This window comes from Prunus dulcis, chromosome 6, assembly GCF_902201215.1.
Source record: "Prunus dulcis chromosome 6, ALMONDv2, whole genome shotgun sequence".
Taxonomy (NCBI): domain Eukaryota; kingdom Viridiplantae; phylum Streptophyta; class Magnoliopsida; order Rosales; family Rosaceae; genus Prunus; species Prunus dulcis.
In genome coordinates this window covers 19,630,787-19,741,882 of record NC_047655.1, presented here as the reverse complement: position 1 = coordinate 19,741,882, position 111,096 = coordinate 19,630,787, and the positions used below count along the sequence as shown (strand labels likewise).

The window sequence follows — 111,096 nt, the reverse complement described above, 5'->3', positions numbered from 1 at the left end:
CCGGTGAAGAGTTGATGGAGGTTGTGTGCATCCAAGGGGGCTTCCAAGCAGCTGTCCAAGGGGGCTGCCATGGACTCCCTTGCCAATTTTCCAGCCTTCCAAGGGGTCGTCCGACCCCTCTTGTCCCAAGGTGGATCCGCCCCTGCCTCAGAATAGTGTGGAGAATTGATATTTGTCGGCCAAAAAGGACCATGCTCCAGCTAATTAAAAAAAATAACACTCGCGCAAAGAAAAACGAGTTCAATTATGAGCCACAGAGTTAGGTTTCATGGCGGACAAAATTGATAGCTACCGATGACATAAATTCAAGTTCAACACCATGCACAACTTTGATTCTATTAATGAATTCTCTTTCTATAAAAAAAAATAAAAAATAAAAAAATTACTTAATTGTGTGATTTATCGCTTTTTTTGTTTTGTTTGAATTTTTCCACATGTTTGAGTTATTTATAGCAAAACATTTAATCAAGCGGTAATCAAACATATTAATAGGTGTAAATGTAAAATATAAATGAAATATTATAAAAAAATTTATTTTAATTATATAATATATTAAACATAAATTCATTAACTAACTAGCCATGAAGGGAGGTGTGGAGACGTTCAATGTCTCTTGGAGTGGAGATGAAGGAGATTTAGTGACCTTTTTGAGCAATGAGCTTGGCGAGCTCTATGTATGGGATCATGTGGCCAAAGGCTAGCCATGGAAACATTGTTATGTGAAGCTTTAGATCATTGGAATCCATGGTGATCAATAATGTTATCTAGGGCTTTTGTTCTTTGTTGTAAGTAAAGTCAGATCCCTAGGCCCGACTTATAAATATACATCCACACAAAGATAGGTCGTTGGGAAACAAATTATCAATCTGTATAGTCTTTTGTCGTTTGAATTAGGGCTCAAATAACTGCTCCTCTAAAGCTAATAAGATTATATTATCCATAATAATTTTTTTGGACAATCTATGAATAATAATTTGAATAATTTAGCAAGCTTTTTCCTTTAAAATAAAGTTATCAAAGGTGTGAACTTTATTCAAAATCAAATCACCTCAGAATAGTGTGGGGAAGTATTTTGTCGGCCAAAAAGGACACCATCCTCCAGCTAATAAAAAAATAACACTCGCGCCAAGAAAAACGAGTTAAAGTACGAGCCACACAGTTATGTGTCATGGCTGACAAAATTGATAGCTATGGGTTGATTTGTTTTCGTTGTGAAGAAAGCCAGTTTCTGTAAGCTTGATTGAGTTAAATATAAAGCAATAATATGGGTTTTCTGTGGTGGGGGACGATATGACTATGTAGTTTCTATAATAATGGAAAGATTAAGGGACCACCACACAAAGAAGACATAATTTATCGCTTTTTTTGTTTTGCTTGAATTCTTCAAATTTATAAATCAACAAGTTATTTTCATTAAACAGTCGAAATAATCATTATATGGTAAGGATATGACTAAGAGCATCCACAATCATGCTCTCTCTTTTTTAGCTAAATTTTAGCTAAAAATATATATATGTTATTTTAGGAGCTCTTTATATAATTTAAACTACAATCAAGTTCTCTAGTTTAGAGAGTCATAAATGTTATAACTCTTTTTTAATTAGTCCATCTCTATTAAAAAATAATAAACATTAATTAAAGGTTTGAAATACTCATTAAATAAAGCAGCATTAAATTATAGGGAGCCACTAGGAATCCTTTCTCTCTCCTCAGATTTAGGAGCTCCTAGAGGTCTTTCTATTTTAGGAGGTGGATAGGGAGCATGGTTGGAGTTGTATTTTTTCAAATCCTCCTTAAAATTTGTCTGAAGATGTGGTTTAGGGAGCCCATTGTGGATGCTCATCTATAATGCTTAAAATCAATGCAATTTTATTGCATGAAATTGAACTAAAACAGTAAAATTTCACTTGTAATGGTGTGAGATTTAGTTCATTTCAATAGATGCAATTGCAATAGAGGGTGCTATGTAATTAACCCAATCATGGGACCCACATGCCAATAAAAAATGAAAAAAAAAGTATTGCAATTAATGCATTATGTTGTTAAGAGCATCCGCAATGGTTGTTCATTAGTTTGATGCAATATAAAAATACATCAATTAATTTTGTTTTCAAATATATTAAAAATTACTCTCTTTTTAAAGATCTCTTTGAGAATAGTGCAATAGTACAATTTTTAGTTTTATTAAATTTATCTCTTTTATTTAATTCGAGTATGTAAAAAAATGTGTAAGTAGATATAACTGTTATTTGAAGTTATTGAACTATACCATTGCAAGTAAAACTACAGTTCAATTCAATGGATTCCAAAAAAGTTCAATTTATTTAACTATTGCATTGAACTATTGAACAACTATTGTGGATAGTCTAAATGTTTTTTTTCTTAAAAATCAACTGAGTTCAATTTTAAGGATTTTGTTAGACGAATCCTTAAATTTTAATTGAGCAGACCCTACAATCTAAGTACACCCTATCTAAGTTTTCCCAATTTAACATACATAGACAAATATGTAGAGTATTTGGATGTGGTGGATGAGGAAGGGAAGGCTTACAGAGATGGAGCCAAAGAACATGGTGAGGTATTCAAAGATAAGGGCCTCCATAATAGATACATGGACAAATGTGTGGAGTATTTGGAAAACCATGTGCACATGCATGAGGTTTGAATGCTAGTTTAGAAGCTTTCCCCAATTCAGAAAGTTATCATAAAGTAAATGTTGTTGTCGATCTTTGACCTACTGGAAATGCATTCATGAATCGCACAGTATCAACCAACTTGTAGAAAGAGAATTTTCTTGAGAATTTATCAAAAATAGCCAAAATTTGATCTCCAATTTAAAAATTGTCAGTTTTTGTAAAATATTTTAAATATAGCAAAAAAAACTCACTTAAATAGACACAAATACCCAATCTTTGTACATACGTTTGCAGACGTATTGATGCCCTAGTCAAATAGTGAGTGCAGTTCTTCCTTGATTCTTCATTCAGTTTCTTCTTCGTCTATTCTTCATACTATATTATATTACATATAGGGTAGACATCTAACAACTTTTTTTTCTTTTTTTTGATGAATTAAATAGAAAATTGTATACAGTGAATCTGAATTGTGAAGCATAAGAAACATAAGCCAGACTTTTTCCATTCACATCAAGATAAAAGTGCCCTCTGTCTGCAGATGACTGCACTTTAAACTTCCTTGCCTGACTTCTATGATTTTTACTTCCCTTTTATATTTAACTTGCATTTTAGGTATTAATATGGAGTTTTAATTATAATTATGGCAGTTAATGAAATGCTTCGAATACATTATAAATAAAATATGAAGTCTAATGGCAACGATGTAAAAACATAGGAATATTATGACCTCTTATATCTTACTGGTCATTTAAGTTTAAAATTGAGTTTTACACATAGATTTATAGAATGATGGATATATGTCTAGGAAATAAAAATGGTAGGGATCTATATTGGACAAACCCTAAATTTTATTAAGAAACCACAAAAGGGAACAACAATACAACAAAAAGTAAAATCCAACCAAGCTCAGCAACAAGGATATAATTTTTTTAGTGAAAAATGTTGGGAACACTGACTTATATCATGATTTGATTTTTCTTTGGCCTACAAATCAATTCTTTTCTGTGGAAAATTCTTTTCACTTCGTCACTCAAATTGTACAAATATGGTTGTGTGGCTTTTAAAAGGCAACGTGACGTGTGGGATGGGCTGCCAATTTTGAAACTTATTAACTTCTTTGAGGAGCCGGTGCAGCATTTATGCGTGTGGGGAATACTCGGCTGATTGATCCATCAGAGAAGACAAAATATTGGTGTCATTCAAACAGACTTGGGCAATTGATTCGGCAACAAGTCTTTCAGTCATTTGCCAAGTTGGTCCCTTCAGCCTCGTTTGTTACGGAAGATTGTCTTGGCATGAACTATTCTCAGAAATTGTCACTTAACTAATGTTTGGTGATGCTTGAATTGGGACTAAATTTAAATTGATTAAATATCAATAAATAGGATGATATATTTCAACTTCTGTTCTTCGGTACAAACGTGGGTTAAAAATATTCCAAAGTTTTATTTAATAAGGTTTATTTTTTAGGTTTATATGGATTTAAAATTTGATGGCATTTGTGTCTATTTAATTGAATTTTTTCCTATATTTAAAATATTTTACAAAAATTAATATTTTTTAAATTAAAAATCAAGTTTTAACTTTTTTATAAATTCTCAATTTTCTTTATAACTATTATTATGTATGCTTTTTTTTTTTTTTTTTTTGGTCAACTACTATTATTATGTATGCTATTACTTAAGAAAAGCTTCCCCTCCATTCAAAACTACGTGTCTCATGCATCAGCCCACGATCATGCTTGGGAATTTTTAACTGTACACTTTGCTAACAACTAGTCAGAAGAAGAATAGTCCCACCAACTCTTCGTAATGTTTTAACACATCATCACTCACACGACTGAAAAACTAATCCAATTCTGCTTTTTTTTTTCTTCTTTTTTTTTTTTAAAAAAAAAAATTAGATTGATTAGGAAGGACTAGTTTATTTTATATCCATTCATTCTATCATAATTTTGACTCTCTCAATTCATGATTTAAAATACACATGCCAAAAAGTACATCCACTAAATACAATACGAGATACGTATTTTCATACAAATTTATCCATCGACTAATTATATTTGTATCATCTCAACGAGATATTATCACATGCATATAATGTACCTTGTTGGAAGCATTGGGTAGTCTAGAGTCTAGACCTTCTTGGAAGCATTTCGTGCATGAGCTTTAAGATATTCTAGAAAATTATGCACGTACATGTCTTGCTTCTTTCTATCTCCAAACAACGGCTTCAACTCCTTAGCCTTGTCTCTGTAAATCTTCCCCTCCTCCATCTCTATCACCAACTTGAGCGACTCAGCCACCGAGTCGCTGGTAAACGACCCGTCTTCCTCGTCCCTCGGAATGCAATACCCAATCTTCCTCTCCTCCAAAAACCTTGCATTCAACCCTTGGTCATTGGACATGGTCAACAACACAAGAGCTCTACCAAAAGTCAACGCCTCCACCACTGAGCTCCAACCGGAGTGACTCAGGAACACCCCAACCGAGTCATGACCCAAAATCTTCAACTGCGGGGCCCAGCTCCTGCAAACCAGTCCACGCCCTCCTATCCTCTTCTCAAAACCCTCAGGCAACTTAACCACGTTGGTTCTCAACACCCAAATAAACGGCAGCTCAGACAGCTCTAACCCCAGGGCTATTGTAGTAATTTCTTCTTGGCTCGGCATGGCCTCACTTCCAAAAGCCACATACACAACCGATGCTTTCGGTTGCCGGTCCAACCACTCTCTCATTGACCCCCATCTATCATTCTCCTCATAGTTTGTAGTGGGGAGTTGACCAACCGGTAAAATGGGTTTTCGGTGAATATCTTGTAATAAACGCAGCCATTTAAGGTCAAATTCCATGCAACCTCTTATTGCAATTACATCACAGCCCTTCATCCCCTCCATGAACCGATAAACATCTGAAACATTGCTTTCGTCGCCGGTAATGCTGTCGAGATAAACTCGATGAACTTCGAACAAATGAAACGCGACATTGGACGGGAAGGGGACCCACTTGGGCTGCACGGTGTAATCCTCCGGGTTCTTACGATCATCCGGGGATATTTCCGGGGAAGTGGGCCCGATGAAAGCTAAGCATGCTCCGATGAATATGCTAAAGAAGGCACATGGTATGCCAAGGTTACGGGCAGTAGTTGGGGCCCAGTAAGCTGCAAAATCGAAGAGTAACCAATCTGGGTTGGAAGATTCTAGGAAATGAGTAAGTGGTTGTTGGAGAGCATCGTATACCTTCTTAAGCTTCATAACTTTGTTCTGCGATACGTCTGTGGTGGCCTCCGCGTCTTCTGGGAAGTCGTCATCTACGCGGGGCAACGGGAGCTTGACGAAGGTGATTAACGACGACGAGAGATTTGGAGGGAGCTGTGGGAGACGTTCGATGTTTCTTGGAGTGGAGATAAAGGAGATTTGGTGGCCTTTTTGGGCAATGAGCTTGGCGAGCTCTAGGTATGGGATCATATGGCCAAAGGCTAGCCATGGAAACATTGCTATGTGAAGCTTTTGATCACTGGAATCCATGGTGATCAATAATGTTATCTAGGGCTTTTATTCTTGTTGTGAGTAGAGTCAGATCCCTAGCCCTACTTGTATATATACATCCAGCAAGGTACAATTATTAGGGCTCAAATAATTGCTCCTCTAAAGTTTTTGTTTTTTTTTGCAGAGTAAACATATTTTTAGCAAGCTTTTTTCTTGAAAATTAAATTTATCACCTCTGAATAGTGTGGAGAATTAATATTTGTCGGCCATCCTCCAGCTAATAAATAAATAACACTCGTGCCAAGAAAAACGAGTTAAAGTACGAGCCACACAGTTATGTTTCATCGCGGACAAAATTGATAGCTCTAGTCCCAAAGCAAAATGGGGGATTTGTGTTGAAAATTCGCATGACTCAGCTGGTTTCATTTCACAATCAAATGATTCTCATGGCGCACAAGGAGTTAACCCCATGGAACAAAAACCACTTTCAAAGTTTTTTTTTTAAATAATGGTATTTGGACTTGATTTGTTTTCGTTGGACTTAAAAATCAACTGACCTGAGTTCAATTTTTAATAATATACTGATAAATAAGGGGTGTTGTTAAACAAATTTTAAAATTAATTGAGTACATCCTAATATTTAAATCAAACTGTAAAATTAATTAAGTACATTCTAATATTTAAATCAAACTGTAAAATTAATTAAGTATACCCTAATACACTCTAGAAAACACATCTCATAAAACCTAGTTGTTAAAAGATATACACTCGTTAACCAGACAGTTTACACTTAAGCAAAAACCCAATATTAAACGCAAAAGTAATACTCATATTTAGCCCAAAGTAACTTCACCTAGTGCCTTGGAACCGAACGTAAATTGGTTGAGTTTTATTGAATCATAAACCCAATTCCAAACTATTGGCATATAAAAGATCCACCCCTCCTTGTCAGGTAATTCATCCCTGTTAATAATGCTTTTGGTAGGAACACATAAGAATTTTTACTATAAACCTAGGTGCTTCCGGGGTATTCATCTAGCAGGTCTTATCCAACTATTTTGTCGTCGCTGAAGGTAGAAAAAGCCATGTCGATGTGTGTTTGGTTGCTAGGATTGGTTGTTGCTCGAATATGAGGATGAAGAAGATAAAGTTGTGTTAAATATATCTTTTTTGGTCATTTTATATTAGGATAAATTAGTAATTCAATAAATAGTTTGGTAGTATGGTGTACTCAATTAATTTTATGGTTCGTTTAACAGATTCTAAATAAAGGTGAATATTCCATAGCAACAAAAGAAAAGATGTTCTTCCTTCTCAAATTTGCAGAGGAGACAACCCAAGCCATAAATCATAAGATTACTAAATAAACCATCAATTATTACAAAAAAAGAACTCATTTTTCAAATAAAAAGTTCAAGACAAAAAGAATTGGTTCCCATAAATAAATTACAGAGTCCCACGCTCAAAAAGGAAGAAAAGAAACGAGACACTCAATAACGTAAACTATTCTATCAGGCTTCGTACACCGTACATCACTATTGTGTTTTCACTTTCCAGGCAAAACAACCACTCAATAAGATAAGACTGAATAATGCAAGCATTCAGTGAGGGGTAGCACACGTTCATCTTTCCATTTGTAGTCATGTGTCATACAGTGCGCATCTTTGTTGTCCATTCATGTAACAAATAACAACAAAAGTGTCAAAACAAATACAATACACAAAAGAGCCGACAGGGGTCTAACTCAATGAAAACTGACTTGATTCGCAAATTAGTAGTTTCATGTTCGAATCCATATGGCACATTGGTAGTGTATGTTTGAAAAACTCATCTCCTCTTGAAATTTTTAGACTTTCGCTTTCATTCAAAAAAATAAATAAATAAATAATAATAATAATAATAATAATAATAATAATGATAATAAACAAGACAGAGAGAAGGGGAAAAGGAGGGGAAAGAGTTTTATTATATGAGTAGTTTGCTTTGTTTGGTGTCCCCACCCCCTCCTCCTCCACTAAAATAAATAAATTCACAAAAGAAATAAAAAAGGATCCAAACTTAGACCTACTCCAATTGTAACCACACTTGATTCAAACAAATTTACTTAATGAGAAATGGAAGTACGTGTGTGGCCTCTTTTCTTTTTTTCCTTTTATAATCATTACTTAAGAGAACATTGTACATTCGAATCAATGAGCCTCCAACACAAGATACCAGTATGGTATTTTGCAAGAAGGGTAATTCATGGATATAAAAATAGTTAAACAGATTTATGGTGTTAAAAAATATATATATTACACACTATTGAAGACCTGATAAAATTGTTAAAGCTAAAAGAAACTATTTAGTGTCATCAAACTATATATGCATCAAGCATGGGTTAGCATACAAAATTAGCAAGTTTTTACAACAAATGTGAGACAGTGCGGCGAGGGTCAGAACGGGTAACAAGCGTACAAGTTGTGTATGCTGATTGTTATTTACTTAAGGGAGAGGTCAGCCTATTCTCGTCTGAATCATGTTTTGATGAAGCATCTCCACCCATCAATTCCTGGAATCCTTCCACCTTCACTGGTGGAGCCCTAAGAACACCAGCGTTCCTGCACACATGAGAAAGTTCCAGAAATTCAGTGAAGCATTACTGAAACGGATGATCTGTAATTTTATTATTCTTCCTTCAGATTTTTCCTTACTGTGCTTGCATTTGAGGAATTTGTAAAGAAGCCATCTGTCTAAATTGATTGCCTGACTGAGGATGGACATTTGGCATTGTAAGATTCGACATTGCAGGGATCTGCTGCCTGAACTGCATCTGGAGATTTCTGTTGTTCAAACCATAGAAGGCATTACCATCCATGGGTAACTCTGATGGAGCTTCAATCTTGACCTGTACCATTGGCCTGTCCTTATCCATATCCATACCAGCACGAGGAGTCGATGGTTGTCGTCTTCGCATTCTTTCTAATGGCTGCTGTTGCTGAAAAGGCACATTTTTAGAAAGCGCAACTTGTTGCATCTGCGGAAGCATTTGTCTAGACATCTGTAGGTTCACCAAACAATGTAAGAAAAAAACCATTATTAATAATGTCATACTATGCAAACATCCCTTTTGGAAAGTACAAAACCCCTACAACTTCATCAACTTCAGAAGCTATTTCACAAACTGGAGAAAAGATATGTGACTCCCACAAGTTACCCATTAACTATCCATAAATCAATTATTACAAGAATCCAGATCAAAATGTAACCAATTATAAATGAAACAATTGAAGTTAACCATACTTGCTGGGGTAGTCGAATGGGATTCTGGTGCTGTGGCTGCAATTGTGACTGGATTCCATGAATTTGCTGCTGAGTTTGTTGGAAATTCCTGGAGCCATCTTTGACTTGCTCCATTAGAGGGCCAAAATTACTTGTGAGGAAAAAAAGCCGCATAAGTAATTGATACACTAGAAACTTGCATTATTAAATCTTATTAATTTAAAAAGAATACACTTGCACAAACACAATACAATGTTCATAATGGAAGTGGAGTTTAAAATTGGAAGTCAAAACCTAACGTCCTTTATTTCCCTTGGTCAGCATTACTGACAAGCCCATTCAAGTTGTGCATAACGTGGCCTTTCACTCAAGTGCTCAAAAGATATAAGGACCTTTAAGCTTTACAGGAAGTCTTCAATCACGACACTATTTAGGTTTGTCAGTTCAGTATCCTGGAGATTAGTTCGACTCAAATCATATTTATTGACTGCTAAGGTGAGTGTCAGCATCAAAATCTCAAAGAGAATACTCTTAAAGTGGAAATGAATACACCCTCTCTGGGAAACTATGCTCTGTTAGGAAGAGCACTGAAAGAGTAAAGCTTGGCCCCAAAATCCTGATGAGAACAATTCGACATACAATACAGCTATTACATATCAGCTAGCAACAGTTCATTTAATGATTAATTCAGAGGTTACAATGTAAAACTATATTCATGAAAATTGCAATCACAACTTGTAGGTCTCTACCCAATATCATGAGTGCGTGATGTATGGTAAGAACATAATCGGTGCAAATAATGTTGATCAATAATTTTCCTCTTCTTTTTCTTCTGACTTGGAAAAATTCATACCAGGTTAATTAATAGCTTATAGTTAAATTACGAGGTGCAAGTCCAACAATGCAACAATAATTTATAAGGAAACTAAAATCAGATAAGATCACTTTCAAAAACAAAAATGAAAAAACAACCTTAGATCCAAAAACTCACCTATAGCCTATCGTTTGAAGGAACATCTTCAGTAGTTCAATGGCCGAACACTGCTTTCTGTAACTATCAGTAAGAACTTTCAAGCTGCCACCCAATTTACTGATATGACAGCTTAGCATCTGAGAGAAAACATCAATTGGAACTTCTGTAGCACTTTCAAACCCAATACTTGTCAACATCCTGGCTATTACTGTTTGAGATAACTGTGCCGCTTGTTCCTTACTAAGACATTTTCTGTTCCCTCCAGACCCATTTTTTCCACGATGTAAGATTCCTCCTTGTTCCATGCTAAGGTATTCAGGCCTGATACCAAGCCTCTCAAGCATAACAGGACTCCTAGTCATAATCTGAGGCAACATATCAAGAACTCCATAACATTCCACTTTCTGGTTGTCTTCCTCTCTATTCAAGGGTGGAAGTGCACTATCAGGAACACAGTTGAAGGTAAACATTGTTTCTGGGAAAAAAGATATTTCGCTATCAACTGAGTTACTACCATCTAAAACAGAATTTGGATTCATGTGTGATACATTTTCTAATATGGGGTTTCCATATCCCATATACTGATCTTCCTTGAAAGCTAGACGTCTTTTCTTATGCCTCTCAAGAAGCTTAAGATAAGCAGACATCTCCTCTGGTGTACGTTTCTCTGATTCTCGATCAGCTGATGACAACCTATACGGTTTGCTAATTCTGTATCTCTCCATAAACTGATTATACCATGTTTCAGGCAGCTCGTCATTTTTAAATCTTGATGGTTTATTATCAATTTCAGATTCTCCATATCTTGACCCAACACCAAAAGCTGCTTTTGATTGAATCTGCAGACACAGACATAAACTAATAATCATATAACAACCCTCCACAGTTTCTAGGCTTAAATTTTTTTGCTCAAGTTTCCGGCCACACTTTTCCATGAAAGGTTTATGAATTCAGTAGTTCAGTTCAATTTATAAATGAAATTCACTAGGTTGGAATAGAATATTAGATTCAAGAATTCAACATATGTGAGGTCACCACTTGAAAGGTTTAGCCAACGGAAATGGGGCAATTTTCCAAATGTAGAAAAGCTCACCAGTTATGCACCCAAGAGAATTCCAGGAGATGAAATCTCAGGACTCGTTTGTTTATAACCCAATTTTATTGAATTCTCAGTAACCAACTATAATAAACCAAAAAAACAAAACAAAAATTCATAACTCAAAAAACTCATTCATATCACAACTCAAATGCATAATGAAATCCATGAAAACTGGAAAATCATACCTTGGACGACACCGAAGGGTCACGCTGTTGAACTTGAACCCCGTCTTGAGACGAATTCTCTAGAGTGAAGTAGACGTCGTCCGGGTGCAACTGCAAATCTGAAACGACGAAAAAATTGCAGCCATCAGAAACCATAAAACTAAGCAGAAAGGAAAGCAATTAAGAGACTGAGACACTCACAGTAGGGATTAAGCTTGGAAACAGCGAGCGAAGAGGAAGAGGAAGAGGAAGAGGAAGAAGAAGAGGAATTGGAATGGGGGCGGAGGAAGAGGGAGACGCAGGCCTTGTCGAAGAGAAGAGCTCGAGCGCGGAGTTGGAGATGGAGGTGAGCCCTAGATTTAGAGTCCATGAAAGCTTCCCAGGTTGAAGGTGAGTTGAGGAAGGGAGCGAAGTTGGCGTAGGTGGAGTCGCCGAGCCACGAGCGCCAGACGTTGCAAGACTCGAGTTTACAGGCGAGCTCGTAGCCACGACCGTCGTCCCCAAGCAGAGCCATTTTGGGAAAGGAGGAAGGAGGGAGGACTTGGATTTTTTATTTTTGTCTGGGAATTCAATTTCTGGGTTTTCGGATTTTGGGGGTCAAGTTTTTGGGAAGAATTTTTAAATAAAATTTTTAATTGTTCAACCATAAAAAAGGTGAATTACATTACGCAACCATTTTTTTTTTTTTTTATCGAAAGCGATAGTATTTATTGATGACCGTAATAAGTACAAAAAAAGAAAACGGGCTAAGCCATTGGAGATTAGGCGAGTGTTTCTACACCAATGGGCTCGGACGTCGAGCTAACAAGTAGCCGTACCCACTCGACCTCAAGCAGGAGCAGGGGCCTTGCCTCAGGTAGAGTGCCCCCGCATCCCCCTCCGACCATGCCCTGAAAAAACTCCTAGTTACAATCCTCAAATAACATATCAATAATAAAATCTGGTGGTTCCTCAAACCAAGTGAGATCTGCACCAATATTCCTACCAAGCCGGGCCAATCGATCAGCCACCATGTTCGCAGTACGACGGATATGAGTAGTAACTTCTCCAGTGAGCAGAACCAGCAAGCTTTTGGTGTCTTTCACTATAAGGCCGATCTCAGAACGATCAGTAGTGGTAGTCCTTAAAGCAGTGACGATATGGAGAGAATCGCTCTTAATGACATAATTAGAGAAACCCCTTTCCACCGCCATTACTGCACATTCCCGAGCAGCCATCGCTTCGACCTGGACCACCGAAAAATATCAGTTATGTGTAATGCCTTCCCTGCCATTTCAACCCAAAAAAAAATATCTAAAAGGAAAGAAAATATCTAAAAAATAAGGAAAATATCTTCTTGCAAAAAGACAATTTTGCCCTCGCATTATTTAATGGGGGAAAATTTGACTTTTTGATTGAGAAAGAATTTGGGAATGCCGCTTGCGCCATTGCGTAGAGCGCGGCGAAACGAGTTCGTAGACATGGAGTAGACCCGAATCGGAGCTATAACGAAGAAGAAATGGTCTAAAAACCGCGAAGGGCAAAATGATAATTTGGCCAAAAAGTCAGATTTTATACCCCCTCTCTCTCCTCTCCCCGTCACTTTCTCTCTCCTCCCTCTCTCTCTCCCTCGCGTCGCCCAGCAGCGTGACCCTTCGCCTTCCAAGCGACGGCCCGGCCACCACAGGCCGAGCCGATCTCCGCCGTGGGTACCTACGGGTCCGCCTCCGTGTCGTCGTCAAGACCTGACCGATCTCCACCCCGGGGCCGCCTGAGCTGGCCGAAAAACTATTTTTTCCGGCGGAGGTTCCCTCGAAGCCACCCGAACTTCCAGCTCAAAATTCTCCCTCGTTTCTCCACCAAATCGATCGAGTAAGGTATGATTTTTGAGCTATTTTTCGTGCTCTAGCTGATGGGTATATGGGCTTCGATCGATTTTAGCGCTAAGGGGTTCGATTTTTGACTTGAAGTTTGGCCGAAACTTCGGCCCTTCGAAACTACTATTTCTGGTCACTTTTTGGGGGTGGTCCAAGAACAAAAGTGACTCCAAATGGGGTGTTTTACCTAGGGTAGGAGTTTGAAGTCTTGGTTTGGACACCCAAAGCTGCCCGCGCGTGCTGGAGCGCGTGGGCGAGGGTACTGATGTAATTCTGTGCAGATTTGTGACCCTCGTGTCGTCACGAGCGTGTGGGATTTCGCGGATCTCGATTCGGAGTCCGTTTGAGCCCCGAACGGATTTTCCATATCGCGCGATCCGTGGGTGCAGTGTCGTTAAATCGTCGGATCGCGCTGAATTTTGGATATGTCGGTCTACGTGATTTCAGGATCGTGTAGGATTCGACGGATCGCGAATCGGAGTCCCGGATACTCCGGAATCGCGAACCCTGGGGCTAGGGTTAGGGTTTTAAGCGATAACGCGATTTTGGCCAATCCGACCGGCCGATTCGGACCAAATTCGCAGAACAGGGTTTCCGCTGTATGAGAAACCTTCAGGGATGATCGGATTGGCCATCGGACACCGTGGACCCCACGGGTCCCGGGTCGGCCGATCTGACGGCTTATCGCTTAAGCTGAACGTCGAACCTCCCAAAACTGTTCCAAGCGTTGAAAAAGGCTAGTGTGGGCATAGGAGTAATTTGAATTGAAAAGCACGTATGTTTAGGAGCCGGGGGCAGGGTGTTTAGTTTAAATTCTTTTTATCCAGCAGTTTATTAATTTATTATTCCTGGATAAGCAGGCACCAGGAGTCCGGCTAATCCACAGGAGGGACTCTCGAGAGGTCCAGCTAGCTCGGACCAACAGTGAGTGGACATTCTTTCATAAATCAGATTTCATGAATGATTTGATGTGATTTTATATAAATAAGTTTTATAAATGAGTTTATATTAATTTTATATAGATAAGTTTTTAGAAATGAATTTATTTGAATAAGTTTCTTTATTTGATCTTGAGTAAGTTTTATTTCGGTTCTGAACATGATCAGTACAGTAACAGTTTTATAAATATGTGCTGCTTATTTATAAGTTATAGAAACAGAGTTTGAGGTTGAAACCAGATGAGACAGCAGCACAATTTGAGATTTCAGTTTTAATCAGAATTTCTAAAGGAATCTATTTTAAACCCACCTCGTACCCATTTTCTTTATGGTGATTACCCAGAGTCGGACCGATGTCTATGGACATCCAGTCTGATTATAGTTCAGTCAGTGCACTTGACTTTGCCTCACGAATTTCGGGGACGCTCGGACCGTGAGTGCCAGGATTTGCGGCTCGGCAGACTTGGTGTCCCGAGACCTGCCAAGATTGCGGCTCGGCTGACTCTGTGTCCCCGAGACCTACCAGGATTGCGGATCAGGCTGACTACGGTCCCCTGCATCCTGCCAGAGCGACTCGAGCCGACTTGGTGTCATCGAGGAATCTGCCGGCGGGACAGGCTGATCATAGTCCCCTGATTTCGCCAGTTTGCGGCTCGGGTAGCCTGTGTGACACCCGAGACCTGCCAGGGAATTGACGGTTATGACAGGGGTACAAATATGTGGTATTTTCAAAGGATTTTGGTTTTACCTTATTTAATTATGACTTTCAGTTATTTTATATCAGCTTCTCCGATTTTTCAGACAGTGATACCTTTATATATTGTTCAGTTATGCAAAGTTTGAGCACAGAGCTTTTATACAAATTTGATTTCAGTGTTTTATGCAAGCTTTGGTTTCAGTGCTTTTGTACGAGACTTTTCTAGCTTGAATATGATTTATATAGTATGTCTTGAGTTTAGCTTGCTTCAAATGGAGAGTACGTATTTAGTTTTATTTAACTATTTTTTTAAATGGGGGTTGCTATGTTATTAAAAATTGTTTTCAAGAACATTATCCTTGTCCACTCACATTTTTAACCTTGTTTTTTGCCCCTAGGCCTTAGAAGTATACGGGATCCACCACCGGGCCAGTTACAGCTTCCGCACCGTTAAGTAAGGTAGAATTTGGTAGAAAACTCTTGAATCTTTGAAAACTTTAGAATGTGCTATGATATCTAATTTCGTAGAAAACTTGAACTGGTGATTGGTTGATTGACTATTCTGGCAGTTGGTGAAGAATTATTAGCTTGTTTAACAGGTGGAAAACTTTGGATTTGATCAAATTGTAGGGGAGACTCTGCCGAATTTTCGGCAGAAGTCCAAAGAAAATTGTAATAGTAACTATGGCAGGAAGGATAAAATGGTCAATTGTGTCCGACAGTTGCCAGATGTCGGACACGTACAGGGCTTGGTTCGAATTCCAAAGTGGAATTAGGATCGGGTCCTGTCATGAAAGCCCCATCGGAATCCCTTGCCATAACTCCTATACCGCCTGCAGATGTGTTAGCGATCCATGAGCCATCGACGTTAATCTTCACACAGTCGGGCTGTGGTTTGGTCCACTTCGGCACTATCGTAGTTGGTTTAGGACCACCACCTTTTCGGACATGGACGCTCGAAAAGGCCGACAATCGAGCAACAGCACCAAAGCTCACAACGTCCGGGGAGGACTTCTGGCTGTTCCACACATTCTCATTCCTTGCATGCCAAATGGCCCAGCCAGTGTAAAGGAAAAGGTTGAAATCAGCCACAGGGAGGGTGTTCAACACAGTGCAAAAACCAATCATTCAAATCACACGTCCGAGGTTGCACGTCAATTCTGCCCAACGAGGAACTCAATCACACTCCACGAGCAAATGGATAGTCCCGTAGGATGTGAATAGTGGTTTCCAACTCAGCCCCGCAAAAGACACAGGAGGTCTCTAGCGGGATCTTACGCTTGGAGAGGGCAGCCTTGGTAGGGAGTATGCCTCTACAGACTTTCCACCAAAATAATTTGATTTTTCCTTGCACCCTAGCCTTCCAGAGTGTAGTCCACCCAGCTCTGAAGCCATTCCCAGAGGAGGTAAAGGCAGCGGTACGTATATTCTATTCAGCAAACGCCGGCTTATATGCACTTTTAAAAGTGCCATATTAGAGCATCAGTTGTTCTATGAATACTCAGCGGAATAGAGCGGATCACCTCCACATCTGGGGGGGAGAAAAACCGTAGCAAGGAAAGGGAGATCCCACGTTCGTGTGTTCTGTCGAATAAGCTCCTGGACTTGAGATAACGTACATTCGGTGGGTTTTGGCGTGATAACACTAAATGTGATAGCCCGCGGCACCCACCGGTCCTTCCAAATATCAATGCCCTCGCCACTTCCAACCTGCCACCTAGAGCCCTGCAAAAGAATTGGTCTAGCAGCACAAATACTTTTCCAAGCGAAAGAGCCAGTGGTTTTAACTGGCGCATCAAGAAAAGAATAACTTGGGAAATACTTAGCTTTCAAAATCTTCGAAGTGAGAGAGTCCGAATATTGAAGTAACCTTCAGCCTTGTTTGGCTAGCATTGCAAGGTTAAAAGCATAGAGGTCTCGGAACCCTAGACACCCTTCATCCTTAGGAGCACAGTGTCTATCCGACACTAGCCAATGTATTTTCCGTTCCCCTCCATCTCTGCCCTACCGAAAATCAGCATGAGCCTGTGAAGATCAGCACAGAGAGATTTAGGCAGTAAGTAACAACTCATGGTATAGATAGGGAGGGCCTGGGCCAGAGTCTTGATAAGAATCTCCTTGTCAGCTCTGCATTTTTATCCAGCTGAATCTCCTTGCCAGCCCCGCATTTTTGTCCAACTCTCAAATTTTTGCCCACTCCATAACATTCCACAACAATGCCACAGTCTTGATAAGAATCTCCTTGCCCGATTCGCATTTTTGTCCTTGAATTCAGAAAATATATGCTCTAGCACCTCAGCTCCTTTTTTTTTTCTTTTTTTTTTCTTTTTTTTGAAGTAGTAAATGTTTATTAAAATTGTGGAAGGTTACAGACTCGAGCGAATAAACGTGGTCTCATTAAAACCTTGCCCAGGAAAACCCATTGGGACAAAACTTGGGATGAAGGAAAAAGAGTGTCACACGCTCCATAATGGCTACAAATAAAAGATCATGACAACTTTAGATTATTAGCGTCAGCTTGAAGAAACACATTGATCCATGGAGGACCCTCTTCAAGCCAAACGTCTGTAGACACACTACCTAAAGCAAACTTAGCAAGTCTATCAACCACAATATTACACAATCTAGGAGCAAATACAAAAGAAAGTGAATCAAATTTTCTAGATAATGTGGATGTCGTTGAGAATTCCTCCTGCAACCCCAAAAGCCTCAGTACTAGAGACGATGTCATTAATGGCATTCTTGGTATCAGTCTCAACTACTAACGAATCATAGCCGGCCTCCCATGCAAACTGAAGGCCATCCTGAATTGCTAAGAGTTCAGTAATCTTGGCAGAGAAACATCCAGTGATAGGGATTGAAATTGCACCCATAAGGTCTCTATGCACATTTCTGACAACTGCCCCCGATTCATGCTTCCAAAAGGAAGTACTACAAGCGTCATCCACATTCAGGTTCAACTTACCAGGAGGGGGAGGACACCAGTGAGTAGAGGAAGGAGAATGAGTATGCACATGTGTAGTGTTGGCGAAGATAAATTCAATTGAAAGGCAATGGGTTGTTGCATACAAGTCATCAGGGTGACGTCCCTTTTGGCCATGCATTCGTGTATCTCGGTCAAGCTAAATAAGCCAAGAAAGGTAAGCATAAACCTCCAGGTCAAAGTTCAAGCCCATTGAAACTGCATGGCACCAAAGATCTGCAAAGTAGGTTCATGCCAACAGTTAATCACTTCACTAAGAAAAGAAAGTTTCCAAATCCTTTTCACCTCATGACAGCCCCATAAAGCATGAATAATGGTTTCCTGAGAATCATGGCATCGAGGGCAGCAATTATCATCTCCAATATGTCTATAGTTAAGAGCCCAATGACAAGGTAAGGCGTTTTGTAATGCCCTCCATAGAAAAAGCTTAACTTTATTACGAACTCTTGGCCTCCAAACTTGTTTCCACATTGAACTCGAACTTCCTGCTCCACTACCTTGACCAACATTAGAGCCACTAATATTCACACCAACATCTCTTGAATGGTGTAACCCAATACAATAGCCACTACGAACTGAATACTGGCCATTAGAAGTATAGTGCCATAGAACTTTGTCGCAATGGGATGAGAGAGAAATAGTGATGGATAAAATAGCTTCAGAATCTTTGTCCAAAAAATGTGCCCTTATACGTTGAATATCCCAAAAACCACCACTTATTAATTCAGAGACACGTGTGTTCAGAGGAAAGGATGGTGGGGAAATAGTCCGAAAAGTGGTGGGAGTAGGCAACCATTTATCAAAATAAACAAAAATATCACGACCGTCTCCTACTCTCCATCTGATGCCTTGTTGAAGCAAGTCACTGCCCCATAAGATACTTTGCCAAATATAAGAAGGTGATGATCCGAAATCAGAATGTAAGAAACTTCTATTAGGGAAGTATTTGGCCTCAAGAACTTGACCAACCAGAGCATGCGGCTGTGTTAAAATTCTCCATGCCATTCAAGCAAGAAGAGCTTGATTGAAAATAGTGAAATCACGAAATCCAAGTCCCCCCTCCTCCTTTGATCGACAAAGGACATCCCATTTGAGCCAATGAACACCACGGTTATCTCCTATTCTTCCCCACCATAACTTGCTAATCATACTTTGAAGCTTCTTGGTTATAGATATGGGCAGTTTAAAAATACTCATTGTATAAGTTGGGAGAGCTTGTGCGACTGCTTTGATTAAGACTTCTTTTCCTGCAATTGAGAGAATATTTCCTTTCCATCCCTGAAGAAGTTTTCCAACTCTGTTGCGTAGGTTGATAAAGAGAGCCTTCTTAGCTCGTCCAACAACTGTTGGTAATCCAAGGTATTTCTCATGGAATTGGACTATTGGAATGTCAAGGATCTTATGCATATCACTTTCCAGTTGAATATCAAAATTAGGACCAAACGTCATAGTAGATTTTTCAAAATTGATTCGTTGCCCAACTGCCTTTTCATAGGTTATTGTAAGCAAATCTTTCAATGACTGACAACTAGCAAGAGATGCATGTAGACATAATAGGCTATCATCTACAAAGAAAAGATGGGAGATTGGGGGAGCGTTTGTTACTGCTCTGACTCCTTTAATAAGACCCAAATTTTCTGCCTGTTTTAAAAGAGAAGAAAACCCTTCAGTACAAATTAAAAACAAATAAGGAGAGAGCGGGTCACCTTGTCAGATGCCTCTCGAGGGAATGATATGGCCAGCAGGTTGCCCATTAACAATAATGGAATAAGTAACTGTTGTCACACACTCCATAATCAAATCCACCCAACGAGTTGCAAAGCCAAGCTTTTCCAAGATTTTGCGAAGAAAATTCCACTCAACTCGATCAAATGCCTTATTGACATCAAGCTTCACAGCAACTTTTGGCTCCTTAATTCGTCTTTGTTTTTTGACTGTATGCATAAGCTCAAAAGCAAGAGTGACATTATAATGATATATCTGCCAGGAACAAAAGCACTTTGAGCACTTGAAATCACCTCAGGCAAAATGATCTTCAGACGGTTAGCTAGAGTTTTTGCAACAATTTTGTAAATGATGTTACATAGACTTATAGGTCAGAACTCCTTCACATTCTTTACGTTCTTTATCTTCGGAATCAATGCCACCAACGTATGGTTACACTCTTTAATGCTCTTGCCATTATTCAAGATCTGCAAGCAAATAAGAGCAATATCTTCTATAATAATATCCCAATATTTTTGGAAAAATAAGGCAGGCAATCCATCCAAACCAGGGGCTTTCAAAGGTCCCATTTGGGAAAGGGAATGACTAATTTTTGACAAATCAAAAGGGCGAGAAAGCTGGGCATTCATCTCAGGCGTTACTTTGGTTTCAACAGCATCCATAATATTAGCTAAATCCACGGCACCATCAGATGTGAACAATTTCTGAAAATAATCAATAAAAGCCCTTTGGATGCCTAGCTCCTCATCAAACCAGCAGTTGTTGTCATCAAAGACCCCAGAAATTTTGTTTTCCCTTCCTCTCTGGCGAGCTTTTCCATGAAAATAACGTGTATTCCGGTCACCCTCCGGAAGCCACTGAACTCGGGACCTTTGTTTCCAAACAATCTCCTCTTTCTCAAGTAGATCATCAAGTTTAACTGATAATTCATGCTTCCTGGTTGTGTCAAAATTGGGTGCATCCCAGTCAAGATTTTGGAGCTCCAAATAACATTGCTAAATCTGTTTTGGGAGAGAACCAAACTGTTGTTGGCCCCAAGAATTAAGACGTTATGCACAAAGTAAAAACTTGTTTGTGAGAGGTAGAGACTGATGAGAGGCCTGACCCCAAGCCTCAAGAATAGTATTAGGACAGCCCTCTTCATTCGCCTACATTGCTTCAAAATGAAAACGCCTTGTACGAAAAGTTGTAGCAGGAGCATGAATTTCAGCGTGTAAAAGCAAGGGGGCATGGTCTTAAGCATCTGTGACAAAGTGGTGGACAAGTAAGTGTTCAAAGTGTTGAAAGACATAATGACTTGCCAAACCTCTATCTAGATGCTCTTTAACCAGGCTTCTACCAGACCCTCTGCTCCAAGTAAAAGGAGAGCCCAAGAAAGGTATTTCTTTGAGGCAGCAATCATAAATGGCTTCCTTAAAGTCATCCATTTGCCATTGTGGTCGTGGGTTGCCCCCCACCTTCTCAACATTAGAGATAATTTCGTTAAAATTTCCCATACAAATCCAAGGGAGAGAAGAAACACTAGCAAGACGATGAAGGAGATCCCAAGAATGTTTACGCTGCGACGAATCTGGGTTACCATAAAAGCCAGTAAAACGGAATTTGTATCCTTCATGGTCAGTGACCATAACATCAATATGACCAATAGAGTAAGTGAAAATTTATATTGTCCTATCATCACACCAAAACATCATAAGTCCTCACCAAGGCCCCTCCTACTAACACAAAATCCATTGCGAAAACCAAGTTTCAGTTTCAATCCTTCCATTTGACTCGAGAGCAATTTGGTCTCCATCAAGAACACCAAACCGGGATCTTGAGCTCCAAGAAAAAGTCTTAGAGCACGAAATGTGTAGGGGTTCCCAAGCCCCTGCACATTCCAAGCCATGAGTCTCATTGAGATTGACGGGGTAGCCCCGCTAACCCCGTCTCTGGTTCAAAGTCCAATTCAGAAATGCCCTGTCTTGCTTGCCGTGGGCTCACATTTTCCTCTTGGGCCTGAGCTACCGGTTGGGTTGCTCGAGCCTTAGCCTTCCAAGATAGGCCTCGTTGCCCACTTTGTTTTGGATTAACACTTTTAGTTGGCCCACTGAATTGCTTCACCTGCAGACCCGTTTTCGGAAGAGAGGATAGGCTGAGGTCTATAATGTTGGAGTTATGACAGCTTTTAATTTCAATAACTGAGGGAGAGAAAAAACTACCATTGTCAATAGTAGTATTCTTTCCTTTCTCAACAGGCGCTCATGGGTTAAATGCCAAAGGATCAGCCCCTAAAATCCGCTCTTGATTTAAATCTCCTTGAATTGCCTCATTACGCAGTTTACGCCTCTTATGATGGTCAGCCTTGATTGCGCCATTAATATCATTAATGGTGCCCTGCCGTAACTGATCTCCTTCATCTTCATCCTCTTCCCGTCGCCGGACTTAGCCGGCGAGGCCCAACTCGTCTGTGCTTGGAGCTTTCATCACCCATCTTGGCCGAAGTGATCTACGTGGTTCCATCTCAGGTCCATCTAACCATTCTTTGACCTCTGCTCTGAGCCAAGGACCAAAGGGTTTGAAATCCCCCTGGTTAATAGCAGACTCCCCAAGCGAACACTGATTAAGGACATGATCACAAATAGGGGTAGGCACGATTTGGTTTGGATCGGTTTTTTTCTCAAATTAGAACCGATTCGGTACTATTTATCTGGTACGGTTCAGTTTGGTTTTAATTAAAAAAAATTTAAAACTGTTCGGTTCGGTTTGCACCGGTTTCGGATCCAGTTTGGTTTGAATTGGTTCCAAATTCGGTTCGATTTGAAACCGAATTATAAAAATTATTTTTAAAAATTATTTTTTAATACAATTCTCAAATGAAATATTATTATTTTACTTTAAAATTAACAAATTATTCAATTTTAATTTTATATAAAAATAAATATTAAAGTTAAAAAAGAGAGATATTTTGAAATTGAACTTGGATAAATATTAGTTTTTTTTTAGTGAAATTAAAAATATAGCATTAAATATAATTATATATTAAAAAAAAAATTTTTTTTAATTCGACCGATTCGGTTCGGCCCAGTTCGATTTTTTAAGACATGGAACCAGATTCGAAACCGGTCCAAACCGGTTTGGTTCGATTTTTGACCGGTTGTTTACTTTTTGATCAACTCGATTTTTTTCGGTTTGGTTCGGTGCGATTCGGCTCAAATTTCCAGTTCGCCGGTTTGAGTGCCCACCCCTAATCACAAATGCCACACATATAACAATAATTGGGAAGCTTTTCATATTTGATCAAAACAAGCCGACTCCCAACCTCTGGAAAAGTGAAACGCAGACATCGTTTCAGGGCTTGAGTAACGTCAAAAACAACCTTAATTCTCAAAAAGCTTCCCAAACAAGTACCTTCTCTCCCAAATCAGTCTCAAGAAACCTCCCCAAGATATCACCAATGAGTTTCCCATTACAACTCTCCATATATGCCAGAGGGACACCCTTCATATATGCAAGAAGCCTCTTAACTCCATTTATGTTAGTACTGCTGGTCTTACGTTTGATTTTCTGTCAAATTTGGGGCCAAAATAGTTATTTCATGTCCAACACCATCATTCCCACTAACTCCACCACTTTATACCCAAACGAGTCTGCAATAATGACAACCCCTACGACCTCCGTCATTCTTCCTTCTCTTACCTCACTCAGCAGCAACTCCACCACTACCCATCCTCCCAAACGACCTCCAACAACAACCACAATCCTTAAAATTCCCACATGACCCACTCACTCAAGACCATTCAATTTATCCATGACTTCTCACCCATATACCCTTCTAACCACCATAAAAATTGAAAAACATAATAAAACCCAACCTCCGAGCACAAGTTCAAGGATCATTCCTACAATTAGGCCTATTTTATGTTTAATTTAGCAAAAAATAAGAAACTAATATATATTTTGGGATTTTGCCACTAGTGGTGGTGTTTTTTTTTTTAATTTAGTTTAAACTCTAGAATTGAGATTTTTTTTGTTTTAAAATGGTTGTTCGTTTTAAAAACTACACCTTTTTTTAAGTGAAAAAAAACTAAACCTAGGCTCAAACGAAATTCAAATATTGTTTTTTATACAAGCGGTATTGGAAATGGGTGAATTGAATCTATAACTTTGAGTGCAAAGATAAATGCTCTTAATTAACTGAGCTATAAATCTCTTACCGAAATCCAAATATTATATAGACATGAAGCAAAGTAAGTTATGGATGTGTTATGAATGTATTATGCAGCCACAATTGGGCTTGTATTTTTTATTTTTTATTTTCTAAAGATCAATATCCTAGTCAACCATTATGATTATGCGGTCACAATTATGCTTGCAAAAAAATATTTAACCCCAAACTATACAACGGATTGTTTAAAGGGAGATTCATTATTATGCCCAATATAGGAGCTCAAATTATAAAATAAAATAAAATTCTCTATATGAAATAGACTTAGAAATACACCCAAAGCTCATTTACAACATAACAAAAAGGGTTTTAACTTCTTTTAAATTACAAAACTGCTATTGATTTCTTAAAACAAACTCAACCCCAAAACCTCATTAAAAAAAAGCTCAAAACACTCAATAGGGCATCAAAGTAATTTAATAATCAGAATTAAATTCAATAGGGCCAGATGTCATACTTTGGAATTATTTTTTTTTTTAAGGTTTGTTTATAGAAATTAAATTGTGTAGAATTTAGAGATATTTAGTGATATACCCATTTTTAGCACTAATATTATAAATAAACCCTACACAATTGAATTCCTATAAACAAACCCAAAAAAAACCCAAAAAATGATAGCTAGCCTTATTGAATTTAATATTGATTATTAAATTACTTTGATGCCCTACTGAGTGCTTTGGGTATTTTTATGAGATTTTGGGGTTGGGCTTTTTTTAAGAAATTGATGGCAGTTTTGTAATTTATAAGAAGTTAAAAGCTTTTTTGTTATGTTGTAAATGGGCTTTAGGTGTGTTTCTAAAGTCCATTTTATATAGGGTATTTTTATAAGAGATATTTAGTGATATACCCATTTCTAGCACTAATATTATAAATAAACCCTACACAATTGAATTCCTATAAACAAACCCAAAAAAAAACTAAAAAATGATAGCTAGCCTTATTGAATTTAATATTGATTATTAAATTACTTTGATGCCCTATTGAGTACTTTGGGTATTTTTATGAGATTTTGGGGTTGGGCTTGTTTTAAGAAATTGATGGCAGTTTTGTAATTTATAAGAAGTTAAAAGCTTTTTTGTTATGTTGTAAACGGGCTTTGGGTGTGTTTCTAAAGTCCATTTTATATAGGGTATTTTTATAATTTGGGCCCCCATATTGGGTATAATAGTGAATCTCCCTTTTTATAATTTGGGCCCCCATATTGGGTATAATAGTGAATCTCCCATGTTATCTATATTTTTAATGCTAAGAATGAGTATATAACTAAATATCTCTTTTTTAAATTACCCTGATGCAAGAGATGAAGTTTCTGTACTTATATGCTAAATGGGCTCTGGGGCCGGGTCCGTTTTGGGGCTTCTGCCAATTTATAAAGTTAAGCCAAGCCCTAACCCTTTGTGCCGAAACCTTTACTTTTCAGTTTTATGGGCTATGTTGAAAGTAATTTCTAATGAAGCTTTACTAGAAACTGAATATAAAATATAAATCCTTGTGCTTGCACTTTGATCCTTTGCATTGATCTCAAGGAAAGAAATGGCATTTTCCATTCTGGTTAATTTCCTTTTACTTGCCCATTGAAATGAAATCTGACACTTCATGGAAGACTAGCTTCCAGAACACTTGTTGCATGCATCATTTGATGTTCAAATGTACATTGATTTCAAACGATATATATTTGTGATGAGTTCTATATCTAATTACGACTAGCTCATTATAATATTGAAGCACTCCCATTGGTATCATCCCCAAACATCCCATTGATCTCTATCCCCTTCAAGAGTAGTGAAATTAAGAGACCCTCTCTCCATCTCTCTCTCTCTCTCTCTCTCTCTCTCTCTTTTATTTTATTTTTTTTCTGAGTTGGTGTCCCACTTCGAGTTTGGAACACCAAAACCGGTGAGAAACTAGAAACTGAGAGTTCAGGTTTTGTTTCACTTACTCTTAAAATACGAAGGGGGAAGAACAGAAGGGCCCCATTTATAACGAAACAATCAAGTAGTTGAAGACGTCAAAAGAAATCAGTTAAACGCACTTGTCAAACCGAAGTGACATTGGTGATGTTGGTGAGTCTTGGGTTTATAGCCATATTAATATATTTTTTTTATTTTTTATAAATTATATATCCTCGGTCATGTTTAACGGGTTTAGTTCACCCACTGAACTAATGGAGTACTTGTGAAGTTGTGATGGTGACGCTGACAACATCATTTGAGTGGATTAACTATAATAACATCGCAATTTAGTTAATTAATTCTGTACAGATGGTTAAATACGGGAATTACGTATGCATACATTTGTTAAGTAAACGATCAATTTCTTGTCGGGTGAGTTAATAACGATAAGATAATAAATTCAAAAATATTTTGTATACATATTAAATTTACGAAAATATGTCCATTTCTTTGACAAGATAAAAAGTAAAGAAAATAAGAATATTTCTATGAATTTGTACAGTTGAAGAACGGCTTCCGCATACAAAGATGTCTATTTCCAAAGGACAACAATAATAGTGCACCGTGATGTTTGAGGGGTTTAGGTTTTAGTTAGTGAGGTTTTTTTATCACGCATGATCATGATTTTTCAAACGTTAATAAATTAATAAGTTAATACAACATTAATTATTAGTTTACGATCACTTCATCTCATCTCATAATTTAAAATTATTTATTTTTTAAGTTATCGTTCAAAGATATCAAAAACAAAATGATTCAAATCATGAAATAAATAGAGGAGCTCAATACTTTTGTATAAAAAAATGAATGGTTCATATTATGAGATGATATTGTAGAGTGGGTCCAAAATAGTAGATAATGTTGAATTCATTTACTAATCGGTTAGCGTTTGAACACTTATATACACATGATATCTACACATATTATTGTCTGCATTTGTATTTTTCATCGAAATTTTCTATTGAATAAACTTACCAAAACACATATGTTATACAAATATTTCATCTCATATATATTACTAACCATGTTCGAGTGACAATAAATTCAGAGGTTCAGTCTCTAATTAATTGGAGTTTAGAGTTGAATTTCGTTTATACCATATATGACCAGATTCTCTCAACTAGACATGTGGAACGAGTATCCTGCAAAGTAAAAACCCACATGGTCCAGTCCAATTGCTGGAACTCACAACTATTATCAGCAGGGGACAGCCTTTGGCAACCTCACCTGTCGATTCAGCCCAACAAGGCACCTGTCGTGCCACTTTCATGTTAGGACACGTGGTAGCCCGTTGGGCGATGTTCATATTTCCACATCAAAACTACAACCCAAGGTGCTCCACCTTTTTATTGTCTACAAAATAGGTATCTCATCCCAATGCACCAGGTAATAATAGCTTGGCATCATAACCCTTACTTTGTTCAACTACTTATCTTCTCATTGAACTAATTTAAGTATCGAAGAGTCTTCAGTCGATACCACACCGATACCCAAGGGCCTCACCATTGCTCTGATTCTCCTTACAGATCTTTTCTATACCTGTTTTCAGGCCATGCGACCGAAGACATATCATTTCTAATTTCAAACGTTGTGCATTTATAATTTGTTTATGAAAAATGAGATTGCCTTTCGAAATCATCACATGTTAGGGCGCAATCATGAATGAAATGAAGATAAATTAGGCCCTCGAAGAATTTTATTTTACAATTTACTGGATGTGGTCGTCGAACCCATAATCTATCAAATTTCTAATCTTTTTTCTTCACCCTCTCATCGCCTCAACTTGCATCAAGAGCTGTGGACCAATAATTTAGCTTGCTTATACAAATCAAGCGTCATCATGGTTCATGAAAGCTATGCACACCTACTATAATACAAATCTATCTCTTCTAATTATGTTGTTAGGCTGCACCACTTTCAGATGGGTCATGGAAAACCTACTTTTGGTTTCCCAAACCACTACATCATTTCTTACATGTCACATGTAAATATTAACTGGACGCTTGAGCTTGAGAACTTCTCTGAAAAGCTCTTTTGTCAAAAGCTTTTTCTTGTCGGAACTCAACACTATCAATGGTGATGGAATAAAATGCCCTCTTTGTCCAATACATGATTGAACCACCTAATCCTATTACTTTTCTCTTCCATGCGTTCATAATTCAACTTTGGCACGGGTCACGTTGCTGCTGACAATTTAGAGATCAAAAGGTATAAAGAAGTTCCATGGGCTTGAAATTTGGATGATTGTTTATATTTTGGGGAAAAATAGAATTAAAAGAGAAGTTGTTATTGATACTCTAAAATATTCCTCATGCACTTCTTAATTATTTTTCCATTTGCTAATCACATTTTCATAAAAGAGCTAATGATCTAATGCGTCATAACTTGGTGGTTATTTTTAAATTTTTAACAGGTATTGACCAAAGAATCACATATTTCATAATCAAAATTTAAAAACAGTATAGTCCATCTTCATAATCAATATGTGTAATAAGCAAGTGATGACCCTTTCAACTTTATGTTAATTCTTTTATTTTTATTGTCCGAAAACCATTCAACTTATGTATGAACCTTATGCGAAATAATTAGGCAATTAATGATTCTTTGGATGAGTTTAAGGATTTGAATTGCAGATAACCTCAATAGGGCATAGCTTTTGTCTCATTTTTTAACATCTTGTATTCTTTTTCACCGCTATCCGTACGGACATGCCTTGCTTCCAATCAGTTAAGTTAACAGCTCCTTTTTTATTATATAAATTATGCATATATAAAAATGTTTATAGGAAATCATTTTCCTTTATTAGATAATTATATTTTACAATTGAAAAACTTCATAAATCATAGAATTTATGACTCTGCATCCAAAGCACCTTTGACATATTTGGGATTTGCATGCAGCATGCATGACATATGTTCGCTTGATTATTCTTTATTGCTAATCTGATTAAAACATCAATATTGCTAGTATGTAATTGAGCAATTTGTAGGATTAATCATTGATGGATTAACAAATCAATAAATATAACCAAGTGTTTGTGTGCATTGAATGGTGATAGTATTATATGCTTCTGGGTACTAATTAATTGATTAGTAATGTATGTAAGGAAATTATCGCTCGTTAAGAGTATTTATCTCTAGATCCGAGGTATGTAATCTTGTTTGGTTATTTTTATATGGTATCAAAGCATAACATGGTTAAAAAAAGAAACACAAATATGCAAATTTATGTTCTTGTTGTGATCGTTGTAAATTGAACGGTTTAGATAGCGCCTTGATGGGAATTCATTAAGAATTATAATGAAGATGTATCATAAAAATTATGATTTTTTACTCTTTTTACTCTTGCTACTAAGTTGTTTGTTCAGTTCAAACAAGCGAAAGATGCATTCAGATTCAGCCAATTCTCTCTCAAATTACTGATGACAAAATTTCTCAAGGATATTTTGTTTTAGAAACTTCGAATTAAAATGATCTTCAGTTTTACCGAAATAACAAGAGTTTAGATTCTCGACGCATGGAGAGAGACATAAAAACTGATACTTACACGCTGTTACATGTAAATTTTCGTAAGTTTTACGTATTTGAGACCGTATTTCTTCTCCTAGGGCCCACAGAAAGTCAAATATGGATAACAAAAAAAAAAAAAAAAAGAAGAAGATGGATTGCAATTTGCATTCGTTGGCAGTTGGCTTTGGTTCGTTGAAGGAAGCCCATGCCAGGCCCCTCTCCCTCCATCCATCACGGCAAAAATCACGAGCGCCAAAAACAACGGCTGCGATTCCATCACGAGCAGAAGGAGAAAAAAGAAAACAATAGAATTATGAAAATGTTTTGGGTAGAACCAGAACATATCCAAAACAGAGGAAGAGCAGGTGTATAAATATAGCATATATTCCAATCATCTGTAAGCTGGTAATTGTGGGCATTTGGCTTTCCTTTGGTCCGCCAAGAATAACCAACTCCTAAAGATATCCCATTTTTAAACCCGCCTTCCCCTTCCTCTCTCATTTTCCCCTCTGCGTTTTTGTTTCCCTTTCTTCTTATTCTTCTTCTTCTTCTTCTTCTTCTTCCCTCCCCGCACAACCAAATGTAGTGGAGTCTTTCCTCCTTTTGTCTTCAGAGGCCTTTCTTCTTCTGGTTTAGAGGGTCCCATACTGGATTTCATACTTGTAATTTGGGATACCCAGGAAGCCTAAACCATGTCGGTGGAAGGTAAGCTTATATTTCCCCTTTTTGAATTATGGTGCAAGGTGTTTGATATTTTTGCAGTCTTTCATTGTTATGTTGGTTGCTGAGAAAAATCAAGGAGATGAAGAGGAACATCAAAATGGGTTATTTGAATGGGAATTTTTGTTATATTCAACCTGAAAAAATTAAGAAATAGGCACAAATTTTGTCTTTGTTTTTTCTTTTCCTCTGTTTTCTCATTTATGAGCACAAAACCCAGAAATTTTCTGTTCTTTTCTTATCTTACTGGTTTGGTGGTTTGGCAGAGACCATAGGAGAAACGGAAGGAAACCCAGAAATGGAATCACCAAGGGGTCTGAGGAAGATGGAGCCGTGCGAGGACGAGCCATCACCGAGGGGTGTATTGGAAGTCCCTGTTACCGACTCTGACTACAGTAGCAGTAGCTGTGCCTCGTCTTCTTCCGGTGAAAAAACGGCGGGCCAGAGGACGCTGGTGCGAGATATCAGCAATGGGTTGCAATGGAAAGGCAAGGGAATGTTTGATGCCTTGAAGAAGAAGTCAGCTAGGCGATTCTCAACGATTCCCTTGTTGGGTACCAGCTATGAATTGTCGAGGAGAAACTTAAGGAGGAGACTGGCTCGAATTTGGACCGCCGAGGATGAGGAGGAAGGAGCAGATGTTGATGGGATGATAGTTACGAAACCGTCGTGGAGGAACTTTGATTTTGCTGAGCTTGCTGCTGCCACTAGCAATTTCAAACCAGGTATGAATTTTAAACCTTTTCTTTTTCTTTTTCTTCTTTTGTTGTTGCATTTGGGAATTAAATTTGAGCTTTTGGGTCCAGCCACCATTGAATTGATGTCGTTTTTAGCCGACCCTTTTGACAAAAGTTTGTTTGGACGGACGGAGCAGGAAAGCAATTGTGGGACCTGGGTTGCTGCTTGAGTCTTCTTGACCACTAGTGTAGTCCCTTAGATTCAGTTAACTAGGCTTAGGGTTATTGCTGCTAATTGACTTTGTCTTTGGATAGATTCTGATTTTGCTGCTAAAAACGATTTTGTTGGACCCAATTTTTAACTTTTCTAATTTCTGCTTTTATGACCACTGTTTTGACATCAACAAGTTTTTTTTTTATATCTATTTTATTTCTGGGGGTTTTAGCTGTGGAAGTTTGATCTGATGACTGTAGCTTTAAAGTCGGTTGGTGACTTCTTGGTGAAACTTTTAGTTCCAATCTTGGGTCTTTGTTTGCCACAGGGTATATAGGCTCCATCACATGTATGAATATGATCAGCTATAGTCAAAATCCCAGTCCCAACTTCTTTATAGGATGCAAAATGCAGCCACTGACAGATTAATGTTTGCATCCAATTGTTTGATCATCAATTAGTATTTTCTTGGATTACTTTTTAAGTTATGATTGCATAATACTTGGCAGAGAACTTAGTTGGGAAAGGTGGCCAAGCAGAAGTTTACAAGGGGCTCTTATCCAATGGTCAAATTATAGCTGTAAAGAGGCTAATGAAGAAAGATAAGGAGAAAGAAAATGAGGATAGGGTTGGTGATTTCTTAGGAGAGCTTGGGATTATTGCACACATAAGCCACCCGAATGCTGCTCGGTTGCTTGGGTTTGGCATCGATGGTGGTTTGCACCTTGTACTCCAATTTTCCCCACATGGCAGCTTAGCTTCTCTACTTTTTGGTATGATATTTGTCTTCTGCTTCTCTTAAACTGCGTATTTCTTCCAATGTCATTGTTTGGCTTACAGAGCAAGCACATATTTATTTGGCTGATGAAAGATATTCTGCATATCAGGTTCAGAAGAATCTATGGACTGGAAGGTCAGGTTTAAGGTAGCAGTTGGGATAGCAGAAGGCTTGCGATATCTCCATCACGAATGCCACAGGCGCATTATTCACAGAGACATCAAAGCCTCTAATATCTTACTAACCGAAGATTATGAAGCTCAGGTATTTTTGTTGTTCTTCAAGTCTGTTTTTTCATAAAATTTGTTCTTAATGGATGTTCTAAACATAGGAGGAGTTCTATTTTACCGTTGCTGCAGATATCTGATTTTGGACTAGCGAAGTGGCTCCCAGAAAAATGGACTCACCATGTTGTATTCCCTATTGAAGGCACATTCGGGTTAGCGTGCAGTTTCAATTATTCATTTGTTATGATTGCTCACTTTCATCTGTCATAGATGTTTGGCTTTATGGATCTTCAAACTGTTTCAGGTACTTGTCTCCAGAGTATTTTATGCACGGGATTGTTGACGAGAAGACGGATGTATTTGCATATGGTGTTTTATTACTGGAGCTCATAACAGGTCGCCGTGCAGTTGATTCAACTCAGCAAAGCCTTGTGATATGGGTATGCATATGTTATGCTATAGCCTAGCATGTTTATGCCCCTTAGCCAAGTCCAGATGGTGGGTTGGATAAAGGATTGGCATTAGGATACGTCACAACTCCAATTCCATCTCCATATACCCAAAAAAACGTAGAAAGTTTATCATTGAACAATCAAAGGATGCACAAATTTTTCAAGGGTTAAGACTGCTTGACTATCTGTAGGCTGCAGGGTTTTGTATTGAACAATTCCGTTGTTATGAGTTTGGATAAGATGAACATGTTCCATGAAAGATGATATGAGTGATCATTTTTGTGTTATCCACAGGCAAAACCACTTCTGGATGCTAGTAATGTCAAGGAACTAGCAGATCCTCGGTTAGAAGATGCATTTGATCCAGTGGAGATGAAAAGAGCCATGGTGACAGCTTCATTGTGCATCAGTCATCAATCCACAAAGCGTCCATACATGAATCGGGTATGAAATCTGTTTCCTGTTTCACATTAATTTCGTTTTCCAAACCAAAAGCTGCAAGAGTGACTGATGAAACAAAATTGGTGAGAGTGCAGGTAGTGCAGATACTAAAGGGTGAGGGTGGAATTGTAGATCAGTTGAAACAAAAATCTTCAGTAGTGAGATCACTCGTTTTAGAGGCTTGTGACTTGGAAGATTATACTTGTTCTAACTACTTGAGTGACCTAAATCGCCACCGGCAACTCGTAATGGATCAGTAGTGCTTTGCTTTGCTTTGTCTCCCTCTGCATTGCTCTTTCTCCTGCAGCCTCTTCTTGTTACTTTGGCAGTGAAAGTTTTGGAATTGGTTAGTACCCTTTGGTGTATGGGTTAAGTAGTTCTCACCGGCTTGTGCCTTTCCTATATATTTGTAGAGAATACTAGGAAAAGTGGCATTTTGTCATTGTTACGAGTCAGTTTGTTTGGTCTGGCATGTTATGTTGTCAAACAATCAATCGGGAAATTGTACATTCCAACACCACGAACTTAAATTGGTAACGACAACATAACATGCCCATGTATCTAGCAAAAGAAAGTTACTTTTGTTAGACAAAGTGTACTCCCATGATGGTTGTATCTATAAATTCACATCATGTAGAACAATTCTGAATCAAGTTCATAGTTTTCTTGATCAATTTGTGACTTCATCTACCAACAACAATACAATAGATTACACAGAAAATTATTTGCATTGGTTAATTAAGGTTTTTTTTAAAAAAAGGAAAAACTTGGGACCAAAAAGAACCCCTTTTAATTGCAAAAGCACCCTATACATCAAATCAAATAATCCACAAACACCAATCTCAGAGTTCTCTCCATCTCTGTATCAAACGTTCTTGTCCTCAGCCAAAATCAACGACCCAGATTCAATCGGATAACGATCAACCTATCATTGATTCAATCGCTACCGTCGATTCCACGAAACCCAAAAAGACTGAAGAAAATGGCGCCTGAGGTGGTGCTACAGCTCGGCCTTCTCATCCTAACCCTAGCAATGTTCTTCGCCATACACAAAATCTCCAGAAAAGCCCTAACCAAGCTCCGAACCAACAACCGAGCCAACCTCCAATCGACCCGCCACTTCGTCCAGGGGTCTCACCTCCTGACCCGAGCCCGATCCAATCCTCACAAAGCCCAATCGCAGGCCCATGCCAAAAACGCCTTAACGGAGGCGGAGAAGGCACTGGCTCTCTCCCCAAGAGACCCGGGCCCGCACATTCTCAAAGCCCTAGCTCTCGATCTCTTGGGGCACAAGACCTCCGCGCTGAAATCGTTCGACGTGGCTCTGTCGCCGCCGTGCGTGAAGTCACTCTCGGAGAGGGAGCGTGGGGAGGCACTGGTGAAGAGGGCGGAACTGAAGATCGGGCTGAACCGGAGGCGCCGGGTTGACTCGGCGGTCGAGGACCTGGTGCAAGCGGTCAGGCTGAGTCGAGGCGAGGGAGATGATGTGACGTCGTTCTGTTTGTTGGGTCAGTGCTACGAGTGGAAAGGGATGAAGGAGGAAGCTAGGGAGGCTTTTGAGCGGGCCTTGAGGGCTGAGCCCGGGTCAGTTTTGGCCCGTCAAGGCTTGGATCGGTTAGGATCCTAGCTCTGGTAGTTTGTATATGACTTTGGGCTTAGATTTGTGATAAGCATTATGGTCATTTTAATTTTGATCTATTGTAGTCTTTTCTTTTTCTTGCGTAATTGATTAATTATGGGATTAATATATTTATTTCAGAAAATTCCCACATTTTGTACTCACCTTTATAGAATGCTCATGAAAATCATTCATCACATGGTTCACATCAGTAAAAAAAACTACTTTTAACCATCTTTATCCTCTGAAGAGTTTTAGGCATAATAAGCGCTTTATAAACAAAAGTGCTTCCTACAGTAGCATTCTTAAACGAGCTCTTAGCGCTATACACATTTGGAAATGCTCAATCGAGCTTTCGAAATTAGTACTAGTGGTGAGGAAGGATGAGGCAATTAGCCCTAATGGTGAGGGAGGGTGAGTCAATGAGCTAAAAATTAAGACAGGTTCAAATTCGATCCTCCTAAATGTAACCGAATAAAAGACCAAGCATTCAGTTCGCCAGATCATTCGACGTTTCAGTGCAAAAACCAAAATGTCAGCATGGGAGCAGATAAAAAACAAGTAACTGAAGACAATGCAGGTTTGGAAAGATATCCAAAAAGAAAGAGACGGAAATTCTTAAAAAGCAGATGGATACACCATTCAACGTTTCCCACCTTAAATACAAAACCCAGCTTCCTACTGCATCCAGAATTTTAGCCTCCAAACAAAAAACCTCTTATGCCTTTCCTAATCCTAAATCCTAAGGTTGAGAGGTGGATTGGAGTGAGGGTCAGATGTTGGTCAGCCGGATAATGTTAGCGGCTAACATATGAAACAACAACTGTTGTTTAGTCCTATCAATTGGATTGGTGGTGAGGCCAAATATAAAACTCAGCTGGCTGCTGCGGCATCATGGTCATCTGAGTTGCAATGTTAGGGGTTGATCCGGCTGAATCACAAGCGCCATAGTAGTTCGGTTGAAATTGCTGGAAGAGGTTGTGATGATAATATGCTGTTGCAGCTGCAGCATCATAAGGAATCCCACATGGTATCGATTGAACTGCTGGCTGCATCGAAGTAAAATTGATGTTGTTGCTGCCGCTGCTGCATTGAGGACGCTGCTGATCATGGTTTACAGATGGTTTCTGCTCTTCAGCTTCAAGTGAGAGCTTTAAGCGTTTCGCTGCCCCACCGACAGGAAGAGAACTCTTGCCAATAGCTTCAACGTCATATCGATTCATCTCAAAATTTGTAACTGCATTAATACCCCTGAACTTTATGGCCGCTATGTCATATGCCTCTGCTGCTTCCTCTTCAGTGGCTGTTAACAATGAAAGGTCATGTCATTATTAAAAACTGCATGATAATTTTCTTCCAAATAAGCATAAAATTTGAATACTTGGAGCCTATCAGATAAATCGAAGATTAAAAAACTAACACATCCTAATTACCTAAAAATCTTATGCTTGAATCACAAAATCAACTTGAAGACTTAAATTGGACTCCATTAATCAATATGTCACATATTGCAATGAAATGTGCTAGGTAAAGTTATTACCAAATGTCCCAAGGTATAGGTCTTTGTTCCCGGCAACACGGCCTATCCTTGCTTGCCATCGGCCTTGTTGATGATGCCTGCAATATCAAATTAAACAACGCATGAGATACACAACTTGTTCAGGGGAAGAAAAAAATTATGTGTACGCCCAAACTTGACAAGGAATGTTGGAGTAATCTTTTGAATCTAGATGTACTGACCTTGTAACCCCCCGGTAAATAGAAGCTCCCCTTGAAAAACCACTGCTTTTCCTGTAAGTAAAAAATTGGGGACAACTGTTTAATTAACTGCACAACAGACAAACACATAACAAACGAAAGGGGTTTGAGCAAACCTTCTGAGTGACGCAATGAATTCTTGCTTGGTTACATGTTTCATATCTTCCAGTTCTTTGCTGTAAGTTGAAACCTGAGAACGTGAAAATCAATCTGCTCAGTACCATGTTCATGTTCTATGTCATATTGCTTTACATGCAGAAACAAAGGGATAGTCAATAGAATTATAATTTGTTTATGTGTATTACTGGAAAGTTGGTAGTTGCAGTAGGACCCCAGTATTTCAGAGCAGCCAAATCATAAGCCCTTGCTGCCTTATCTTCCTTGTCATATCCACCTGAAAATTACAGAAGGTTAATAAATAAATAAAAATTACTTTAAATTTGTGTTTCAAGGAAAAGTAAACTAGTTAGAATCTTACCCAAGTAAACTGTAGAAACAGGATCAGATGTTGAAGGACAGGCAGATAACCAAATCCCAGATTTTATGCAAAAGGTAAATAAGAAATCATCAGCAGCAGACATAGAAATCAAAATTTCCTGCTACGTAGACTAGCATCTATTATAATTTATGAAACAAAAAAGATGCATGTGATTTGCATGTTGATAGCTTAGTCTAATATGGATTGTCGCAATCACCACTTCACTTTTTCTTTTTGGGCTTATTTTAGTTAGAAGCCAACATTTATTCAACTCTTTCTTTTTTATTCCCACACAACACAAGTCATGGGCACAAACCGCGTATGAGAGTATGAGGTTTCATGTGTGTGTATGGACTATGGACCAGAATCTAGCTCGCACTTTACCAGGCTACAGTCCAGGAGAGTCACTGTCAACATGTTTCGGCTAAAATAAAGGAAGCCATGTTTTATATAATAAAAATTCAAGTGGGTGGTGCTTTGGTCAAACCTAAACTTGTACAGTGGGATGAAAGCAAAAGCAAAAGTTAAAGCATTTGAGGTCAGAAGATATCAGAGAGTCATTGAGGTCTGCAAATTCAAGGTGTGAGGAGAGGAGGAGGGGTGTAGGTGTGGGTCGTGTCAATTCACAAATGAGTGGTACATTTTATACAGAGCCAGTTGAGATGGAAAGAAAAACCGAGGGCAAAGGGACAGACAACAAAGCAAGGCAAATTAAAATCCCACATGGACAAAATGGCGGCACATCTGATCAAATCAAAACTGATTGAAAGAAAGAAAGAAATAAATGAATAAATAAAAAACTGAGCAAGAAAGAAGAGAAAACCCATCTGAACAGAAAATATAAAAGTACCAATTGTACACAGATACCATCAATCAATCATGTGAGACTAATGAAAAAGGAGGTTCAAGTGTCCCCCACCACCACCAGAAATCCACAGCCCTTCCCCCACATTAATTGGGCTTTGCCTTTGTATTGCATGCAAGCTTCTTTTCAGTGCTACAGTACAATCTCTATGGATTATATGTGTATACATGTACGTAATTATACATGCTTTATACTGTGCATAATGCAGAAATTGAAGCAGAGATATATATACATATATATATAGAGAGAGAGAGAGTGAGTAAGGACCTTGCCGCCCTTTCCTGGCCTGACCCTCTCTTCTACAGCTGTTATCCCATAGATGCGCTTCATATCTACCCGTCCACCGGTGTCTGTAGCAAATACAAAGATACAGTCAGAGACCTGTACTGCAGATACGAATATGACCTTCTTCCAGACAAGAGTGATGATGCATCATACTTTTCAATTAAATTAATCAGTCAAATCCTCAAACACCACAATTTTAACACACTGGGTGGTCAAAATGCCCAATACCCAATACTCTTAATTAATCCAACTAGATGCATGCATTGATATTAAAATAAAAATTAATCAAATCCCATTTTGAGAAAAATTAATTAATCTCATACTAGTTTCACCAAAAACAGCCATAAAACCCAAATGGATCATGAACATTAAAATTTGAAAGGAACCCAAAAAAATAAATTGAAAAAAACAACAACAACAACAAAAAAAAGAGAAAATTAATTACCTAGTGACCCCTCTGTAAATTGAAGTCCTCTGGCCAAAAGTATCAGCGATCTTCTTAGAGCCGTCGCTGTCCGCGGGAACAATGGCTTTAGACTGAGAAGAGCTCTGGGTGTTGACCCCAAGCGACAGAGCATTTGTGCCACAGCTAGAGAACCCGCCTCCCAACTCGTTCCCGTTCGACTCAATAGAATGACCCGTGAAATCGCCGCCAGCGAGCTGAGTCGTCCGGGCCATGGTCGCCGAGTCCTCCACTTCCGAGCCCGAGTTCGTCGAAAAGGCCTGAAACCCAGTAATCGCCTTGAGATCTTGCTGCTGCTGATGGTCGCCAAAATAGGCCGAGCTCTGGTCGTACATGTGGGTCAGGGACGACGAGTCTTGGGTCTCTGTTTGGCTATCGGAATAGCGCACCATCGATGACGAATCGCCTAGAAAGTCCTCCAGCTTTGGAATAGGTTGGTGATGGCTCTGTGGGTCGATGAAGCTGGTGAGATTGGGTGAATCGGCGTGGCCTTGTTTGCTCGGGTTGTTGTGATCTTCACCGTCTGCAAAAAACCCTTGGGACTTGGGGTTCGTCCAGCCTTTGAGAAAAAGATGAAAAAAAAAATTAAAAAACAAAAACTTTGATTATTACGCACATGCAGTTGAGATAAAGCATTTATTTTCAGCTCAAACAAAAAAGAAATTTCTTGTATTTTTCTCCGATTCACCTCCTCTATCAACCAAACGGAAGAGAAGGTTTTGGGATTTTCACCTGACCCAGTAAGATTTGAGTCGGCGATTACCCAGAAAGAAGAGAAAGAAAGAATATAAATAATCAAACTAAGCTCAAGCTCTGTTTCTAGCTGACTGAATACATAAGCACAAGCATTTTCAGTGGAATTTTCTCAGCAACCAAACAGAGCATACAGAAAACTCGATTGAAAAAAAGAGAGAGAACCCGTTTACCGTTGGCATAGAAGTTATCAAGGAAGTAGTGAGGAGAGGCGGTGGAGGATGTGTCATAGGGAACAAAGGGAGATTCAGACTCAGAGGACCTGAGCATTTCCATGGGAGACATTAAAGAGAAGGATAACCAATTACTAGCTGGAGCCATATTTGTACTTGCTTAAAAAGACGTTTCAGCCTATAGAGGGAACTCTTGTTTTTGTCTGCTTGTGATAAATCTGAAGAAGCAAACATGCACGGATCAGTATCACATTTGGGGAAAGAAAAAAAAAAAAAAGAGAAATAATTAAATTTTCTCAGGAAACAAACAATGGAAGAAGAAAAAAAAAAAAGAGCGATGTACAAACAAACAACCACTTGAAAGAAAAGAAACCAACTTTAATATTTTTTTTTCTCCTCACCCAAACAAAATGAAACTGCCTCAACCGTTACTTAAAGCTAGCTAGCGAGTGGTGCCTAATCTCATCTGGGTTACGATAATCACGAGGTTACGGAGGAATTACTTCAAACACGTTCTGAGCTATCTAGAAGCAAGCTGAGCTTTGAAGTTCGAACAGTATTATTAAGCCAATCAATCCCTTGGAAACACAATGCATGCAAAACCCATTTGGGTTTAGCGCAAAAGCTTCAACTTGAACTGGGTTAGAGAGAGAGGGAGAGAGAGAGAGAGAGAGAGAGAGAGGATGAAGAAGGAAGGAAGAAGATAAAGGAACAGGAAGGAAGAGGAAGATGTTGGGTTATTATAAAGAAGAGAGAAAAGTGAACAATAAAAAAAGAGATAGAAGAGAAGTTGTGAGGAGGACTAAAAAGACTTTTGGGTGAGGGGGCAGAAGAAAATTTGTCTGAAACAAGGTCGCGAAAGATCCGGGCTGGCTGAAATATGAGAATTTGTTAGGGTTTGTTTTCAGCTCTCTTCTCTTCACTGCCTAGTCTCTGTTAACTTTATGTGACTTTTTTTATTTTGTTTTTTACCAAACTGGCCTTCGCTATCTTATCACTCCTCCAAACACTTGTCTTACATGCAATGCAGCTTTACTTGTTTAACTCTCACCCAGATCTGGTCTGCCTGCAACTGCTTGTAGTCTTATAGACCCACCTCCAATTTCGAATTCTTTTTACACCGCCCTTTGGAATTCAATATTTACTTTTCTATTAAACTTGTTTTTTTTTTACAACATTAACTACAACCAAGTTCTAACCACCATTTTGGCACCCAAGATTCATTCATACATTCTACTACTACTATGTTGGCATTTTGAACTAGTGTAATAGATTTAGAAACTTTCAGAATTGGCGTAACTTGAACGATTCAAAAATACTTCAAGTGAAGCATTGATTACGGTTTTTTTCTTTTTCTTTTCATATTTCTAATTTACGAGTATAATTGGAAAACTAAACAAAATTTGTTTCAATTCATGCACAAACTAAATATGGAAAAAGAGGTAAAATGGTATTTCCTAGTTACTTTTTTAGAATTATCAAATATAGGAAATGAACCTTTACTTGAGACTAGACATGAATATTGATTTCTTATCAATTTATTTTCATGAACCAAAATGTAATAAGAGATTATGAGTTGTCGATTTAGGGCTTCTTCGGCCAACACAAACTCACGATTGTTCTAATGCCTCTATTTTGGGTCATTTTGAGATCATAATTAATCATGGCCCAATTTTTTTGTCTAATGGTGATTTTTATATTTAATACATTATTTTTTAAACTTGGAAAAATTTTATTTTCCCTCTCATACATACCCGATAAAAAAGTGGAACTAAAAAATTTACTCATTGTAAAGAAAAAAAAATTGGCATTTCATCTTTCATGCCATAATTTAAAAAACCAAGAGTGTTGTTCTCAATCTTTGAAGCATATCCAAAAGGGATGTTAAATTCCCACATGGACATGAAATAACAAAATTGAGAGTTTAAGGGTATTTCAATCGAGTACTCAAATCCTATATGGATTTGAAATTTAGGAGAGATATGTCAAAAATAACATCTCATAAAGTTTGACGTCAAATATTATTTTAATATTTTTCAATCATGGACCCCATTATTATTTATTTTCTTTTGAAGTTCTTATGTATCATATACGCTCCACTTACTTTTTAAAATATAATAAAGTAATATGATATTTGGCATTTCGAGTTGAGTTAAATTTTTTACCAAGTGTCAAATTACCACATAAACTATCACATTCAAATTTAACATTTTACATTTGACAACTCTCTTAAAGATGCTCTTTAAGAAATTTAGCTAACATGTACAAGTGTTTTCGACTTGCCCCATATTGAGGTAATTTGCTGATTTCCACTACCAACGGACATTTGACCAATGTATGGCCCCATATTGAAGACTGATGCTTACTTTTGTTTTGTACTTAACATTCACCTCTTGTGTTTATCTTTATTTTTTTTAATTTTTTAAAATTTTAATTTATTTTAGAATTAAAAATAATAATGGGTAGTTGTGTTCCGTACAAATAGAACATATTATTTAATTTTGTTTTAATATGAAAAAAAATATAAATTTACCATATTATCCTTATTTAATTAATAATTTCAATTCTTAATGTTTGAATTAACCAATGACATTTTCTAGTATTTTGAATGTTTCACCATTCTATACCTTTTACTTTATATATATATATATATTTATATATATATATATATATATTGGTTGGAAAGATTTTATTGTACTTTGGGTAAATTGCAAATTGGGCATTTAAAGACTAATGTCAAATCTAACACGCACTATTCACCTAAAAAAATTAAATATAATAAACCTCACCAAGTACAAGATTATTTATGACTGAATTGTAAAGAATTACATATACATAATTCCATTATAACTAATATGCTTATAAAATCAAATAAACATGAAACTAACTAAGTTAAAACGAATTTTCATGGCAAAATTCGTCAATTGATCCAATTATGTTAGATTTTAAATTTTAAGATAAAATTCAATTCATCAAAATCATTGAAACTGCTCAAATTTGGTTAAAATTGTATTAAGGGCCAGTTTGCGATTGTTGTCACTTTTTAAAAAAAATTACTTATGATGTGATTTGAAAATAATTAGCTTTAAAGTCAAGGAGCTCCATGTTTTGTAAACAATATTTTTAAAGTGCTTTTAATACAAAACCAGTGTCAAAATTGTTTAGTAAATTTTAATTTGAAACTGTTGTAACTGTGAATAATGACTAAAATATACATTATGTTGAAAGTGTTATGTGCTAATCATGTGGTGGTGGTGGTGGAGGGGAAAGAGATGTAAGTGAAGTTGGTGGTGAAAGAGGTGGTGGAGGAGGAGGAGGTCGTGGTGGTGGTGAAGGTGGCGGAGTTGGATGTGGAGGTAGAGGTGGTGTCATTTTAAAAAATTAATGATAGTATTTTGAGAATTAAAAAATTCATTTAAAACTCATCTCTGTTTCGTTTGAAAGCACTTTTGAAACTGCTCAAATTTAATTAAGATTATATTGAATGAGTCGATTGAGGGACCCAATAACAAACATTTCATTTTCTGTTGATTTTCATGATCATGAATAAAGATATATACCCTAAATGGGAGGTGATTTAATTTTTCCTTTCTAAGGATAAAAGAAGGCAAACAAAGGCAAATTAAGCCAAAGGGAAAAGCACTTTTACGAGTTTGAACCCCCTCTTTAATTGGTCAAAGAAGCAACAATGCAGTCTTCTGTACAAATATAGGTCGCGGTTAAGCACTTTTTCTGCTGTGAAAAGTACCAAACAAGGCCAGAAAAAGCTTTTGGGTTTCGGCTGGAAATAAAAACAAGTGCGAGACCAGCAACCGAGAATATCGGAAACAGTAAGCCCGATCATCAGGGTTTTTTCTTTGCCCTGCGAAATTAATTGAAGGGCTCTCTCTCTCCACCCCAGCTTTTCAGGCAAGTGATTTTGGCAAAATTTGTATAAAGCAGTGTCCGCAGATTAGATTATCATATGTTCCTCGTATGCTACCCGTATCTAGCTAGACCACCAAAACCTATCATATTTAGTCAGTAAATCTATCTCAAGAATCTATTATTTATTTGTTTACAAATGATTTTGTTTTTTGTTTTTAATTGCTTTTGATTTTTGTTTTAATCTCTTGGTAAAATAGGCAGAGGAAGAAGTGGGTTATGTTGTGTGCAGTGGCAACATGTTTAGGATTTTATGCGCATAGGGTTCATAGTAAGTTAGTAACTCAAGGTAAAATACTCAAATCACGCTAGATGGATTTTTTTATATTAAGTTCATCTTTAAAAAAAATTCAGGAAAATAATTTTCTTTTTGGTTACTAGCTAGATGTCTCTATAAATAAACAAGCATTGTGTATTAAATAAATATAGACATAATCACGATAATAATCAAGTGATTTCGTACATCACTATTAATTAGATATCAAACTCATCACAAATATATATCGTCATCGTCATCGTCATCTATGTGAGTCGAATCGACCCCTGTTCTAACTAAATAGAGATAAATATGATCTGAATGAAATGAGACCATATTACGAACACTAATGTCCTTAATTAGTACTTTTCTTAAAATAAGAGTATCCTTATAAGAGAATGAGAGTGTATACTCTCTTGTTTGACTGTTTTTAGGTCTTGCCTGACGAGGTTAATAAGCTTATTGTCTTTCTCTTAGTTTTGCGAAGCCAAGACTCAAGTATAGTAGCCCTATAAAATCTCTCTCTAGGGAGCTATAGCTATAGCTAGAGTTGCAAATGAAACCGATTCACGCATGCATGAAGACTTTGACCATAAAAATACAAAACGACACACGTAGAGTTGGGCTACTTTGTTGGGCACTTGGAGGCCACCAGCTAATCCTACCTACGCAAGCAAAATGGCAAAGTATAGGTTTTGACGTTTCTCTTTTATTTCGTTTGTAATTTAACTGGGCCCTGCTTGCTGCTGATTTTGCATGAGACGTTGTCTCTGACTCTCTGCGGAATTCGTTGAGAGAGAGAGAGAGTACCTGAAAGGGACACACCATGACCGTGCTTGCTTTGCTTCTGGACTGTTAAGAAATATAAATGATATATTCTTTTCGTTTTCAGGCATGCATGTACACTGTTTGGCTGCTTCCAATTGTAACAGACAATGCAACCGTGCAACTTGCTTCTATAATATTGAGGTGGGAGCAAAATTTATTTATGTTGAAAACTTGACCAAACAAGCCATATCCTCTATGGTCTCTAATTATATTGCACTTACTTCCATACCTGTCCTGTTCTGTTAATTAAATAATTAGCAACCAAAGATATTTCTTGGCCTGTAATTAACTACTAGCAATAAGAAGTACGATTCTATGATGTAGACATTAGAAAGACAATTTAGGTTCAAGTGGCCTTTGGCAATCTTCCAATACTAGGACCAACAAAGTTTTGGAAGGTTACATGTAACGGTTGGTCGACCCTATTAGGTTTCTTCTGAGATAGTTTGAGACTGCTTTTGTAGGAAGCACTTATGTTTTTAAACACTTTTATTAGAATAATATTGAAATTGTTATTATAAAAGTGCTTACTAAAAAAAATACTTTGAAGTAATTTTTGAATAAGCATCTAGCATATGCTTATTCAAAAAGCGCTTTTATGACCCATAAGTACTTATAAGTTTTTCTGCTAAACAACTATCAGTGCAAAACAAAAGTTTCGTATTTCTAACCCTTAAAACCTTGTATGTTGTTGGGAAAAAAAAAAAACAAAAAAGCAAAATTAGGTTTATATTTTAGGATAATACTAGACAACCCAAATTTTTCTCCCAACCCAAGTCACATTCTCACATTATAGTAGGATTGGGCACGACTCGATCTAGATGATTTTTCGGCCGAAATGAGTACCTATCCAAGCACGTCGAAAATGGAAATACAGAAACTGACACTAAACCATATCATAAGGCTCTACTGACTATGATCAGTTCAACAAAAAAAAAAAAGCTACACCTTGAAGGGTGTATGTATGTGCTTACAAATTAGTCTACCTTGTTAATCAAACAAGTATATGTATAAAGTTGTAAAATACTTAAAATTGGGGCCAAGTGTGAAATTTCCTTATACGGGTCAAGAAATGGGGGAGAACCCAAAAAATTCATGGGTTGAAATGGGGGAGAACCCAAAGGTCAACATTATCGCCTGTTTAGTTGACCATTGCTTCCATTGAACTATTTGAGGAGCTTAGAAGTCGCCACCGCCCACCGCCACGGCCATCTCTTCAACGGGTTGCTCACAAAATGCCACCTCTTCAAGAGGCAAGTATCTCTCTCAATAATATATTGACCTCAAAAAGCAATACATTCATAAAGTTATATAGATGATGATGGCAATTCTAAATTTTAAATAATTAGAAAATAAATAGAAAAATAAATTGGAAAAAAAAAAAGAAAAAAAAAGGATAAGATTTGGGGCCAGCTTGACAATATTAAATTAGTCAGAAAATATTTCAGATCGAATTTGTTCACAGGAAGCAGTCAGCAATTTGGGTCCAAAGCAAAGTTTAGCAGACCAAGTTGCAATATTTGTTAACATTTATATGCATGCTTTGTTCATCCTTTTGAAACGGCATGTTACATCACACGTGGTGCACCAGACAAAAGGAATGTGAAATCCCCAAATATATAAACAAAGTTTGCATTTGCATGCACTTAAAGTACACGTCTCTCCCCAATCCAATCTACACTTGCATTGTTTTTCTTTATGTACAAATCGAAAAGGGTCGTCTTAGAAGAATCAAACCATGCTATCCTACACCCCTCCATCTCAACCGTGAAAATTGAGCCACATAAACGACACGTGGCATTGTGACATGCATATATCACGACATACAATAATTCAAATCTCATCAAATTTATTCACCAAATAATGTGTGTGAAGGGAGTTTACGACCACATCATGAGCATAGCTATACTTTAGCATGAAGTGACTCTTAACATTTTTCAAACTCCACCATTTTATGTAAAATATATATATATTTTTAGTCAAAAGGCGATAGCATTTTCTTCAAGGAGAAGGACGAAACAAACAAGTACAAAAATTGGGTTATGTATGAAAGGATTAGGCGATTGTCTCTACACCCAATGAGTGTTTTGATCTTCGGCTACAAAGTAGCCTACCCTCTGTAAATATTGAGAAAATATTAAAGATTCTATAAATAAATCTGTATTTTTGGCGCCCTCTATAAATGAAAGTTAGTTCCGTCACAATACACATGTCATAATCTTACTTATTTAAAATAAATGAACTTCAGAGTAGGTTTAAAAGTTAAATAAACAACAAATTGTCACATCATTTAGCGATTAAAATTCTTTGAATAGTCTCTATTTTATCAAAGAAAATCTCATATTCAATTCATATAAATGCAATAACGATTAAAAGTAGGTATTCAATGTGAATATTCTATTTTTTTTTAATCAAAGGAATTTTGGTGAATGAATCTTGCTCCATAGCATATATAGCATATATGATATGATGTATATCATCACCATCATCTACTTTTAACTTGTACCATGTTGCAAATAATTGAATTGAATGGTGATGATGATGATGATCATCGTTCTTATCTGCGCCAGGCTCCCCTCCTTTCCTTTATTAAAGATTAAAGATCCTTGATAGACTCGTGTAATCACTACTTTTGACCTTTGACCCAAAAAGCACGTGCGCTGTGGCATCTTTTCCTTCAAAATATATCTCGGTGATTTCGGTGACGCACGTGCATTCCCCTGTCCCCAACCCCGACAAGCTTCTATTAACTTAACATAATCATGCCTTAAACGTTAAAACTCTCTTTTTTCAATTTTCACTGACAAAATCACATTTACTTTTTTTATTTTTATTTTTTATTTCGAGTATTTTTGGATTTAATAAGAGCCCAATTGCTGTATTAAACTTCCACGTTGATTGGGTGGGTGTCTAAATAATTTTTTGTTTATTGGGTCTCTGTTGAATCTTTTCCAAGTTTCTTACAATGATCAGAATGAATGGCGCCTAAATTACACATGATGTATGTAAGACCAAGTTATGATGAGATTTCCATCTCTCTTTTTTTCTTTTTCCCTTCTGAGGATGTAATCATATTCCAACACTTTAGAATGACACCAAAAATCATATCATGCCAATTTACTAGCATCTTCAGTTAGAACAACTTTTGGACAGTGATACTTTGCCTTTTGATTTGGTTGAATTATTATGTTTTCTGTCATTCATACAATTTGTTGGAATTATTAGGTTTTCTATTAGTCATAGGAGAGTAGGAGAAAAACTTGCATATACGGGAGATACCACTATGGTTTTATCCTGAGCTAATCGCCTATTGTCATATATTTTAACTTTTCGACATGACAATGCGTGATATGTTTGAGATATAATACAGTGACATCTCCGTTATATGTAAGTTCTTCTTATAAAGGAGAGATTAGAACTTGAATCTTTTTTCAATATAAAATAAACAAATAGTATTATTAAATTATTTAAAAAAAAAATTTGGGTGAAACTGTAGCAATTCGATTGAAGAAACAGGGCACAAACCCATATTACAACAACAAGAACACAGCCCTGGAAGGAGGTTCTTGCAATACAGATTGTAACAACAACACTAACTAGGCTCAAGTATTACATGATAGTTAGAAAACAAATATACAACTTTAAACCCACCTAACAAGGAGTTACAAATGATGAGAATCCTATTTCTGCAGTAACCTGTGCTTAAGAGAGATCAAGATAGAGAACAAACTTTCAAACTTCATGGGACAGGAAATACCCCAAGAGTGGAGGGCATTACCGCTCAACTTCCACCAGGATATTCCAAAGAATATCACAGTATCTCCTAATCCCCCTTGATCCCCAAGCACAGTAAAATTAGATCCACCAAAATCGGCAGCTCCACCTCCAAAACAGAGAGATTGACACTAGATCTACCACACAAGTAGCAAATCTAGCAAGATCAGCCAAAAACCAGCCCCAAAAGACTGGGAAACAAACCCTCAAGAAAAGAGGGAAGAAACAAACCCTTTCAACAGAAAGGAGCAGACAAAACCCAACAAAAATTGGGAGGGAAAACCTCTCCACAACATAACGGGGGAGAGAGGCCCGAATTATTATCCAAAGGGGTGGTTCCAGGGGAAATGCAGATCTGTGTTGGCTTTGGGTTGGGAGAAGAAGAAGAGTCGAGAAGAAACGAGAGAGGTCTGTTTGTCTGTTTGATAGCTTTCTTTATGTGTTTAAATTAATTGATAAAGAATTTAAAATTGTCATACTTTGAATATGAGTGATTAATAATGTGGATACTTACTAAAACATATGTGTGTTCTAAATTGACATATTAACTTGTTAATTTAGACATGTCCATTTTCAATAAACAATTTTTTTTTTTTTTTGGTGGCACACAGATGTTAAAAGATAACATATAGAAATAAAGAGAAGACACTCGCCTAATCCCCAACGTCCTAGCCCAATTTTTATACTAGTTGCTCATCTTTCTTCAATAATGATATTAAAAGAAATTGTATTCATTAATTCTGTATACATAAAAGACGTTTAGAACTTAGAACCAAAAAGAGTTATGCTGATGGAGAAAGGAATTGGAAGAATTAATGAATACAGAATGATCTTAATTTTCTGATTCATATACGGTCTCAGCTAACTTTCTGCACTTGGAAGAGAATTAAACGTCCTTGACAAAAATTGATCGCATTCATTCCCATCCTCAGAATTTATAGTATGGCAGGCTTGGCAGGCAAATCCAGGCGTAGAAGTGCTTTTACAACACGTATACTGGGATTGGGTTTTAGACTGCTTTGAAATTTGATGGATAATCATAACCTGTTCTTGAATATTTCTTGCAACTTCCAAGCACACCATGAATGAACTCAGGCCCAGTTACCGGTATAAGAAAGGCAGAAATGTCACTGGCTCAAGGCAGGCCTTAGCTATCAGCCTGACTCTGATGAAAATTTACTTCATCAAAGCCCATTGGCCAAGTAGAAAAGTGGGCCATTGTTCATGTTTACATCATTAATATGAGCTGACAAGAACTTGTCTATGAACTGATATATCAGGACACGTGTTTGTGCTTCTTAAAATTAAATTAGGCTGACGGTGTGGTTGAAATTAAATTAGATTTGGAATGAGCTTGATTTATGAGGCTGGTGTGATGTGACTAATAGCAGTTAATTTATTTGTCTTTGCCAGTGGTTGAGAATAGTATTAATGTATTGAGGTTATGTGCTTGAATATTCTTTTTTAATTTCCGTTTGTACGTAAAATAAAAAATAAAATAAAAATCTTAAATTTAGTAATTTTTGTAAATTATTAATTGTTTTTACTGGGTTTAAAAAAGTTGAGAATTTGATTTAAATAGATGCTAAGACAATATATGTGATGAATTTTAATATCTAATTGTTACTAGTTTCATCGTGTTATTCTAGTGTAACAACATGATTGAAAATATTCTATAATTTCTGAAGAAAAAATACAGAATGAAAAAAGAAAACATTTGGTTGAGCAACACAGAAACACCGACGAATGACAAGATTTGAGCACATCATCAATAAAACTTGCCGTCGTCGGGCCATTCAAGCTGTATTTCATATGCAAGCACATCATGTATTCTCGTCTCTGACTATATTACAACAAAATATTATCTTTTGAAGAGGAGGTTTTTAGTATTATTTTTGATCGAAACGAAAGACGAGTCATTAACTCAGACTGAGACATGTTGTTAGAAATAAAATAATACTTAGCATCAGATAAGAAGTCTTTGTTAAAGTTCTTCTCAAAGACAGACAACGCGGTATCAACAGTCTATGGCAACACACAATTGTCCTTAATTGGTCTGCTACGCATAGTAATCGGATTAGGAAGAATAGTTTTGATGCAATATAACGATGTTATTGTAGGACTATCTTAAACTAACCATACAATACATTATTTTACGAGAAAATTATAACACATAACAATATGTAATTAATTTTAAAATACCTTCACAGTAACATCATGATGTGATAAGTTTCTACTCCAAATTATGCCCCAACCCTCATCTTAATCCGTCAGAGTCACAGAAATCTCAGAGTCAAGTCCTGAAAATATCAGACCTAAAAAAAGAAATAGCTTTCCAGTCACATGGGCTTTTGTCTCCTTCTATGACATCCATTTTAAATTCAGCTTAGGAGGGCCTACCTACGTAGATTTCAAGAAAGACACCAAGAGAAATTTAAACACTAAAAATCGTATCACTGAAAATGGAGGACCAAACCTTGCCACGCTTACCGTATAGAATATTCCAAGACTAGGCCGCCCAATTGACAGAGAAATTAGAAGCATACCAAGAATTTCAGTATCAAATATTATCTAACTTACCCTAGTCTCTCTTTGAAATCAAATCTCACAAAGTTTGAACAAGAATTCAAGTGGGATTCTAAGTTGTTGTTGTTTAGCTTTGCAGTAGGTGAATTAAGCTGTGTTTCAATAAGCCAATTGAAAATGGAAGCTCAAGAAGAGAAGATTTATGTTGCACTTGGGGATGAGCTGCAAGATGGATGTAAGACCTTGGAGTGGACATTGGGGAGGTGGAAATCTCAGCCCATTTCCATTGTCATTCTCCATGTAACCTACAAACTTTCAGGAAAGGATTATGTTTACACCCCATGTAAGTTACAAAGTTGAATTTCAATTTCCATGTCTTTTGTAACTCAAATTCAACTTGGGTCGTTTTACTTGTTTTTTGTTCTTGTTTTATTTATTTATTTATAATTAATTTTAATTTTTTTGCAGTTGGGAAGCTCCCTGCAAGTTCTGTAAGCGATGAGAAGTTGAAAATTCTAAGGAAGTATGAGCAAGAAAAGATTGACAAAATCCTTTCCAAGTATATATCTTTCTGTGGCAAGGTGTGTGGTATAATGAGGAGAAATGGGACCAACATGCATATGGATCTTTTCTGGTGTTTCTTCGTTTTATTTTTTATTTTTTATTTTTTATAATTTGATTAATTTTCATTTTGTTCATAGGTAAAAGCTGAGATATTTAATGTGGAGAAATATGATGAACCTATTCATAAGCTCATCCTGGATTTGATTTCGGGGCTTCATATAACGAAATTGGTCATCGGATTTGCTTTCATCAAATCATCATCATGGTATGCAACAGCTTAATTCTCAATCTTTTTAATTTAGTCATAATATGTGGTTTAAAATTGTTACTTAGAAGCATCTTTGTGATTTAATTTCAATATTAATTTTGCTTCTTTCCCAAGTATAGGAAAGCAAAGACAGCGATCGGTGTATCATTTTACATCCATGAGCACAAGGCTGAGTCCTGTGACTTATTCATAATATGTGGGGGGAAAGAGGTTTTTCTGAGAGGAGAAAATGATCAGAGAATCATGGAGGATGAAAAAGGAGTGATGGTTGCCAAGCTGAAAGACAAGGTCGGCTTCAAATTTTTTATAGAAAAGATGTTCCTGGAAAATCGTCGCAGCCCATTTGCTTCATCAACAAGAAAGGACTCATCCAGCATGCAAAACCACTGGGAAAATTGTGTTCAGGAAATTGAAATTTACTACCAAAAGTTGTGTTCAAATTTGGATGGAGAAGAAGATTATGAGCAGGAAACTGGTACTTCTCAGCAGCCTAGTCCAACAGAGGCCATAATGCTGGAAATTAATTCCAACCCTAATATGGTAAGACAAAGATGAGTTTCAAATTTCTATAGAGAAACAACAAAAAGATTTAAATGACTTTCTAACTGATGCATGACAAAATTTTGGTACACTTTCAGAGCCTTGCAGAAAGAATCGAGTCTCTTAGAAAAAAAATAAGTGAAACTCATGAGAGAATACGACTGAAGAAAAAAGAAACCAAGGCAAATGTCGAAAGGCATGCAAAAGCAGAACGAGCCATTTGTTTATGCGAGCGCCGGGTAATGTATACAACGAGGAATACTTTTTAAAGATGATTATTTGATTTGTTATGTTGTAAGATGTGTTTTACGACAGCACATTTGGACATCATTTTTCTTAATCAGCTGTCATGATTCAAAATCTGACAATATAACACACCAAACTGTAAAAAGCTCGGTTTTGTTAACTTATTCCTTGATTTCCATTTTAACACATTGGGGTTTTGTAGGCTCAAGAGTTAGAGGTTCAAATTAAAGAAGAGGCTGGAAATCGAACAGAGTTGAACAAAAAATTAAAAACACAAAAAGAACAACTCAGTGAAGTAATAAACGACATTGAAGAAAGCAAGAACAGGATAAAGTCAGTCGTAGAGCTTCAATCTGAGCTTTCACACAAGCTCCATCTTTCCAAAATGGCAAAATCACAAGCGGAGGCCCAGCTACAGAATGAAGCGGTTAAACGTGCAGAAATGGTGAGAGAGATTGAAGTACTGCGGCGTGGAAGAGATGTTTTTCGACGGAGGATTGAGTTTTGTAGAAAAAAAGATGGCATAGGAATGGCAGCAAGGTTGAGTGAATTGAGCTGCTGTCTTAGGGAGTACACAGACGAGGAGATCAAACTGGCCACTGATGATTTTTCAGAGCTTTTTAGATTGAAATTGGGAAGTGATTTGAGCAGTGTTTATAAAGGGCGTATCAACCATGTCACAGTTGCTGTCAAAGTTCTTAACCAGGCTAATGGACTGTCCCAAGAAGATTTTCAAGCTAAGGTAAACAATAAGAAATGCTAACTGTGTACTTATTTGTTTCCTCAATTATTTGGAAAATATTCTCTTGCTAAACTAATGTTATCTGATGGATGTTTTGTTGTTCGACTTTAGATCGCACGTTAAGAAATAACATGATTAATGTTGTAGACTTACAATCCAACAACACAATCCGACAAGATTTTAAAGCAATTTTAAAAGAAGCTATATAAATTTTTTGTCCATAACCAAGTTTGCCCTGTGCTTCATTAATTATTAAATAGGTTTAAGAAGAATGGAATAATTTTCAATCTAACAAAAAGTTCTACGTATGTGTAGGTGAAGCTCATCAGCCACATTAGACATCCTCATCTCCTTTCCATGATGGGCTACTGCTCCCAGCCAAGCTGCATTGTCTTTGAGTACATGCAAAACGGCAGCTTGCGGGACATCTTATTTTCCACCGAAGGAAAAGGCAATCGGGCCAGGGCCCTCTGGTGGCACGACCGCGTCCGCATTGCAGCCGAGGTTTGCTCTGCGATTTGCTACCTCCATATGGCTCGGCCCAAACCCATTGTTCACGGTCACCTCAGCCCATCCAACATCCTCCTCGACGGCAACCTTGTCGCCAAAGTCAGTGGGCTTGGGCTCAATCAATACAACCATGACGAGAGCCAAGTTGGATGGGACATACGGGCTTTTGGGGTTTTGACTCTCAATCTTCTAACTGGGAGGAATTGGATTGACAAGGATATGCTCATGGACAAGACGGGCCTGGTCCGGGTTTTAGATGACAAGGCTGGCCCATGGCCTTTGGATTTGGCAGAGGGACTTGTCGGCTTGGTGTTAAGGTGTTTGTCCATAAACAATGGACCCAATAAGGATTTAAAAATGGTGACAATAATGGAAGCGCTTGAAGAAATCAGAAAAAACGGTGATGTTCTAGTAGCAGCAGGAGGATATGGTTGTGTAGATGGAGACGTCTCCATCGATGTCCCGCCTGTTTTCCTCTGCCCCATATTTCAGGTAAGATAAATAAATAACCATTTAAGAAATCTTCGACTTTGCAACAAATTTGTAGCTCAAATAATAAAGAACATTTATTTTTACATCAAAATTCTAAGTTTGATTTTCCCCCTCTCAAATATTTGCTTGTATAAATTTTTGTTTTTGCACTTTTATTTATTTATTTATTGGGTTTTTTTCTTTGTTTGTGCAAAAAATTAACATAATCATGGTTTATTTTTATTTTTTTGGGGCAGGAAGTGATGAAGGATCCACATGTAGCAGCAGATGGATATTCATATGAGCGAGAAGCCATTGCAGAATGGTTGCGAATGGGGCGTGATACGTCTCCAATTACACATTTGAAACTTGACCACAAGATTCTAGTCCCTAATCACAACCTTCGTTCTCTTGCTCAAGACTGGCATGACAAGAGATCACTTTCATATCCATAATAGTGTAAATAATTGCAGCTCAATGTATACGATTTCTTTATTGCTTTGGTTGTGTAAACAAATTCTTTTGCATGGAAAGGTTTTTATGTCAAGTGGTTAAAAATATTTACTTTTACACAAGAGGTTATGAGTCTGATTCTTCAATCTCCTTCCTCCATAAAGGAAAGAAAAATGTAATTCTTTTTTGCATAACTTTGAATAAACCAAAAAACAAAAATTCTAGACCCTAAAGTATGTGCTAGTTTACAAAAGAACTACACTCACCAATAGACTCTGTTTGTTACAAAAATGCTTCTAACATCATTTTGTAGTAAACTGAAAATTACTTGCAGGTCATAAAACTGCTTTGTGAAGAAGTCGTTCGTTTAATAAACTTTTTAATGTGCTTATAATAAAATTGTTTTTGACAAAAGCACTTACGAGCAAAAGTGTTTTCTCCATAAACAATCCCAAACATGTTCTTATTCCCAGTTTCCCACTTGTATTGCTAAAGGATAATGAAATTAAAGTGCGGAGCCAGTATTTGTATAATGCTCCTTGGCAGCTGTTACTTACTGGGTGTGTATAGCCGATTTGTGTAATTTTATTTATCTATGTTTGTACCATAACTGACCGAGCAACTAGCTAGGCTAGATCACTCGAGTGCCATGCTTTGAGAGGTCATCACCTTAGCCAAAGAAGCAGCATCAACAAATCACAACTCTAAGCAAAGCAAGAGGAGTCCCACATCGGAAAACTACAAGAGATGGAGACTCCCCCTCACCTATAAAAGAAGACTACTCTTTCCTTAGAAGAGGACGGGCTCTTGAGTACTCTCTCTTCTGGATTCATCTCTAGGCTGAGCTTCTCACTTGTTATCTCTATATTTGGGTCTAATCCCCTTGTACAAATGTAAACAAACATTATCATAATGAGAACACCCTTCTCCGTGGACGTAGCCCATCATTCGGGTGAACCACGTATATCTTGTCTTCTATATGTTTATCGTTTGCCCAAATCCTCACACACTTGGTGAAGGTCCTCATCTTCATCCATCATCCATCACACCTCATCACTAAGTTGGACTCAACCTTGGCCTAACCATTTTGAGCATCAACAATCTAGAAAGAAATAAGAAACAAAGAATTTAGAAGCAAAATATTCTTCCGTAATAAAGCAGAAATGAAATCTTAAAAAAGAAGAAGAAAGATTGCCTCATTATTTTAAAGCTTGGAGAGTCGTCAAAAGAATTTTCAAGAAGCATATTCCTAAAGATTCAGAGAAGCAGTTGGTAGATTACGTAAATTTTTTGTAATTCCCCATCATCCCTAAATTATATTCATTTTCTGAAGAGACTGTCTGCTTAGCCGTAGCCGTAATTGGTTTCTATTATTGTCAGCAAATATAGATGTGATTCGCATGAGGCATGCCAATATTTTATAAAGGTCAACATTCTATATTCCAATTGCATTATCGTTTATCACACAACAAAACTGATTAACTATATTAAGAATTATCTAATCACCCATTTAGACCTACCCGGCAATTTAGTTTCATGATTCAAATCATCTAACTTTAGAAAATTTCATTCATTTGTCATGTTAAAAGATAAGGAGAGGCAAAGGTTGTTACTATTCACATGAATAGTCATGCCCTAAAATTTTTTTGTTGGTTTTTCACCCATTGCCATGGCAACTCAAGGGCAATCACTATTCACATGAGATATGAGGAGATGAATTTGTATAGAGTTTGGTGTAGGAAGTGAAGAATATGGCTAGGTATTTATATAATTTTTTTGTTGTTGAAATTTTTGGTATTTTTTTCAATTTTTTTGGTTATTTAAATTGATTGTTGACGTCAGCATTGGTCATCTTGCCCAGGCAAGTCTTGCCTTTGAACTTGTTTAGGTTGGTGGAGCCCAACTCTTACCCTGACAAACCTTGGGTGGTGGAAACCAGATTGGGGGCCTCTTGCCCAGGCTAGGGCCAAGGACGGTTCCATGAACATGTTAACATGGGCTATAGCCCAGGGTACTTGTGTTTTTTTTTTTTTGGGGTCTAAATTAATACTAGCCTAGTGTTTGGGCTTGGTTGAAATTTGACTGGGTTAGGCTCGAGATCCGACAATTAAACTAATAGTGAGCCCAAGCTATATTTATGTGGGCCTAATCAATAAGGTCAGATAGAAGCCCAAAATCATAAATGTAGCAGAATATCTACATGTGGTGGAATACACCAATCTGGCCGAACACATTAATATGGTCGAGAGCATAAAAGTGGTTGAAAGCCTATATGCGGCCAAAATTGTAAATACGGTTGAAGGACTAAAATCGGCCAAAAATGTAGATACGGTCGAAAGACAAAAGCGACCGAATATATAAAATCAGCTAATGCCTAAATAAGGAGAGAGATAATCTGTAGGAGGATTTTCTCATAGGTTACAATTCAAATATAGAAAGAATTATGCTAGCTTGATGGTCAACTGAAGTTATTGTGGGAGAGCTCAAGATGGAAGGAAAATCAAATCAAATATTATTATTCACATTAAATCACCCGCATGAGACAAGGGATTGAAGATATTCTAGAGTAATTATGATTGATTTGAAGGCCAATTGACGACCGACCAAATTGAAACGCACCAAAGCCCCTATAAATACCAAGCTTATGAAAGAGAGAAAGGACCCCCAATACAACACACAACTTGTCATTTTACATTCTCTTCAATTTCTATCTTAGGAGTAGCATAATGTAGCCATAGCCTAGTTCGTATTTTTTCTACTCTAGTTTCCGCAGATTTCAATTATGCCTTTACATTCTTGTTCTTGTTTCTCAATTCTATTTTAATTGCAATAACTTCAGTTCATGTTATCTTTAATATTTTCCATAATCTAGTTTACTTTCCGCCATTTACTTTATGCACTCGCATTTCAATTATTTAATTTGCGCACTCGTCTTTACATTCTTTATTTTACTTACTTTACTTTACGCACTCGTCTTTACATTCTTTATTTTACTCACTTTACTTTACGCACTCCCTAAATTATATTCATTTTCTGAAGACACTGTATGGTTAGCCGTAGCCGTAATTGATTTCTATTAGAGCATTTCCACCAGTTAGCCCCTTGCCATGGCAAGAGGAGAACTAGGGCAGCTACTATTCATGTGAATAGTGGCTGCCCTATCCCCCTCCAACAAAGTGTGTTTCCAGCAGTTTAGGCTTGCCATGGCAAATACTATTCATTTTTTTGTTTTTTTCACAACTTTGTTTACTTAAAAAATTAAATTGGATAATATTTTCGGATAAGATTTTTGGGTTCCTACGTGTCAATACTATTCATATCGGATAAGATTTTCGGTTTCAAATTTCAGATAAATTTCAGATAAATTTCAAATTTCAGATACATTTCAAAATTCAAATTTCAGATAAATTCAAAATGTCAAATTTCAGATACATTTTGAAATTCAAATTTCAGATAAATTTCAAATTTCAAATTTCAGATAAGATTTTCACCCTCTAAGATTGCGCCGCGTGTCATATCTATCTGTTTACATTTTTCTATAAAACCAGAGGTTCAGCTCATACCTCCCACACTAGTTCTTCTCTACATTTCCATTTCTCATATTTTAGATTTCATTCTCCATTCTCAATGGCAGACATGCAAGAGGTTTTGGAGAGGCAAGAGTGAGAAACTAGAGAAAGAATGCGTAGACGAGCTGCAAGCAAAAGGGCGCAGAGAGAACTAGATGAGCAACTTGGCATAGCAGTTGCTTTGCTGGAGGAAGAAAAGTAGGCTCGCCGTGGTTCACGAGAAGGCTGTCGGCCAAATGTGGACAGACATAGACATTCCCGGGGTAAGAATCTTATGGAAGATTATTTTATCCCACAATCTCTGTACTCTGATGTTCATTTTCGGGGGAGATATAGAATGCAACCCCATTTGTTCAATAAAGTCATGCATGATATTTGCTTGGCAAGGGGATTACGGAAATAGAAAAGAGCAGAAAAGTATCATCCTGGAAGCAGTTGCTGGTTTTGATACATGGGTTTGGCACGCCTTCTTCGGAGTTGCCGGATCTCAAAAAGATTTGAATGTCCTAGGTCAATCCCCGGTGTTCAATGATGTTTTGAGAGGTGAAGCCCCAAATATCACATATGAAATTAACAATACCATCTACTAGAACGGGTATTATCTAGCTGATGGCATCTACCCGAGGTGGACAACATTTGTGAAAACAATTCCACATCCCCGATCCCATAAGCAAAATTTTTTTGCTCACTATCAAGAGGGGTACAGAAAAGATGTTGAGAGGTGCTTTGGTATCCTTCAAGCCCGGTGGGCTATTATCAGGGACGCGGCACGTCTATTTGATGAGAAGGTGCTTAGGAGTATAATGATGACTTGTATCATCCTCCATAACATGATTGTGGAAGATGAATATGATTACGATGCTGATGAAGTGTATGAACCAAATCCCATGGACACGGCCCTAGCACGAATTTATGAAAAACCAGTGGGGCCAAATGGAGAACCAGTGCAGCATGAACCGTTGGTTAGAGACGGTAGTTTCATGGCCCGTATGATTGATCGCTACACGGAGATGCAATCGTCGTATATTCATGAACACCGTCAAGTTGACTTGATGGAGCATTTATGGGCGATGAAAGGCAATGAAGGTGAATGAAGTGAAGTGAAGAAGTTTTTTTTAATTTATTATGTTTATGTTGTATTTTTAGTTATGCTTTGTTTTTTTATGCTTTATTATTTTTAGTTGTGGGTTGTTTATTTTTTATGCTTTGGTTGTGGGTTGTTTATTTTTTATGCTTTGGTTGTGGTTTGTTTTATTGTATTATGCTTTGGTTGTGGGTTGTTTTTTTTTTTATGCTTTGGTTGTGGGTTTGTTTTTTTTTTTTATGCTTTGGTTGTGGTTTGTTTTTTATGTATGGAATGTTTTGAATAAAAAGGATTTTTGTTGAATATTTTCTTTATTCACTAAAAGAAAAGCAATACAACTAATAAAATAAAATACATGAATTAAACAAAACAAAAAAATACAATGAAATCAAAGGCAAGTAAACTAAGACATGAAAGGCAAGCAAACTATTTTAATGGTTTTCATCATTTAACCAATCCGTGTTGCTAGGTCCATCGTCACGAAAAAGTCTTAGTCTCATAACATCCCTTCGTTCTAGCTTCCAAAATTGTTTTGTTTCAGGGGACATATGGCTTGTATCCATGGCCATGGTTTCCCGATCTTTTTTTTCAATGTTTTGTTCGTGTACATACTCCCTTTCTTTGCATACATACTCCCTTTCTTTTGCATATTCTAGTTGAATAGCCATATCGTGCTCTTGTTGTTTCAAGTCCATTTCAATTCTCATGGCTTGGTGCTTTGAAAGTTCCTCCAAAAATTTAGATGCATTCTTGCTAGAATTACTCCCTCTCTTCGCCTTTGCCGCCTTCCTCCCAATAGGCCTTGGCTCCTTTTCAATGGGTGAGTCTTGACTCATCGGGGAATCCATAGGTGAATCCGATGCTGGCGTCTCATGAAGTGGAGTCTCGTTCAAGACTACCGTCGGACCGGTTGGAATAATTTGGAATCTCTTACAAGTCTTCACCACCTCCCAACAATGGGTATGGTTGAAACTTTTTTTTCCCTTGCCCAGTAGCACCAAACCACATTTGTGCTTGCATAATCTATAAAAAAAAATTAAATGAAAATGCAAGAAACTTTAAAAAATATTGGCAATGCAACATGTAAAAAAAAAACTAATGCAAATTCAATAAATTTTAAAAAAATGCAACATGTATAAAAAAAAAACTAGAGACATATTAACAAAATATATAAATTGCAAGAAACATTTAAATAAAAATTAATATGACATAGAAATTAATAGAAGGAAAATGACAAATAATTTACCTCACTGCTAAGGTTTTCTCCGCTTCGATGGTTGTCCATCGCTTTTGCTAAGGCATTTCTCCATTTAGCCAACTCTTTATTAAGAACTTTCCACCTACTGGATAATGTCATTTCTGTACGTGTAGAACCAATTGCCCTTTCACAAAATGCTTGATGAATTTTTTTTCCACATATGAGAAAATTTAATCTCATTGCCCGTTACGGGACAATGACTAACTTGGACCCAAGCCTCACACAAGCTAACATCTTCCATCATGCTCCATGCCCCTCCATTTTCAGTAGAAGAACCCATAATATGATAGACAAAAATACAACTTGAAAGTGAAAAAATATTGAGTAGAAAGTGAATAAATATTATGGAGAAAGTGAATAATAGTAGAAGGAGAAGAAAATGTAAGAGGATTTGGTGTTAAAAGTGAAGAGTATTGGTTGGTATTTATACAAAAAAAAGAAGAAGTAATTTTTGTATATTTTTTTAAAAAAATTTCAATTTTTTTCAATTTTTTATTGCAGAAAAATTGGCTGCCGTTGGATTGAAGAAAAAAAAAGAATCAGGATGCCAATAGGCTGCCACGTGGAATGTAGCCATTGGCGGCTACTGTAGAGCGTCGTTTGAATTTTTTTTTAACGCATTGCAAGCGTCAACGGTAAAAAAAAATTTCGAATGCTCTGGCGTCAGCCATGACGTCACCTCCCTCGGGCGCTTGCTCAGGCCGAACTCGCCCTCGGGCCAGCCCAGTCTCGTGGCCCTCACCTCTTGCCCGGGCTGCCTCACGCTGCTGGAAACCCTTTTTTTTCCCAAACCCCCCCCCCCAGCCCGAGTCCAGCTCTTGCTACTGGACTTGCTCTTATTGTCAGCAAATATAGATGTGATTCGCATGAGGCATGCCAATATTTTATAAAGGTCAACATTCTATATTCCAATTGCATTATCGTTTATCACACAACAAAACTGATTAACTATATTAAGAATTATCTAATCACCCATTTAGACCTACCCGGTAATAAAGTTTCATGATTCAGATAATTTAACTTTTAGAGTATTTTCACTTATTTGTCATGACAAAATGTAAGGAGAGGCAAAGGTTGTTACTATTCAAATGAATAGTGCATGCCCTAGCAATTTTTTGTTGATTTTTCACCCATTGTCATGGCAACCCAAAGGCAATCACTAGTCACATGAGATATGAGGAGAGGAATTTGTATAGAGTTTTGGTGTGGTAATTGAAGAATATGGCTAGATATTTATATAATATTTTTTTTTGGTTGAAATTTTTGGTATTTTTTTTTAAAAATTTGGTTATTTAAATTGGCTGCTGACGTCACAATGATGTTAGCATTGGTCACTTTGCCTAGGCAACAGCCCATGCAAGTCTTGCCTTTGAACTTGCCTAAGTTAGTGGAGCCCAACTCTTACCCTGACAAACCTTGGGTGGTGGAAACCGAATTGGGGGCCTCTTGCTTAGGTTAGGGCCAGGGATGGTTCCATGAACATGTTAACATGGGCTATAGCCCAAGATACTTGTTTTTTTTTTTTTTTTTTTTTTTTGGGACTAAATTAATACTCTAGCATAGCCAGCTGACAAGAAGAAAGAAAGAAAAAGGAGGAGAGGAAGAAGGAAAAAGGAAAAAGGAATAAAGAAAGAAAGAGAGGAGGAAAAAGAATTTAAAAAAAATAAAATAGAAGGAGAGATGATAAACAATCGGAAAGAAAGAGAGAGAGAAGAAATAGAATAAAAAAGGGGAAAGAAGAGGAAATAGAATAAAGAAACGGATGTGTGTGTTGGGATGAGATATATGTTTTTATTTTATTTTTACTTCAATTCCTTCTAAATATTTTCTAGTACATGTGTAGCTCTCCTCTGTTTTTTTCTTCTTTGTTTCCCTCCAATCCCTTCCAAATATTTCAACAATCTTATCAATAATTCCAAGATTTTTGTCTGTTTCAAATGTCAATATAATAAAAAAAAAGTTCTAAATATGAAGAAGAAAATATATTGAAAAAAGAGGGCTTATAATATTTTTTTTTTGGTAACAAACAAAGGCTTAAAATTTACCCACCAAACAAAAATTTAGTCCACGAATTTAGCCCATGTCATTTTCAAATTCTGGATCCATTCTTGGCTGGGGCCTCACGGTGGAATTGCTCTTAGATCCCAATCAAAGACTATTCATACAAAAGATCGATATTCAAATTAGAAACAAAGTTGTCATATAATTGTAATTGAATAAGTGTGGAACATGATAAATTCGATTAAAAAACTAAAGAAATTATAATATTAATAAAATTAGCTAGTCGATTTTCAATTTTGATGATTGTTGAAGGAGAATAGGAAAAATGAGCTGTTTGGATAGGAAACTAATATTGTAAGACCCCAATAAAGTGATTTGTGCCACAATAAAATTACAAGCGGGTATGTATTTGAAAGTTTCGCATGATATAGATATACGAGTAGCGTTGCTTTGCCATACTTGTATGTTAAATTACTTACATTGTCGTAGTGCGAATTTGAAACTCACATTCAGTATTGATCAATATAACCAAAAATAGTTGTAGAAAAAAAAAAAAAAAGATTTACTGTGGTCTCTCTTTAAGATTGTGATTGTGGGCATGTGGGTGTACTGTCGAATGTTGATTTGTCATGCCCTCAAGACACAAGAAAGTCCAAGGCTGACCCTCCTGCTGTCGTGAAAAGATAAAAGGCGAAAAATCATTTTCTAGTCCATTTGACAACCCAAACAAACCTTGAGAAAATAATGGATCCCTCCCACATTCCACATCAACTTTATCTTTCCCCTCAAGACTTACTGATTAGATATATTTTCTAATCCTTCTCTGCTGATTGGTGTGGTATGTATTAATTTATGCAGTTAAATGCATATATAATTCAGGGAGGGTCTTACTGTTTCCCAGAAACCAAACAGCTGATTTGAGGTAGTGGGCAATGGATACTCAAGCAGAGAAGGTGTATGTTGCCCTTGGAAATGATATACAAGATGGATTTAAGACCTTGCAGTGGACACTCAAGAAATGGAATTCAAAACCAATTTCCATTGTTATTCTCCATGTAACTTACAATATTTCCAAGGATTTTGTGTACACTCCATGTAAGTTGCAGAAATGGCTTTCAATTTCCTTGATTTTCAGTTTGATTGGAATTTAGCATCTTTTTACTATGTAGTTCCTTCTGTGTTTCTATTAGTTGGGAAGCTCCCTGCAAGTTCTCTGAGTGATGAGAAATTGGAAGTTCTTATGAAGTATGAGCAGGAAAAGATTGACAAGTTGCTGTCCAAGTACATATCATCCTGTGGGCAGGTTAGTTAATTGCTTAATTTGCTCCTTTGATTGCTGCTGGAATTGGTTCTTATACATTCCAGAACTTTGTTTCATGTTCATAGGTGAAGGCAGAATTGCTCAAAGTTGAAAGATGTGAGCAACCAATTCATAAAGTCATCACTGATTTGATTTTTACACACAAAATAACCAAACTGGTGATGGGATTCACGTTCTTGAAGACTTCATCTTGGTATGCCACAGCATCTACAAATAAACTTTCCAGAACAATTTAAACTATTCTAGTAATTTATTGTTCTTTTTTATTTTGTGGAAATTATCATGTGAATTACTTGTCCTTGATTGTAGGAGAATAAAGAGTGCAGTAAGTGGATCATTTTACGTTCATCATCACAAGCCCGATTTCTGCGAATTTTTCGTAATTTGTGGGGGAAGATTGGTTTTCCTTAGAGGAGAAAATAACAAAGGAATCATGGAGGATGATCAAGGGGTGATGGTTGCAAAAGTGAGAGAAAAAGGCAGTTTGAAAAGTTGGCTAGCAAAAATGTTCAATGAAAATTCAGCAGATTCCCTAGACAAAGTTTCTCACCCCTCTCTTAGATTTTCAACAAATCCCAACTCCCCAAATTCACAGAACCAATGGGAAAGTTGTGTCCAAGAAATCGAAAACTATTTCCAGCATCTGTTGTCTTTGAAATTAGATGAAGAAGAAGACTGTGGGCAGGGAAATGACAGAGTGCAGATCAGTCCAATGGAGTTGGCTAGGCCTGAACATGCGGATTTGAATATGGTAACTGTTAGCTAAATATCAAAATATCAAAGACATTTTCCTGCTACATGTGGCCTTAAGTTAATGTTAATTGAATTATTTATCTGTCCTGATCTCTAATTTTGCAGTAGGTAGAGAATGATGCATATAAATTCAACGGCTCCACTAGGCTCTCTTGCTTTTGTACCAAATACCAAATATTTTTCTTTCCTTTCTTATCTTTCTTTTTGACCTTGGAAGCATAAGACAGTGATGGTTATATTGGGATGATAATTTGGGTGTGTTTGGTGCTTAGACTTTGCTGCCTCCAACTTGAAACATGACAAACCCTTTTTATTTTTTAATGAAGGGACAGCCCAAATTAAGTATTATAAAGTTCCTTTGGATTTGAATTTGCAGATTGCTGCAGAAGACTTGGAATCTAGGAAGAAAATGTTAAGGGAAGCTCAAGAAACAATCAAGTTCAAACGAAAGGAAGCCAAGGCCAATGCCGAAAGGAGCACTAAAGCAGAATGGACCATTTCTTTATGCAATCGTAGGGTAATACATATATATACAAGTTAACCAGTTTTGTTTTTCTTATTTTTAATCTGAACTTTTATGTTGGATGGTTAAAGTGATTTATGATTTGTAGGCTGAAGAGCTTGAAGCAAAGATAAAAGAAGAGGTGACCAAGCGAGAAGATTTAAAGAAAGCATTAGATTCTGAGAAGGAACAGCTTCATGAAGTTATAATGGACACTGAGGAAAGCAAGAGTAGGCTAAACTCACTTATGGAGCTCCAGTATGAACTCTCAACAAAGCTCCACAATTCCTCATTGGCAAAATCAAACAGAGAGACCCAACTAGAAAAGGCAGTTAGCACCCGGGCAGAGATGGTGAGGGAGATTGAGGAACTGCGGCAGCAGAGAGAAGTTCTTCATCGTCGAATCGAGTTTTGTAAAGAGAAAGATGCCATTGGAATGGTTGCAAGGCTTAGTGACATGAGCTGTGGTTTTAAGGATTACACAGCAGAGGAGATCAGATTGGCAACAAATGATTTTTCGGAACGTTTGAGAATTAAACCAGGAGGTGATTGGACTAGTATGTATAGAGGCCGCATCAATCATGCCACAGTTGCAATCAAAATGCTCAACTCAGCTAATGGCATCTCTAAGCAGGATTTTCAAGCTAAGGTAAACAGTCTGTTGGGAATGTTTGCGTTCTGTTTTCTATTATGCTATATTGCTAAAAATGTGCAGTCCATATTCATAGTTCATTAACATACGTAACATATCAGACTGTCCAACATATAAACGATACTTCTGATTGTTTCAAATTGAATGAAAATGCTGATGCTTTATATATGTAGGTGACAGTTCTTAGCCACATTCGACACCCAAATTTGATCACCATGCTTGGATTCTGCACTGAGCTAAGGTGCATTGTGTTTGAGTACATGCACAATGGTAGCTTGAGAGACGTATTTTTAAGGGACATATTGTTCTCCTCTCAAATAAGCTCTAAGACAAGAAAGCGGACCCTAGGGTGGCACGACCGTGCCCGAATTGCTTCCGAAATTTGTTCAGGCTTGGGCTTTCTCCACACAGGGAAGCCGAGGCCCATTGTTCATGGCCGACTTTCCTTGTCTAACATCCTCTTGGACCGCAATCTCGTAACAAAGATCAGCGGGTTTGGGCTCTCCCTAAGTCATAATGAACAGAGTGTCCGATCAGATATTCGGGCTTTTGGGGTTTTGATGATGCATCTTTTAACTGGAAGGAATTGGGCTGGGCTGGGCCAGGCAATGAACATGGATCAGGCAGCTGTAGTCCGGGATCTAGATGAGATGGCGGGACAATGGCCGTTAGATTTGGCAGAGAAGCTTGCGGGCTTAGCCTTGAGGTGCTTAACAAGTAACCGTGGGCCTAGTAGAGATTTGAAGCTGGCAACAGTGATGGAAGAGCTCAATGAGTTGAAGAAAAGAGCTGATGATTTAGTTGCAAGTGAGCGGGCCATGGATAGAGATGTAAAAGCAAAGGACACCAATGATGTACCCAGTTTTTTCCTCTGCCCCATTTTTCAGGTTAGTTAAACCCTAAACTCTAAATCCTGAATCAGAAACGAATTTAGTAAGCATAATTTACTGTCGTAAAGTGTAAACATGGTTAATTTTGCAGGAAGTGATGAAGAATCCACATGCGGCAGCTGATGGGTTTTCATATGAACTAGACGCAATAGAGGAATGGCTAAGAATGGGGCATGACACATCGCCCATGACAAACTTAAGGCTCAAGCACACATTTCTTACCCCTAATCATACTCTTCGTTCCCTCATCCAGGAATGGCATAATAAGAGATTACTTCCACCTCCATAACACACATATATATATATATATATAGTAAATTCAGATTAGAGAATTATGAGGCCCAAAAAGAAGAGAGAGGGAGAGGAGAATTGAGCTTTTTTTTAAATATTTTGTTCATAAATGGACTGGTGTACCTCTTGACCTTTGATTAGGATGCTTTATTGGTTGGTTGTATTTGATATGAGGAACTGTATTTGAACTAAAAAAATCTGTTGTAGATTGTAAGAGCGATTAGCTTTATATGTTTTTTTTATTATCATTAATTGAACAATCTTATGTAGATTATAATGAATAAGAGAAATATATTTTTCTCAGCACTCCATATTTCAAAAAAATTTCACAAATTTTTTTTCTATTAATTGTCCATTCAAAATTGCTGATGTCATTAACAAAAGAGTAAAGTGCCGTTTTCTCCCTTCAACTATGACGCTAATCGAACTTAATCCTCTGAACTAAAAAAACAGCCAATTTATCACTTGAACTTATCAAAACAGCCAATTTAGCCCTTACCATTAAGTATTTCGAATTTCATCCAATTTTCCGTTAATAATAAAGGTAAATTTATAATTTCCAGTAAAATGAAAAAATCAAAAGATAAAATAATAAGGTAAAATAAAAACAATTAACAATAAGATAACTTTGTTATAAAATTTTAAAATATAAAAAAAGAAAAAGAAAAAAAAGCAGCCTTGCAGGCCCACCCTTCGTCCACCCACCGAGAAATGTGGATGCTGTACATCTTCTATCAATAACCATATCCACAATCTAACAAGAGTATTATAAAGCAGAAGTTGATTTGTAAGTGATGATAAGGGGGTCAGAGTCAGACTAGTCTTGAAAGAAATAGAAAAAACATATGAAAATTGCCAGCACCCTTACATAGAAAAAATCCTTACCATTTGTTGGCAAATTTGGAGTCAACGAAATAAGTTACCTTTTCAACAAACACAACAGGATACCTGTGCTTTTTGTTAAAATTTATCTCTATGATTTTTGGAATTTGCATGGAAAAATGAGGAAGAAAAAGAGGAGACATTTATTCAGTTATATAAAATGGCAACCTCCGGATGATGATGTGTGGAAATTAAACTTAGATGGTACTGTTAAAAATACTGGTTATGCAACAACTGGTTTTGTCATACGTGAGTGGCATGTTTCTGTCAAAGTAGCAGGTTTTTTTCCCGTAGGTTTTACTTTAGTTCTCCAAGATGAATCCATGGCTTTAAAATATGGTTTGACTTGGGCAAGACGTTTAGGACTTTCCTCGATCAGTCTGACATTGTTTGAATTGGAATTGGAATCCCATGATTCCAATTCGATTCATTCGAAAATTAGGCCTACTTATACACACATTCTATGGCAATGACATGTTGGCTTCTTTACGGTAATACTTAGGTCAGTTTTAGCGGTTTTGAGTGTTGCGATACAAAATGTCAGTCCTAAATATGGTATGATTAGAACATCTTTAAGGGAGTATGCAAAAGAATATCTTTCTATAATAGAGTAGGCATTCATATATATATATTTTTTGGGTCCAAAGGAATGAAATTTCATTGCCAAAACAAAGATACAACTTATAAGAGCACTTGCACCCATTGTGCCATGGCAAAGGGCAAGGGCAAGTAAGGGTAGACATTTTTCATGTGAATAATAACTGACCTAACAATTTTTTTTTATGCATTCCCACCTATTGCTGTGGCAACCCAAGGGCAACTACTATTTACATGCAGGGCAGTCCCTGAGATTTTGAGGGCCCTGTGCGAAACTTAAATTTGGGCCTCACATAATCTAATACGAAAATACTATAAATAAAAATTTGCCATAACTTAATGTCATAAATAATTTTTTTATAACTAAAAGTCACCATCAATAAACATGTAATGACAATCCGACATCAAATTCATAAAAATTTAAATGTTTCCATTTGATAAAGTTAAATATTAGTATGTTTGGTACAAAAAAAATAAGCTCCTTGTGCCCCTATAAAATCCCTTACTGCCTCCAATAATCAATTTGTGTTTAATAGGAAAAAAAAAATTGGCAATCACAAATTAAAGAGTAGTTGCACACAAATGTCATTAACAATGAAAAATTCCAAAACCCTATAACCTAGAAGAAAACCCTAGCAAGAAATAGATAAATAAACTATATTCCCATATAACCAATCATAAACATGATAATAATTTAATAAAATAAGTCATGTAATATATAGAATAGATTGAAATTTAGATACATACCTGAATTTGAATTGAGATTTGAAACTGACTATTTGATTTTGAGTGGTCTTTATGAATTTACGAATTAGGGTTTTCTTTTGTTGGTGTTGAAATTCCTAAAATTGAAAGAATAACAAACATTGTCAAAGGATTGAAAAAAGAACCAAAGAGAGATTGTTGAATGATGACGATTACTTACTAGAGAATCAGAAGAAACTACGAAGTTTTTTTTGTTTTGTTTTGAATGAAGAGAGTACTTTTCTTGGAGGAGAAAACTTTTTTTATTTTAAAGAAAAAAAAGGGAGGAGTAGAAAGTGTTTGGGGGATATATATATACTACTTCTATGGTTAGCTAAGCTTCGATGTTCCTTTTTTTTAAAAGGCTTTTTGTTTTTATTTATTTATAATTATGTAAAGTTTGTTGTTATAATGCAAAAATAGTATAAAAAAGGGCAAATAGATGGACTCGAAGTCAGGCGCTTTTGTTAAGTGAATATGTGTTCGAGCCAACTCCACCAAGCACACTCTTGTGCAAATGTCCAGCACGATATAATATATATACAATTCCTATAATATTAATATATGTATAATATAAATATTTTTTTTTTTGGGGCCCTCAAGAATCCAGGGCTCTGTGCCGTGGCGCCACTTGCACCACCCCAGGGCCGCCCTTGTTTACATGAGATATGAGGAGAGGAATTTGTATAAATTTTGGAATAAGAAGTGAAGAACATAGCTAAGTATTTATAGGAAAAAAAAATCTGAGTTTTTTCCCTTTTAAAATTTTTTTTTTTTTGGTATTGAAATTAGTTGTTGACATTAGCATGACGTCACTTTGCTCAGGCAGTAGCCTAGGCAAGTCTTGCCTTTGAGCTTGCCTAGTTTCATGGGCTCACTTTTTACCATGGCAAAAGGTGATGGGTGGAAGTTGTTTTTGGAGCCTAAGCCCTCTTTTGTCATGGTAAAAAGTGATGGGTGGAAAGTGCTCTAAGGTTGCCCAAATACCCAAAAATAAAAAAATAAAATAAAATAAAGGAAAAATAAAAATAAGGGCTCAAACATAGCAAAACAAAACCCGATCTAAAATACCAAAATAGGAGGCCCAAAACAACAAAAGCCCACAACATACAAAAACCCCAACATCTAACTCTAAACAAAACAAGCTGTCGTCGCCACCACCAGAAAAGTTGCTGTTGCCATAAAAAGAGCAAGGTCCATGTGAACCAAGAGAGAGGAGATGTGAAGAGTGTGGATTTTGGGGGGCAAGCCACTATGCATCGTACTCAAGCAATCTATCAAGTAGTGATAAAAAATGACCATAGATAAACAGAGCCCACAAGTGCAGATCCAAGTCTTAGATATGAGACAGGGTTGATGGAGTAAAACAACTGCACCAATCCAGTGGCAAACCAAGTAAATTTTAGGGATAGAGGGCATTTGGGTTTGAGATTTGGTGGGAGGAGAGACATAGGTAGATGGAGTCGTGGAAGGGTGAGAGGAAAGAGAGATGGGGGAGAAGTGATTTAGCAAAAAGAGAGGAATTTCAGGTGGGGAAGTAAAGGATTTATGGACCAACATGAGAAAATACAAGAGAGGAAGGGCTTTCAAAGGGAAAAACTGAGAGGAAAGGAAAGGAAAATAGCCACACAAAAAAGAAGCAGAGTAGCCACACCAAAGGAGGCGGGGGAGCCGCCCCGAAGGGTGAAAGGTGAGGCACCAGGAGAGGACTAGGGGTGGGCACGGTCCGGATTGGTTCGGTTTTACTCTCAAACCACAGCTGAACCAATAAGAAAATAACGGTCCGGTTTGGTTCGGATTAGCCTAAAATCATAATGGAAACCGAACCAATCCAAACCACTTGTAATCGGTTTGGTTCGGATTGGTTCGGCCGGTTTGTGCCTAACACAAAACCATGCATTTTTCAACATGCTCTTACATTATAATGCTAACATTTTGCCATTATATCATTCCATTCCATTCCATCAAAGGCTAATACAACATCATTCCATTTATTCAAAGGTTGTCCAATGTCTAGCATGCATCTAAGTTTACAATTTCCATCAAAACAAACATTCTAAAGTTCATAAGAAATGAATACAAGATGATAAAACTAAGAAAGAAAGGCTGCCCAAAATACAAGTTCATAATTTTCATTTAATCAAAAGCTGTCCAGTTTCCAGCATTCATATAAGTTCACAATTTCCATCAAAACAAACATTCTAAAGTTCATAAGAAATGAATACAAGATGATAAAACTAAGAAATGAAAGGCTATCCAAAATACAAGTTCATAATTTCCATTTAATTAAAGGCTGCCCAATTTCCAGCATGTCCCCATTCAATTAAAGGCTGCCCAATTCAGAATTAAAGGCTGCACATAAAAGCAGTTTAATCAACACAAATTTTAGGATACAAGATGATCAAAATAAGAATTGAATAAGAAAATTACCATAATTGCAAGGTTGTGCATCAATAGAGAATCAATCAGTGAAAATGTGCATAGGCGCACTAGCATTTGATCTCTGCATTTCTATATAAAAAATATACATAATCATATATTTAGCTTTAGCAGGAAAAAAACAACACTTTATAAGCAATTAATTGAGAAAAATATATATACCTAACTCAACGGTTTCATAAAACTCCATCTCCTCACTATACCATAATTTATTTACTTCAGCAATTCCAGCAACATATATTGGTTAGTTTGTTAAGTAAATATTAAATTACCATGCTTCAAGCATGACTGAAAAGTTATGTTGGTAAGAAATTTCTCAACACCATAGTGTCTGCTGATATAAACAAATAGGTATAAGATTATCCAAGGAATATTGAAACATTTCATATGCTTCACAAACAAAAAAGAGCCTGAATCAAACATAAAATTGTTACATACGACATCAAACACTATCTGGAAGGCCACAACAAAACAACTTGAAAATGAAATAAATGGCGGTTTTATTGTCACTCACCCGACTGATGATGAAGTGAAACTATGTGATGAGATTTATTTTGGTCTACCAGTGCAGAGGCAACTGTGCCATAACTCTCTCATCCTTGTCATATCCAGTAGGCAAAGCAGAACAATCACTCTAAAAGTAAAAGAAGGATGAAACAACGTCAGGCACATAAAGATATTTTCTATTCACAAATGGGGATGAATAGAGATGCTGAGAAATGCTTCAATTTCCCGGAAGAACCGTCAAGAAACAGAGACGTATCAAGATTAAACCGATAAGCTCTATTGGAGAAGATGACTATCGAAAAATTAGACCCCAAAGAATCGCAGCAATAGCTAACGCCAGTTAAGACATTTATCTAGCTCTTCAAAACAGTCAGGCTCATTTGCATCAACTATTACAATCATACAAAACATGGAAACAATACGAACTTATACTGTCCAGTAAAAGAAAGAAAGAGACTGAGTGAGTCAAGCACATACAAATGGGTTTGATGATGGAGGAGGTGCGACTCTGGCTGTGCGACGATGAAGATGGCTGTGCAACGATGATGATGGAGGTGCGACGCCAAAGAGATTTTTGCTATGTGAGAATGGGTTTGATTGAAGCAATGGAGGTTGTGGTGGTTCAAATCTATGGTGGCTTTTCTAGGGTTGAAATGGTTGAGAGTGAGGCTGCGTAAGGAAGAGAAGCTCAATCTGAAAATAGGTGCTTTGGAGTCCAATTCAGTGCTGCTGGGTGTACACTAACACTTTTAAGTAGCCACTCAACCATTGACACATGTAAATTAATATATATAAATATATATATATATATATATATATAATTAATTAATATTTAAACGGTTCGGTTCGGATTAACACAGTTTTTTAAAACTTCAAACCGCAGCTGAACCAAATTACTCCGGTTTGGTTCGGATTTAAAAACTGTTGACTTTTTTAAAGTCAAAACCAATCCAAACCGGAAAATACGGTTTGGTTCGGCCGGTTTGGTCGGATCGGCCGGATTGATGCCCACCCCTAGAGAGGACTTTGGAGGTGAGAGAAATTTTAGAGAAAAAGAGATTTAATAGAGTACGCATTCAAGTAGGTAAAATTGACCTATCCCATCCAATAAGGCAAAGTTTTTTTAAAATGTGGATAAGGCAATGTTGGCTACTTAAAAAACAATAGGTATATTGGATCTCTCGTTTACATTTTATAGTAAAATGGCATCTTCTCTCGCACCTATTTTTTATAAAAATATTTTAAAAAAAGTAAATGCAAAATATAAAAATAAATAATATAACAATGGTTTCTACGATTGCATGGTCTATTCTATTAAAATGACTCTTTTTTTTTTCTTTTTTTCTTTTTGCAGATAAATAGCACTACTACATTTTACACTTTGCGCGACGAAGAGAATTTCGTGGCACAAAATACATTGTAGTCGCACAAATTTCATCGCGACAGAAACTTTGTCGCGCAGAATCCATCGCGCAAAGATCGTGAAGAAAGACTTTGCGCGACGAAAAAATATTGGTCGCGCAAAGTTTTGCGGGACGAAAAACATTGGTCGCCCAAAGGTTTGAGCGACGAAAAATATTTGTCGCGCAAAGTTTTGCGCGACGAAACACATTGGTCGCGCAAAGTCTTAAAAAAATATATAAAAAATAAAAAATTCCCACGTCCCATATTTGGTACCCACTCAAATTTTTAGAATTTTGCGCGACAAATACTAACGTCGCGCAAATATTTGCGCGACGAAATATTTTTTGTGTTTAAAATTTTTTTAATTAAAATAAACTAATTTAATAGTTTGCGGTACGAAATATTTTCTCGCGCAAGGTTTTTGACTTTTTGTTTTATTATTTCTTTAATATTAATTAGTTTATATTAATTTATTCAAATTTTTACTTTTTAAATTTAATTTAATTGTATGATTTTTTAAAATCACTTTAATTTAAATTGATATTAATTTAATTATATTAATTTTTTTAATTACTTTAATTTAAATTGACATATTCAAAATAAAATTACATATGAAAAATAGTGATCAAATTATCCAATAAATATATATATAATATTCAAAATGTACACATAAATTAACAAAGTACAATAATAAAATCCTAATACAAGCATATTGTGGTGGTAGTGGTGGATAATATGTTTTGATAGCTTCCTAATCCTCAACTTTAGCCATCAAAGTCTCGATGATTACCTACAAAAAAAAACAAATATGGTCAAATAACAACAACAACAAAAAAAATAATGCATAATCTCCCCTAAAATTGTTATACCACAAATCCAACCCAAACTCCAATCTCTCCCCTTTACTCAACCCCAAACCCCACACAAACTCAAAACTAACTCCAAAAACACATATTAATGAAAAAAATTTAAAATTTGGAGAGAATATACCTTTTGGCAAGATTGAGAGTGAGTGAGAATGAGAGGGAGAAGTGAGTGTGAGAGAATTAGATAAGATAGTGATAGAGAGATGAGAGAGTGAGAGATAGTGAAAAGATAGATGAGAGAGTGAGTGAGAGAGAGAGATAGTGAAGAGAGAGATGAGAGATTAAGTGAGAGGAGTGAGTGTGAGAGAAAGGGTGGGATTTGGGGAGAGGGAAAGAGTAGAGGAAGACTTTGAGAAAATGGTGGAGGAGTTATTTCGATTTAAAAAATTGTATCACTTTGCGCAACGAAAAATATTGTTGGTTGCGCAAAGTTTTGCGCGACAAAAAATATTGGACTATTGATTGCGCAAACTTTTGCGCGATGAAACATATTACTCGCGCAAAGTTTTGCACGACGAATATAGGAATATTGGTCGCGCAAAGTGTAAAAAAATTATTTTTTTTTAAAAAAAATTTCCTTCATCCCATTTTTGGTACCCGCCAAAAATTTTTATTTTTTGTGCAACGAAAAATACATATTGGTCGCGCAAAGTCTAAAATATTCCCGCGTCCCATTTTTGGTACCCACCCAAATTTTTGTGCTATGAAAAATATATATTGGTCGTGCAAAGTTTTGAGCGACAAAAAATATTGGTTGCGCAAAGTCTAAAGTTTTTGTTTTAAATTTTAAAAACCAGCATCCCATTTTTGGTACTGACCCAAATTTTTTTAGTTTTGCACGACGAACTGTTGGTCGCGCAAACTTTTGAGAGACGAAAAATTGGTTCGTAGCACAATATTTATAAAAATAATTGGTAGGAATAAAAAAAATAAAAAAATTATTTTATGATTTAAAATATAATTAAGGTGAAAGCTACTTAATAAATATATATACTATTCAATTTCTTAAGTGTTATACGTACAAAATAAATAAATTTAAAGCTACTTAATAAATAAATATATATATACACACACACACACACACACACACTTCAACGATCTAACCATAAGACTTGTTTGTATATACTTCAAGATCGTATACCCCAAAAATCACAAAAAACAAACATTCAGAGATTTAGTAACGGGACAAAACTTTTCGATGTTATAAATGAAAAATCACGATTTAACGGTTATTTTAACTCCGATTTTGATGATTTTTTTACAGCTACACTCCTTGACCCTATATGAATACAATGACTGAATTTGATCTTCAATTTAAAATATTTACACTAGTGGATACCACAAAATCTTATGTTATATTTAACAAAAGTATAAATAAACTCTTAATTGTTAGTGAATATATTGTTTTGATGGCATATGCATTCTACGAAACTAGTTTCAACGATCCAACCGTCAAACTTGTTTGTTTATACTTCGAGATCATATACGTCAAAAATAAGAAAAAAGAAACATTCATAGATCAAGTAACGGGACAAAATTTTTCGACGGTCATAAATGAAAAATCATGATTTAACGGTTATTTTAACTCCAATTTTGATGATTTTTTACAGCTACACTCTTTGACCCTATATGAATACAATGACTGAATTGGATCTTCAATTTAAAATATTTACACTAGTGGATACCACAAAATCTTATGTTATATTTAACGAAAGTATAAATAAACTCTTAATTGTTAGTGAATATATTGTTTTGATGGCATACGCATTCTAAGAAACTAGTTTCAAAGATCCAACCATCAAACTTGTTTGTTTATACTTCGAGATCATATACGCCAAAAATCGAAAAAAATAAACATTCAGAGATTAAGTAACGGGACAAAACTTTTCGACGGTTATAAATGAAAAATCATGATTTAACGGTTATTTTAACTCCGATTTTGATATTTTTTACAGCTACACTCCTTGACCCTATATGAATACAATGACTGAATTTGATCTTCAATTTAAAATATTTACACTAGTGGATACCACAAAAACTTATGTTATATTTAACGAAAGTATAAATAAACTCTTAATTGTTAGTGAATATATTGTTTTGATGGCATACACATTCTACGAAACTAGTTTCAACGATCCAACCATCAAACTTGTTTGTTTATACTTCGAGATCATTTACGCCAAAAATCGAAAAAAATAAACATTCAGAGATCAAGTAACGGGACAAAACTTTTCGACGGTTATAAATGAAAAATCATGATTTAATGGTTATTTTAACTCCGATTTTGATGATTTTTTACAGCTACACTCCTTGACCCTATATGAATACAATGACTGAATTTGATCTTCAATTTAAAATATTTACACTAGTGGATACCACAAAATCTTATGTTATATTTAACGAAAGTATAAATAAACTCTTAATTGTTAGTGAATATATTGTTTTGATGGCATATGCATTCAACAAAACTAGTTTCAACGATCCAACCGTCAAACTTGTTTGTTTATACTTCGAGATCGTATATGCCAAAAATCGAGAAAAAATAAACATTCAGAGATCAAGTAATGGGACAAAACTTTTCGACGGTTATAATGAAAAATCACGATTTAACAGTTATTTTAACTCCGATTTTGATGATTTTTTACAGCTACACTCCTTGCCCCTATATGAATACAATGAACTAACTCGATCGTCAATTTAAAATATATATTTTCTAACAAAAACCCAATCCGAACAACAATAATATATTTTTCTAACAAAAATCCGATCCGATCTAAAATAATAAATTTAAAGCTACTTAATAAATATATATACCATTTAATTTCTTAAGTGTTATGCATACAAAATAAAAAACAAAAATAAGTTGGTTTAGGCGACGAAATGTTTGGATTACGTCATGCAAAGATTTTAAAAAATAATTTTTTAATTTTATTTATTTTTATAAGGACTTTGCGCGACGAAGTTTATTGTTTCGTCGCGCAAAGTCACTTTGAGTGATGAATTATTTTTCGTCGTGCAAAATTTGGTCGTGCAAGACTTTGAGCGACGATGTATTGTCGTCGCGTAAAAGTTTGTCGCGCGAAGTGACTTTCCGCGATGAATTATTTTTCGTCGCGCAAAATTTGGTCGCGCAAGGGTTTTTTTTTACTAGTGTAGATAGGTAAAATGTCACCTTAAAATGACCTTTTTTTGACAGACAAATAGATAGGTAAAATATCACCGTAAAATGATCCTTTTTGGCAGACAAATAGATAGATAAAATGTCACCTTAAAATGACCCTTTTTTATCAGACAAATAGATAGGTAAAAAGTCACTTTGTTGTTATAGTATACATTTAATATTTACTCCCCTTGAGATGTTATGTTTGTGTTGTACTGCGTCCACTAGTCCTAACTATTTTAATATGGTCCCTACACTAATACATATAGAACGATGCACCTACATAGTAGACTAAATAAATAATGATAACCATAAATAGCTAGGAAATTTTTTAGAGTATATATTATTGGAAAAGAAAGTAATTAAAAAAAAACCTTATTGATAATTTCAAAAAAATAAAATAAAATAAACCCAAAAATAAAGAAGAAAATAGGATTTATAGAGTTCATATCTAGTTTTGGATACAAAAAAGATCCAACGGTCACAATTAATTATGAAATCAAAGAATTATGAAATACAATTAGTATACTACTATAACCAGAATGTATAATCCCACATCTATATATATATATATATATATATATATATATAAATATAAAGCAACTGTGTATATCCTCCATTGGAAGTCAACTCATCATCAACATTATAGTAAGTGTCATTCTAATTAATCTTTCTTCTTGTTGAACCTCCAGTTTGACATCAAAATTTCAAATGGGTAGCCTCAAGTTCGATCATCCACATGAAAACAACAGTAATTCTTCACTAAGCCACTTCCAGTTGAGCCCTTCAAGATGCTACGCGGAAACGAGGTATGAATGTATTTTGATTTGAGGTTGAGGGGGCATGTTAGAAATGCAAATCAATCAATGCATGAATTGGTTGGTGAAATTGGACTGTTCTCCACCGAAATTCATTAATTTATCAAACAAACATGTTTTTTTTTTTTTAATACCATTTGTATAAAGTTGTACATCTTTGACATAGGGTAGCTGCTGTCTTTAATTTTTTTTTTCAGATAGCTTTAATTGCTATCGCTATATAGTAAGTAGTAAAGTCCCTCTTAAACAAAGATCTTGTTGCTTCCTTTACTTGTTTGAGAGAGGTGTGCACCCGAATTATTTGGTATTAGTTTGTTCATCCTTCAGTTTCACATCCAATATTCCAAATGGGTAGCCTCAAGCTCGACCATCCACAAGAAGACAACAGCAATTCTTCCCCTATGGAAATGAGTAGCGCTCTGGATCCTGTGGAATTCAGGAGGCAAGGCCACATGATGGTAGACTTCATAGCAGATTATTACCAAAACATAGACAAGTACCCAGTCCTAAGCCAAGTTGATCCGGGTTATCTCCGAAAGCGCTTGCCGGAGTCTGCCCCAGATAACCCAGAGCCAATTGAAACCATCCTCCAAGATGTGCAGGAACATATTGTTCCTGGCCTAACACATTGGCAAAGTCCTAGCTTCTTTGCATACTTTGCTTCAAATGTTAGCATAGCAGGGTTTCTTGGTGAAATGCTTAGTACCGGGTTCAATGTGGTGGGCTTCAATTGGGTGTCATCTCCAGCCGCAACTGAGCTAGAAAGCATAGTCATGGATTGGCTTGGAAACCTGCTTAGTCTTCCCAAGTCTTTCCTTTTCTCTGGCAATGGTGGTGGTGTAATACATGGGAGCACTTGTGAGGCCATTGTTTGCACCATGGCAGCTTCCAGGGATCAAATGCTGAGCCGAATTGGTGGAGACAACATAGGGAAGCTAGTTGTGTATGGATCAGACCAAACACATAGTGCACTTCAAAAGGCTTCCCAAATTGTTGGAATCAACCCCAAGAATTTCCGGGCCATCGAGGCTACAAGGTCAACAACATTTGCACTATCACCCGAATCTTTAAAATTGGCAATATCTTCAGACATAGAAGCTGGGCTGGTGCCATTGTTTCTATGTGCCACCGTTGGAACAACCGCGACCACCGCAGTTGATCCATTGGGCCCACTATGCGATGTTGCGAAACATCATGGCATGTGGGTTCACGTGGATGCAGCATATGCAGGGAGTGCATGCATTTGCCCCGAGTTTCGCCATTTCATTGATGGCATTGAGGGTGTGGATTCATTTAGCTTCAATGCACACAAATGGTTCTTTACTGGACTCGATTGTTGCTGTCTCTGGGTTAAGAATCCAGGCGCGTTGATAAGTTCACTCTCAGCCAATCCCGAGTTTTTGAGGAACAAGCCGACAGATTCAAAGCAAGTGGTGGACTACAAGGACTGGCAAATAGCCCTAAGCCGGAGGTTCCGGGCCATGAAACTATGGCTTGTGCTTAGAAGCTATGGCGTGGTTAACCTTAGAAACTTTCTTAGGAGCCATATCAAAATGGCCAAGCTTTTTGAAGGGCTTGTAGCCATGGACCAAAGGTTTGAGATTGTGGTGCCTAGAAATTTCTCCATGGTTTGCTTTAGGGTTTCACCATGGGTTGCAACAAGTAAGGGCACTCCAACAACTCCAACTTCAAATAGTTTTCATCAAAATGGTATTGAGATTAATGTTGAAAAATGTACAAATGAAGTCAATTGCAAGTTGCTGGAGGCCATCAATGCGTCGGGTCGTGTATTCATGACTCATGCCATGGTTGGAGGTATGTACGTGATACGGTGCGCAGTGGGTGTAACCCAAACAGAGGAAAAACACATAGCCATGGCCTGGAAAGTGGTGCAAGAGCATGCAGATGTCATCCTCAAGAACCATGGTGATGATGGTGATGCAAATTTGAAGCTTGCATTGTTGGACAAGATTGCATGATAATTAGAATATCTCAGTGCAGAGAATGTATGAATAATTAAACCATACAAATTTGTAATGTCCATGTTTTCCTTTTAAATTTGGTCTGTCTGTATTAATTTCTACGTTAATGTTGGTAGTTTTTTTTTTTTTTTTTGTGTTATTTCGACAAAATCAAAAAATGTAAACATGTTATGTGTTGATTAAATAAAATATATTATGAATTGCATAATTATGTTTTTTTTCTTCAAGAGATTTCTTTTTGAAAGATGCAATAACATATTAAATTCACACATATTATACAAATGCTAGAAGATTCGAATTTAGGACCTTTTTTGCGAGATCAATTGCTCCAAACCACTATCCTAATAAGTTCTTTGCGATTGCATAATTATGTTTCTGAGTGGTAATGTGTGATCAAATATTTGTTAAAGTTAATACTTGATTGACAATACAAAAAAAAGGTTAATGATTGTAATGTTTTATATGTTTTGAAATATTTTGGATTGCATGGCAACTAGAAGGCCACGTTTGTGGTAGGTTGGTTGTTGGCCATCATAAAGCCTACTGCTCTATTGAAGTGGAGATGTTGAGTGTGATTATTTGTACAAACAGTGAGAGAGACGTACGGTATTGTTTTGCGTGAGAAGAACAAGACTTCTTTAATAAAAAAAATTAAAAAAAAAAGAAAAAAGAAAAAAAAGGTCAGGTGTGATGTATTGAACCACATATCTTATGAGATCAATTATGTGGCTATGTTTCTAAAGTAGCAACTCAAAATTCTAAGCATAATTATGCTAAAATAATTAATTTTGTCACGAGGTTACCGTTTCCATTAATTAATTAGTTATTTATTACATAACCTTGAACACATAATAAAAAATTGGGGACATATTGAGATGAATGCCTAACGAAAGCCACCGAGATCCTGTCTTGATTATGAATTATGAATTACTTTTGACTAAAATAACAATGAAACAAAAGAAGACTGCATGCAGCTATAATTAAACAACCCCCACCGTCCCTTGTCATTTTGAATTAGACAGATCACCTCCTAGTCGAGTCACAAGTTCAGAACACAAGCACAACAGTCGGTGCATTGAGTTTACAATGCAGCACATGAGGAGGCCCTCCTAGCTATGTTGAGATTACTGAAATTATCTGTAGGATGATTAAGAATATTTAGAGGGGGTAAATAGCCCAATTTAAAATTATAATCAATAAATAAAAAATAAATTTTGGAAGCAGGATTGATATGGCTTATCAATTCTGAAACGTGCTGAGTATAAAATAAAAGAACACATAGAGAATTATTTTAAGCGGTAAAACCTCACATTTGGGGAAAATTCACTGGACTCCTCAGTTCAACACAAATCCACTATCACTAGTAAAAAAAACCCCTTGCGCGACCAAATTTTGCGCGACGAAAAACTATTCGTCGCTTAAAGTCTTGCGCGACAAACTTTTGCGCGACGACAATACATCGTCGCTCAAAGTCTTGCGCGACCAATTTTGCGCGACGAAAAATAATTCGTCGCTCACGCGAAGTGACTTTGGGCGACGAAAAATAATTCGTCGCTCAAAGTGACTTTGCGCGACGAAAAGTAAACTTCGTCGCGCAAAGTCCTTATAAAAATAAATAAAATAAAAAAAATATTTTTAAAAATTTTTTCCATGACGTAATCCAAACATTTTGTCACCTAAACCAATTTATTTTTGTTTTTTATTTTGTATGCATAACACTTAAGAAATTAAACGGTATATATATTTATTAAGTAACTTTAAATTTATTATTTTAGATCGGATCGGATTTTTATTAGAAAAATATATTCTTGTTGTTCGGATTGGGTTTTTGTTAGAAAATATATATTTTAAATTGACGATCGAATTATTTCATTGTATTCATATCGGGTCAAGGAGTGTAGCAGTAAAAAATCATCAAAATCGGAGTTAAAATAACCGTTAAATCTTGATTTTTCATTATAACCGTCGAAAAGTTTTATCCCCTTACTTGATCTCTGAATGTTTATTTTTTCCGATTTCTGGCTATATGATCTCGAAGTATAAACAAACAAGTTTGATGGTTGGATCGTTGAAACTAGTTTTTTTGAATGCATATGCCATCAAAACAATATATTCACTAACAATTAAGAGTTTATTTATACTTTCGTTAAATATAACATAAGATTTTGTGGTATCCACTAGTGTAAATATTTTAAATTGAAGATCAAATTCAGTCATTGTATTCATATAGGGTCAAGGAGTGTAGCTGTAAAAAATCATCAAAATCGGAGTTAAAATAACCATTAAATCTTGATTTTTCATTTATAACCATCGAAAAGTTTTGTCCCGTTACTTGATCAATGAATGTTTATTTTTTCCGATTTTTGGCGTATATGATCTCGAAGTATAAACAAACAAGTTTGACGGTTGGATCGTTGAAACTAGTTTCGTAGAATGTGTATGCCATCAAAACAATATATTCACTAACAATTAAGAGTTTATTTATATTTTCGTTAAATATAACATAAGATTTTGTGGTATCCACTAGTGTAAATATTTTAAATTGAAGATCAAATTCAGTCATTGTATTCATATAGGGTCAAGGAGTGTAGCTGTAAAAAATCATCAAAATCGGAGTTAAAATAACCGTTAAATCATGATTTTTCATTTATAACCGTCGAAGAGTTTTGTCCCGTTACTTGATCTATGAATGTTTATTTTTTCCGATTTTTGGCGTATATGATCTCGAAGTATAAAAAAACAAGTTTGACGGTTGGATCATTGAAACTAGTTTCGTAGAATGCATATGCCATCAAAACAATATATTCACTAACAATTAAGAGTTTATTTATACTTTCGTTAAATATAACATAACATTTTGTGGTATCCACTAGTGCAAATGTTTTAAATTGAAGATCAAATTCAGTCATTGTATTCATATAGGGTCAAGGAGTGTAGCTGTAAAAAAAATCATCAAAATCGGAGTTAAAATAACCGTTAAATCGTGATTTTTCATTTATAACTATCGAAAAGTTTTGTCCCGTTACTAGATCTCTGAATGTTTGTTTTTTGTGATTTTTGGGGTATACGATCTTGAAGTATATACAAACAAGTCTTATGGTTAGATCGTTGAAGTGTGTGTGTGTGTGTGTGTATATATTTATTTATTAAGTAGCTTTAAATTTATTTATTTTGTACATATAACACTTAAGAAATTGAATAGTATATACATTTATTAAGTAGCTTTCACCTTAATTATATTTTAAATCATAAAATAAAATATTTTTATTTTTTTATTATTCATAACAATTATTTTTATAAATATTGTGCTACGAACCAATTTTTCGTCTCTCAAAAGTTTGCGCGACCAACAGTTCGTCGTGCAAAACTCAAAAAATTTGGGCGAGTACCAAAAATGGGACGCGGGTTTTTAAAATTAAAAAAAAAAAACTTTAGACTTTGCGCGACCAATATTTTTTGTCGCGCAAAAATTTGGGCGGGTACCAAAAATGGGACACGGGAATTTTTTTATATAATTGTTTTAGACTTTGCGCTACCAATATGTATTTTTCCTCGGGCAAAAATTTAAAGATTTTGGCGGGTACCAAAAATGGGATGCGGGAATTTTTTTAGACTTTGCGCGACCAATATTCCTATATTCGTCGCGCAAAACTTTGCGAGACCAATATGTTTCGTCGCGCAAAACTTTGCGCGACCAATATATATTTTTCGTCGCGCAAAAATTTGGGCGGGTACCAAAAATGGGACGCGGGAATTTTTTTATATAATTGTTTTAGACTTTGCGCGACCAATATGTATTTTTCGTCGCACAAAAATTTAAAAATTTTGGCGGGTACCAAAAATGTGATGCGGGAATTTTTTTTTTTAAAATAATTTTTTTAGACTTTGCGCGACCAATATTACTATATTCGTCGCGCAAAACTTTGCGAGACCAATATGTTTCGTCGCGCAAAACTTTGCGCGACCAATATATATTTTTCGTCGCGCAATAATTTGGGCGGGTACCAAAAATGGGACGCGGGAATTTTTTTATATAATTGTTTTAGACTTTGCGCGACCAATATGTATTTTTCGTCGCACAAAAATTTAAAAATTTTGGCGGGTACCAAAAATGGGATGCGGGAATTTTTTTTTTCAAAAAATAATTTTTAGACTTTGCGCGACCAATATTTCTATATTCGTCGCGCAAAACTTTGCGCGACCAACCGTATTTTCGTCGCGCAAAGTGATACGGTTTTTAAAAACCCAAATAACTCCTCCACCATTTTCTCAATTTCTTTCTCTACTCTTACCTCTCCTCTCTCTTTCCCTCTCCCCAAATCCCACCCTTTCTCTCACACTCACTCCTCTCACTTAATCTCTCATCTCTCTCTTCACTATCTCTCACTCTCACTCACTCTCTCATCTATCGTTTCACTATCTCTCACTCTCTCATCTCTCTATCATTATCTTATCTAATTCTCTCACTTCTCCCTCTCATTCTCACTCACTCTCAATCTTGCCAAAAGGTATATTCTCTCCAAATTTTAAATTTTTTTCATTAATATGTGTTTTTGGAGTTAGTTTTGAGTTTGTGTGGGGTTTGGGGTTAAGTAAAGGGGAGAGATTGGAGTTTGGGTTGGATTTGTGGTATAACAATTTTAGGGGAGATTATGCATTCTTTTTTTTGTTGTTGTTGTTATTTGACCATATTTGTTTTTTTTGTAGGTAATCATCGAGACTTTGATGGCTAAAGTTGAGGATTAGGAAGCTATCAAAACATATTATCCACCACTACCACCACAATATGCTTGTATTAGGATTTTATTATTGTACTTTGTTAATTCATGTGTACATTTTGAATATTATATATATATAAATATTTTATTGGATAATTTGATCACTATTTTTCATATGTAATTTTATTTTGAATATGTCAATTTAAATTAAAGTAATTAAGAAAAATCTTACAATTAAATTAAATTTAAAAAGTAAAAATTTGAAAAAATTACTATAATTAAATTAATATCAATTTAAATTAAAGTGATTTAAAAAAATCATACAATTAAATTATATTTAAAAAGTAAAAATTTGAATAAATTAATATTAAAGAAATAATAATAAAAAGTAAAAATTAGTTTATTTTAATTAAAAAATTTAAAACACAAAAAAATATTTCGTCGCGCAAATATTTGCGCGACGTTAGTGTTCGTCGCGCAAAACTCTAAAAATGTGGGCGGGTACCAAAAATGGAATGCGGGAATTTTTTATTTTTTAAATTTTTTTGAGACTTTGCACGACCAATGTTTTTTGTCGCGCAAAACTTTGCGTGACGAATATTTTTCGTCGCACAAACCTTTGCGCGACCAATGTGTTTCGTCGCCCAAAGTTTTGTGGGACCAATATTTTTTCGTCTCCCAAAGTCACTTTGCGCGACCAATGAAAAACTTGGTCGCGCAAAGTCTTTCTTCACGATCTTTGCGCGACGGATTCTGCGTGACGAAGTTTTTGTCGCGTTAAAATTTGTGCGACTACAATGTATTTTGCGCGACGAATTTCTCTTCGTCGCGCAAAGTGTAAAATGTAGTAGTGTATAGAACGATGATTACAAGAAGTACTCACACACTTATCCTATATGTACATTCTAGATAATGTTTATCGACTTCTTTGTCACTCAACTTCTGTCATGGAATGATCCTTCGACACTCTTTATGTTGAACGCAATACTGGTCACGATTGCTTCAAGCTTGCCGGAGGAAAATAGCCACTACGGTCTGGTGACCTCAATCGTATGAGTCACCGAATATGCAAATGAATGCAATATGAATGATAAAGATTTTTGATAAATCACCAAGTAAACATGAAACACTTGCTAATTTATTTCAAAGATATGCACAACAACTTTTGTTTGAAAATTTAGATGCTCAACCAAAATATCTAAAAGTTGTGTCTCAAACATGGCTTCACGTCATCTTTTTATATGGACATGTTCTCCTCTTTGCAAGTAAAGAGCATAAAGCCATATGACAAATATATGGTCATTAATCACCTTTAATTCAAATACGTCAGCTTAGCACAATATGAGAAGGTAAGGATGGCTTTAAATACAAGCAATTGCTATAGTTGGAAACAATCTAAAATTTAACAGAGATAACATAAATGATTTTATTCTACTTCATTTGTTGACCTAAAATTGTTTTTATAACTTAAGTAATGTGTATAACTATGATTCTTTTGGTCCTATAAGATGACAAAGGTTTATATTTCCTACTTCACGCGATACATTCCATTGCAATTCCTCTACAAACAACTTGTAGGCTGAACTGTACCTGCAGCTGTTCCATCTGCATGGCTACATGAAGCTTCAGGTGGTTGGTTCTGGTAAGTGAGCTTCACATCCTCCAATCTAATCCCCGTACAAGGATTCTTGGAACTACAATCGAAATTCACTGCAACTTCAGTTGCTGATGTACCGTGGATGTCTTGGTACGTCACGTCGGTAATTTCGATTCCAGAAACCTGTTCAAACAAAGTGTTATCAAAGATGAACACAAAATAAGCTATCAAGCTATTTATAGCACATCAAGTAACCAAGTATGTGGTGCAAAATGTAGCAAGTTTGACGAACGGAAGAGGTGAAGCCCAATCACTTTTTTTGGGTCCAAAACCCATGAAGCTTTTGATACATTTCCAAATTAGACATTATATTTGGGGGATGCCAATATTTTGAAAAATTCAACTAGCTATATGTGATTGTCTGGGAAAACAAAAAGCTCGTAATTGAATTTACAAAAGAACTCTTATGATATCTTTACCTGACGAGGGCAGTCTTTCTTGTTAGGGCAGTAGTTTTGATCAATAATGATGGGATTTTTGACATCGACCATTACGGCGTGTTGGAAGAGAATGTGCCTAGCAAATCCAGTGCTAGGCCTACTCCAAGACTTAATCCTGACACCATTCAAGGTATTCTTAAATGTAGCAGTTTTAACTGTTACATTTTGCACACCAGGCTCTTGCATCTCCCACCCTAGACTTCCAACGCTGCAACACCAATCAAATCGATTCAAAATTTAGAAGTAAATCAAAAAACATAAAAGGTTCTTTAAAGTATACTAAAACATGTACTTGTATACTAGTTTGATTAGCTTGATTAAAAATGCATGCCCTCTTTAATTTTGACGTACCTAATTCCATGGCCGGGTCCACAAGTAACCTTTTCGATCCACAAGTTAACGGTGCCAGGGCCAATTGAGACACAATCATCACCGGTTGAAAAATCAGAGTTGAAAATGGTGATGTCTGATGACATTTGAATGTGGATGCCATCGGTGTTGGGGCTTTTTTCAGAGGCAGAAACCCTAATTCCATGCATATTCACATTGTGACAACCTCTGATGATTATGTGGACCAATTGGCTGTTTCGGGATAGCAATCCACTCACCACAATGTTGCTCGAGTTGAAGAAACCCAGTGACTGCACATAACCCACGCAAACACACACTTCATATGTACATGCTCTATATATATGTAACTTCCCTAAGCTTAGGTACTTAAAGTAGTTAATAACTTAATCTAAACTCACAATAAGGTTTCTATATGCATTTTTTATGTTTTAGTTGTGTCGGGTTCATGGGAAAGGAGACTTGGAAATGGGAATTCAATTGCTTTCCCATGTTTGGTAAGTCCAAGCATGAGAAATGGTTGCTTGGCACATGAAAAAGTAAGGGGGAAAGTGAAGCCCTTCTCTCAACTTGGGTTTTGTTTTCCCTCATCATGGAAAAGTTTGGGAAAATGAGTCAACATTCAATGCACAATTTTCATGACTATTTTTTCCCCATGAATAATTTAGAATTACAATGTATCATTAAATACATTCTTTTTTTATTTGATTTAATATAGGTATATTGGAAAATTATAGAAAATTTGTTTTTCATTCCTACTCAAAACAAACATGGGAAAGGAAACAAAGTAAAATCTCCCGATTACTTTCTCGACATTACCAAACGTGGGAAATGAATCTTTCCTTCCCATTCCTTAGGAAATGACATGGGAATTGATTTCCCCTCAAATCTATTCCATGAACCAAATGGTGCTAAGGACCCGTTTGGTTCAAAGTTTAGGAGCTTCGAATGAATTTCAAATTGCATTCATATGTTTGGTAAGTGCACTATTGGGAATGCAATTCTGGACTCATGGGTATGGACTTCCTATGTATGGGGAATTTCATACCGTTGGTTGACCTTGGGAAACTATTTCCCCCAACTTAGAAAAGCAATTAATGCAGTGTTTTTTTTACTAACTTACCCATGTTATTATTTCTAAATACCACTACTTTTGACCCTTAAAAAACTGTTCATATTAATAACTTTTAATGATAAAATATTTAGGTTATTGTTGGAAAACTGAATAACTTTCCATTCCTAATACTGCACTAATTAACCAAACATGGGAATGAGATAAAATAGTGGTCCCAAACATAAGAATGAACATCGTCTATTCTCATATCGTGAGATTAGACATGAGAAGTTTATTCCCAATAGGTTCAATATGCAAACTAAACGAGTCCTAAATAGTATTAAATCCGAAAATCAAAATGCTTTAACCTCTAAACGAGAGTGGGTTAATAGGTTAGAAATAGAATAAGTCAAAAGTCTGATTCCCTCCCAAGAAAACAAACGAAAATGATATCGTTTGGAACCACTTAAGCACAAAAAGATATAACTAGAGAATATTTCAGTTAAGAGTAAAATGAACAGTGACCACAAACTGACCAATCAACAATACCCACTAGTAGCTTCCTCCCAACACCAAGTTTGTACGTACTTGATGCATGCCATGGACGGTGCATATTATTTTAATAAAATTCTATATCTTGTATATGAATGAAAGGTAATTTATTAGCCACCGCCCATCAATTAAAAGTCTAAAAGGGTACTTAAATTATGGAAAATAATTTGGTGATCTGAATTAGTAATTAAAGTTACGTACGATTGCTCCGGTAGGGCAATTACTCTTGCCTGGTGAGGCCTTGCAATCCCACAAACCAGTGCCTTGGCCATCAAGAATTCCGTTCGAGCTAGATATGTTGAGGCCGTGCACATCCTGAAACGAAAGCCAGTTACCAGCATTTCCAAGGACCCGGTAATCGGATGGGGCAACGAGGGTGCCTTCGGAGATGCGAAAGGTGGTGGCCTTGTTGTTGCATGGCCCTCTGAAGATGGCATTGCCTAGCAAGAACGTCCCGCGCGGGACGTGAATGACAGCTGGCTTCACGGAGGCACAAGCTTTGTCCCATGCAGAAAGGAAGGCTTTGGTTGAGTCAGTCTTGCCATCTGGTTTGGCTCCTAAGTTGACCACACGATAATTATTAATACCACTGGACGCTAAGGCTGATGAGTTGTTCATGAAGGCAAACACAAGTACACATGAGAGAATAAGAATGAGGCTACATGATGACTTTGCCATTGATCTGGAAGCTACAACGTACTTGGGGGAGTTTTAATTTGTCTCAGCAAGCGAGAGAGAGAGAGAGAGAGAGAGAGAGAGAGAGAGAGAGAGATGAGCTGGGGTGGTGAGGAAGTTTGAAACTGTTTAAGGTGTATTTATAGATTTAAACTATTTACTAAGGGTACGTACGGCACCAAGAATAGTTTTGTGCCAAGAAGGGTTTTGTGCCTTGGTGACATACAAAACCAAACTATTTATGCAAACGATTACTCATTGTCGGCGGAGCCAATTAAGGCCCACAAGGGTCACTTGACCCTTCTCAACATTTTGAAAATATTATATTTATTTATGTTATCTAAGTTGTTTTATAGCTATATTTACTATATTGACCCTTCTCACAAATGTAAATTGTCTACAATGAACGTGAATATGATCTATATTTGTTTTCATGTCTTCATATGTCATTTATATGTGTGTCATGGATTTATTTGATTTTCTCATTCTATCTAAAATCAACTTTTAATACTCTTTCATTATTTTTAGGTTGCTAGAATTTGGGTTATACTTACTAAGATATTAAATTTGTGATATTGAAATTTAATCATTGTAATGAATTCTTATATATGTTTTCCCATAAAAACTAAGTCCCTTGTAATTATAAAGTTATTTAAAGTTGACCATCCTTGATAGAATTTCTGACTCCGCTTGTTGGCAAAACCTTTTCCACCCATTGTGCCTTAAATCATTAAAAAGCAAAAACAAAACATACTAATATTCTAGCTAGCCCCAAATGGTTGAACCCTAAAAAGATGCTAGCTAGCTATGTCTTCCTTTGGTATACTTTACCCTAGAGGCCTCTTTGATATTTTTTATTTTAAAATTTTTAGAATGTTTGTTCCGTCCTTGTTTGGGTTCCATATATACACAAGTGCTTAAAAACTAGAAAAGGACTAAGAACATGTTTTGAGCCCATGAGAGAGATATATATGGATTTTGATGTGGGAAATCATTTTGTACACATAACGATCAAATGGTACAAGGAAAACATAACCAATATAAGGCTAGAGTGGCAAACCTTATCCTGACGGATTCTGGTGTGCGGGAGTTGGGAAAACCGCAGGATTCTAAACCTTATCATCTTGGAGTGATTTATGCTTAACGAAAGGAAAACAAAACCAAAGCACAGGTACACAAAGGATGCTCTCTATGCCTTACTTAGATTCTGTACCGTATACATGTACTTCTGGTCCACATTTGAGTGAGACGATATATTATGCCAGAGCCGTTTGTCTATATTTTATTTTAAAAGAAAAGTTGATATAGCCAAAAAGTTATAAAACCAACCCAAACCAAGCAAGGCTAGAGGAGGACGTTCATCTTATAGGCAGACCAGACAGACTGTACTATTCACGGAATTAATAATGGAATTGGACGGATCAATCTGAATAAGACATCACGCGATGAGGACAGGTTAATAAGTGTGTGTTTACATGCTATTCACATTTTGTTCATTAGAACAGAAAATGACAGTTTTTTTTCAATATTTAGTTAGGCAATATTGTAATTTGAAAGGTTGAGGGCCAGTTATATATAATTTACATATAAAGGAAGGGGAAGCATACGGTGTGGGGTGTACGATACTAGGATACGATATGATAGGCCTGAGCACGGTTCAGCTTGGTTCAGTTTCGAGTCTATTGACTCATAAAGACGAGCCCCAAACAACATCATCTCGTTTTTGAAATGCCCTGGTAGAATGATCAACATGTCAGCTTTCCACTTAAGCAAGCAACAAACATGGAAATGCAAATCAGATGAAAAAGAAATATTCGATGCCAAGGAGAAAATCTAACAGCTTGTCCAAGATAAGCAACTGAAGGTAGACAATGGAGAGAATGCTTCAAGGGTATAAATTTCATTTTACCAATGGTATGATCATGTGATCGTCAATTTCACCTCTTATTTCAGATTCAGAGTTCGTATGGTATTCTGATTGTGAAACTTTTAAATGGTTGGAATCAAGGGCGGATTAACGTATAGGCTAGAGTGGACTTTGTGCTTTCAGGTAGTATTTATAGTAATTCTACCACTAATGCAAGAGTCAGTTCCAATAAACTTTTATTTGGAATGAATAACTATTTGATGGATTTACATATTACAAAGAGCTAAATTGTAGCCCTTATAAAACTGTTTTCAGTCATTGTACAATTGGAATCACAATGGTTGCAAACTATTCTCTAACATAACATTTCCAATTTGGTGTAGGAAGCTATTGCTATGTGTCTATATCGTGTGATTATCATTTCTCTTCACTCCAGCTTTACTATATCCACTCTTCAGTGCCCCAAAAATCTACCAAGTGCCTTTGCATTTTCACATTACTATAAAACATCACACCCCTAGATGTTTTTCCCGGCAAAGACATCTGCAAAGTTTTCTTGGCAAGGAATAATCTTCAAGCAAAGATGGATCGGTTGAGATGTCTTCTGGATGTGACCATATATAAACCCCTCGCTCCTGCCGGCTGCCTGGAACACTGTTTTCTAGTACAAATGCTACCAGAAACGTCACCACCATGTTCAAAGACAGTAGTCCATTTATAACGAAGTCAAGCTGCCAGGCATTGAAACAACAATTTAGCTCATATCTGACTTAAGAGGACATAAAACAGAACTTGAAACTGTACATGGAAGAGGCTAGGACAGTAAACATGCGTGCCTGTACATGTTAAAACATGGGCCCTAGACTCCTAGAATGTCATATTTTGATCATATTTATCAGTCCCCAAATATGATTTTAACCATCTTCAGAAATCAGTTCATCAGAAAAACTGTTCTTTTTGTAACTTACAGTATCTGGGCTCACTACCTTGGAGGTTCCTTGATTATCAAGTTAGCAGGAAATTTTCAATGTGATGGTACTTCAAAATAGCATGTTGTCATTTGATTCATCACTATTCCGGTAGAAGTCCCTCTCTTTTTTTTTCCCCCTTTTTTTTTCGTTCGATAGTTCTTAGGAAGGGGGAAGTGAAGCTCTGATTTTTCACGTATTTGTGCATTTAGAATCCGTAAGGAAAACAAGGATTAAATAGCTTTCTTACTTGTTTAATGCCCGTGTGGAGTGGTCCATTAGATGCTGCTCCATAGGGAACAAAATAGCTAGGCAGTATGAGGCTGGATTCGGGTTGATACTGTTGAAAATACGCTGGGATAGATAAACCGAGGAACAATGAAACACCAACGATCATTATGTTTCTAAAACTTGCTGCTTGACTACTATACTGCAAAGTTGAGAGACCCAATGCCACAACAAGGGCCCACGTGAAGCACAGTACTGAAGCAGCCAAGGCCAATGGTATAGAGGCAAGAATGGCACCCACTTTTCCTACAAAACAATGAGTGACAAAATACATTTTTTAAAAAGAAAAATTCCTGAAGTATCCAACAAGGGTCATCAATAAGCTAATTATACCTGCCAATGACAACCAAATATGCTTGCAAACTGCTTATGGAATAATTAGGATACATGCAGTATATTGTCAATTATGACAGCATCCAATACAAAGCATAATTTAACACAACAATAAAACATTACTTCGTGCTTTTGACAGCAATTCAAACTTATGGGGTTTTGAAGTACTTTACCTATAAACGAGAAGAAGATTAAGAAAACTGCTCCAAGTTCCACGGCCCTGCGATTTGCCACCTTCGTTATGCTAATCGTATGTACATTTTCTGTCAAGGTTGTTGACCCAGTACCTGAACCCCAAATTCCAGCCAATATACTGCAGAAACCCTCCAGTGCAATTCCTCTGCTGACAATTCCTGGCGTTGGAGGCTGCAAATTAATACGCACAGATGCAGTGTGGTATGTTCCAACCTGGATAAGTTTTTACACCCTGTGCATCAGTGTCATGCTGGTAATTTCATATTTACATTCATTCACTGCCCTAGAATACAGATATAAGTTTTTAACATTAGTAAGAAGGGGAAAAAAAGGACTTCCAACCAAAAAAATATTATAGGACAGGGATGAGTGCTATTGTGCAATCACAAAGCCTTCACCATAGCCCAAAGTCATAGCACTATTGAAGGGTGTTTAAATAATCCCACTATTCAAAGGTCGAGGCATTAGCAGCTTAGATGCTCCTCTCACCAATGACATGACATAAGCAGCGCTGGTGTGTGCCAGAACACAAGCATGTGACATCATACTTATAACTTATTTTCAGTTGCATTTGAATTATAAGCTACCCACCGAATCAACTGATGCTACGAGCGACACAAAAATCATGATAATGGAAGTCCTGAAATGGAAGATAGGGAGACCCCACTGTAAAGGGTATGGAATCCTGACCCATGCAGCAGTTCTCCATGCATTTGAAACATCGGTCCTGCAATGTGTCATAGTATATGCATGCTTTCTGCAAGCATCTATTAGGATATTTGAACTAGGTATATCAGGGCTGCAGCCTTTGTAATCGTATGCTCCACCGGCTGTCAAAAAGAACGCATAAGTCCATATGATCATAACACTTAAGGGAACCTGCAATAAGAAAAATGTCAGCAAGATCAATTAAGTTACAATATCGACATGTACCATAAAGTATTAGAAAAACAGTTTGAGTGGTACCAACAGAAAATGAGAACATTAATTTTAATGCCAATTCTTTTTTTTTTTTTTTTTTTGTAATTTCATTTTAGAATTTGGCACGCCAGACAGTCATTGGCAAGACACTCACGTCTAACCGAGTCCAATAATTTATGATGGCCATGAATATATATTACAACAAGATTATCCAGCCAGGATGGTGATTACTGATGTCACTGTGTAAACTAAATGTTTGAACCTGGCAGTTTTATCTTGTCCCAAAATGCCGAATCTTATATAACAATTGGGGCCATCTCTGGAAAGATGTTGGGAACTCAACTTGCCATGAAAGCACAACACGTGGATAGTAGGGGTTCTTTAACCCACCATAAGACTAAGGAAAGTATAGGACAGGGTTCAGTTACACATAGGAAACATTGAAATCTTCCAGGTCAAAAGACTCCAAACAAAACCAATATCTAATTTAAAAAATAATATAGCTTTCAATGAACCAAGATGTTGAAGGTATGATACCTACCGCATAAATCTGAAAAAAGCGATGCCCAAAGATGGATACGCCTCGAAGGTACTATAAACATAGCAACAAAAAAGTAAAGTAATTAATATTTGTTAACACTTAGCCAAAGCATTTAAGAATTAAGAAGATTAAATGTGGAAGACTTCTTAAAGACAGCTGTATAGAACAGGCTGCATAGGCATATTTAGTACCACGCACTCACTTACCAGAGTGAATATGAGAATCAAAAGTATCTGCGGAACACTAATTTCCACACAACTCCCAGCTTGTGGAAAGCCATAGCTAAAAAACGATAAACCTACTGCAGCAACTGTTGGTGCAACAATAATGGGGTGTATCAATCTGCAATGTGTTATCATATAGATCAGAAAGAGAAATGGCATAGTTTATACAAGTACTAGCAAAAACCAGAATACAAATCATGATAGCTGCTGGCAATGATTATTCAGTTTTAAAATTACTAGCCATATCAAATTCACTAAGACTTTTGATGCAACTAAATGGGCAACCACGATTTGACTTATCAACAACAAACATTGGGCCCCCTATTATGTTTACATGTAGAAAAAATATATATTATTTCCAGTAGTGCCAGCGAAATCCTCTTTGCCCCAGCTCCAAGAGATGGTTATGCAAGCCAAAAATGCAAATATGCTTCCCTAAGTTAGTGTTATATTGCATTGTCATAAATAAACAAAATGAATGACATGATATGTGTGTGTGTGTATATATATATACACACACACACATTAGAGAGAGACAGAGACAGAGACAGAGGATTAGGAGCAGAACCAATGTATCCAAGAAACCCATTTTTATTCCAGAAAATAAATATTATTTGTCTTTTTAATAAACATCAAAATATCGGCAAAATGAAAATTTTACAAGAAATCTCTTGAATTACCTCAGCAATAAAGACATTAAACCACTAAATCCCAGGAGGCTCTGAAATATTGAACCAATAATTATAGCTCCTTGCAGTTCTCTCATTATATGCCTAAATTTCTGCAATGAAATTAATAGACAATGAAACTATGAGATCCTTGATACATTTGACATGAAATTAAAGGAAGTCGCTCCATTTCAAAAGGGTATAATTTCCAAATCCTCAAATATGTGGCAAAAGATACTGATTTCAAGTAGGAAATTGTACCTGGATGTTAGAACATTCCAGGTAACAGTGAAAATCTCAAGGATATTATAGTTGATAGAATCTTAGCCCTTAGTTACGGAACTTACATGCTCCGTAAGATTTCGATATTCCTGAGCATTCATGATAACTAGTGCCGGTGCCAAGTATACAAATGAACTTCCTTGAACTAATGGAAGTCGAGTTCCAAAGTAAGAGTGCAGTATTGTTGTCATTCCAGAAACCAGCAGCATTGTTGAAATCACCGTGGAGGTATCCTTCTATGATCATTTATGCAAATTATATAAACAGTGAGTTTTCCCGCTTAAGTTATAAGACAAAAAGAATGCAGGAGAATACATGCTTACATCTGTTCCACCCATGGCCGGTACAATGATCAGGGGGATGAATATAAGGGAACCAGCCAGTGATAAATAGTGCTGCAGACCGTAATACATTAGTGGAACTGCCATGAAAAACAATCAGATGAGAGTAAGGAAAGAAAACTAATTTTTTGTGAAGCCAGATTCAAGAGTGGATATTCACTCTTGCTAAGATATTATTTGTGTAATAGGAATGCCTTTTGGTTACTGATCACTAACCACAGCCAGTCTGAATCAATCAATTTATTTTAAGAGAACACCACAACATTTGTTCTAGTTTTGAAACCTTCGTCTAAACAACATAAGCTGAAGCAAACTTGCACTAACCCATCAAACTTGCACTAAAGTTCAGGGTCAGGAGATATCAATGTTGAAAGGAACGTTTTCAGCTATTCTTCTCTGGAAAAGGAAGAAAAAGAATAGTAGATTGCATTACAAGCTTGTGTTCTTTCTCAATGCTATTTCCCCCTTACAGTGTTCATCTTTGCCTGCCGCCTAAGTGCTAGCCCATATCTGTTGCACTGGTAGCGTTTGTTCCAGGGAATGGGATTTCAAGAACCCCATACCCATTCCCATTCCAAGGGTTTTTAGAAACCAATGGAATGTAGCATTTGTATTCAAATGGGAATAGTTGTCATTACCATGTATCATAAAGCTAGAACTAGAACATGGGAATGAGAAACCCACCCTTCCTTTCTCATGTTTGCACCTACCAAACCTAAGAAAGGAATCTCAGACCCATTCCTAACCCCTATTCCAGCAAACAAATGCTATGAGAAATGGGAGGTGTTGCTTAAGGAAATCATGCCTCCCCTATCACAAGATTCAGCCTATTTTTTATTTACCTGGCCTTACCCATATTGAAGAATGAAACATTGAAAGTTTAGCTTCCTCGTACCTACTTTTCTTTTCCGGAGCTTTAAAGTACTGAAAACATAAACTTAACAAATCACCAGCTTTGTTTCATCAGCATCAAATTTTTACTGGCTTTTAAACTTTCTGAAGACAAAATTTTGAATGACTACTTTTTATTAAGATGCTAAATTTCGCTATTTTTGCAAGAAACCCTTTCTTTCCTAAACAATAGTATTTTAACTCATTCTGTCCCATCGTACTATATTGAAAATCTCTTGCCTAGAAATAAAGACTACAAATATCACAAACAAAAAATAGCAATTGCCTAATCAACAAATTAATCCGATTTAAAGATTGATCAACAAATTAAAACAAAAGGAATGAAAGTAAACTAACCAAAACCCGGATTTTCTCTCAATCCAATCTTCATTTGAGACGGTCTCCCCCACCCTCCATGAACAGGTTCTTCACCATCTGGATAATTCATCTCTACATCTCTTTCATATTGCTCATCATCAATTATCTTCGGCTCAGCTGCTGAAGCAACTGGTGTGACTCCATGCCCATTCCCATTCCCACTTCCATTCCTATTCTCATTTCCATTGACACCGTCTCTTCTCTCATCATCTTTAGCACCCAAAACAGGCTCATTCTCAGTCCTCCTCCTCTTACTCTCACCCCGCACTGTTTCATCACGCTCATTCCTCACCCCTCCATGTCTAGGACCAGTAGCTGGCTCAATCTCAATCCCTCTGCTGGGTTTAGTCCGGCCCAAAACCGGATCAATCTCGATTTTTGGAGACGACCCGCCGCCACCTCTACCATCAAAACCCGTCTCCAAACCAAACCCAGCACTATCATTTCTCACACTGCCACTAGTAGCTGTCTCCCCAGAGAAATTAGAGACAAACCCAGTTCTTTTGGCCCAAGATCTCAGCTCTCTTGGATTGTGATCCCTCCTCGGCACAAAAGCCGAGATCTTGGGTTCAACAGAGCCTATTGCAGCACCACTCCTCGGTCCCCTCTCTCTCTCAGCCTTATCCAGTGGCTCTGAGCTCGACCCCGGTTCCATTAAAGCTTCCTTTCAAATGGGTACCAGTTTTTGCAACAAAAATAAGCTTCAAAACTAAAGAAAGTAAACAGCTTGCCTCAGTTTCCTACCCAGAGAGCAGCACAAAGAAGAAGCTCAGCAAACTATAAGCACGAGAAGAAAATAAAGTATTAAATTAGAGAAAGAGAGAGGGAGAGTGAAAGCAAAGCAAGAAAGAATGAGTTGGGTTTGTTGGGATGGGGAAAGGTGTGTGAAAGGGTGAACAAGAGAGCTTCATCATTTTTATTAGTGCTAAATTCAACTGTAATGATGCGAGTAATGGTGTGATCGGGCCGACTGTTGCTTGAGATAAGTGTGTGTGAGCTTCATCTTCTTCTTCTTCTTCTTTTATTTATTTTTATTTTTTCCTAATCTGTTTGCCGCTCGCTAGTTGCTTTCAGTTTAAGTTTTGCTTTTTTACTGAAATTACTGAAATGCCCCCGTTTTCTGGCCGTTGTGAGGAAACGTAATGCATAGTAATGTACTAACGATATTTGGAGACGAAGAATCTAACACAACACAGGACCTCGAAACGAGTGCAGGATAACTTCTTCTAATTACTTGAGCTATAAATGTTTTGTCTTTAATACCCCTCATTTGGTTCATGAAATGAATTGGAGCCCATGTCATTCTCCAAGGAATGAGAATGAAAGATTCATTTCTCATATTTGGTAATGCTGGGAAAGTAACCGAGAAATATCACTTTCTTTTCTTTCTCATGTTTGTTTTGAGTAACAATGAAAGACAAAGTTTGTATAATTTTCAATTATACCCATATTAAATCAAATAAAAAAAGAATGCATTTAATGATATATTGTAATTCTAAATTTTTAATGGGGATAAAATGGTCAAAAAAAAATTATTTAATGTTAACTCATTTTCCCAAACTTTCCCATGAGGAGGGAAAACAAAACCTAAGTTGGGAAGATGACTTCACTTTCCCTCTACTTTCCTATAAGCCAGGCAACGATTTTCCATATCTAGACTTATCAAATATGGAAAAGCAATTGATTTCTCATTCCCAAGTCTCATTTCCCATAAACCAAACGAGTTGAACTTCACAACTTCCCTTTTGTATATTCCTTCACTTCCTCCTTGTTCTTTATGTTACAGATTTTGAATCCCTCCAATTCATCAAAACTAACTTCTATAAAATTGCATTTTTTTTTTCCTTTTTTATAAGTGGATAAGAGTTGGATTATCAAAGAAAGACAATGAAGTATGGATTGAATATGAAAGTTGAGTCAGGGCCATTCTGTCACCTTCGCTTGGACTTTGTAGCCTAAAGACAATTAAAGATGTTTATTTGTGAGTGTATCTTTTTACTTAAATACAATTAAAAGATTACTTAACTTTGTCGACTGTCACAAAAGGGATTATTGGCAGGATCTGTTTCCATGCTTTATTCTAGGATCACACTACCTTCAGTAGGATTTTTCTTTTTCTCGGTTGAGGAAAAGATATAATTGGCAACTCTGTTTTTTTTCTTTTGCTTCCTTTTATTTTTATTTTTGTTTCTTTAAAGTATGTTGCTGAGTTGGTAAGAGTATTTTCAACAAGATGAGCAAGCAACTTCCAACATATCGGAGGTTGCAGTTGTGTCAATACTTTGAAAATCACAGAAGGCTTGTCAATTGAGAAAGAGACTTCTATAAAACGGGAATATTCCCGGTCAATAACAATATGACACGTTTGATAACACTATCACGTGACATAAAATTATTAGCCGAAGATAGCAAAACAGTATTATCCCTGTCACAACTAAGTTTTCTTGTCAAATGGGATATAACTCCAACTTCAGGAGATATTATTGGGAGAGCAGAGCTGGAGATTAGTGTTCTACCAAAAATAAATAAATAATTTTAAACTTTGAGATCAATGACAATCTTGCCCCTCCTTTGATTGTCATCTCTATATCTAAGGTCCTCAGCTTAATCATTATCTCTCCATACTTGTGAAGGTTATCGTGAAGTAGAAGGATCATAAAAACGATTTATAAGATTCCATATCTTTCTTCCGGCCAACCAAAAAGTCATTTCGGCCAACAAAAGCAAAATCAACTGCAAGTCCTGCCAACCTTCAAAAGGAGAAAGTTTAAGACTTTTTGGTTCTTTGAATTCACTCGACTACAAAAGAAAAGAAAAATATGGAGGGAAATGATTCCAAAATCCAGAGTGGATTGTGATGCTTAAACCTCCAGTTTCACGATCATGGAAACCACAAAACGACATGCAGTGTAAATTACAAGTTTACTAGGTTATAGGAGAATATTGTAGCCTTTGAGCCATAATAGCCCAACAACACTTTTCAACTAAGCAGATTCTGTTTTACCCTGCTGAAATTGCAGCTAACAAGCAGATAGCACTGGACTTTTGGCCAGGCATTCCGCTTCATTGTATCAGAATAAAGAACAGAAGACTGAGCCAAAAAGATAGAAATTTTGTTAACAGTAAGGTTGAATATAGATGGTAGATTCCAATTTTGATTGTTAATAGTTTCACGAGATTTTAGAAATATTTAGTTAAGAGTTTATGTTAATCAAAACCGCACGTAAATTAGTCCTTAAAAAATTGTAATTTACTGCTTAGTTCCAGTAAAAAAGTTCTACTTCTTATTCAGTTCCTAACCCACTTAAAATTTTAAGAGCACAAGTTATGAGAAAAAAAAAAAATTCAAAACTCTCAACAGTTTAAACTAAGAAGCTAAATGCAAAGCTCCTTAGTTTTGTATCCACTATCCAACTGCAACCTATTTATCAATCCAGTTACTGGTGTGAGCCTATTTTAACTGACTTGATCCATCTTCCCTCAAATCAGATTCATTAAAATGTTACAAGTAATAATATATATACAAATAGTCCAACTAAGTGAAAGTAATCAACTGCATATTAAGAAAAAAAAACTCCAAGCAGTCATAACTTGATTATTTTTGTTGAGTTGAGCACCATTTTGCAGATAGCTTAAAGTTTACATATATATATATATATATATATATATATAGCATTCAAACCTTAAATCTCATCCTTGTTGCTCCCTAGTTTGGGGTCTGTTTTCTAATGAGATGACTTCTTGGACCTCAAAAATAAAAAAGCCTTCAATCTCATTGGTAAGTGAGATAATTTTCTCCATTCAACAAAAGCCCATTTCAATCCACAGCCATAACCAGTTCTACTGGTAACAAGTAAGCCTGAGGGCTGGTTAGGAGATGCCTACCAACTTTCTCCCCTTTCTACAAAGTACAAAGACAAATATCCACACAAAAAGATTTCCTTTCAATCCATAGCATGTGCTCATAGTTGGGTTGGAAAATGTACCTACATGTTTGATGAAGAGCCCTCCAGCTTTTCTCCTCAATTGAACACAATAGCAACTTAAAAACTTGTTGTGAATCCAAAATCTCAAATCCACACTTTAGTGGAAACAGACAAATGATTCATTAACTAGCTGCTGATCACTAAGCATAAACATATGCTCTCTAAAATATATGAAATTTTGCATTCCAGTCTCTCCAATTTAACAAAGAAGTGAGCCAATGACCATACCCAAACCACCAAAATGAAAATCATGAAATAGAAAATCAATGGCACTAAAATGATTCCAGTATCCAAATTCCAAACAACAGCAAATCTACTAGTTGTTTTACACTAGATAACTATCCAAGTATAAATCTTGTTCATCAATAATCTGCATCACATTGATAATAATGTCATGTAATAATACAAACACAAACAGGACCTGATGATAAACCCAGAACCATTAAAACCAACCTAAAAAACAAAACAAAAAACGAAAAAAGTAAAAAGGGAAAACTATGAACAAGAGGTGTTTGATAAAATGCGCAAAAGAAAAGGAGGCAATTAGTGACGGTTTGGGGCTTTTTATTTACTTGACAGGGGAGAGGGAGAGAAGAGGCCAGATACATATTCTTGCTGCTCGCGGAAGCGACGTTTGAGATAGGTTTCGAGGATCTCCATGACCGAAACGAATCGTTTCATTTCATTGAGGCGGCGGCTGAGCTCTGCTTCCCGAGCCCTTGCTCTCGCCAGCCGTGCTTCCGTCTCAGCCAGGCGGCCGCGCAGATCTGCGACCACAACCGCGTTGTCGTTCGGCAATCGGACGACGCGCGTAGGGGTCAGGTTGTCTCTGGAGAAGGGTCGTTGCTGACCGTAACACATGATTTTTGCGTGGTGATGTTGATTGATGCGCGATGTTAAGAATTTGGAAAGAATTTGCAGAGAAGGGAGAGAAGAATGAAATAGTTTCTTTTGTGTTTTTGTGTCTGGGGTTTTATCTGGAATCTGGACCGTTGAGTTGGGGGACTATTCTGATTAGTTTACTTTTGTCTTTTTATTTTTTTATTGTATTTATAGCAATAATACTAGGCTCGTTTGTTACACAGAACTGCCTTGACATGGACTATACTTATGGACTGTATTGGCTTGGCTTGGATAACACTTATTCTGCGTTTGATGTATGCTTGGGTACCCTACCATTTTTTTTTCCTTCTATTGAGGGATCCCTCAAATAATTATTTGAGGAACGCCCTTTAGGGTACCATACCATTTTTTTCCCAATGATCCAAATCATCTATTTTTTAGGTCTTCATTCATAGATCATCCTTACAAAAAATTAGACAAATCGAAAGCCGTTTCGACATCCAATTATGTCTTACAAAATCAATGAACACGATACTTCAAGAAAATACTAAAATTTCAATAACTCAATTGAGTGGTCAAATGATATCTGATTCAAGTGATTTTTTGTAGAGATGATCTTTGAGGGTTTAAATTAGTAAAATACAATACGGAGTGGGACCTACAAGGGTATCCCTCAAATTAACATATTTGAAAAATCCCTCAATGGAAGCTATATATATATATATAATATATATGAGTATGTTCTAATAATAATATACATGTAAATATATTTGAAAGGAATTGGTTATTTTCACCAAAAATAAAAAGCAATTGGATATACGTTATAGCAAATTATGTCTCATCCTGTGTATCCAAAGTCCTCGGAGTTCGAAGTGTCAATCCATACTAAATAGAGAGTCCTGCTGTGGTGCATCAGCTGTATAGGTACAGCCGCTCACATGATAGGCACGTGATGTTTTTTAAAAACAATAGGAACCGGCTGTTTTGGGTAACAGGTTAAAGGAAGGAAAACAAAACCACGCGCTCGTTCTTCAACTTGCTCTGAACTGTCGCTCGTCCTACTCCTCTGTATTGTGGAGCTGGATAGTCTCGACGACGCAAACCGGTGGCAGAGGACGGGTCGGACTCGCTTGAATCGTCTCAGAGCTGCGTCGGCCTTTCGGACCTGCGATCGTTGTGTCGTCATGTGAAGATGCGTTAGAGTTGTTGGGTGGTGCTGCGTTCACGGCAGCAGCGGCGGCGGTGCTGATATTGTTGGAAAACGTCATCGTCGTGGAGGCTTCGACTTCGCCTTCGGCGTTCGTACAAAACGTCATCTACTCAACAAGATTGCCATCTTCTCCAATTCCTACTGCCCGTATGTTATTATCTCTTTATTGCTTGTTCATTTTGGCTTTTGTGATAAATTTAAGGTATTGGGATTGGAAATTCATAAAGCAATCAAATGGAATTTGAGAATTGTGAGTTGGTCAATTTGATAATTATGAGAAATATTTAGAGTGTTCATGTTGAGGAAAATATGAATCCATCATCTCAAATGGGACCTTTTTACTAATTTATAGATTACTTTTCATTTTCATGGATTTATTGCATTGTTTTCTAATTCTGGGAAATAAATTGCTGCGTTTCATCTACTAAATCTTCAGCTTTCTGTTATTGAAATAGTTCGCAAGTTGAGTAGAAATGTTTAGAAAAAGAACTCTGTGCATGCCTGTGTGTGAATTTAAGTAATGTTGAAATGAGAGATTGTGTGCTGTTTTGTGGATTCTTCTTTGAGGGTCTCTTGCTTGGTGAGAATTGTAGAGACAGAGAAAGGGAAAGTGGGTAGACAGAGCCAAACTCTCACCCAGAAGCAGCTCCTCATCACTTTCACGTGGTACAACAAAATTTCAGGCCAAAGCTTGACCATCAACGTTGGGGACAAAGACAATACCCCATCACCATTCAAATTCAATTTCAATTCACATGCATATGGCTGGGAGATTTTAGTTCCCACGCATCTGGCTTCTCTTCATTGTTGTTTCTTTGTTTTTTCTCTCTTATTTTTTAATTTATTTAGAGCAACAAGTTTGGGTTTTGTAAATTTTTCTTCCTTCAAATTTTCCCTTGTCCTTTTTTTAAAATAAAAATTAATATGAGGTTCTCTAATCTATTAAATTAGATTTTTTTAATCGTAGCGTAAGATTTCATTTTATTGTAAAAAAAAATTCATTCATCTTAGTAATCAAAGAAAATAGAGCATTGAGATACCAGTTAGAGAAGAAGAAAGAGAAGAAGAAGAAGAAGATGAAAAGAGAGGTTGTGGTGAGGTTCAATCAGGGGTTTGGGTTTAATGGTGGTGGAGGTGGTGGTGGGAAAGATGATGGAGCTACTGCTAGAGGCAGCTTGGTTGGATTTTGGATGCAATTGTTTCCATTTGGGTACTCTCTTTCATTTAGCAACTGATTTGGGGTTCTTCTCACAAATCTTAGTTCCTTTACATTTCTGAAAAAAAAACAGGTAGTTTTATACTATTTTTGTTTCTAATATAATCATTTTTATTTTTGACTCTAACATCAGCATGTAGGATTATATCTCTAATGAAATTGATGCCTTTCCACATCCAGCTCCTTGCAGTGCTTGTAGCAATTGTTGGTGTGGGTGCTTTTCTGTGGTGGGCAAGGCAGGATATGGTTCAAGACAGTGTAAGGCTACTTCTATTTTTTCTCTTGCTCACTTCTTAAAGCTCATAGTTTTCTTCAACTGTGGTATCAAACATCTGTTGTTGCCTAGTTAAAACACAACCCAAGTTGTTGAGTGCCTTAAGTTCCATGCTCTCAATTTAATTTCCATGTTGGCACCTACAAGTGACTGGTAAAACCTTTTTAATTATTTATGTCAGGTTCAATTATTTTTAAAAAATATATTAGGTCTTACATGATGTTTTGGCATTTGTGGACGGTTAATTTATCAATCTACAGATCTTCTAGTGGATAGTGTACTGTGTACCGAAACGCTCTATGATTTTCTTTTATTTGGAGTTGACAATTAAGTAATGTTGGTGTGCTCTTGATTTCAAAAAACTGTATCACATGTGGTATATAAACAGGTAATCTGGATTGGTGTTGGATAGTTTCCATGGATAGGCATGTAGAAATCTATTGTGTTATAATGAGTTCATGCTTTCCCATGTGAGATGTATCAGATAAATGCATGATATGTATAGGATGTTTGGAAAGGGTTTAAGTACGCAAGTGATACTCTTTCATGTAACAATTCACGAACGCTTCATCTACATCTTGTAATCAAGTAATGTCAGAGTAACATCATGAGGGTGATTTTCAATTGTGAAGTTTTATTTATTTCTTACTCTGATGTCTTCTGCTTTTAATGAACAACAACCATTGTTCCCATAAAGTGCCATATAGTGAGGACTTGAGAAAATGGTTATGCGCCATATGTTGTTCCCATAAAGTGCCATATAGTAAGGATGGATTTCCCATAAAGGTTTTCTTATACTGTGTTGCTCGTGATCTTCTAATTGCTCGTGATCTTCTAAGTGCTAGATAACTTAGTTCATTTTGAGTATTTTTAGTTTTAAATGTAATTTTTATTGTGATTTAAATATCATGTTACAATGGATAGATTTGCAGGTTGTATGTAATTATATTTATTTTAATTAGTTTGCAATTTCAATTTTCAATTTATTTTTTAATATTTATTTTATTATTAGGTTTAGCTTGGTTTTGCTACTGAATGAGTTATGAAGCTTTGCAGAAGTGAATTAACATAAATTAACCAATGCCCCATTGGTTATGTTGGTTGTTGATTGATTACAAACAAAACAGATGGAGGAAAGGGTAATTGTACACCGCTGTCTAGTTTTTGTATCATGGGATGTGCAATTGCGCAGTCTCTTTAAAGCCTAAACTTGAATAAAATTCATTTTTAATGACTTTTGTAAACCAGGATATGCAATTGCATACCATTTATGCAATAGTTGACCCTATATATGCAATTATTATCATTTGTACAAACAAATTTCACTCTCGTGCTTTCTCGAAGTAGACAAACTAGTGTAGATTTAATAAGCAAGTGAAACTTTTTCAGGTTTTTGGAACTCAAATGGTTTTCAGGTTCTTATACTCGAGATCGATATTTTAATCATTACCCTTAACATGGATAGTGATGAATCCAATTTCTGCTAGACCTGGCAAATGGATTTCGGGTCATGTTCGTGTTAACCCGTTAATTTAATGGGTTGACACGACACGACCCGTTAAGCTAACAGGTGAGAAATACCAGACCCAAACACAACCCGTTAAGAATAAACTAGGAAATATATATATATATATATATATATATATATATATATATCCCAAAACAAGCTAGCAACCCCCTGTCTCTGCCCTTTTTCTCCCAATTTTCATCTTTCATAAACACCATCCAAAAATCTACAAGTTCAGGATTAGTCTTGCATAATGATAAAACAAGAGAAGCAAAATGTTGGTTGATTAGATTATTTATATATAATTTAAAAAAATAAAGGGAGGGAGAGAAGAAGAGAAGAAAAAAATGGAGAGAAAAGAAAGAGATGGAGAGAATAAGAAGAAGAAGAAAAAAAAAAGGGAGAGAAGAAGAGAAGAAAAAAAATGGAGGGGAGAGATGGACAATTTCCGAAAGGGGAGAAGAACAGGAAAAAAGTGAGAGATTGAGGGATGTAGAGAAGAGAAAAAAAGAGGGGGAGATGAGAAAGTCGACGAAAAGAGGAAGTGGAATGAAGGAAAAATAATATTAAAGAGAGAGAGAGAGAGAGAGAGAGAGAGAGAGAGAGAGAATAAGAAAGAATTTTATTTTATTTTTTAAAAAAAGGCATGATGTTGGGGATATGAGATATTTAAAAAATATATATTTTAAAAAAATACAGAATTACTCTCCTTAACGGGTGGATGCAATATTCGCAAATTGACCCGACATGACTTGTTAGCTTAATGGGTTCACTCGTTTTCAACCCTACCCATTAAGTTCAACCCAAATATTGATAATTTGATGCGAATTTGTGTCATGTTAACGGATCGTGTGCAATATTGCCGGGTCTAATTTCTGCACCTCACAAAGGTAAGGTGAAGGATTAAAATATCGGCCGTGCAGATAATATAGGGCTTCCAATTTACGGAAATTTCGAGGAATATATCGTTATCATTTTAGGTATCGGGAAAAAATCAACAAAAATGACAAATATAAGCATTGAAATACGTAATTTTGGTGTAAAATGTTCATAAATGTTATGTACATTATCAATGATTGTATTAAAAATTAGGATTAACCGAACTAGTAGGCAGGGGCGGCCCTGCCATGATGCAAGTTGTGCCACTGCATAGGGCTCCTAATTTTTTAGGACCTCCGAATTTCTTTTACTTTATATAATATATATTAATATTATAACAACTGTATATATACTCCAACGTGCCGCACATTGACACAAAATTTTATTTAGTGGATTTGGTTTCTAGTGCATATCCTTTGGTACAAGGTCTAGGTTTGAGTCTTAGTTATGTGAATATATTTGTAATTTTATTCTCTTTTTATTATAAGAACAAAATTTTAAATAGTTTTAAAAAGAAGCACGTGAAAAATATAAGGGGATAGATCCAATTAAACTAACAATAGTATATATCACACCCATACGTTTTTTCCTTAAAAAATAATAATAATAATTTCTTCAACTCAAAACAAAACACCCATTCATGTCTTCTTCTTTCTCGTCAACTTTTATTTTCTGAACGAATGCACTCCCGCGTTCGCTTGAACAAATAGCCCCTTTGTTTGGAAAACTAAGTTAGTAGGGTCCATTTTCCAGGGGAACAGGTAAATTTACTTAACAAAGGCACTCTTTGCATTCGAGTGAATAAATATCCCGTTTATTTGAAAAAGTAAGTCAGTGGGGTACATTTTTTCAGGGAACGGACAACTTTACTCAACAAACGCAACCCCTGCGTTCGCCTGAACAAATAGCATGTTTGTTTGAAAAAGTAAGTTAGTTGAGCCCTTTTTTTGGGGAACAGACAACTTTTCTCAACGAACGCAACCCCTACGTTACCGTGAACAAATGACATGTTTGTTTGAAAAAGTAAGTTAGTTGGACCCATTTTTCTAGAGAATAGGCAGCTTTACTCAACGAACGCAAACCATTGCGTTCGCATGAACAAATAGCTCATTTGTTTGAAAAAGTAAGTTCATTTGGCCCATTTTTCCGGAGAACGGGCAACTTTACTCAACGAACGCAACCTCAGCGTTTGAGTCTGAAAGGACCCGCCCCGAATTTTTCCAAAATCCGAGACAAATCCTTTGGAATTCCAGACATCATCCCGATGCCGGGCCCACTTACTAAAGACCGAGACTTTCTGCCGAAATTTCGGCAGAGTCTCCCCTATAAATGGGACATTTTCCAAAATTTCAACCTGCATAAAAACACATTTAATATCCCCAACTGGCAGCATGCACAATATAATTTCATGCAATTTACATAAATGGCCTTCGGCCTTCCAACAATTCTCAACAAACTACCAATCCCGCTAACGGGTCAATTCATGCCTTAAACAAGGCAATAATAAATTCAAATATAAATTATGACTAACATTTAGTCTGCGGCTGCACCTAATAACCTTAGGCTGCCTACGTACCCTCTTTGAGGGATCAAGCCACACGTAGTTCTCTCGTAAAACCTAACTCCACACTTAGGCGATACCTTATTTCATTTCTCTGTATTCCACATAATCTCCCCATACGCCGGTACAACCAACGCCACGTATGGGGCCTGTCCCAACGCCGGATAACCTAGGCCACGCGGGACCTCAACACAATATCTCACAATCTCCTCATACGCCGGTACAACCAACGCTACGTATGGGGCCTGTCTCAACGCCGGATAACCTACGCCACGTGAGACCTGAGCATCATATCACAAATCTCCCCATACGCCGGTACAACCAACGCCACGTATGGGGTCTGTCCACACGCCGGATAACCTACGCCACGTGGGACCTAACTTTCACTTGGTGGTACTCGTAGTGAATCCAAAATTCGGGGAGGTACTTAAGGTAGTGCGTATAGCACTCCAAACTGACATTCTAGACTCTTTTGTACCCTTGTACAAACATATATATAATTATATTTATATAAACAAATATTCTAATATTGCGTAAACCCCAACAATAGTCTAGCACCAGATAATCCCCTTGGGAAGGTGAGATTACTCCGGGAGACTCATGGTCAACCAAGGGTCAAACTACCCTACCCCTGGTCAAACGGGCCCACGGGGACCACGACCTCCAAACTCCGATCCGAAAGTTCCTATGGGTTCTATAAGGTATAGGACACTTGTCCTACAAGTTTGGTTTAGATCGGACGGTCGGATCGCTTACGATCGCACGATCTAACAGTTAATATAAAATATAAACTTTAAATTATTAAATCGGAACATCCGGGGCTCCGATTCACAATCCGTGAATTCCTACACGATCCTAGAATTACCTAGATTAACATATATTAAATTTGGGTCCATCCAACGGTCCCAACCTATCAAACCCGGATAACGCACGATATGCGATTCTCCGCTCGGTAATCAAACGACGTCCGAATTGAGATCCGCGAAATCCTACGCCCTCGTGACAACCAGGAGATCGCATTGGGACAATAATGCCCCTCTGCTACAGTGCCCACGCGCTGCCACACGCGCGGGCAGCGTGTGGGTGTCCAAAGCGATAAAGGTTCGCCGGAAAATCTCAACATCTCGGGCCAAGACTTCTACCCTAGGTATAACACCATATTTGGAGCCACTTTTGTTCTTGGGCTTACCCCAAAAACTGACCGGAAGTGGCCGGAATCGGAGACCCAAAACCGGCCAAAACCTAAGTTGGAAATCAGTTAATCTACGCTCAAAATTAACGAAATCCTACCCAACCATCAGCTAGAGCATGTAAAATAGGTAGAAAACCATACCTTACTCGTCCAATTTGGTGGAGAAATGAGAGAGAACGAAGGGTCGAAAGTTTGGTAAAAATCTGTCCAAACCGCTGCCTTTCGTGGCTGATTCCGGCGACCACGGTGGCGGATCGAGGCGGCGCTGGGGTGGAATGGAAAGTAGGGAGTGTGGTGGTTCCAACGGGACCGGTGCCGCCCCAAGTGGCGGCGTGTGGTGGCGGTGGCGACGGTGCAAAGTTGTGCCGTCGCAAGCTGAAAATAAAAAAAAGAAGAAGAGGTTTTCTGGTTTCGCAGGAGAGAGGGAGAGAGAGAGAGAGAGAGAAAATCTGGTTTTTAAAAAAAACAACTTCGAAATATTTACGGTTTTGCCATTGTCGATGTTTTGATCGTAACTTCTTCGTTACAACTCCGAATCGAGCCCACTACGTGTCTACGGACTCAACCCAATGCGATCTACCCAAAAATACCAGCCACTGCCCCAAAATCTGTCCGGGTAATAAAATGACCAAAATACCCTTAAATAATTGAATAATTAAATAAGGGTTAAATTTGGAGAAATTTGGGGTCGGGGTGTTACAGTTCGAGTGAACAAATAACCCATTTGTTTGAAAAATAAGTTAGTTGGGCCCATTTTTCAGGGGAATGGGCAACTTTACCCAACAAACGCAACCTCTACGTTTACGTGAACAAATATCCCGTTTGTTTGAAAAATTAAGTTAGTTTGGCCAATTTTTCCGGGGAACGGGCAACTTT

The 111,096-nt window shown here is 36.7% G+C and overlaps 12 protein-coding genes and 1 long non-coding RNA gene across 14 annotated transcripts in view; 6 read left to right on the top strand and 7 right to left on the bottom strand.

The window, feature by feature from the left end:
• Positions 1–6,278, bottom strand: part of LOC117632041 (UDP-glycosyltransferase 91A1-like) — a 25,906-nt gene extending 19,628 nt beyond the window's left edge. Inside the window, exon 1 of the mRNA XM_034365413.1 lies at positions 4,921–6,278. Coding sequence (XP_034221304.1) covers positions 4,921–6,162 — 1,242 coding nt within the window. The 5' untranslated portion in view covers positions 6,163–6,278. The remainder of the gene's footprint in view (positions 1–4,920) is intronic.
• A 2,028-nt stretch (positions 6,279–8,306) lies between these two features.
• Positions 8,307–12,224, bottom strand: LOC117632765. 2 transcript variants are annotated; one of them, XM_034366331.1, is made up of 6 exons: positions 11,822–12,224; positions 11,642–11,739; positions 10,376–11,196; positions 9,406–9,535; positions 8,817–9,163; positions 8,307–8,743 (listed from the first exon to the last, which is right to left on the bottom strand). In XM_034366331.1, exons 1-6 carry the CDS (start codon positions 12,132–12,134, stop codon positions 8,692–8,694), a joined length of 1,761 nt encoding a protein of 586 aa, XP_034222222.1. In that variant the 5' UTR covers positions 12,135–12,224; the 3' UTR covers positions 8,307–8,691. The 2 variants fall into 2 exon arrangements, with proteins under 2 accessions (XP_034222222.1, XP_034222221.1); XM_034366330.1 differs by having other exon boundaries at positions 8,307–8,723; positions 11,822–12,222.
• Positions 12,225–12,522: 298 nt separating this feature from the next.
• On the bottom strand, positions 12,523–12,837 carry LOC117630419. The gene has a single exon (XM_034363151.1). The coding sequence runs from the start codon at positions 12,835–12,837 to the stop codon at positions 12,523–12,525; it is 315 nt and encodes a 104-aa protein (XP_034219042.1).
• A 17,024-nt stretch (positions 12,838–29,861) lies between these two features.
• LOC117630983 (receptor-like cytosolic serine/threonine-protein kinase RBK1) lies at positions 29,862–33,670 on the top strand. Its single transcript, XM_034363881.1, has 8 exons — positions 29,862–30,192; positions 30,474–30,932; positions 31,608–31,871; positions 31,986–32,140; positions 32,236–32,315; positions 32,408–32,543; positions 32,850–32,999; positions 33,092–33,670. Exons 1-8 carry the CDS (start codon positions 30,180–30,182, stop codon positions 33,254–33,256), a joined length of 1,422 nt encoding a protein of 473 aa, XP_034219772.1. The 5' UTR covers positions 29,862–30,179; the 3' UTR covers positions 33,257–33,670.
• An 80-nt stretch (positions 33,671–33,750) lies between these two features.
• LOC117630984 lies at positions 33,751–34,749 on the top strand. Its single transcript, XM_034363882.1, has one exon. The coding sequence runs from the start codon at positions 33,979–33,981 to the stop codon at positions 34,621–34,623; it is 645 nt and encodes a 214-aa protein (XP_034219773.1). The 5' UTR covers positions 33,751–33,978; the 3' UTR covers positions 34,624–34,749.
• Positions 34,750–35,205: 456 nt separating this feature from the next.
• LOC117632602 (AP2-like ethylene-responsive transcription factor AIL6) lies at positions 35,206–40,278 on the bottom strand. The gene is made up of 10 exons (XM_034366130.1): positions 39,791–40,278; positions 39,390–39,607; positions 38,446–39,022; positions 37,983–38,065; positions 36,851–36,859; positions 36,678–36,766; positions 36,489–36,562; positions 36,355–36,405; positions 36,155–36,231; positions 35,206–35,917 (listed from the first exon to the last, which is right to left on the bottom strand). Exons 2-10 carry the CDS (start codon positions 39,535–39,537, stop codon positions 35,454–35,456), a joined length of 1,572 nt encoding a protein of 523 aa, XP_034222021.1. The 5' UTR covers positions 39,538–39,607; positions 39,791–40,278; the 3' UTR covers positions 35,206–35,453.
• Positions 40,279–50,391: 10,113 nt separating this feature from the next.
• On the top strand, positions 50,392–54,721 carry LOC117632436 (putative U-box domain-containing protein 50). Its single transcript, XM_034365905.1, has 8 exons — positions 50,392–51,040; positions 51,166–51,278; positions 51,399–51,526; positions 51,649–52,069; positions 52,168–52,308; positions 52,518–53,057; positions 53,373–54,059; positions 54,296–54,721. Exons 1-8 carry the CDS (start codon positions 50,875–50,877, stop codon positions 54,491–54,493), a joined length of 2,394 nt encoding a protein of 797 aa, XP_034221796.1. The 5' UTR covers positions 50,392–50,874; the 3' UTR covers positions 54,494–54,721.
• Positions 54,722–63,057: 8,336 nt separating this feature from the next.
• On the top strand, positions 63,058–67,041 carry LOC117632435 (putative U-box domain-containing protein 50). Its single transcript, XM_034365904.1, has 8 exons — positions 63,058–63,498; positions 63,594–63,706; positions 63,790–63,917; positions 64,034–64,475; positions 64,854–64,994; positions 65,089–65,628; positions 65,805–66,518; positions 66,613–67,041. Exons 1-8 carry the CDS (start codon positions 63,336–63,338, stop codon positions 66,808–66,810), a joined length of 2,439 nt encoding a protein of 812 aa, XP_034221795.1. The 5' UTR covers positions 63,058–63,335; the 3' UTR covers positions 66,811–67,041.
• An 11,477-nt stretch (positions 67,042–78,518) lies between these two features.
• On the top strand, positions 78,519–80,307 carry LOC117631996 (tyrosine/DOPA decarboxylase 1-like). The gene has a single exon (XM_034365355.1). It carries the CDS (start codon positions 78,577–78,579, stop codon positions 80,206–80,208), a length of 1,632 nt encoding a protein of 543 aa, XP_034221246.1. The 5' UTR covers positions 78,519–78,576; the 3' UTR covers positions 80,209–80,307.
• Positions 80,308–86,490: 6,183 nt separating this feature from the next.
• On the bottom strand, positions 86,491–89,658 carry LOC117632144 (polygalacturonase-like). Its single transcript, XM_034365564.1, has 4 exons — positions 89,182–89,658; positions 87,378–87,667; positions 87,006–87,234; positions 86,491–86,709 (listed from the first exon to the last, which is right to left on the bottom strand). Exons 1-4 carry the CDS (start codon positions 89,656–89,658, stop codon positions 86,491–86,493), a joined length of 1,215 nt encoding a protein of 404 aa, XP_034221455.1.
• A 2,083-nt stretch (positions 89,659–91,741) lies between these two features.
• On the bottom strand, positions 91,742–98,566 carry LOC117632676 (nucleobase-ascorbate transporter 11). The gene is made up of 10 exons (XM_034366226.1): positions 97,532–98,566; positions 96,266–96,363; positions 96,008–96,178; positions 95,673–95,773; positions 94,975–95,110; positions 94,769–94,819; positions 93,898–94,185; positions 93,285–93,519; positions 92,741–93,024; positions 91,742–92,253 (listed from the first exon to the last, which is right to left on the bottom strand). Exons 1-10 carry the CDS (start codon positions 98,205–98,207, stop codon positions 92,032–92,034), a joined length of 2,262 nt encoding a protein of 753 aa, XP_034222117.1. The 5' UTR covers positions 98,208–98,566; the 3' UTR covers positions 91,742–92,031.
• Positions 98,567–101,877: 3,311 nt separating this feature from the next.
• LOC117632031 (protein SKIP34) lies at positions 101,878–102,510 on the bottom strand. The gene has a single exon (XM_034365400.1). The coding sequence runs from the start codon at positions 102,397–102,399 to the stop codon at positions 102,103–102,105; it is 297 nt and encodes a 98-aa protein (XP_034221291.1). The 5' UTR covers positions 102,400–102,510; the 3' UTR covers positions 101,878–102,102.
• Positions 102,511–104,759: 2,249 nt separating this feature from the next.
• LOC117632582 lies at positions 104,760–105,227 on the top strand. Its single transcript, XR_004586488.1, has 2 exons — positions 104,760–104,880; positions 104,988–105,227. It is a non-coding gene; the product is annotated as an uncharacterized LOC117632582 (long non-coding RNA).
• The last annotated feature ends 5,869 nt before the right edge of the window (positions 105,228–111,096 follow it).

What these genes read in the sequence shown, in the direction of transcription:
- LOC117632765 (XM_034366330.1), bottom strand. Translation starts at nt 12,134, where the DNA reads ATGGCTCTGCTTGGGGACGACGGTCGTGGCTACGAGCTCGCCTGTAAA. An exon ending in ACCCTTCGGTGTCGTCCAAG is followed by an intron (nt 11,197 to 11,641) that starts GTATGATTTTCC and finishes CTGTGTCTGCAG; the next exon opens with ATTCAATCAAAAGCAGCTTT. An exon ending in CCATTCGACTACCCCAGCAA is followed by an intron (nt 9,164 to 9,405) that starts GTATGGTTAACT and finishes GTGAACCTACAG; the next exon opens with ATGTCTAGACAAATGCTTCC.
- LOC117630419 (XM_034363151.1), bottom strand. Translation starts at nt 12,837, where the DNA reads ATGGCTGCTCGGGAATGTGCAGTAATGGCGGTGGAAAGGGGTTTCTCT.
- LOC117630983 (XM_034363881.1), top strand. An exon ending in CTTAGCTTCTCTACTTTTTG is followed by an intron (nt 31,872 to 31,985) that starts GTATGATATTTG and finishes TCTGCATATCAG; the next exon opens with GTTCAGAAGAATCTATGGAC. An exon ending in AGCGTCCATACATGAATCGG is followed by an intron (nt 33,000 to 33,091) that starts GTATGAAATCTG and finishes GTGAGAGTGCAG; the next exon opens with GTAGTGCAGATACTAAAGGG.
- LOC117630984 (XM_034363882.1), top strand. Translation starts at nt 33,979, where the DNA reads ATGGCGCCTGAGGTGGTGCTACAGCTCGGCCTTCTCATCCTAACCCTA.
- LOC117632602 (XM_034366130.1), bottom strand. Translation starts at nt 39,537, where the DNA reads ATGGCTCCAGCTAGTAATTGGTTATCCTTCTCTTTAATGTCTCCCATG. An exon ending in ATTTACAGAGGGGTCACTAG is followed by an intron (nt 38,066 to 38,445) that starts GTAATTAATTTT and finishes TATTTGCTACAG; the next exon opens with ACACCGGTGGACGGGTAGAT. An exon ending in TTCATTGCGTCACTCAGAAG is followed by an intron (nt 36,406 to 36,488) that starts GTTTGCTCAAAC and finishes TTTTACTTACAG; the next exon opens with GAAAAGCAGTGGTTTTTCAA.
- LOC117632436 (XM_034365905.1), top strand. Translation starts at nt 50,875, where the DNA reads ATGGAAGCTCAAGAAGAGAAGATTTATGTTGCACTTGGGGATGAGCTG. An exon ending in TTAATTCCAACCCTAATATG is followed by an intron (nt 52,070 to 52,167) that starts GTAAGACAAAGA and finishes GTACACTTTCAG; the next exon opens with AGCCTTGCAGAAAGAATCGA. An exon ending in TTTGTTTATGCGAGCGCCGG is followed by an intron (nt 52,309 to 52,517) that starts GTAATGTATACA and finishes GGGGTTTTGTAG; the next exon opens with GCTCAAGAGTTAGAGGTTCA.
- LOC117632435 (XM_034365904.1), top strand. Translation starts at nt 63,336, where the DNA reads ATGGATACTCAAGCAGAGAAGGTGTATGTTGCCCTTGGAAATGATATA. An exon ending in ACATATCATCCTGTGGGCAG is followed by an intron (nt 63,707 to 63,789) that starts GTTAGTTAATTG and finishes TCATGTTCATAG; the next exon opens with GTGAAGGCAGAATTGCTCAA. An exon ending in AGCAGGATTTTCAAGCTAAG is followed by an intron (nt 65,629 to 65,804) that starts GTAAACAGTCTG and finishes TTATATATGTAG; the next exon opens with GTGACAGTTCTTAGCCACAT.
- LOC117631996 (XM_034365355.1), top strand. Translation starts at nt 78,577, where the DNA reads ATGGGTAGCCTCAAGCTCGACCATCCACAAGAAGACAACAGCAATTCT.
- LOC117632144 (XM_034365564.1), bottom strand. Translation starts at nt 89,658, where the DNA reads ATGGCAAAGTCATCATGTAGCCTCATTCTTATTCTCTCATGTGTACTT. An exon ending in GGACCCGGCCATGGAATTAG is followed by an intron (nt 87,235 to 87,377) that starts GTACGTCAAAAT and finishes TTGGTGTTGCAG; the next exon opens with CGTTGGAAGTCTAGGGTGGG. An exon ending in AGAAAGACTGCCCTCGTCAG is followed by an intron (nt 86,710 to 87,005) that starts GTAAAGATATCA and finishes TTGTTTGAACAG; the next exon opens with GTTTCTGGAATCGAAATTAC.
- LOC117632676 (XM_034366226.1), bottom strand. Translation starts at nt 98,207, where the DNA reads ATGGAACCGGGGTCGAGCTCAGAGCCACTGGATAAGGCTGAGAGAGAG. An exon ending in TGATTCTCATATTCACTCTG is followed by an intron (nt 94,820 to 94,974) that starts GTAAGTGAGTGC and finishes CTATGTTTATAG; the next exon opens with TACCTTCGAGGCGTATCCAT. An exon ending in GCTTTTTTCAGATTTATGCG is followed by an intron (nt 94,186 to 94,768) that starts GTAGGTATCATA and finishes TTCTTATTGCAG; the next exon opens with GTTCCCTTAAGTGTTATGAT.
- LOC117632031 (XM_034365400.1), bottom strand. Translation starts at nt 102,399, where the DNA reads ATGTGTTACGGTCAGCAACGACCCTTCTCCAGAGACAACCTGACCCCT.